At 37.4% G+C, this 136133-nt stretch overlaps 5 protein-coding genes across 11 annotated transcripts; 2 read left to right on the forward strand and 3 right to left on the reverse strand.

The window, feature by feature from the left end:
* Nucleotides 1-2221: 2221 nt before the first annotated feature.
* CLHC1 (clathrin heavy chain linker domain containing 1) lies at nt 2222-13033 on the reverse strand. The gene is made up of 12 exons (XM_032183674.1): nt 12970-13033; nt 12638-12884; nt 11664-11851; nt 11555-11559; nt 11103-11285; nt 9118-9333; nt 8378-8429; nt 7318-7424; nt 5822-5996; nt 4881-5083; nt 3941-4114; nt 2222-2857 (listed from the first exon to the last, which is right to left on the reverse strand). Exons 2-12 carry the CDS (start codon nt 12797-12799, stop codon nt 2667-2669), a joined length of 1656 nt encoding a protein of 551 aa, XP_032039565.1. The 5' UTR covers nt 12800-12884; nt 12970-13033; the 3' UTR covers nt 2222-2666.
* A 497-nt stretch (nt 13034-13530) lies between these two features.
* Nucleotides 13531-15286, forward strand: RPS27A (ribosomal protein S27a). Its single transcript, XM_032185026.1, has 5 exons — nt 13531-13659; nt 13819-13873; nt 13957-14042; nt 14655-14786; nt 15097-15286. The coding sequence occupies exons 1-5, from the start codon at nt 13612-13614 to the stop codon at nt 15244-15246; spliced, it is 471 nt and encodes a 156-aa protein (XP_032040917.1). The 5' UTR covers nt 13531-13611; the 3' UTR covers nt 15247-15286.
* Nucleotides 15287-15868: 582 nt separating this feature from the next.
* MTIF2 (mitochondrial translational initiation factor 2) lies at nt 15869-27104 on the reverse strand. Of its 2 annotated transcripts, none has more exons than XM_032185024.1 (14): nt 26823-27104; nt 25878-26100; nt 25300-25405; nt 24181-24352; nt 23578-23738; nt 22680-22856; nt 22028-22167; nt 20969-21093; nt 20015-20219; nt 18891-19143; nt 18077-18217; nt 17033-17197; nt 16665-16805; nt 15869-16256 (listed from the first exon to the last, which is right to left on the reverse strand). In XM_032185024.1, the coding sequence occupies exons 2-14, from the start codon at nt 26091-26093 to the stop codon at nt 16087-16089; spliced, it is 2172 nt and encodes a 723-aa protein (XP_032040915.1). In that variant the 5' UTR covers nt 26094-26100; nt 26823-27104; the 3' UTR covers nt 15869-16086. The 2 variants fall into 2 exon arrangements, with proteins under 2 accessions (XP_032040915.1, XP_032040916.1); XM_032185025.1 differs by having other exon boundaries at nt 26729-27104.
* Nucleotides 27105-27255: 151 nt separating this feature from the next.
* LOC116488328 (prolyl-tRNA synthetase associated domain-containing protein 1-like) lies at nt 27256-28279 on the forward strand. The gene is made up of 2 exons (XM_032185837.1): nt 27256-27342; nt 27579-28279. Exons 1-2 carry the CDS (start codon nt 27256-27258, stop codon nt 28014-28016), a joined length of 525 nt encoding a protein of 174 aa, XP_032041728.1. The 3' UTR covers nt 28017-28279.
* Nucleotides 28280-30456: 2177 nt separating this feature from the next.
* CCDC88A (coiled-coil domain containing 88A) lies at nt 30457-111254 on the reverse strand. 6 transcript variants are annotated; one of them, XM_032183764.1, is made up of 36 exons: nt 111197-111254; nt 110461-110840; nt 110262-110362; nt 90668-90776; nt 85145-85214; nt 80692-80750; nt 79023-79106; nt 78574-78714; nt 77213-77382; nt 73720-73801; nt 72238-72396; nt 69468-69614; nt 68275-68419; nt 67322-67506; nt 64996-65133; nt 61598-62668; nt 60962-61089; nt 57387-57528; nt 56516-56692; nt 55749-55910; nt 53211-53488; nt 52848-52991; nt 51651-51837; nt 51164-51309; nt 50419-50511; nt 50009-50223; nt 46003-46086; nt 44775-44978; nt 44388-44459; nt 43748-43834; nt 43547-43603; nt 43316-43396; nt 41588-41850; nt 39438-39927; nt 35116-35215; nt 30457-34560 (listed from the first exon to the last, which is right to left on the reverse strand). In XM_032183764.1, exons 2-35 carry the CDS (start codon nt 110521-110523, stop codon nt 35151-35153), a joined length of 5799 nt encoding a protein of 1932 aa, XP_032039655.1. In that variant the 5' UTR covers nt 110524-110840; nt 111197-111254; the 3' UTR covers nt 30457-34560; nt 35116-35150. The 6 variants fall into 6 exon arrangements, with proteins under 6 accessions (XP_032039655.1, XP_032039654.1, XP_032039656.1 ...); XM_032183763.1 differs by having other exon boundaries at nt 41588-41853; XM_032183765.1 differs by lacking the exon at nt 43547-43603 and having other exon boundaries at nt 41588-41853.
* Between the last annotated feature and the right edge of the window lie 24879 nt (nt 111255-136133).

Genomic DNA, 136133 nt, shown 5'->3' on the forward strand with positions numbered 1-136133 from the left:
TTTTCTTATGTAGCATGATTTCTAAAACTTCTACAGAATGCTTAATACAAAATAGCAGGTAAACAGGGCGCCAAAACTGGCACATATCTCAGGCCTGCCATTTGATCACATATCCCTGCCGTTTGATCACATATCCTTGCTAGAAACCACCCCTGCACAGTAAAAATGGCTATAAAGAAAAAGAATAAAACTTTGTGGGTTTAGCCCATCACCGTCATGTTTATTTAACAAGCATTTCATTTTTCAGTTGCTGCAAATATTAAACAAGAACCATGAAGTCACCTGGGGGAGCATGTCAGTTATATCTGCACTGCTTTCTTGTATGATGTCAGCTTTCATGCAGAAAGAATGTCAGTGATCTTTTCATTCATTACTTTCATCTTTTGGGTTACATTCCAATCTATGCTATACTGTAAATCAGGTTACAATACATACAATATATCTAAGATAAATGCTCACCCCACCTTATCATATAATAATTGTGACAACTATTAAGATAATGATCCTTTGTTACTCATTACATACATGAGAAATAGCACCACTGAAACTAATAGATGCACACCAGCAAAAAATGCAATGAGAAAACTGAACCTGAAGTTTCAGTAGGCACAGTCACGTTTAAAAATGAATCCGTTTTCATCATCAACTGCTCTGCATTTCACAGTCAGAAAGTGTAGAAGTCTGTGGTCACTCTGGGATGTCAAACTTAGCTCAGGAAAAGATCAGGTCTCAGTAAAGAATGCATCAGTTCTGTTACAGAAATAACTACCTCAATCTGGAAAATAAGCATTTTGTGAACCCTGCATTTCTTATAAAACCAAGTGGTCCCCAAAGCATGTTCGTAATTCTGGGAAAATGTACTCAAATGTTAGTCAAAATTCAGCTGCAATGGTATGTGAATTAAACATCACCTAAGTAATTTTTTTTCCGGAACACACTCAGAAATAGGTGCCATAATAAATATTTTCAATCTCATTGTTCCTTACTTTCATCTGAAAATTTCACCTCCTTCTCCCCCCTTTCCTTCTAACAGAATTTTATCAAATGCCTTTTGACTTTTAAAAACGTTTGAAATTCTTTGTCAACATAGCAGATGTAATACAAAATATATACATACTAGCTTAAAAAAATATATTCTACCTGGGAAAAGATGTGATCAGCTGAAAAGATGTGATCAACTACAAAGGCGTCCTGGCAAGGCCTTGCTCCTTCGCATCACAGAAGTTACATTTTTCTACAACACTGAAGAGCTACTAAAACAGCCAATCTTTGATAGATTTGACCCACTTGAGGTAAAAGTTGTAATGTTCATTATAAAGACTGTATCCCTAATGAAACCTTCATAAACTATAAGCTCTTCAGAGCAGTAATAATTCACAAACATTTGGAAACATATTATTAAGTGCCAGGAATTATTATTTTTATATATATATATAGATTATGTGTGTGTGTGTGTGTGTGTGTGTGTGTGTGTGTATGTTTAACACTAATTTATTTCATAAAATATCAATATATTTATATATTTAAGGGTTATATTTAGAAGTCATTATTCTAAATGTTAAAAATGGAAATTGGATACCCCTCTCTGTTCTTGATTCAAATCCAATACTTAAAATATCTGTAGATTTATATTTTTCTTCTTTTAAAGAAAGTTCTCTTGTGAATCCTAACTCTTCAGATTCACCCATATAACAAATATTTCCTATTAACTTTTTAAAATGCAAAAATGCATTATTTAAAAAAAAGAAAAAAGAAAAAAGCAGTAGTCATATCTAGCTTAATTATAGAGATATCTGTTATTTGGGAACATGTAGCACAGTGACAGCAATAGATGACATTCAGCATTCTTCCTGTTTATACTGGTTGTGGGCTGAGAGCTAAAAACAGGCTCTGCCAACACGCACCCAGCATAAGACTATAGTTGGACATCTTCCTTTCTCTAAGGCTGAATCACCCACCTCTTAATAATCAATCCAAGCTAAGTAAGACTTCCAGTACTGGCTCTTACATTGCAATATGGTCACTTAATTCCCACAGGAATCCAAGAAGCAGTTGGATGTGCCTAAGTGAAAAGTAACTTCAAAGTAAGCACTTGTTGCATTTTGACAGGATTTGTTAGATTATCAGGATAATCTAACTTGTTCTATGACTCTAGTGATGGTGACCTTTCTGGCCTACCAGAAAAAAAAAAAAAAAAAAAAAAAGGCATTAGGGTGTGTCTGCCTTGCACAATGCCCTATTGTACAGTGCTCTCAGAGTGATGATCCACGAACAGCAGTTTCCCTTACCCACACTGATTCCAAACCCTGTGCAGTATCTCCCTCCAGCACTATCCTGAAAGACAGATGTGATGTATTGAAGCTGAGAACAGGGTGGATAAAAGAAATGTGTATCATTACCACAGTACACCACTCCAGAGTGTCATATGCCAACTTTCTTCTACATTAAGGATACATTTCCAGTTAAAAAAAACACTGCCACGAACACATTTTCACAGAGACACATTAAGAGCGACGAATAACTGATACCTGCTGGTAAAATAATTCTCAGCACTGTTTTTTGCATGCTTACTGTTTACTGTAATTCATACAAAGAGCTAAATGGACTCTTCACTTGACTGCTGTAAGAGCTCCCTCTGTTGTTACGCAGGAAAACTACCAGAAAACCTATTCCATTATCCTCGTGTCTTTTTCATCTTCAAGTCGTGAATTATCAAACACTCCATCCTGTGAGGTGAGGACTGACACAATTTTCTGAGATAACTTTTCATGCTTATTTTCTGCACAGGTAACTGCTATCTTATTCCAGTCTTCCAAAGTGCTGACAGTGTCACTTAGAATAATCTTTTCCAAAGCATCTAAAGGAAATAAAAATAATTTAAAAATAGGAAAAGGAAAAGGAAAAGGAAAAGGAAAAGGAAAAGGAAAAGGAAAAGGAAAAGGAAAAGGAAAAGGAAAAGGAAAAGGAAAAGGAAAAGGAAAAGGAAAAGGAAAAGGAAAAGGAAAAGACCCTGCATTTGCCTCAACAAGCTTTGTATTAATCATATTAGGGATACTGCACAAATCAGATGGATCATTTTTTTCAGACGGATTATAAATTCTATGATTGAGTAAAGAAAAACTGATCAAATTAAAGGCTTTTAAGAAAAACAGTCTTTAATTTAAAAGGATTAAAGGCTAAAATCTTTGATTAAACTCAAAATCATTTCTGAAACCCAGAAGAGCAATAGAATGACAGAGAAGTGGCAGACACCAAAGTTAAGAGCAGTTAAGGGCAAGATACAATATATACAATAGATGGAAATAACCATTCCTGAATGGAGATAACCTACTTTGCAGAAACATTATCTTTAGATTTAAGCACTTTTCTTGGCTAAGTCTAGGCAAATAAGCATTACTTTCCCTGCAGAGTCTGCAGCACATTCTGCCCATGTGGTTTGTTGCAGCTCTGTGCCTTTGGCTTGAGCTCACGTTGCCTGAAGAGCTTCTGCACCTGGCATTGTAAACGCTCTGGGAACTTACAAATCTTACATCAAAGTAGGACTTTGGTTATTTCTTTTTTATGTCCTAAGCAGTAAATAAGTTACTGGTTGTCCAAGAGGCAGTCTACAGAGTCCCTGCTAGAAGCAAACAAAGTGCCTGCATAATTATTTCAGTGGTTGGGTTGCCCCAAGGGGTGCTCTGTGCAACAGCGAAGACTGAACCTGTGTGTGTGAGAGCAGGCAGGATAGGCTGTGAAATCTGACATGAGTGACCCTCATCCCTGTGGAAGCTTCAGAAGATGCAAGAATGCACAGTTCAGCTTGCTATGAAGAAAAGCTTTTATTTAGTTTCCATTACAAACAAGGAGCACTGAATCCAAAGTAATTTATGGGCTGAAACTGGACTTGAATTAAAATGTCAAGTTTGAAAGTTTGTTATTCAAATTTTACTGTGCTTACTTTTATTGTTCATTTCCTCCAACAGCTGAAAGCCATGCTTTTTGTGTTCGGCCGAGATAAAAGACAGGATTGTAGCCCCCATAGATGAAAACGGTGGTTTTCTAATCCACTGTTGACTGAGACAGCGAATTAATGCAGTGCTAGGACAGTTTTCCAATAAGAAGAAGTAATCATCTGAAAATAAAACACCAAGATTATTATAAATTTGCACATGGTCACCTCTCCCCTTCCTCACTATAAAAGAACACAAGGATTTTCCTAAACACTGTGGAAAAGCTAGTATGTGATTAAAATCTAACCTTCATTTACTTGGAAAAAAAATCTTTTCTGTAATTATTTTAGAAATCTCACAGAATGAGAAAATGAGCACACAGCAGAAAAGTACTTAATATTGAAAATCCACCTTTAACATGATTTGGAATATGGTCAGTGAATAAAATAAGAAAAAAATAAGAAAATAAGAATGAAAAACTGTAACTTAACTGAGCAATAACATTCAAAGCAAGAAGACACATAGAAGAAAAAAATTTCACAGCCAGAAGTCACAGAAGCTAAGCAGAAAGGAGCCTAAGAAAGAACATAGGACACCCTTCTTTCCTTTCATTGTTGGATTAATAAACTCATGATCCAACAGAGGGCTAAATCTCTGAGATTTCCTGCAGGCCTCCTACTGGGGTTTTGGGAAATCCCTCCAGTGATTTTCAAACAAGTGTACAAAAAGAAATTCCTTATTTCAGAAGATCACGCATTGATATTATGATAACGCTGACAAGGTCTTTTAATCAGAGTTCTTGAGGTCTACTTAAACATGATGACAAGTTCAGACTGATTCACTTCAAATTCCTTCTGTACAAATGTGGTCCAAAGCATCATCATTAAACCTAAAATAAATAAACGGTAGAACAATCATCAAAGGCAATACAAGCGCCTTATTATTTACCTAAAGAAAAATGCTCCACTTGCTGAATATAATCCACTGCTCCAGCAATTCGGCCCTGTTTACACAGGCACAACGCAACTTTTTTGTACGCACCAGAATGACCATACGCCGCCTGAGCCAAAGCCAGGCATTCCAACATGTTGTTTGGCTCCTCTTTCCCATAATCATAAATAAGGTCTCCCACTGCCTCAGAAAAAGTTAGCCTGAAGAAGACAAGGCAATAAAACAGCATTCCTAATATGCTTCGTAACTTCAGAATATTTCAAAATGACCTCCAGCATAAGTGGATTGTATAGATGGGCATATTTCTGCACGTATAACTATTAAACTGTTCCCCTTCTTCTTTCTGCCTCTCTTGCAGCCTTAATTCTCTACATTTTAAAAAGTAGCCTCTTCCTTCTCTTTCTTAATGTCTCAACTGCCACAGAAAGCAATAGCAACCAATGGGACATGTCTTTTAGAGATTACTGCAATTCCAGGCTGTGGCAGCTGGGAGGAACATTCTTACATTCTTCCTGAACATGGGAGATTCAAGACTGCTTTCAGAGAAAGGGAAATGCTCACATTTCTAACATCAAGAGTAGAATGAAAGAAACCCATCTTTCAGTAATTACAGTTTTCTTAATCCATAGTACGGTGTGAAAACTTTGCATCTGCATAGTTTTAACTACAGCATAAGAGAAAAGAGTCTCAAACAAAACTGGGGCCTGCAGTGCTGCAAGAATGGTTCACAGCAACGAAACCAAAATGTGTTCTTCAGAACTTGCTGTTGATAACACTTATTTGACCTATGCTCATATTGAATTTAAGATTTACCAGTGAGTTTAACAGCAGAATCAAAAAGGACACCCACTGGTACTTTTGGCTGTGTTTTGTTTCAAAGGGTTTAGTTTGAAGAAAAGGAAAAGCCTCATGGACGTCAGTGCAGAAGAACCACATACCTTTGCTGTGTAACCCAATGGTTTACCAGGTTTAATTGCTTTTCAGACAATGCACATTTAATTGCTTCCAGAGTTACAGGTAAATTTGGAAGGCGTCCAGCTGCAGTACTTGCATTTATGAGAGTGTCAAAATACTTCAGCAAAGGCAGATTTCTTCCTTCAAGACAGCTAAGAGCTAAAGGGTTGAAAACAAAAGTCACCCAGAAAAGCACAAAGAGAAAAGTAACTTTCACTATTTAAGACTTCCTAAGTTTTAGTCTTTGTTTGCTGACACACGCCAAAGGCCTCTGACACAATTCTTAGCAAATCTCTGAGGTTGTGTCATATGCGATGCTACATTAATCACTCAAAATGAAGGTTGCTCAGAACTGAAGGCACAGGAATCATGACAGTATTTTACCAGTGACAGGTAAAGGTAAAAAAGGTAAATCTCAGGGGGAGAGATGGTTGGGTATTTAAGCCATATAGGTTTTCAGGTGAAAATATATGAAATAACATTGTAAATGCCTTTGTACTGCTTTTGGAATATAAAATCTGCTAAGACTGATTTGTAATTCAGATCCCACATACTAGCTTATTGCAGTTCTTCTCTCTAAAATTGAATGAAAACCATTAAAATATGCACACACACACAAAAAAATGTTGATCTTGTAAAGTTCGACCACGCCCCTATGATTCCTCCCAGATTAAGAATAAAATATTCAGCTGCTCATATCTCTGATACCACCAATACCACTGAATTTTGTATTTCCAAATACTAGGCAAAACATTGAGACAAAGACAAAATTATATAGACTATTTTTCATTTACCTGGGAAATTTAAAATCAGCAATAGTTTTTATGTATCTTAGATTTCAGAAACTATTTTTAATGCAGCTAACTGGAATATTGCTTTACAGCTCAAAAGGCTAGGCTTAAGTAGTTAACACACATAACAGTCAAACTAGCAGGTGGACTTTTGTTCTTGTCTACTACATGTCACCCCTCAGTAGAAACAAAAACAATTTCAGCACAGCTTTAGGAACAGCGTTACACTAGACCTTAAGACCATGGTAACAGGAATTTATACTTCTGCAGACCCTGAGTCCCAAAGTGATGGAAAAGGCCTTGCCTGTAACATAATGAAGTCTATTAGCTAGTTGTAATTTCACCAGTCACACATTTTTGAAAAGCTTACATGACTGTTTATGTTCCATTCTTTTCCATAAACCACTGCTTACCCCAGTGCTGCTCCAACAGTAAAAACAAAAACAAAACAACAAGTGTTGTAAACTAGCTATCTCTTTTCCTGCCTTTCAGGGCATGTGCTTAACATAGAACAAAGGAGAAATAAAAAGCCTTACAACTTCTTTGTATTCGATTTGGAATTTTAAATGCAAGCCTCAAACCCCCACAAAAAATTTTGTTTGATAAATCCCAAGATCCTAAGCACTAAAACAACTAGCTTGACATCAACTAAGATCCTGTAAGAATGGATCCAATTATCAAGTTCTTACATTTAAGATTCTTTAGAGCCTCTTCATTACAGAGAATTTCTCCAGGAGAGTTTATTGCACAAGTTGCTGCAGCATCATACTGACCACTTGAAAATAATTCACTGAAACTAGTAAAAAGGAAGAAAAAATACAGAGTATATGCTATGCAAACACTAAATAAATACACATACACAAAATGGCTGGCTTTAAATAGCAATCCAGTCAGGAATCCTAAACTTTAAGAATACACAGCTTAAAACATATATATTTTAACCTAGTACATCTTTATTGCGTTTTCCAGCATGAAGCAGCAATTTTCATTCCCTGCACATCCAGTTACGTTTCTTCTGCCTCACTACCTAGCGCTTTTGAAAACGTCCATAATGAAAATTGAGAAATCTAAGAGGGAGTTACCTGGACAATTGTAAAGAGAAATCAACTGCATTTTAATATAAGGCTTGTAAAAGATTGTGATTTAGGAGGGACTAATAAAATTAATCAATTGCCAGAAACAGAAGCGAGTTACTTCTGTTTAGCAGTTACACAGCAGGCTATATGAGATCAGTTGATGAACTAATTCCTATTTTTAAGATCAAGCGGTTATTAAGTGATGAGATCTAGGCATCTAGAAGTAAATCTCTGCATTGGATGCTTTAGAAAAGTCCAGTAATGTCCAATTTCCTTCAGGTATCTGGACACTTTTGAAAAACCCTCATTTTCATCAAACCCTCAATTTTGAAAAAAAAACCCTACATTTTCACTCGTAGGTACAAAACCTATAATATTTAAAATTAGCTTGTCAGCTTTCACAACACAAGGAAGTAAGCTAATCATACACCTCAACAGCTGGTCTCTTCAATGTCAGTCCCTTTAGAAAAAGGACCAAAGAGCCTCTGAAAGTGGACAAACCTTTGATTTAATGTCTATGTCTAAATGGCAGCACTTTTTACAAGCTCCAAAAGGGTCAAAAAAAAAAAAAAAAAAAAAAAAAAGAAGGACTGCATTCAGGCATTCAGTATGATATATTAGCTCCAGTGTTGTAAACTGCTAATACAGAGCACAATAACAATATTCTTTTTACCTTTCAAAATATTCAAGTGAATCCTCAGCCATTTTACTAGGGACATCAAGAGCTGGAATATAAGATATGGCAGTGTAAGGTAATCACAGTACTACCTCAACAAGCAAATCAGCATTAAAAGTGCTAAAGCATTTAAAAACAAAACAACAACAACAAAAACTATCAACTGATACATTTATATGAAGGCATATAATTTAAGCTGAAAATATTTTCATGTATTTTTAAAGAATTTAAACAATCTCCTTAAGTGGATGATTGTTTAAGACACACCTTTTGCCACATCAGTTAAACTCTAAAGACAGTTTTCCCACCAGTACCCTCAAAAATGAAATATCTCTCTGGAAAGATGGAGAAAATACTATCTTAAAGACCAAACTCTTAGTTCACTACAGCTGTCTACACTCATACTCTCATTCTTGACTGTTCTGACATTTTATTTTAATGACTTTACCTCTTTCATCATTTTTTGTGATCTGAGAGAGGACATTTTGCAGGGTGATAGTCTTGTCTGATTTTGCACAGGCAGAAATAGCATTTGCAACTAATGAAATTCTAGTGTATCTACAGATAGTTGAAGAGGGAAACAGGTATGTTAGCAGAAGAGTTACATGAATGCAGAAATATTCATCATAGGATCTGTGGTATCTGTATTAATAATTGATTCATGTACTGAGGCTTAATCTGTAAGACTTTAAAAAATGTCTATGTGACAGAAAGAACATATCAAAAGGAAGTGTTGCAGATGCTTGTGAACCTGAGCTTCAGCTTATCCCTCTTTGCTTCAGCTGTATCTCTTATGGCCAGTAAGTGCAAGAGTTCTTGTTCTAACTTCGTCTTTTTCTGACGAGGGACATACTTCCCGTCCCCATCTTTTTTCAGTTCCAGCAACCGTCTGTCTAACTGAGAGAGATGTTTAGAAAGAGAATCCAAGCTGAGAGATTCCTCTACACTCAGACCTGTGGGAGAACAAAATGCCTTTCATGAGCTCTTCTTGCAAATCTCTTCCAGGTCTTTCTTTTGAGGAAGTCCAGCAATAACTCTGAATCATAGAATCATAGAAAATGCTGAGTTGGAAGGGACCCATACGGATCTTCAAGTCCAACTCTGCTGGACTTTTTCAAGTCATGAGACACAAAAGATACAGAGGTTTGATTATATATTCTATTTTGTTCTCTGCTTCTCCTCTAAGTAATTCCTTACACTCATTTTTTGTTGGTTTTGGTTTTGTCTTTCATGGAGTTTTGCTTTCATGGAGCAGATGTGATGCTCAGTCTTACAAGGTTCTCCTGTTGCAATTCACACTTGGCTCACATCCTTGCCATCCTGAATACCTCAGCACCATCAGGAAAGATGATACTTTTTGTTTCTACTCTCCATTTCCTATCTTTTAAACAAATATTTATACAAGGAAAGACTTCGCTTCTTATGCTGCCTGACTTACTTCAAAGATTTACCTGATGCCTTTTGAAAAATCAAGGCTGTGTCATGTCACCCCACCCACATTCTTGTACCTCCCTTCAAAAAATGATGTGCAAAAAATGGATGGACTACCCCCAACTGTTGGGAATTGGCACAAAGGGCATGGACATGAGTCCGTGGAACAGTTGTTTGATCTGAGCTTGTCTTAAGCAACCAGGAGTAGGCCTTAGCAAATCCCATGGCCTGCTGTAGCTGAGCAAACCAAGCTACCAGGGCAACTATGAGAAGTTCCCATGACAGTGTTCCAACGTCGCCCAATTGAGGAATTCAGAAAAATATTGTTATCAGCAGCTGGCTTCAAGGACAAGGTCTACGTGACTGCTAATCACAAGGGGGTTGTTTTCTTGCAGGTGGGGTTGTTTTCTTGTAGTTGTTTGTCTGAGTGCTTTTGACCAATAATGGTGTGTGAAACACTGTCCACCCCTGTTAAGTTCACTATAAAAGTTAGGCTATTCGGGCAATAAAATGGAGGAGCATGATCTGACTCTACTGGTGTCTGTCGTGCTTTCGGCCGTGCATCCTGTAACACCCAACCAAAGGTAATGTTTGCTCTTTCCAAACAAGCTGTATTTAGGCACACATCCACTTAGGCTGCATCTCTTATTATTTTTCCTGTTTGGACTTTAGTCTTGCAGATCTGTAATTCTCTGAATCTCTCGCATCCTTACTTCCAACAGGCATCAGATTTGCCACCTTCTGGTCCTCAGAGGACCTAGTCAGTAGCCAAACTGCATACTCCCATAACCATCTACTGAGAGGTGCCTATAAAACACCATAAAGCAACCCAAGGACACATTTCAATTGGTGTGAGATGGGGCCAGTTACATCCTTCTGCCTTGTTGAGTCCTCATTCCTGCAGATGCCAACGAGATCCGCTGCAGACGGGTTTAAGTTGGAGCTTTACAGAATGCCCTGGCTTGCATGAAAAACCAGAACAATCAGCTGCCGCAGATCCAGCAAGCACAACCAACTCTCTCTCTGCCTGCCCTGGGGTAGATTTAGCCCTTATAAGTCTTCAACTCCTGCTTGTCATCCCAAATAAGTGAGAGGCTGAGCTGGTGGTAACTCCCTCTTTTCTGGGCAAAAAATAGTAAAGCCGCCTGATGACAGGAACACAGGCTGATTGGCATCTCACTGATAAACTGCAGTATTCTGGGTGGCTTGCCTATTCATTTGGTAATCATTATTACTTAAAAACATACTTAATGTAGAAGAAATGCTCACAATAGCAGAACCTTGGATTTACCTGGGATGGGTTTAGCGGGATGTACTGTTTTCTCCTGTGTGCCAAAGGTTTCAGAGGGCACCTTTCCCATATTTTGAATTTTTAATATTTCATTTTCAATTTTTGCAGAATTCTTCTCAATAGCTTTTATTCTGGGAAAACAAATGAACAAAAACCCCAAGCAAACAAAACAGGAACTGTTACCTGGTCATTTTTAATACATCAGGCTGCAAGAATATTAGTACCAAAAGCTTCTGAACTTGCTTGGTCTCACACTGTTTTGCTGTTTTCTGCCCCCTTGTTTGCCATATTCTATTTCAGACTGCACATAGCAAGATAATTGGCTCTTTGCAGAATTCTACTAGATAAATGCAGCTATATAGTATCTTCTTAATGTAAGACTGTAAACTCAGGAAAAGTTAGTAATTCACTTTCTTTTCTGTATTTCTCAGCATCAGACAATCCATTTTAGCAATGACTGTTCAGAAACATAAAAAAGTGTGAAAGTCAACTACACTTAAATTATTTACGTCCTAATTAAAACAACATATTTTGTTCTAAGCATCATGAGAGAGAGCTTACTTGTCTTCAAGCTCCATTGCTCTTTTCCTATAGTATAACAGAGCTGTGGACTCAGATTCCAGAGCTTTTAATCTCCCACGAAGAAAAAACACATTCCTTTGGCCATTCTTAATTCTTGTAATAAATGCCTCATATTCCTGTTTGATTGAAGTCAGGATGTTCTTGTACGCACTAACATACTCTATTATCTGTGAATGTATTTTTGGATGCAATATTTGTGGGAAGAGAATCAACAACAAAAATCTTTCTGGAACTTTCTAATACACAATAGCTTTAAAAGAAAATGGCTAGACAAAGCAATACGTCTTAGATCAAGCTTTACACCACCACATAATAAAAGATATTATTAACATTAAAAAACAAACAAACAAACAAAAAAGCTTCAGAAACAGGCTTGGAAAACCAAAGGTACAGGGGCCACATGTTAGTATGCTAAAATAAGTGAAGATGTAAAAGTAGACAGAGGAACTTTCATTCCTACTTATCCAGAAAGCTAGGTGTGCAAGGGTGCTTTATTTATTTATTCACAGCATCTTCCATTTCAGTCAGAATCTGAAAAAGGCAGATGAAATCAGGCAGGAGTCCTTCACAAGCTTCAGCAACAACTTTTCAGCCTAACTGAAGAGCAGCTGATGCTCATATAGGGCATATGGGGCAAATGGGGTAAATGTCATGGGTCTTTATAGTCAAACAAACAAACAAACAAAAAGTTAAGAAAAGGGGTTATCAAGCATGAACCCTACTGTAATATAACTTCTGGTACTATGAATTCATCATAATGGTTTCTATTTGACTATAGTGTACATAGTGGGCATAAAATAAATGGATAGAAATGCACCAACCTCTGATCTGTGTAGCAATACCTACAGTTCACAATTGGTCTGTTTATGTATTTTTCCTCAGAAAACAAAGCAGCAAAGCACGCTTAGTGTGAGCTCTATTAGTCTTGCTCATTTACCTGAGAAATATGTTACCTTGTCAAAAGCATTACTGTATATGATGTAGCGCTCCTCAGAGGGCCCTGGCTCAGCACAGCCCACTTTTTCAGTTTCTGTCAATATGTTTCCTCGAATGCTCTCCAGAAACCTCCTGTCCTTCTCCAAAAGGAAGGGAGGGTTTCTCTGCTGCCCCTCCATGGCTTAGCATAGCAACGTGGCACCTTTCTGACAGAGAATCTAAACCTCTCTCCTGCTTTATTTAACGTGTGCTTCAGGTCAAAACCTGGAAGAAAAGCTGAAAATGTTAAAATTGCACCAGGGATTTCCAAATTAACGTGACTCTCAGGACTTTTCCGTACCTAACTTACCTAAGAGTTTTCTAATTCTACGGATATTTGCCCAGCAAACGCAGGCGGGATTTGTCGGCGTTTAAGCTGCCTTCACGGAACTAGGAGGAGAGGAGGGCCCAGATTTCTGGGATTTCGCGCTGCAGCGCCGCCTTGTGGAAACACAGCTACCTGGGGAAAAAGGAAAAGAAAAAAAAAAAAAAAAAAAGAGAGAGAAAAAAAGAGAAAAAAAAAAAAGAAAGAAAGGCGGTCCCTGAAGCGCCGGCTGTGTGTGCGTGCGCACGGCCCCGCCCTGAGGGGAGCTCGGCTTCGCACCGCCCCTCAGCCTCCCAACGGCCGCCCCGAGCCGTTGGCGCCCACAGCGCGAGAGGAGCCGCGGTGCATCATGGGGGCTGCAGTTCCCCTCCCCTCGCGGTCCCGCCCTCCGCCTACGACTCCCATGGCGCACTTCGGGCGTGGGGGGGGCGAGACTACAACTCCCAGCATGCCGCAGCGCGGCTGGCGGCGGCGAGGCACGCCGGGAGCCGTAGTCCCGAGCACGGCCCGCCCCTTCCTGCGGCGCGGCTGGAAACCCCGTGCGGGGCGGAGGGGCGCTCTTTCGGGGCGCCGCCATTCCGCGAGCAGGTCGGGGAGGCGCGCGGTGCGGCGCGGCGGGGCTTCGCCATGCAGATCTTCGTGAAGACCCTGACGGGGAAAACCATCACCCTCGAGGTCAGGCTGCGCCCCCCGCAGCGCGCACACCGCGGCGCTGGGGCTGCGGGGGGCCGGATGGCCGCGGCGTGCCCCAAATGGCTGCTTCCCCTGCGGCTCGTGGTGGCGAAGCGCGGGTGCGAGGTTGCCTCACGGCCCCGCTTCTCTGTCTCCTAACAGGTTGAGCCGTCCGATACCATAGAAAATGTGAAGGCGAAGATCCAGGATAAGGAAGGTGAGGCCGCGGTGCTTTCTGCGCGGTGGGGGGGGGGGGGCGCGGTTCGCGTGCCTCACGTGTTGCTGCTCTGCCGCCCTCAGGGATTCCTCCTGACCAGCAGCGGCTGATCTTTGCTGGCAAGCAGCTGGAGGATGGACGCACGCTGTCGGACTACAACATCCAAAAAGTGAGTGGGAAATGCTGGGAGGAGCGCGGTGCCGGCTGCTGCTGAGCCTAAAAAGTGCTTCAAACAGATTGAAAGAAATTGACGGGGAGGAGGGGTAGCACTTCTCGCTTGGGAAGTGCTGATGCTAAGAGTAGAGCTGGCAGTGGAGGTCGTATCTTTAGGTCAGAAGGAGACATTTCTGAGAGTTGGCACTTTCTGATGAGCGATTTTAGGGTGGGGTTAATGCTGCTGACTTCGGTCAGATGAGCAGCAATGCCACCAGAAAACAAGATTATTTTTACAGTAACAAATCGGTGATACATTGGCTTAGTCGCATCATGAACCTGTATTCTGCAATTTTAGTTAAAACTGAGGAATACATTCACAATATTTCTAATAGTATTTGAACCTTTAAAGCTTTGGGATGTGACAGCACACAATTCTCTGGTGCCTGCTCATTTGCAGACTACGGAGTGAAAAATCCTTTAAGAGTTTTCCTAGTTGGCTGGAGGTTGAAATTCTGCTATTTAAGTATTTGCTGTAGATAAAAGGCATGTTTAAATACTACTCATGGCTTGTGAAAGCATTTTTAGTCTTTCAAATGGTATTCAAATTTTCTTACTTTACAAATAGGAATCAACCCTTCACCTTGTGTTGAGACTTCGTGGTGGTGCTAAGAAAAGGAAGAAGAAGTCTTACACTACTCCCAAGAAGAACAAGCATAAGAGGAAGAAGGTTAAACTTGCAGTGCTCAAGTACTACAAGGTATGTAGAACTAACTCGGTGAAGCTTGATGAATGCTTTGCTCTCACCAGGAAGGGACTAGTTACAGCTTACAAAGGCTGTGACTAGTCTGCATGTCACCCATCGTTTTTAAAGTCCTTCTGTTTGCAAATACCCCATCTGTTAAATAAAACAGAAGTTTGACTGTTGCAGTCAGGCACTTCAGAACTTTGTTTTTCTGTCAGATTTTTGAAAGAAATCCCAAAAGCTGCTTTGTCAAAGAAAAGTACTTGAAAATAATTTGTGCTAAAAGGTGGTGAGTGTATGAGATGTTGCCTCTTGCCCTTGACAGGTGGATGAGAATGGCAAGATCAGTCGTCTGCGCCGAGAGTGCCCCTCTGAGGAGTGTGGAGCAGGAGTCTTCATGGCTAGCCACTTTGACAGACACTATTGTGGCAAGTGCTGTCTGACATACTGCTTCAATAAGCCAGAGGACAAGTAAATGTACCAGATAATAAAAATCTGAAGTTCTGTACTGTTTAGAGATTTATTTCTGCACTGTATTTCCTCTTCACTGGTAAGAAAAAGACTTGTTAAGTCTTGTTCTATACCTCTTTTTGGGGGTGAAATTCCCTTTCCCAAGGAAAAGGGGAAAAAACAGCTATGCAAAGACCACAGGAGAATCCTTTTCAAAACTCTTAGTTCTGAAACTCATTTAACATGAATATTTAGTAATTTAGTACTTCAAATATGAACTATGCAAGCACCATTCCTATTTTTTTTTTCCAAAAATATTCAATTCTCCCCAGTTACAGTCAGCCATGAAAGTCTGATTTCTGACCTGCTTTTCACAGCATTAGCCAGTCATGAACAAATATTCCTACAACTGTATATGAGGGAAGCTTTTTTTGTTGTTCTGCCATAGCTAACTCTGACCTCTAAGTGGTCTGTTCTCACATGAGTAGATAGCACTGCGATTCTTATCAGGAAACCTGGGAGACCAACAAGTCTGAAATCATACACAGAATCAGCACTAGAGCAAAGGAGGGTCCCCACCATGAAGACTATATACTGAAAAAATAGTACCAGCACCCTTGTAGGGGAAGAGAAAGAGGGCTCAGCTATTTTGAAATCAATAAATTTGGAAGTATTTACACCTTGATGGCTTTACACACACAAAGTGCTTGCAGTTAGGGTCATTCATCTGGTGCTCCCGTGAGGTACGTTGGTTGCTTGATGAGGTTTAAACAGAGATGCACATAAGCTTCTTCATAAGCTCATTTAATGTAAAGAGTTCAAGGCCAGGAATAGTACATGTCCTTGCTGGGGATTCAGATGCATTTTAAAATCCTGGATCCCACGAAGTTGTCTGTTGAACTTCTTTTTCTTCATAACAGACAATTTCATCTCCAATATTGAATTCTATATACTTGTCCAAACTTAATCCACAATCCATACCTGTTTTTATTACCTGGACATCATCTTTATGATGCTTCAGCGATGATAAAGATCCTACAGAGAGGAAAAAGAAAGAAAACCCAGTTGACAGAGTATAGATGTGTTTTGGTTTCCCCTTCTCACACAATTCAGGTTTCACCACATAGCTACAAAACAAAAGCCAGACAACCTGGAGATTGCAAGTGGCTGCAGCTGATTAAAGTCAAGCATCAGTCCTTTTCCATAGGCAAAGGCTGTGATAACTACTTTTCTACCAGAAAAGCGGGGGTTAGAAAGAGGTCTGGATAAGGAGAATGATGACATTTTACAGCTTTCTCTGCTTTGAATGATTCCATCCTAAACAGCACCCATAATTAATTGCCTTGTGATTAGATGCACACTTTCTGCATTAATTTCACCGGGAACTAACTAGTCACGTTGTAACACTGAGCACAAACACTAGTTTTGCAGCTAGTTACTTACCTTTCCAAATAACATCCCCTTTACGGATTAACTTAAATTTCATCTTTTTGTCAAGTTGCCCCTTCTGTACTCTGCACCCAGCTACTGGAATTTTGTTTTTTCCTACTGTTACAGAGAAGATGTCAAGAACAGAAGCTGTCCCTAAAAGAAAAAAAAAACATAGTAGAGTTCTAAGAAGTACAGGAGAATAACAAACACATAAGGAAAACCAAGCCATGCTCTTCCACCTGCTAAGCTGTATAACAAAATAGAAAGGCAGCTACAGAGGAGCATTAATTATTTGATACAGGAGGAACGCATCATCGGAGTGCAAACCTAAAGCCATACAGCACAGGAAAAATGTAATTTAATACTCCCTGAAAACTCACCTATTGTATTTTCCACCACAGATGGAGGCAGTCTGCTATTTAGCTCATCTTGCAAGTCTTCAATAAGTTTGTAGATGACGTTGTGCAGTTTTATTTTTATTCCCTTTTTAGCAGCCAGTTTTTTAACAGTTTCATTGGCTTTCACGCTGAATCCATAAACAACACCTGGCAAATATAATAATCAGCAACTGATAACATAAGAAATTATTACACAATAAGTGAAAGCATTTGGCATCTCCTGAAATGTTGAACTTGCAGCACAGGTTAAAATTAGCATTACCAGTCAGCAATACAAGAAACATCATTTCACTACTTCCCTTTTAATGGGGGACCATGTACCTCCCCCACTATCACTGCAGTCAGCACACCCACTACTACTCGCCTCATATCAAAACAAATGGGCTCAGAACTCCTCACAGAAAGTTCCCTCATGACAGAGATGAAGTTATCAGAAATTACTGCATACACAGAGCCCACCAGAGTAGATGGCACCACACACACACAAAAAAAATAAAAAATTCCCCCATTTTTGGGCTGGGAAAACAATTTGGTTGCCCGGTATACGCTGGAAATGAACTTTCTACATTCTCATGCACTCGTGGAGCGTGTTAGGTCCTGCGACCCCCTCACATTCTAGAGCAGGTGAGAATCATGGCGCAAAAAGGGGACCAACTATTGATACAGGTGTTTCTTTTCAGTGACCTCCCCGAGCAAAAGGAAATTCTGTTGTGTGCTGCTTTTCTGGCATTGCCCTGCTCAACATCATAAAGCAACTTAAGTGAGAAGTTGAGATCCAACCATTATCTGCCATTAATAATTCAGTTACTGACAATGGCTGTCACAGTCCTATTTCTGTGATATTTCTAGCCTTCCCTACCTGCATTAGTATTTGATGTTAAAGGTGTTACTTGCTATTATTAATATACATAAGTTTACATTATCGATGCTGTTAATTATTAAAAAAAAAAAATAGTATGAGATCTACTGATTTCAATGGAGAGAAGTTTCTACTAATTGTACATCAATTTTAAAACATACACTCACCATTAAATGCTTCAGCAAGACTTATGTCAGTTTCGCTGATATCTCCCATTCCAAAATGGATGATATCCAATCTACATTCATCATCAGCATCATAGCTGTCCAGAATGTTCAGAATAGCTTCGACAGATCCATCCACATCACCTGGGTATATAAACGGTAGTGCTGTTGACTTTGTATCAATCAAAGTGATACTGAAGAAGAAGAATTAGGGGAATGAAAATTCCACATTATGCAATATAATCAAAAGCTTGGATATTTAGCATTCTTTTTATATTTCCAGCAGTATATTAGAAGACATCTGAGAAGTCTTTCTATCACAAAAGTGAAGTGAATAAAGACAGCAGGACCAGAAGCTCCACATCTGCTGCCATTTCTAGGTCAAGTCTGCATAGTTTTTCACTTACTACTGCACGTATACCACTGAACGCAAGGTCAAACCGAGTTCCTCCTGCCCCACTTTAACTAATACACAGATGTTCTTTTCCTCCATTCTGCTAATGCAGTACTGCTGTTCATATAACTTACACACATGCGCACACATGCACTTGTATGGCTTTTATTCAGGAGTTCCTGGGTAAGGGTTTGGGCCCCTAAGATTTCATCTTGCTCTGACCCTTCTGGAAGCACATTATTCTGACCACGGGATGATTTCTGATGACTCTCCCCTTCCTCAGAGGCATTCGATAATTTGTTCAGTTTTAAATTGATCAAACTTCTGCCAACAACATTTTTGTTAATTATTTAGAACTACGCTGCAGACTGAGCATTTGAGAAGCACGGAAACATTGCAGCAGTAAACAGAACAGAACGGTACCTTTAACAATTACTGACAGCACGTTTTTATCCACTTCTGTTCTCTCTTTAGGCTTTGAGAACATTAGATGCTTGTTGGTCTTGTAGAGCAATGCCCTTCTCTGTCTCCAGGTCAGATGGGCTAGCTGCTGTTGCTTCCTCTCATATTCCACCCTGTGTTCCTTTTGCTTTGCTTCAATAACTTCCCCATCTTTTCTCATCTTCTCTTGCTGTTCAACATAGGTTCTCCAAGCTACAACTTCATGTGCCCTTTGCTGGTCAGGAAAAAAAGAAACGATCTTGCAATAGAGAAGTCCACATTAACTCTCATTTACCCTTCTGTTTCTTCTCTACCATCCTACTCATTTTCTTTAGCATTTATCAATAGATTTTGCTGCTATGATGACAAAGAATCAGCACAATGACTTCCTCCCGTGCTACAACAGCACAACTCAAGGCATCTCTGCATCAGAGAAAAGAATTATTTTTTATTTTTTCAAGTGGTATTTGTCCAGCTCCCACAACACATATTTCAAGATAAATTTTTAAGCAGTCTTCTGTCAGAAACTAATTCTCTCATAAAATTACAATACTGATACTATTAAGTACTGGATTGTTCTCCGGGTAGGGTCACAGTAATTTATATATGAAAGTGAAAACAGCTTTTCGTGCCTTTAGAAAGGACACACATTAGAATGTATCCCAGGTTATCCCTGGAGCAGCCATTTAAGACTACATTCATTGCAAACATATCATAGAGGAAGGCATAATGACCATGAGAAGTAAAGGGTATGAACCAAAGGCCACTCTTTATCTCCCCTGGCAGCCTGCTTTCTTCATGTGATTGTAAAGTAGATTAATTTGGATGCCTGGAGAGGAGAGAAGAGGATGTAACAGTCCAGCAGGAGAGAGGTGGGGGCAGTGGAAGAGAAAGAAAGAGGCAACATGCAAATTCTCATTCCTCTTACAGAACACCTAGCTCAGGCATCTTAATACCCACGCTCAGCCTTCATCTTTCATCAGTTTACCTTGGTTACTTAGAATGAAATGCAATTCTATTGTGATTTACTTATTATTTTTAAACTTGGCTCCTTCCTTTCTACCTTACTGCAGTATGAATTTTCCATTAAACAGTGCTTTCTGTACCTCAGATTCTACTTCAAGGATTTCATCTCCCGCCGAAGGAACTTCCTTCCAGCCCATGATTTCCACAGGGATGCTGGGAGAGGCTGCATCTACGGCTTTTCCATTCTCATCAAACATGAAACGCACTTTTGCCCAGGTCTTCCCTGCAACCAGAACACAGCCTTTCCTCAGGGTTCCTCTTTGGACAATGGCTGTGGTAACTGGACTAGCAAAGAGCAGAGAGGAAAATAACAAAATTAAAGTGACCATTTTCAGGCTTAGCATAAGTAAGGAAACACAAAACATGATGTACTTGCAATCAATCTCAGGCACAATATTCCTGTGACTCATTCTCATCAGCATGCAAAGAAAATTTTGAAGTGCAAAAAGCCCCAAACCTGTACCGTACTCTTCATTTCTGCAGATCAATACAAAATTTGGCATCTTGAACCTCTCAGCAACAGACTGATTTCGCATGTTAAGTGAACACCCATTCCATTCTCCCCCCAAAATTTCCAGCCTTCAGTTCATTTTTAAAGAGGGCAGAACACGCCTTCTTCACAGAGGACATGCAAAATGGCTAAAATACTTTGAAGTGTAAAATGTCATGCAGTTTTTGATAAATTGTATCTATTTATTATATTATGACTATGAACTTCATCACCTTTACTTTTAAATGATGTTAAAAAAATACATCCATTCTAACATTTTAGAGTATTTCCTGAGCTTACAGGATTTCATTTCAGTGATATAACTTGTGTTGTATCAGTTTATAACCTCTTTTTCTGTACGTCATGCTGTAAAATAATGTTTTAACACTTTATTTACAAGTGCAGCAAAGAAACTGCAGTTTTTTATCTAATTCCAAACAAAAAAAGTACAATATTAAACCTAAGTACTACAAACCACGTGAACAGTATTGCTGCATTATTACAAATTGCTTCCTTGAAGTTGTAAAGACAACAAATAACTTACCCTTTCCCTTTGTCTTTGCGAGACTCAATTATAGTCCCCTCTACCAGACCTGTGTAGTCTGCCTTCAGTTCTAACATCTCTGCTAAAGCAACAGTTGCTTCTGCCAAAACCATCAGGTTTTCACCCTGTATAAAACCACACCAAACAAAAAAAAAAAAAAAAAGAAAGTGCCCAATTAAAAAAAGATCAGAAGTTGAAATCTTAGTGCCAACATCTCCCATTTAATTCAGAACTTCTAACAATGCAATACTATCCAACACCATGGATTCCTTCACCTTTTAAGGTAAAATGGTACTGAAGTAATGAAATACTACGACTGGTGGTCCAGAACACAACATAACATTAGCAAGGACAGTTTCCTTACTTTCCTCTTCACAGCATCGTAGTTAAAAATGCAAATTGCAATATTCTGCTACAGAGGTGAACGGAGAAACCATTTTTATGCATAACTATTTTGAAAAAGCATAAGGGAACAACTTCAAAAGGTCTTGAACTTGGCTGAAATTTTAGAAGATGACTGATGGAATGCATGTGGAAGGACAGCAATAAGCCTAAGATACTGCTGCATTAGTTTGGCCACCATAAAACTATAAGCAAACATAGTTTACTTTTTAAGCTATCAGTTGTTCACATGATTTACTATGTTATCCTTGCAAGTTCACTACAAAACTATGTTCCTGTAATAAGGCATGTGTTATAAAAATATTTACCTTCGTTTGAATTTCTCTCTTCATACATGCCATTATCATTGACCTTGATTTTGCACAAATAAACAATCATGGAACATATGAGGAAACAAAAACTAGGATTAACCTGAAAACCAGCCACTACATTTCCCAAGGAAGAAAAATAGTTTCTAGTGCTCACTGAAGGGCTGAGCCTCAAAATACGACAGGATTATGTTTCAAATGATCCTGGTGAGAGGCAGCAGCACTTAGCTCATGGTAAGGTGTCAAATACCAGAAAGATAAGCATTCATATTCCAACCACCAAACAAAAATGCGGGTGTATGCACATCTTAGGCATCCATGAACACCATCATTTGTTTCAAAACTTTACCTTGAGTGCTGAAATATTTACAGCTTGAACATCCCCTCCAAACTCTTCACAGATCACATCGTGACCCATCAATTCCTTCTTCACTCTTTCAGGATCAGCTTCAGGTTTGTCACATTTGTTAATGGCAAGGATAAGAGGAACTAAAAGAAGGGAAGAAACATATTGTTGACCTAACAAAAACTTGGTGCTGCTAGAATAGCTGCAGTAAGATGTTAGAACAGCTTGTGACCACTTAGAACAAATCATCTCTCTTGGCACCTATTTCCTGAGCAACCTTAATTAGAGACTTGGCGTTGTTATTTTGATATAGAAGAAAAAAAAAAAAAAAACAAAACAAAGCTACCTACACACTACTCATGCTTTTCTGGCAAAACTACAAATCCTGCAAAAATTTCTTAATATTTTTATGTACTAATATAATATTTGGTATGTATTTTCAGACACCTTCCTGGGGCAGAAGGAGGCAGGATAGGACAGCAACTTCACAAAGTCCATGGATTTTAATTCAAGGAGTTTCCTTTGAGAGGCGGATAAACAATTGCAAGGTGCTCCATATTTGAGCTGCACAGTAACACACATCTCATGGATTAACTTTATGCACTGGGCTTGCCACTTTGTTCCAAACGTAATGTTAAGAAGTCAAACACTGTACCTCCTGCGTTTTTAGCATGTTGAATGGATTCTACAGTTTGTTGCATCACTCCATCTTCCGCCGCTACAACCAGTATGACTATGTCAGTTACAGAGGTACCTCTTGCTCGCATGGCTGAAAAAGCTGCATGTCCGGGAGTATCAAGAAAAGTTATCTTTTCCCCAGATGGCAGATGCACTGTGAACAATACATTTCACACAGGTTTATTTGACTTGCTGTAAACAGAGCAGTCAGTTATTTTATGACTTTTTTATATATATAAAACAGATTTTTTTAAGGCAGACAGATAACTGGCATGGAGGTTAAAGGTACTTCTTCTCAGGGAAGAAAAAAGCACAGTAGAATCTTTCATAATCAAAAATAGTCTAAAATTATTTCAGTTGTACAATCCACTTGAAAGTTCCATCCACACAGTTGTAAAAGTTTGCCTCGTTTGGAGAAAGGAAGGCTAACTACAAACCTCATTGCTCTACAACTTCCAGAGGAGGGGAAGTGGAGGAGGAGGCACTGTTCTCCTCCCCCCGGTAACCGATAACAGAACACGTGGGAACAGCACAAAGCTGCACTAGCGAAGGTTTGGACTGGACATTAGGAAAAAATTCTGGAGAGCAGTCCAAACACTCAACAGCCTTCCTTGTGAGGTGCTTGATATTCCTTAATAACATGCTCTACTTTTTGGTTAGCCCTGAAATAGTCAGGCAGTTGGACCTGATGATCTTGGTAGGTCCCTTCCAAGTGAACTACTCCATTACAGTTATCACAAGTTATGCTTTCCTTTTTCACTGCTTACATATAAACCGTGTATGCTGCAACATTTCCCCCAATAAACTGTCAGCAAGTCAGCCCATTGTGTAAGAGAAAATTGCTTTACACACATGCACCTACACTTGGATCATACCAAGAAAAGCACCGATGTGTTGTGTAATGCCTCCTGCTTCCATTGATGCCACTTGAGTTTTTCGTAGGCTGTCAAGTAAAGTTGTTTTCCCATGATCAACATGGCCCATTATAGTAACAACTGGGGGCCGTGGGGTTAATAAAGCTGGGTCTGCAGGGGGTCTGCAATCAAAACAAAAACACCTTTCATAAATTCTAAAAAAGTTCACCAAGCCACCATCATGCCCAGTGTGGCTAACGAAAAACCATTTACCAGAACTCAGTGATGAAGAGGTAAGCCTAGCTTCTCCCCACAGTAACTGCAAATCCTAGCTATAACACAGTTTGCCCTCTTAGTATTCAATCTTCCTGCTGCATCAAAAGATAAAGTTGGCTTTTATTCAGAAAAACACATAGAAAAAACTCACCTAAAACAAATCACACCTGAACATCAGTTTAATGCACAAAAATCAAAACAGTAAACTCTACCTTATAAATATTACACTTTATGACCTTATCAGGTATCATCAACATACCATTAGAAGAAAGAAAACACAGTATATCAATAGCTGGTGCAGAAACAAATAGGATAAAAAAGAGCAAAAAAGAATAGTTCACAATTTACCGTTTTACAGCATCTGTATTTTCTCTTTCTTTCTCTTCTTTCAGTTTTGCTGACTTATACTTCATTCCTGATTTTTTAACAATTAGCTTGATATAGTCCTCATTTAAAATGGAATCTGGTTCTACAGAACCAAGATCAATATCTGTGTACAGCAGGGCTTCATAAACATGATCTAGGGAAGAAAGAAAGATACTTAACAACTCACCCAAAAAAAAACACAACAACACAAGGGACAGAAACACACTGTTTGTTAATTGTTAAATACAATTTAAGATTTTGGGCTAGTAGGTTATATTGTAACAGTAAGTTTCATTCACAAAGCATTCTTGCTTTAGGTAGATTTATCTAGAAGTTGCTACAACCTTATTTTTCACTCAAATTTTCACAGCTTACTTTCCTACTTGAAACTCGTCTAAACTAAATAGCTAAGAAGTGATTCAAGGAGGAAGAAAATGTGATAAATCTGTTCATTTGTGACTTTCTCTGGCAGAAGAAATACGGGACAAATAGTCAACGATTGTTCCACACTGACTTCAGCACCATTACTAATCTCCCTCTGAAACATATAGAGACATGACAGACTCTTGTTTCTCTCCTTCCTACTGCGAAAGAAGTTTGCCAGAAAAAAATACATGGTTGAGAAGAAGAAATTGGCAATAGGACTGTTTTAATGGAACACAAATTGCTCCTGAACCCAACATCCTGCTCTCAGACAAATATCTCAGGCTGAAGCTCTTTTGTACCTTTTCTTTAGCTCCGGATTCTTTACGTAGCAGCTCTCACCCTGCTTCAACAAACCAGGGTGCAATGTTTCTCCTACCGCAATGTAATCTAGCATTTTGGGAGAAGTCATAGTGTTCTGTCCAATAACTTGGATGGCCTAACATTTTTTCTCCTTAGACTGGCATCATGCCTACCCACATGTTCTTTTTCTCCAGTTAAATATTTTTGATTAAAGGAGTTACTTTGGTAATGGGCACAATCCACCTTGCCAAGGGAAGGATTAGGAACAACTAGTACCATCTCAGAACATTTTTGCCTTGACCACACATGGAAGCGTCGTGGCTGACTAAAACACAAGAGTTAAAATACACCCCAAGTAACAAAGCAGGCTCCCACCTATGTCTTTGCCCATTGCTTGTGCAAGTTCCTCAACAGTCATCTGCTGCTTTATCTCCACTTCACCTTTGGTCAGCGGCAATTTCTTCTTGTTCTTTTTCTTCTCCTATATGGAATTAGACATGTATATAGGAACATAGAGCTGGCATAAACTAAGAAATAGTAAAAACAATATTAAAGAGACAGTGGTCTCAAGCCACATCTTTTTGTCTATAATATGAATGAATTACAATAAATTAATGACTTAAAACATCACACTGAATATTTAAAATGTTCTTTCTGCCCTTAATTTAAATAAAAATTAATTCTGCCCTTAATTTTTTTCCCCATATTAGTTCAAAACAAGGGGGAAAAAAAAAGTTCTCCTGCCTCTTCAAGATTCATGATGCTGCTGGTATAAATACTTCAAGTCAATATTTGAGAGGAGTAACAATGTAGTCTAAAATAAGTACATTTTGGCTCGTAAACTTAGAATAGCTTCTGTAAAGTTCTCCTTTTTTGTCATAAAGCGCTTAAACTGATTTTTTATACTTTGAAATTTCACACAGAATCAGAGATTATTGGATTTTATTAATTACCTCCTTTGTAGCTAGATATCTGTATTGAGATAAGGTGGCACTGCTTGATTTGTCTTTTTGCCAGAACAGATGAATGGACCGTACGGGATACACAGATGACTGCACAGGCCTCCATTGTGCTCTGTTGACTTTCCTGTAGGAAACAGTACGCAGCTGTCGGCAAGCACCACGTAACTGGACCAGATTTTCAAACTTCGCTATCAACCCTCGATTCATTTCTTCGCTGAAAATAAAAAGGACACATTGAAATCAGTCTCAAGGCTGGAAGTTGTTCTTTACTATGACAATATGCACAGGAAAACAAGGCATAAATGCTACAATGCTTCAAAGCAGGTTTTTTGATACTGACAATGTTAAACTACTTAGTAGATCTGCTCATTTTTAATTTTCCTGAAGCACTTCACCTTCTGCCACTGTCACTATTCCAGTTCAGACACACAGATCTACTGATGTTGTCATAACTTACAAGTCTTCCGCCTGTCTTTGCTGACCTTTAATGTAAATTACTAAACTCCTAACTCGAGGTTCTTTGATACTACCTCAAAGAAGTGACATCTGTACCGTACTGACAGATACCCGGTGCAACCTACCCGGTGCAACCTACCTCTCCCGCCAGTAAAACAAATTTGCAAAATGACACTTACACGAGCACATACCTCCACTAAGAGACTGCAGCATTCTAATGATATTGTTTTAACGATACGATTCCATGATAACAGTGTTATTGTGTGCACAGAGACGTTTTTCTATGCTAAGGCTTGGCTTAGCAATTAAGCTTTTCAAGACAGCTGTCAGATCCTCCCGCATCTTTTAACCACGTTAACTGTGTTTTGAGTCATTTTGCTACCTACCCTGTAGCAGAGTCTCCTGTTCAAGCTACTCTTCTCGTTCAGTTCGCTATTTCGTGGCTCCTATCTACCTGCATTCCCGGCCCGTTCCCAGTACCTTCTGTGTGCTCTCACAGGCGGTGCTGTACCATCCTCCAAGCAGCACGCGGGCAAGGCGCTATCCTCAGTCCCTCTCCACACGCCCACGGTCGCTTTAAAACCCCTCCAGCACCACAGCGCCTACAGGGAGCGAGCAGAGGACGAAGTAACCAACCAACAACTCCTTTTTTCCCCCTTAAAGAGCGCTTTAAGGGGCAGAAACAGCCGGACACGCTCGCAGAGGACAAATGCCCTGAGCGGTAACCGGGCAGACGCCGGGCTCCCCTCACACCCCGCGGCCCCTCACGGCCGGGCCCGCTGCGGGCGCCCCAACGGCCCCCAACCGTCCCCAACGGTCCCCAACGGCCCGCCCCGCCGTGCGCAGGCGCGGCTCGTGAGGGCCCGGCGCTTGCGTAGTGCCGGAGCCGGAGCGGGGCGGCCCCGGGGCGGCCATGGCGGCGGCGGCGGGGCTGCGGGCGGCGCTGGAGCAGCGGCTGCGGGAGCTGGGCATCGCCGCGCTCACCGCCGAGCACCCGCAGGTACCGGGCCCGGCCCCCGCCGCTCCCTTCTGGCACCTTCGAGCGAGCACGGACGCGTGTGAGAAAGGAACGGGAAAGGGCGCGGGAGCAGCGCCTCGCGTTTTATTCGGGTTCTTGGGGAATTTCTTCATCAAAAGGCAGGGTTTTGGGGCTGAGCGGGACATGCGGCGTTTGTTAAATATTTAACAAGAGCTGCCGGTGAGGCTGCCTCACACGACGCTCGATGTGCTCCGCAGGTGTTCACGGTTGAGGAGATGATGCCACACGTCCAACACCTGAAGGGAGGGCACAGCAAAAACCTTTTCCTCAGAGACAAGAAGAAGAAAGGCTTCTGGCTGGTGACTGTCCTGCACGACAGGCAGATCAACCTGAACGAGCTTGCCAAAAAACTGGGCGTTGGCAGCGGAAACCTGAGGTTTGCTGATGAAAATGCCATGCTGGAAAAATTGAAAGTGGGCCAAGGCTGCGCAACGCCGCTGGCCCTCTTCTGCGACCAAGGAGACGTGAAGTTCGTGCTGGATGCCGGCTTCCTGGAGGGGGGCCACGAGAAGGTGTATTTCCATCCCATGACGAACTCTGCAACCATGGGCTTAAGCCCTGAGGACTTCATGAAGTTTGTGAAATCGACAGGCCATGATCCCATAATCATACATTTTGATGAAGACAGTAAATAGGAGAAGTTGACGTTTTTATTACTTGGCAAAGATTTTTATAGAGCAAAACTGGTTAATTTTTTATTACAAATACAATTTGAAAAAATAGGCATCCTCCTTCTTATGTTGTATAATCTGGTGAGGAAAAAATACTGCATTTCAGCTGTTAAAAGTTTTAACAGAATATTCTTACGAAGAAAAGATGATTGCGATGTACCTGTAAGTAAACAAGTAGAAATGGAATTTATGTTGTAGTGTTTATTAATAAAATGGATGAAGTGGAACTTTTTGTGTGTGGTAGTGGGCTTGAAGATCTAAATTAAGAAATAATGAGTTAGCAGGTCTAAACTATTTGTTGACACTTCTGTCCTATGTGCTTTTTTTTTTTTTTAAACTATATCCATTTATCCCCTAGTATGTTACCTTTTATTTTTTTCCTTATTTTTAATCTAGAAAAAAGTAACTTAGTTGCACTACAGAAAATGTACTTGATTGTCTACATTTTTAGCTGCATTTTCACTCTCCCAGTATCCTCCCTTCAGGAACTAACTACTAGGTCTTCTGGTAATTCCCAGATGATGCGACTACTAGCGGCTGCGTTAGGGCAACGAGAACGAGAAGGAGACGTCTGAAAGCAGAAAGGGGTGCAACAAAGGAAAAGAGCTTTAAGGAACAGTGTTATTGCAGTTTCCTGTAATTGCAGTGTTACCTGGTGATTCCTGGGAGGAAAGTAAATACAACCTGGCACTGCATTCATTTTTGTGTGCAATTTCTACTGGTTCATGGGGAAGATGTGCATATTCTCTGCTCCACTGTACCCTTTTAACCAGGTGCCTACAGAAGTGGAAAGAACAGTGGGACAGCAGACATACTTGAGTTTCTCCCTTCAGAAGGGGACTGAACATGCAAACATCCCCATGTTTAAAAGGTTGTGGGGAGGTTGATTTTGCTTTAAATACAGGATATAGTTAGTATAGAAGAGTATCTACTATCACAAGAACGAGACCAGCACATTCTCAACATTGAATTTCTAATCTTTCTCCTCTCTCCTACCTAAACAAATAAAACTCCCTTCAAAAGACTTTCTTTGTATTAAGACAGAAGAAGCAGAAACTCCATGGAGTCCAGCAGAAATACTGTGGCAATGAGTACCCGTTAAAAACCAGACACAGGAGTTGTGAACGTGTGAAATTTGAAGATGACAGGGAAAAGGGCTTTTAAACACAGCCTAATGAAAGTGTCTGTTGTGCGAGAACAATGCCTAAAGGCAAGCAATAGGGTGAGCACAGAGAAAAATGAAAAAAAAAAAAAACACCACAAAACCAACCAGTCATATAAAAGGACTATTTGCTACCGTATTGTGCTAAAGGATGCAATACTAATAGTGACCAAGGGAAACACTTTAAATCAACAAAAGGCAAAAATCACCCAATTTGACTCAGTTTTATTATATATAGCTAAGGCAATTCTAGGAGCTGAGAACATGAACAGTTCTCCCAGGCCCCAGTGAAATCTTGAAAATTAATAACTTCCATTAACTGAGCTAATTAAGAAAAAAAAGCTTCTTCTAGGACAAGACAAGGTATTTCAAACATTGTTAACATGTTTTCCTTTATTTCAGAGAGATTTGGCACCTGTTCTCACAGATATGAACAGAACTACAGCATACTTCACGATATAGCAGTTTAAGTTCTCCTTGTCTACTTTGGAAAGACAGAAACTGATCCCATCTATAATGGCAGTTGGCTCAAATGAGAAAGAAGCGACCTAAAAATGCTGAGTAGATAGAAACCTGTATAAGAGTCACAAAAAGATGTCCAAATACACATGGCTGTATACTTTTTGTTAAATCAAAGACTAAAATGAACATTTGTTGTTTGGGAATACTGCGTTGATTAATGGACTGCCCGGGGAACTTTGGGTTGACAGATGTGTTACTGAAATACCTAGATATTAAGATACAGTCTTAGGTATCTTTAGAAGTGAAATTTATCTTACCCTCTGCCTGCCACTCACTCTCCCTTCCTTTTAGGGTTTCTTCTTTGTGCTACCCCCAAAATCCTTTATCACTTCCAAGAAGGAAAAAAAAAAAAAAAAAAAAAAGAGTAAATGCAACTTGTCAAGTTTAAAAAAACAGAATTTAAATGTGAAAGATGAGTTTAAAAGACATGCACAATAGCAGTTTACTATGCTTCACGAATCTTAAAATCTGTACAACTTAAACTTTAACTACCTTTATCTTTAGAAGAGATTCTGAGACTTGTTCCAGCAAAAATAACGACCAAGCAAAACTAAAGCATCAAATACTGCACTTGGCAAATATGCAATGAGTTCTTATTGTATGAAATTAGTGTTGTGTTTTTTTTTTTTTTTAAATAATATTAAAATAATGTATAGTTAAAAGCTACACAGATTTTTACAAATAAGCAACACAAAAACAAACTACACACTGTCCAGAAAATTTCTGCTACAGTTTTATAAGTTTCCTTCCAGAAGAAATAGTCACTAAACACATTACCGTCAACAACGCCATTACTTAACACCAATATTCTTCCAGTAACATCAGTTTCCAGAAAAAGTGTGTATAAATGTACACACAAAATAAGAATAAAAATTATTTGGTTCGGCATTTTAATAACATCATTAATAAATGTATACAATGGCAAACATTAAAAAAATCAGTATGTAAAGGAAATTACAGTTTTAAATAAGAGCTTTTTAAGTTTTGTTTCACACCTAGGTACATTCCTTTAAGGCAGTTTTATTAATATCAAAGCATTATTTACATATACATTATCATCTACCTCTAAGAATCATACATGAGCTCCTTTGTTTAGGCTGCATCATGTCTTGGAAAAAGTTTAAAAATAATACACGTGGGAATGTTACTAAATCCTCAGCAGACTACCAGCAAAGCAAATGAAAATTACACATTGTACGGTATTAAAACATCTTTTGTAAACTTGAACTAACAGGGACACATTTGGCAACTCTTAACTCTTGCTGAAAACAGCTATGTACTCTTGTTGTAGGCTGCCCACCAGCTGCTGTGTTACTCTTCTGGGAGTCTGTGCTTCAAAAAAAGGGGTCGTGGCTCCCAAATTACATTGGTGGTTTTGTTTTTTTTTTTAATTTTATGGGCACAGACTGGAAAGATTAAGTGCGTTATGTAAGTTTTGTACCAATTCAGAAAGGAAAAAAAATCATCATCATCATCATCAGAGCACAGAGAACATCCGGACAGCTCTTCTGCTCTGAAACTTCTCCGCAGAAGAAGGTGCTGGGAATATAACCCCGGTGCTGCTTTGGGATAATTCAGTCAACACAAACCAAAATCCCCTCTGCACTGATGCAGCCTGAGCACCTTGAAACCTGCTTGTGATGGCGCAGATGGACACTAGCGAGGCCTCTGGCATGCAGATGCACCTACGCTAGGCTGACCTAGCAGGATGCATTCTGTTGTCTCGCCCTCGAATTCATGCTGATTCTCTCAGGCAAGGAAGATTTACCGAGTTTTTTGGGTAAGGGGATTTCACTTCCAATACGTGCCATCAGTTGAATAGTAATTGTAATGTTTGTGACTAAACATCCTGGTTGTGACTGCATAGCCATTCTTTAAGATGTGACAATATACAAAAAGCAAGCGTAGGAAGCTGTGATGGGGTATCTTGGACAACTTCAGGAATATAAAAAAAAGCTAATAAATGAAGAGTCAGGAGATGCCCCTGTGAAGGAAATGGCACAGCCACATGTGAGAGCACAAGGTTACGTGTGTCCAACAATGTTCCCTGCAGAGAAGCGTGCTGTGCATCAGTCATGGCAACACACCTTTCTCTCACACATTCCCAGGGTCTTCGAGTACATGGTATACCTAAGCACATACAACTGCACAGATTCTGTGAATACAAAAAACATTTGGCACTAGAGGTTAAATCTGTTAATTCAAGATACATGTTCTTCTAAAAATAGTGATGCTACTTCAGTCAGGGTTTAATAGTTTGAAATGCATCGGTCCTCTGTTGTTGAGGAGAGCTTCTGGAAGAATCCACCAACAGTCAGACCCTGAAGCGAGCCTGAAAAGTATCAAAATTCAGAATAGGAGATGCTTTCCTAACATTTACCATATTTCAATTCTCTTTCAGAAAGAGCTGTGCTCTTAGTAAGGGCTACTGACATTACCCATTTCATGTCTACGAAATGATGTAAAGGCAAGTGTCCCTTCAGAATCTATGGCTGTGCCACTACTGCAGTACAGGAATGGCACAGAGATCAGGCTTGAGACCAAGTTCTTATTGCTTAAAGTAATTTTCTCCTAGAGCACACCAGGGCTCCGCCTGGCTCACTTGGTACTGTGGGAGAAACTCAGCCATGCCCTGAGCTCTGAGTGCATACAGGAACACCCAAGTTACCTGCAGTACAGACGTGCCATGACACACCCTGCCTGTTCTGGCCACTGCCATACATCCTGCCTGCCCCTCTGGTGACATCTGGTAGCTGTCATTGCACAGTTTGGAGTCCTCTGAAACCTTCCCCAAAAGGTCATATTGCCAATTACAGCATGGGAAATTATTCCACGTGCAACTGAGCTCAGCCTGCCTACAAAAACATTGTGGAACTGGATTTCAGGAATACTCTAGGCTTCAGATCACTCCTGGAGCTGCTGAACACTGTTCATACAACATCTGGACATGGAGAATAAGGGGACCAGAAACAGATCCTAGTATGAGTTGGTAACCAAAGTAAACTAATGAATTTAATAAAACACCAAAAACGTCTTTAGAGGAAGAATGGAAATTCTATATGGTGGAAAGCTGCTAAATTCATCCTATTTTCACTTAAGGGGGTGGGGGAATAAAATTCTTTGTGGAAACAATCTCAGGCTGAACAAAGTGTTTATACTGCAAAACCGATGTTTTGATCTAGATCTTTTAACACTGTCATAAAAAAGTATTTCAGAAAGAAGCTATTTAAAGGAAAAAAGACAAATTCCCATTCTAAAGCTTATTGAACTCTTCCTCTACCCCTCCCTGCTTTTGACATAATTTCAGTAAAATCCAAAAATGACTTTCCAATATGCTTTTAAACCTATTGAACTGCATTCTCTCTCCAGTGGAAAATGATTCATTTTCAGTTGTTCCTGAAAGCTTGAGACATGATAATGATAAAACCTGTAAGCCTTGAGAAAAAAAGTTATTAAGTTAAAGAAGTTGCAGTGGCTGTATCACACCACCTAAGCAGCAGTGTGATCAATCTCCAAGCAGTCTGCAACCCAATTTCTGTGAATATTCAAGCCATGCTTACCGGAAGTCAACAGAGAAAGTTGGAGGTGAACGTTTTCTACGCGCCTGTTTGGAAGACCTGGCACTAGGAGGTTACACAGTTAACATAACCCTTTAGAACATAAATATCAATGTACCTACTGATTTGTAATATAATAGAATTACACTGATTTTGTATCTGTTACTAAGTTCATGTATGCTTCCTTTGAGCTCCCTGCAAATGCTTTTAAGACAACAAATGTATACAACTGTTGAATGTACCAATTACATTTGCTGACTTTAATATGAATCAATAATGAACAAAACTTATCTTACTAATAAAAGATAACCTTAAGGGGAGGTGATTGTAAAAATGCATGATATTATTATTTTTTGCCATCAAGAAACCTCCTAAGCCACAAACAGCTCATGTCAAAAGATAAACAATAAAAGAAAAAATTAGTCAATACATAAACATTGTAAGACAGTCTTATCCTGGAAATGCCGTTTGTTGAGAACAGCCTTATATTAAAATAGAAGTTACAGAAAAGTCATACCTGACAATTTCCTGTCAAGAAATCTGAACGTACATAGGCAGAATAACTTGGGAATGTGAAAAACACAAATGACAAACAATTTCAATATAATACGATTATCCCATGACTCCCACTTCTGTTAGTTATCAAATGTTTTCACATATGTAAACAAATTTTTCTCTTGCAGTATGCAACAAAAAAAAAATCAGCATAAACTTTTTAAAGAGCAATTTCATGCAGATTATGCTAACCAAATAAGGCAGTGAAGCGCCAGTAAGCTGTGAGGTTTTTGTGTCTGTATATACAGTCACTTTCAACAAAATACTACAGCATTTATTTTAAATTTACAGAAGTAAATATAAACTGCAAGTTATGTTTTTTGGCTAAGTATTAGCAGAAGCTTAAGCAAATCAGTGGCTAATTTCATAAACAGAAGATTAAAAGTTTTTTTTTTTTTTTTTTTCCTGGAGTAATTCTTGAGACCTTAAAATTCTTGGTCCTTAGGGAGATGAGAACTGTCCTTTTTTCAGTAGATCTTAACAGTGCAATGTGCAATAATTCCTAAGACCATCTACAAATTCTCGGCAGTAGACTCCAGTAGAGCTCCTTGATTCAAGGAAGGAAGGTAGGTAGGTTTTTATTTCTTGCCTGCTCTAGTCACGAAGAATGTAAAAAATTCCCTTAATTTTTATTAATGATTCCTACAGTCGCTGTCTTGTTTACTTCAGAAATAAAGGCTTCATACTGAGATACTGAAGGACACTTTTCTCTCTGTGTTCAGTTAAAAGGTAGAAAGAGAAAAGAACATAAGAAAAGCTTAAAGTTAAGAAATATAAAATACAGAGTTAAGTCACTAACAGAACTAACAGCACTAACAGCATGCATTAAAGATGTTTTAATGAAGTCAAGAGAAGGACAGAACGCCAAAGACAAGCTTTATAAAAAGGCAGTTTCCTCATACTATTGAATGCTTTATGAAACAAAAATGTTTTGTTCAGCTATTCTTTTAGATTTATCTAAGAACTGATTTCAGTATTACTTCTTAATCCGATTTTGTTGAACTTTCTTCAAGAGAAATTTAAAAAATAAAAATAAATGGCATTTTTACAAGCAAAAGGATAAACGGACTGAAGCTCCCTATCTAGATAGGCAAAATAACTGCTCTAAAACAACCTGTTCTGGCTTAACTAATAAGCAAGATATATGCCAGTTAAGCAAGCAGTATTTACATCTGGTTAATGCCATGTGCACTTTTTCTTATATGTAATGCTGTTAGTTTGTTGTAAATGAAATTAATCTCATTTACATATTGGGCAGGAAACTCACCACTTGGCCCACATCTCATGTAGTGGGTAATAGAATTAGGAGCTTTGTTGCTCCCTAGACCTGCATTTTGAATTTCTGCTTTCTGGGATAGCTTCCACATCTGCAGAGAAAAGCATTTCATATTATTCATTGTGTTTATCAGGACATGAAAAAACCCTCATGCATTAAAACACATTCTACTTATTAGTAGAGCAAAAGGATATACAAACACTTTTTTTTTTTTTTTTTTTTAATATAAGAGGAAAGGACAGACAAGAGGGACAGCAGAATAATTCGAAGCACCTACTCAATTATACTCACTAAAATTCATCTTAGCATTTAGAATAATCAGGTATTATTTTCAAAGCCACAATCAGATATACTTAACTGTGATATACGCTAACACTATATTTCTGTCTGTATGAAAAGGAAAAATATCATATTTAATCAAGATTGACTGAATTTAGCTGAGAACTGAACTCCTTCACCTTTTTTTTATCTGCTAAATGTTTACAGAAATGCTCACATTCAATTCAGAAAAGCCATAAATGATCTTTGCATGCAACAGCTGAACATGCAAAATGCAGTATCTCAATTTACTATTCACTTAAAGCAAAGCATCAAGCAAACATTTAACTGCAAGCAAATTATTGAACCTGAACAACAAAACCTTCTTTGGCTGGCAGCCACTATTTAGTGTTTATAATTACCATGCAAAGTCCTGACATCATTTTTAAAGGCAACAGGGACCAAGAAATGAGCAAGGGCATTTGGGTTTTACAGTTAGCCACCTGAATGGCCACAGAGCAGCAGTGACCAGATCTGAAAGGAATTTCACAGACCCTTCCACTACCTAGGCAGAAACCAACAGACATCCATGATGTATGTATGCATTGTTAATGTGTAAAGACCAAAAAACTGACAAAAAATAATCCTTGTTATCCATGAGAATATTTCTTTCATATATAATAAACAAAAGCTGACAATTTTTTTTTTTCAGAGACATGAAAAAAGCCCATGCTTTTGGTGCTGCAGTGGTGCAAGTATAGGAGCACAAAAATTATTATCCTCAGAACTGAAATGTAATTCATTACAACTTTATAAAACAATTCCAAATAGTAGCTTGAGTTGGACAAGATTATCAAGAACTCCTGTAAGAGGACACAAGGCACCAGTGTTCGATGACACCAGCGTTCAGTTATACTGAAGCCCTTTGTATTAGTGAAAGCAGCTGTTTTAACGCTGCTCCCTCCTTCCCTGGCATAATGCAAGACACAGGCTTTAAAGGCATTCACTATCAGGTATAAATATACGCTATCAGACTTGTTTTGAGTGTGGAAGTTTAGTGCTGTGAAAAGAAATGAAACAATGCAAACAAGTGCTCTGTGAGCAGTGGCAGGAAAAAAAAACAAAAAACAACACTTTTTTGATGCCCTCAAAACAAGCTTTTAAGCATTCTCCCCATGAAGTTAAATTTCTCTTTAGATTGGCCTTGCTCATTACAATCGGGGACCAGGGCTTGTGCTGGAAAGTTAATAATAAACATGTATCTGGAGAATATTGCTATTTTTTGTAGCTGTGATAGTCTAAGGGCCTAAGCAAGGTAAGGCTTGCACACAAGAGAGAACAGCGTGCCTGAAATCTTAGCTGATTTCCTCAAACAGCAGCAACTGATTTAAATAGAAGATACTGTCTCTAGCTACAAACCTTGTTCTAAACATCATGAGAAGTTTTGCTGCAAGGCACAACCTTGCAATCAGTTAAGCCAAAAAAGAAAAAAAGATACTGAAAGCGTGAGCTTATAGCGCGTACTGTCAGAGCTAAAACGATTTTCTCTAATTTCTCAATTTATGAAATACAGTATGAATGTGTCACTTCAGATAAGAGCACTATTCATCTCAAAACTAATTCAAACACATCTGTGGATTAATAGAAATGAAGATGAATGATGTGACCCAAGATCAGAGTAAAATGCATGTGAAACTAAGATTCTGCTTCAGATCAAACTTTGTTTGTTGTTTTTTGAAAAGGTGAAATAATTTTAGAGGCAATGATACAGCAGTGATTAGCAGCACATTGTGGACAATGATGAACTGAAAAATTTCTCAACCCAATAATAATGGATGCCTGCAAACATGGTAAAGGATAGCTGCTGTATTTTGAAACAATGAGTTTGCCCTTCACAGAACGTGTTTAAAACATTCATTTTTTTCCCCATCTTGAAAACTAGTTGAAGCTCAGGAAAGGTTTACCTCTGCACTTTGTTAACAATTCTGCTGTATGAAATGGAGAGCCTAGAGACTAACAACATGTACGTCTGCTGCTTTCCCTCCTTATTTCTGCAGTACTTCTATCCCTCCTTAGTTAAATGTGAAGGAATTGAAGTGCAACTCATGCAGCAGTACCATGACTGCTGCAAAACTGCTGGCAAAATAAATTCAATTGGAAAAAATCAGAATAGGATATTTGTTATTTCCAATTAAGTATTTTTCCTTTATATATATATATATATTTTTTTTTTCATAGCCCATATAATTTTGAACTGCAACTGTAAGTAACTATTTCCTCTCAAAAAAAGCACCAACATCTAAAACCTCATGGAATTATAACTTAAGTATGGCACAATTTTAATCTGTTGTTTGTATTTATCATTACAAAGTTTCTAGCAATTGCTTGAAATAGTGGCTTAAGTAATTACTTTTCAACATTAAATTCCAGATGACCAGCTAAACAGTAATGAGTTATTCACTTAAGCATTCTTATATTCCTATAATTGGGTAAGCAAATTTTAAATTATTTGGCTTCTGCAGCACTAAATATTTAACACAGTTTCTGTTATTGTTGCACCTTGTTTCTTATTACATGAGTGTTACTTTGAGTGAGAAGAAAAAATGAATTTCCACCATAATCAGTACAAGTTTTTATTACCATACATCACCCGGAGTCTCAGATAACTGTGTTACTTGACTCCTACTGAACAGCATACCTCACCACATTTGTACAACAGACGTGGAAAAAACAATGCATATGAAAGGGAAACGGTGGAAAGGGTCATTTTTTCATTGCAAGTGCTGCACACTGTTTACCTCTTAAGAATTATCATTTATGTTCAGGATTATGAATGTTAATTGTAGTTACTTATTAAAATATTTGAATGTTAATCTGAAAGGATGCATATCTGTTGGGCAAGGTAAGTCACTGAATTATTGGGATATAACTTGTTCCATGTGTGAAGTGACACAGTGGACGTGGCAGAAATGTTAAGAATGAGATCCTGAAATCTCTAAATGAAATGCTAATGAAACGAAGCATTTTTGAAAGAAGGAAAAAAATGCATTTCTACTCCAAATACATAACTAACATGTTACTGATGCATCTGAAAGCACGACCACAACTGAAAAGTACTGTTTTGGACCAAAAATTAATTCACTGTGCCGCTTTTGGCAATGCAGCATGCAACTGGTTTAACATGCATTCAGTTACATACAGGAAAAAAAAAAAACAAAAACAAAATACTTGTAATGGATGACAAATTAAATATAGCTTGTATTATAAAGAATTTTAAAGGCATGCAAAATATACACAGTGCAATTAACGTTTCATGCAAACTTTGGTGAAATTACAATTTTACATTCGAATACATGCTAGAGTACACAGCTGAACTCTGTGTCATTGTTCTCAGAAAAAACAACAACCCATAGATCTAAAAGCAAATCACTTTTTCATCGTAGTGAAATTTTCTATAAATCCAGTGGACATTGAAAAGAAATCCTACATGTCACATATGATTATATATCTAAAAATACAATTTTCTTTTCATACACAACCATACTCATACCACACAGTTTTATTATCTTCAGAAACAAGCAGCGGGGGTTCAGCCTCACTAGTGTTTACACAAGTGGTAGGAGCAAATTCACTAGTTAGAGCTGACCGTAGGTCACTATGATCAGATTTCTGATTAGCTGAAGGCTGTTCTTGGCTTTTCAGTACAGATCTAAATGTTGACAGGTTCACCTGATCAGTTTTTGATGAATACCTTGGAGGCAATCCACTTATATTACTAACTAATTCAGTGTTAAGGGATAAAAATGGATGAGCCACAGTAAATGATCTTGTGCTATCATTGCCAGATACACTGACTTTATCATTAAAGACATTTGTGCTTAAAGTTTTCTCATGAAAATTTGACCTTTCCATCCTTGAAGTCTTAGGCACATCAAAGTTACATCCTAAATTACGTGGTTTAACTGTATTAGTTGCATCACTTTGTGGAACACAATCTACTCTGTAAGCCACACAGTGCAAAACATTAGGGGATAACTGGTGTGCTGAGTACTCACTAGATGTTGCTGGAACACTTCTGTCAGCGGTGGATGGTGCTGGATCAACTGAAACAGGTTGCCTAATATCCTTAGACAAAAAATCATGAATGCTTGTCCTTCGAGTAGTTCCTTCTGCTGTAGAAATTACGCTGCTTGCACGAGGTAAGGTAGCATAAGGATTGCAATCTCTTGATTGTCGCTGTGATACAGTTGCTTGCATCTTTTCTTTAACTGATTTGGTCTTCCCTTGAGTGCCTGATGTAAATTTTATTGGAGAGCTAGTAAAGTAGGCATCCTCAGTTTTACGGAAGCTGGGCCTTACAAGTTGTTCTGTTTTAATGGATCGTCCATCTGAGAAATCAACTGTATTTTTTACACTTAACGACCTCACAATACCACAACCAGCAGATGCCTGTTTTCTTAGCTTTTCCTTTCCTGTCAGCTCAGCAGACTCAGATAAACTTTTCATTACTTCATCTAAAAGATTCTCTTCACTTGCAGATTTCATCTGTCAAAAATATGAAATGCCTTATAAATTTATAATTTCTAATTTTGACTTTTCCTTAAGCAATCTTCAAGGACATAAAAAAGTATTCTAAAATATTTTTAAAGTTCTCAGAACTGTAAGTGGTATTATCACGTAAATGTTTAGAGTACACATTTATGAGTTTTCTGTACAGGTTACCTACAAGCAAGTACTTTGAAAACTAGGTGTCAGAGATATCATAAGTAGCTGGAATTAGCTCCCATAATACTGCATAATCCAGTAATTCAGAAGTTGAAAACTTCAAGTTCATCTTCTCACCCACTTTCCCTCTGCCATCACCAATCAATAATTTGCTAAGCAGATCCGTATGTGCTATTATTTTAACTTACACTGATAATACGAAGCTAAAAGTTTACATTCTCTACATATTCAAATAATAAAGACAAGAATCTTAGAAAGTAATACAAAGCACATAACCTTGGTGCCTGAATTTTGATCAGCTGGCTTTCCAAACCTCTCTTTTTGGAGAAAAGACTTCATAAAAAAAAAAAAAAAAAAAGTTGTCAGTGAATACTATTCACAGACTCAGAGAAAGACTTCAGTCTTTTTCAAAATGGTGAAGGTGACAATTTGGAAAAAAATCTTAAGCTAAGATTATTAAGGAAAGACTCCAGCAGAAGGATGAAGAGAGATCTCTTGAAGAGCAGCCTACCAGCCTGAATTATTCTGTGATGCTATGAAAGCGATTTTGTGATTCGTGAACAGCAGTGGACTGACTTGATGACTCAGGTCGTTTCTTTCAGTTCTATTTCCAGAACTGTCTAAGGCTAACGCATAATAAAAGTAGTAACAGTAATTCTCTTGCCAGAGAAATCACAAGTGATACATAATTTTAAGTAGCTAACAAAAAATCCAGTGACCTGTTCCAGATTCAAGTCATAGACTATGCTAATCAATTCAGCTATGAATATGTATGTTTCCATTATAATTGTGTAGTCAAAAATAGATGGCGTCTGATCCTTATTCTCGATAGGCCCTAGCCACAGTAACTAATTTGCTTTACCCTAGTGGACTTCTAAGCTTAGGACAGATCTGCTTGAGAACTAGTGATGAAATTAGAATACTGGCAGAGACACGATTGATTCTGAGCTTCTAACAAACTGTCAGTAATTTAGATAAACATCGTCTTATTCCTTCCAGATTTCAATCAGTTTGATGGTCAGCTGTTCAGGTGTTTTGCCAAACAGGGTTAAAAAAAATCTTTATCTGTACATATATCTGTATCTGTATATATCTTCCTTTCTGTTAATATAAGACAGATCTGACAATAGCTACTACTGAAATCAATGGCTGAACTGGAAGGTGAGAAGTGAATTTCCTTTGAGTTTATGGTCTTCCATCTAAACTCTGGTGAGTGTACCATACATCAGTACACCGGATAATTTGGTGCAGTGGAGATTGACTTTCTCACCTAATTCAGCATCCTAGAAAGAGTAAAGCTGCAAAATTCCAAACTGATATTTATGTAATACAAGTAGAGTTTATCAGGATACAGTGCACACTACTACTAAATACAGGCATAACCAGAATCTCTACGAAGTTTTAAAGCAATTCTACATGCTTTAAGTACTCTATTCATTCTGTAGCCATACATGGCGTAGGAAGTAATTTTTAAACTAACCTCGCTTGAGGTACTTTTGTTGCTTTCTTCTAAAAACTGCTGCAGGGTAACAACTTCACTTCCAGGAGAACCGTTTTTGATCTGTTTTCCACGACTATCCAGTGTTTCAGGCGTTCTTTGCTGGAGCACAGGACTAGACCTTGTATGACCTTTCAAATACTGAATAGGACTGCTGCTGCTGCTAGACCAAGCCTCATGTTCATGTAGCAGACTAAATTCTCCACTGCTGTGACTCTGCGGCCTGCTTTGATTGTTAACCACACCTGCTTTTGGAGTAAACAGTATTAAATATCCAATAACAGAAGCATATGAAAGCTGTTAGTATAACTTTACCCAAATTTGAACACTTTCACATTCAGTTAAAGGCAATTCAATTTAGAATATTAAAAAAAAAAAAAAAAAAAAAAAGAAATCTAGTTGTCTTATATTGCTCAAACCAAATATGAGTACAATTTCACTCCCCTGATTTACCTCTTACAGCTTTTTCAACGTGACAGAATAACTTTTGAATAAAAACTACCTTTCACTTACAACGTGAACCCCTATCTACATAACATTGTATTCTGTGAGGCCAAATGTATGCCTCCATTCTTGTTCAGCGTGACTGTGAAGTACGCATTTTAATGTACTATAAATGAGTTTTACATTAAATGAAATAAAAAAGATGGAATGCAAAACAAGTATTGTCTTCAACATAGTTCTTCAACAAGAACAATTTTAGAATGTTCCTTCTCCAACAGTTTCTGCCATTACTTCTAGTTTATTACAGCTGTTACATGAAGAAGGCATGTGGCATTAAATGCACAATAAATTCTACAACACCATTTCTGCTTATTTTTCAGTAATTGCCAATTGCTTAGAAAATGCTGATGAAAAAATCAAGTATTCCTACTTCATGTTACTCCTACGAAATGAAGTGAAGTTTGAAGAACAATAAATTGTTTACAGAAGTAATTTCTAATACTTTATATGAACTAGGGCATGGAGTACCTTAAAGAATTCTTTGTAAAAGGGATTAATCAAACAGACAGAAAATAAATGACTAAAAATCTTAAGCTAGCATTCACCTCTCAATTTCCAGACAGATATTGTTTAAAAAATGTAAATCACAAACATAAAATGGATCTCAAATTGGCAGCATTTTACATACAATGGTCTCCAAGTAACAGTAATTTTTAAAAAACTTGTTGAATGTCTATTACAAAAAAGTATGTCAAGGCTAATAATACATGATTTAGCAATATTTTCTAAATTTCAAGGAATGTTATTAATCTTTTAAAATAAAAACTAAACCATTTGCAGGACAGTGTTACACAGACCATTTGTGTGTTTTGTGTTGTATACCATACGACTTTACAGCAGCAGTGCACAGATGTTTGGATGCTAGGAGAAAAAGCAGAGTAACTTCTCTGTTTAGAAATACAAGATTTTAACATAATTTGAGGGGGGAGTTCTTATTCCGCAAGACTGTTACTTGGTAAGCTTTGGCTCAAATAGTTTGAAAGTCACATCAGTATCATCATTTGAAAATCTATTAAAAATCTAAGTTCTAATACTTGTATTCTTTCCTAATTTTGGGAACAAAGACTGCGGTATAAAAATGCCTAAACAAAAAAGCATGCTATGTTTTTTGTGTTTTTTTTTGTTTGTTTGGTTTTTAACCCATATAGACAATCCTACAAAGAGTAATGGAAATTAAGCATGTATGTAAATTCACCTACAGCATACCTTTGACTTCATGGAGTGAAGCATTGTTATTGCTATTGCTAGTGGATGTTCTGCCACTATCAAGGCTGGCTGGTCTGGAAGCTAAATGGAAAATTAGGAGACACCATGATGAATAAAATTTTAGCAGATGACACGGTACCTTTACATTCTGATCACAGAATGCTCTGAGGCAGGAATCATGCACTATTTCACAGGCTGAGCATGCCCATTGTCAACAAAGTGGTTTCTTACAGATCAGAAAGCGAAGGGATTTCCAGGCAGTCCAAGAGGACACTTTAGAAAAGGGCACTACAGGAATAGTAAGGTACAAGGGAGAGGAAGAGAGAAATAGAGTGTACATTTAGAATTGAAACAGATTGGTTAGTGGGAAACCAGGATTTTACAGATGGAAGGAGTGGCATGCAGAAAGTTGCTTGTGATTAGGTCACTTACAACAGATTTGGCAAGGAACCTTGCACATTGTTGAAATGCCACGAACAGGAGGAACAAGAGCATCTGCACAGTTAATGTCCTGTACTCCTATCCAATACAAGGGAAATGCACTGTTATTATCTTAAAAAATGTTTATTGCTCATACTAATTTCAATTATTTTTAGAAGAGTTAAAGCTTCACTTATTACAGCTTTCACTTCATAGCTTTGCTTGAAGGAACATATACTGTATTTTATAAAATCACGAGATGATAAATTTACATTTCACTGAACAATAAACATTGGAAAAGCTGGCCAGATTTCATTTTTTTTTTTTTTTTTTTTTTTTAAGATTGGAATTGTAATAACTGATTTTATTTTACTATCAACTCCAAATACATTTTTAAAAGGCAAAAAAATTTGATCCTGTTCAGATGCACTTCATAAATACTTTCTACTAGAGATATAGAATATCTGATAGTATTTAAGAAGAAGAAAAGATAGTACAAGCAATAATCTGAAGAAATGATGCTATACATTCAAGAGGTACGCAAATCACAGAAAACATGCTCACTCGTAATTAAACCATTCACGTTTTTTTAGACCTCATTCACATTCACATAATATATCCTTAAGTCATTTAATTAAAATTCACATCTTACCATGAACTCTTGATCCTGTACTAGAATCATCACTAATACCTTGTGGACTTACATCTTCAAAGGATGTAGTATCTATACACAGAGACATAAAAGCAGATGTAAAATAAAATAGATTATAGGCATATTTATTTCATTGTCTATAAAATATATTAAAATAATCGTCAGAGTTTTATTTATGTAACATTCTGTAGGAATAGTCCTGAAACATTTTGTAATTGCAGTTAATAAACCTGTTCAGTATCTTATCACTGTAACTCAATTATTCAGGTTGCCTTTTTTTTATTATATATTTTCATTTTGTAGAAAAAAAATAAAGTAAAATGAAGATTTACAGGAAATTGCTGTTACACATAGACACATCATGGTGCAAAAAGCTTCTACCTATACCTTTATTATTTAGCAACTGCTTGGATCTGAAGCCTGTAGAAGAGTTGACAGCTGCAAAGTTGATAGCTGTAGTAGAGAAGGCCATAGCTCCCAATTCTTTTCTCCTTTTACCCGCAGATATATCATCAGGACCCTCCAGATGCTCAGAACTACCTGTCCATTGTCCTCCTGCTAGGACCATGGACTGCACCAGGTCATTCATGGCTGGGATGCAAATGAAAGCAAATGATCAGCATGGTCAATGTATTTGCTTTTGTTCTTATCTTGTATTGCAAAATGTTTTGACAGTTTTCTAAGCATTATAGCATATAGAATACTGCAAGGTACAAGCACAAGATCATCCATGTTATAACATGCAATCAGCTCAATGAATGAGAAGTGTTGTAAGTCAGAGACTTCTCTGAATTCAGTATGGTTCTTTAAACTGATTTTATTAGGTATAGTCATCATGCTTGTGCTGCAATGATATGCAATATATATGTTAGAAGCCTTGATATACTGTTTGCAATGATAAGATGGAATGAATAAGGATAAAACGGGCAAGGTGCTAACACAACTATGTCAACAATGACACGGGATCCTTGAACAGTGCAGGTTACTGCAGGGATATTGTATTTTACATAACAAATAAAAAGATCTGAAAAAGATGACTTCTGATGATATTCACCTTTACTTTGCAAAGACAGAGAAAATTATCCACTACTCTTGAAAAAGTAAAATAAAGTAAAACAAATCAATACAACATTTTGGCAACAACAACTGATGAATACTTGAAGAGTGACAGACCACCATACAGCCTTGCACTACTTTTTCTACACTTTCTTTAAACAAAAAAATTGCAGCAGTTTTTGAAGGCTTATGAAATGTGTAATTTAGAACTACTAACATTAACACAGTGCACTGTAAATTTATATACACAAATGTGTATATAGACAAATATGTATACAAATACATGTAATCACAATGCACTGAATATATATATGTATATGTGTGTTCTTGTGCATGTGAATGTGTGGGTACATGTGTGTGCACATATGCACATATATAAGGTATTCAGTGCCAAGGTTTAAAAAAAAGAAAAAGCTCCAGCTCCTTTTATAGTAGCAGGACTTGCACATTGCAAAATAGAAGGAAAAATAAAGCGCAGTCCAGGGAGAGGTTAGTGAAAAATTAGTAATGGAAGCCAGTGTAGCCATTTAAAAGAAGCTGAACTGTCATAAAGTCTTACACATGGAGCGACGGTAGAAGGCCTTCATTTTGTCTTTTTCCTTCGGTCTGTTCCTCAAAAAGGGCAGTCTTTTCAGTGCAACCACTTTTATGTCATAGCATGAGGAAAAACGGAAACAGGGAAATGAAAGAAAAAAAGGGAGAAGAACAGATGGAAGTTAAATGTTGAAACTAAGGACAGAAATGAATGTCTGAGTTTAAGCTATGTATGCTATGCTAAAAACTATCACTCTCATGCTTCTGTGTGACAATGAAATATGAAAACTACACCAAAATATGAAAACTACACTATGAAAACTTTAATATACTAAGAAATGCACCGAAAATAATGGTGAAGAGTGTAACACAGTTTGAAAGTCCTAACTACCATCACAAAAAACTAAACGCAAGTGCTTTGCAGATTATAAAAATTGGCTCTAATTATTTTTACTGTGAAAAATGTATTTCTTGAACGTAAAGAAAAATGTGAATCAGAAAAAGTTCAAAATGAAAGTAATCAAGTATAAACTATACTTTAAAATACGAACATTTCACTGTTTTTGAGACTAACTTTTGTAATTTTTTGCCCACTGTCTACAGCAGGAAATAATCTTCGTTTGTTGTATTTTTTCTCATCACTAATTTTGATCACTTACTGTCTTCTTGAAAAATTACATGGACCTCACACTCAAATAACTATGTTTACTTGCACACTGATTTCAGTATTTTACTGAAATATCTGTAAATCAAATCAAACCTGTAATTAGAAAAATAAAATAAAAATGTGTTGGCAGGAATGATATACACCAAATTTTTGACTGAAAGAATACCCAAGATTCAAAAAAAAAAAAAAATAGCAAAAGAAAATCCAAATGTGAGTGTTACTGTTATATTTTAGGAAGGATAAAGTAAAGTTAAAACAACATAATTATAGGAGTTAAAATTTTAAGTAGTAATAAAATATGGGGAGTGGGAAATCACAATTAATCTTGTCCTTAGGTTCAGCTGTTCTCCATTAGTAACTGATTACTGGCAGACACCTGCATCTGGAAGCATCAGATAAACGTGTCAGCTGACTGTGAAGTATACAGGAGCCACATGCAAAAAATTAGGATATAAAGATCCAGGAAGAAACAAAAAATGGAATTATTGAGAAAATTGTATTTATGCAAATGTGAAAGCAGTGTAGAACAATCTGTCAGCCCAGGAGCTGCTTATTTTACCTCCTTGAAGTGACTTTTCAGGACGCATGCTTTGTCATTTGCCTTTGTTTTCTACTCAGCCAACAGCTTGTTATACAGCCATTTCGATTTTACACAGGAGTACATATATACATATACATTTACAAGTGCACATGAACTACCTAGAAACAAATACCCCTCTCCATCACATTATTCTGTGTTAGCACTTAGAACAAGCAGACTACAATGCCCTGTATTCTTCAAGCAGCATCCAGCAGTCCAAGTCAAACCACAGCAATACCATGCTGGGCAGCCCAATATATTTCTATTACTTCCACGAGGATGCGATGTGTCTGCTACTGGTACTATTAAAAGACGACAGGCTTAGTAACAGCCTTAATTCCTTGGAATGCTGTTGACGATCTGAAACACCTGAAGTGGAAGCTCACAAAAGTAATCCGTTTTTCTCCACACAAAAAAAAATTCCACTTGCTTGCCTTGAGTTTTCTATGCAAAAACTCAGAATGGTATCCATCCCCTCCAAGAGGAAAGGCTCAGCAGAAAGCAGATGTCAGATCCACAGTATTCAGCTGATTCAATCACTGAATGCAGATGTGAAAAGCAAAGGTGAAATTCTGCAGTCAGGAGCATCCAGCATTCTCACTGCCTGCAGGATTTTACCAGTGCTGCAAATGTTCCCAGCCATACAGGCAGCCCCTCATTTGAGAGTACCTCTGGAAACAAAGAGCTTCAAGCGCTCTGTGAGCAGATGAAAATCTCAGGTGCTGTCTTCCTTTTTCAACAGCATAACCTGATCTTTGCACCAAGATCACCTGTCTTTCTAAGAGAACAGGTCTTTTGAAAACATCTGCATGAGAGTGTCCTGTATTAGGAAAACACTCTGTCTCCACTATCTGCAAAAGAAAAAAAAAATCTACAGATGTCACATAGCTAATTATTTGTCAGTTGTGGTAGCAGAGCAATACATTTGGACATCTGTATCTCCTCACCTCCTCTGACAGAGGGTAAGGAATAGGAAACCTGTATGTCAAAAAGATCATTAGAGGACAGAGAATAACAAAGCTTTTGAGAGCACCACTGATTTGTGTCACTGGCTGCAGTCTGGGGAATGAAAATTACCTTCTCTTGCTTCCTGAAGGATATAGGAGGATTTTCCATCTCAACAGTTCCTGCTGGGACCACCTCCATTTGCAGACACAGATGATTAGTGTGGACCAGAACCTGTCCCTTCCCTTGGTGCAGACTGCCTTCAGTCAGTGTGAAAAGCTACAACACCTGAGTAGTTGCTTAGACAGGAGGAAACTTCCTTTCTTATAGTTGTTTTTTTTTTTTTTTTTTTTTTTTTTTGTGGAGGCCACTACTTAGAGAATAGAAAGTGGCCACAGTTTCACAGTACTTAGGATTTACAATCATTCTAAAAGAAGAAGAAATAGACTGCAAAATGTGTGCCACTACTGGTTCTTTTCACACTAGTCCTAGCTCCGTGAGACACAGACTGTCTCAGTAAGATAGTCAGCATTGAACTGGCACCTAATTTATCCAAATTCTATCCAAAAATATGGTTTCCGTGGTGACGTGTAATGGACGAAAGTTGGGATTCAGAATTAGACCAGCCCTTCCAGTTTGCGCATAAATACATTGGGATTAAAAGGAACATCAACAAGGCCCATACAGTACAAAATTAATGAGGTCTGAACAACTTCAAACTTCTTTTGAGTGTTAGCCACCGTTAACTTCAACCTTGGCTCTAACAAGAGGAAAAGTGCTTTGAGTGTAGCAGCAGCATGCCCAGCTGCACTCTACAAGGTCCCAAGTATCAGTGCAAAGAATATTGTCACATAAAATCATCCTGACCATAAAATCGTTGATGCACCTGACCTGATCCAAAGCATACACACTTGTAAACATCCGCTATAGCTTCAGTCACTCCTGAACTCCACAAGACTTCCAATTTACGTTCCAAAAGCCACAGTTGTGTTTCTTTATTCAGAAATACCTGTTCTGAATCTTTACCAACCACCCTTAGGCTGAAAAATGTTAAGCTCCCCAAAACTGACAAGTTAGCAATGAAAGCAATAGTTTACCCTCAAACTTAAATTTTATTATTTAAAATAAATCACAAATCTGATTTAAAGTTCCCCTGAAATAGTGCTCTTAGATGCCTTAAAAGTTTATGTAGTAACCTTAAAAGAAAAAATACACCATAATAGCTTTAATCATTTTTAATACAGTAAATTCATACCTGGCTCAAAAATATTGATCTGATGTCTTGTGAAACCCAAGACATAAAGAACTTCCTATTGCATATTCAATATCAAAAAACTTCATCACTTATTTTTTGTGATGCTGGAGAAACATCTTCAGACAGAAGATCTGTTTAGGATCTGAAGGATGTTAGCACAGCCACGGCTTGGAAACCACTTTTAAAGACAAGGGGAAGGATGCATGCTGGGACAAGAGGGAGAAACAAAATATGGTGCTTGTGGTGGTATCCGACAATCTATACAAAATTCTGTTCACCTGATGCAGTAACGCTACCTACTTCATCATACCTTAGTAAACATATTTTGACATCTTTATAGCTGCAGAAATGCTAAAAAAAAAAAAAAAAAGATAGCATCTGCCCATACACTTGAGTCTGCATGAAGTCAGTATAAATTTGTCACTGATGAGAAAATCCAGGCTCATTTCCTAAAGACCTTCAGAATTAACTGTAAAAAACCTCGAGAACTCATAGGTTTTCTCAGCACCTTTTTATTTTTAAATAAATAAAAAAACATTTAGCTGAGAAGTATTAAAAGAGAATAAATGTTTTGCTGTACTCACTACTACTCTTTTTGGTTCCCAGGGTCTGGCCATCTTCAAGAGAATTTGAGCCCACTGAAGAACTATCTTGACTGTCCTGGTGGGGCAGCTGAAGAAATCCTTCACTGGATTCTGAACGGGTAGGTGTAAGGGTCACAGATTTCAAACGTTCTCGATTAGCATCCTTCTTGGATTTTATCAGCTTCTTCATCTTCAGAGCAATCCAGTTACCCCTTCTGTTATCAATAAGACAATACATTTATTGCATTTATAATACATTACTTAGGTCTTCGTACTTTTCCTAATTTGTATGCAAGAACAGACATGATTCTGCTCCTCTGAAGTTGAACAAAATCTTGTCTTTCAGCCAGAACAGAATGGGTAATCGTGCTTTAGATTTGTGTTTATTTTTATACAATATTCATCACTACCTTCTTGGTGGAGATGGCTCATAAAATTTATACTGATCCATTATCTTCTCTTCCAATTTCTCCTTCTGTCGCCTTAATTCGTTTAGCTTGTCACTGTAAACAGAAATTAATGATAATTTATGTTTGGAAAATGTGTACGTAACATGTGAGTAACATGATCCTCTGGATACGTTACTCGAAAACTGTAGGTTTTCATGAGAAATTCTTCCGTAACAGCTGTTTCTTATTTGAAAAAATCAAGAAAGTGAGATAAAGAAAACAAGCATTCTTCTGTTTAACACCACAATATATCATTATAAATATTTCCACTAGCTTTGTTTATTATACAACAGAAGTTTGCCTTTTTTTTTTTTTTTTTTTTTTTTAAGTAACAATGTGCACATAGGCTATACCAGCATCATTTACACAAGCATATTTTCTTTTCTCTCAAATTCACTAAAAGGGTTACAGTTTTCAAACAAACCTATCATCTTCAAATGGGGAATAAATAACATTTTTATTAGGCATTTCACCAATAATGAATGCAGTGGCACTCATCTTTCAGATTTAAAAATAAAATGCTCTTAGTTTTAATTATCTGCTTTTCACACATAGTTAGTTATTTTAAGAAAAGAAATACATGCTACTTTGGAAACATTAATTTCTATATACAATGAAAGTGGTTGGTTTTTTGGTTTTGGTTTTTGTTTTTTTAATATTACGTAACTGCCCTAATCACAGTAATTTAACTGTTTTTAAAACTCACATGTACTGCCTTTGCTCTACATGGAAGAGATCCTTGCTTTCCATATTCTGCTCAAGTAATGTTCTATTTTGTAGCATTAATGTCTGAATTTGATCTAGTAGATGTCTGTTTTCCTCCTCCAGATTTCCTTTAAGCTGGCTAAGCAGCTGTTAAAATAAATGAAATGGTATGTACGTAAGTATATGTGAACATATTTCATATACAGATTATATTATCAAGGAAACTTAGGCCTACAATGTATTTAGAAAGTCAAATCAAACACAAAACTTAACAAAATCATGACTCAGTGGGTAAAATCTTCTTTGATGCTTTAAATAACTTACAGTTTACCTAACACAAACTGCAATTTTTTTATGGCATATAAAACAGACAAATTCATTTGTCTTCAGACTCACAACTTTATAATCTAAATGTCAAATTCTCAAGCACTTCATTTTTTATGAATCTGTAAATAAGCTTATACAAACATTGCAACATTGTCACGTACCTCACATTGGTTATTTAATTTGGTAGATGTAATATCCAGTTGTTGGTACTGTTCTCTAAGTTTAGAAAACTCAGCTTCTAATCGCGTTTGTTCTAGTTTGGAATTATTCAATAATGTTTTCAGATTCTTATGATCAGTTTGCAGAACTTCATTCTCTCTCAAGAGTTGACTGTATGTATGAGCAAGCCTGGAATTAAGAGAATGTAAAAGAATACACGCATGTAAAAGGAAAGGTATTCATGACCCCACACTGCTCCTGAAACATGAAACTTCCAGACTTTGATGCTACTTCACAAAATACACATAAGAATTTCTTGGTATCACATGCTGTAGGTAAGTTACCTGTAAATCTAAAATTCCTAGGTATGTATCAAATCTTTACCCAAGTATGGGTCTTCAGATTTTTAAAAATAATTAGGATTTCTAAATGTGGACATAAAAACTAGTTTTAAGATGCCACTTTTCAAAATATGAAGATCTCACAAAATAGCTAAGATTTCTTGCCAACACAAAATAGTAAGTAAATAGGAATGGTCCAAATCTTGGTAATTTCATAAGCTGTGTATGGACTCTTAGGTTCCCTTTGCTCCTACCCAGCTCTGGCACGTCCATTTCTAAAAACAATTTCCAGTTCCCACTAATTCTTCTCATACAACATCACAGGCAGTAGACATTTCATTGCAAACATCCCTGCCAGATTAACAATTCTTAATGCCTCTTCTTCAGGTGGGTAAGTATTGTACTATGTAAATAGTAATAGTAATTTCAACCAGACTATTTAGGGCAAGCTGTACCTCAGTAGTAGGGATCAAACTGGCCTTCACCATCCACAACACTGAATTTCTACTCCTACCAGCGTTAACCAGTCATTCTGCCTCACGCAACTCACAGAGAATGGCTTGCTCCGTCTACAGCCCACATCCACACAGCACAGTGCATGGCCTGGCATTCTTAAGATGCTATGTGGAATTCAGTATAGTCAGCACGCAATAATTATGCTTTATGGTGTTCGTTTTTTGTGTGTTTTTTTTTTTTAAACTGTTCCCTCTTCAGTTTTCCTAAAGTAATTATACCATAGAACAACAGAGCGTGTTTCTGTAAGGTATGGATTGTTAATATTCTGGGGCACAGCATCAGGTTTCCAGATACATGAGAGGATGCAATGCTTATTTAGACTGCACCAGTGTTTTGCTTTACCTATCATTTTCATCACGAAGTTTCTTATATTCTACCGCTACAGTTTCGTGTTTTTCATTTTGCTGAAGCATTTTCTCCTGTTCTATCTTGAGCACTTTCTCCAACTCTTCCAATTGCACTTTCTGTTTCAGCAACTGATTGTACCTGCAAACAAGAATTGTATTTACATTTCTTTTTTTTGGAACAAGAAAACATGGAGTTTTTTTTTGTTGTTGTTGTTTTTGAAAATGTGATCTTTCAAAGTTTTAAGATCTTAGTGTTGTGTTTCAGGAATACAGATTCTATTCATCATAGGTATACAGCATTTCTTGCTGTTTAGTGAGGATCAGTCTTCTAATTATAGTCATGCATATTAGTATTTACCTATCTTCTAAGTCCTTATGTTCCACCTCCAGATTTTTGTGTGCAGATTTAAGACTTCCATGTTTAGCAATCAGCGATTCATACTCAGAAGCTTGGCGCTCATGTAGGTGTTCCAGTTTTTCATGATCTTTGAGAAGTGAATCATACAAGGATTTCAGATCCTCACGATCCTTGAGCACACATTCGTTTTCATTTTCTAGAGCAGACTGTTGGATCAATAGTTGAGCATTCTGATTCATAAGAGATGTACTTTGAGAATTTAGGGTGGAATTTTCAACCTGCAGCCATAAACATTTGACAAAAGTTGCACATTAATTTCATAGACTGGATCATCTTGTCTGTATCATTCTGTTGAAGGATTTCTTGAATGATCAATTCATTATCTCCACAACCTTCTAATTACTCCATTATCTGAAAGCCTTGAATGGAAACACTTATTTCGTATATCCTTACAGACAACTCCAATTTGTACATGTTGTTAGATCTAACAGAAAGTATTCCTGTGGAAGAGTACCATTTCTCTAAGAGTTATGTCAGAACATTATTTACATCCATTAACACATTCAAGCTTTCAAAATATGACATATAAAAATCTTTACTTGCGCGCTTCTAGAAAAGATTAACATCATCTAATCCTTGGATATCTTAAGGAATTAAGGATACCTGACATGTTTGTCATCTGACCTGTAATAGTCTAGTTTCCTCCTCTTTCCTATTCAAAAAAAGGAGAAAAAAAAAATCAACTACTAAGGCTTCTAATACCCTCAGGGTATCTGCTAAGGAGAAAAAAACAACAAAACTATCACTGCAATGCATGCTGTTACTAAGGAACAAATCCCTTTCTGTTGGAACTGTAGCACTCTTTGCTACAATGACAAAGCTGAACGTTTCACTGGAAATGAAGTAATGTCTGATGGCAAGTGTATACTGTAAAACTTCAGACTGAATTCCAAGTTCGCTTTAGTATAGAATTCCCAGTCACCCTTTAAGACATCCTTTCTCTTGTTTGTTCTTTATGGGTATCAGGAAGAATACTAGAATTACAGTTGCCTAAAAACAGCCTTGACATAGTCTATGTAGACTTTAGTCTTAGTTCACATTTCAGCTTTAGTTAACAGTCACTCTCATTTTCTTGAGCATACTTCACCTTTCATTTTGATTTAGAGTTAATAGAGAGGTGTCTTGCAAGTGGAACTCCCTTTCTTGGACTGCTGGGTGCAACATCCTCCTGTCATCCCCAGCAATTAAAATTACATTGTTTGGTGAGATTCACCACACAAAAAAAAGGCAGAAAATGCCTCTCTTTCTAACTCATTGTCCCAGTACTTTGACTTATCTATGGTTGTTTTATTCTCCAGCTTTATCAGACAGGAAAGGCCTCTGCTATTATGCAATCCATGAGGCAAAAAGCAAACTGCCCTAAGATATTCCTACTATTTTGCCAAATATAATTACAAAATACTCAAAGAGTTCTGAATCCCAGATATATACCCTCATCTGTCTAGAACAGTCAAGGATGCCCATGTCCACTACATTTTTAACAACTAGATGAGGCACACTACGTGCACAAACGTTCTGTTTTGTTCACAGGCTTGCCAGACACAAAGGGGAGTACTGTGCACTAATTAGATTTCAATGTGGTAGATAGAAAGTGCATCTGTGGTACAACTGGGTTCTGCTTTCCAGCAAGAGACAGAAAGATGACTTGAGGCATTCATGAAATGCATTATTTGTTCACCCTTTTAAAGATTCCTTCACTCATGGCTGTCTATTTTTCATCATTTTTGGCATTTTGTTTACTATTTGTGCTGAACTGTGGATTTCGTATCTCCCCTTTAAGTATTCTTACAGCTCCAAAAAGGATTTGATTCATTAACAAGAATATTTCATTTATCAGAGAAAAAAACATGCATTTGACACTGTTGAAGCATGAAGGATGATATATGAATTTTGGCCACGATGGCTGGAAGATTCTGCAGGCAAACATTTTTATAATTTCCACGGCCACTCGTTACCTTTTTTTCTACCTCTACATTATCCGAATTACATCTTTGCATATTTATTTTTATTCAATTTTCAACCTTTTTACCAACACTGTGTAATTACTAACATCTTGATTTTCCTTTTATGTATGATTTTTATCTATTTATTATTATATCTATAAAAATAGACAAAATAGATTTATTAGTCTCTTTGGAGGTGCTAACCGCTTTCCTGACCTAATTTAGAAATAAAAAAGAAATTGAAAAAAAAATCTTACAAAACTGGGTACCAGTCTTCTTTACTCCTGACTACGAAATCAAGGATTTAAATAGGATAAACACAAAGGATTAAAGCAACTTCTGGAAATTTTATTCTTTATCAGCCATCACAAAATATTAGGCTGCTCGTAGTGCGGATTATTTGTATGTTACTTCCTCTTCCGTGTCTGTACCAGAATCGAAACATGATTTGTAGCATTTCTGTTAGCTTTAAAACTTTCACTTGAAAAAACATTAAATTAATTTTGTATTTAAAAATAAAATATTATAATATTACCTGAAGTTTAGCATTTTGAGTTTGTAGAGTTGTATTTTGCTCTTGTAGAGAAACAGTCTGTCTCTGAAGTGCAAGAATCTGAGCCTGCAGATTACTATTCTGTGTTTCAAGCTGCTTTAATTGTGTTTTCAGTGCTTGTTTCTCTGCCTGCAGTGTAGCATTCTTCGAACAAAAAAAAAAAAAAAAAAAAAAAAAAGAGAAAACAAAATTTGAGTTCATGGCTGTTTACTGAACTTCAGGTAGAACTGCTTTTCCAGAACAAATAAAGCAGCATGACAGCATGACTTATGCTACTATGATTCTTTATGCTTTACCTTCAGTAGAGAGAAAGGATTTAAAATATTCACAGTTATTTCCAGAGGAGAACAAACTGTGTCACCTTATATAACAACGTAACATATAATGATACTGCTATAGATTGATTTAAAAAATGCGCAAGTAACATTAGACCTATGTAGAAAGAGTAAAGAAATCTCAATTACTAATGTAAACAAAGATTATATAAGAGAGATTTGTGAGGTATCTGTGGATTCAAAAAGTCAAATCCAGGTTTATATTTTTTCCTTTTAAATACCGGTCAAGTGCTTTATGGCATCTGTCAGTGCAGAATCCAGCTGTATCATACACTGTATTTTATACAGATTATGCTTAGTCTATAAACTAGGTCATAAATTGCACACCTCCTTAAGAATATTCTCATTCGTATTACTGGAGCAGCTCACAACAATACTTAAAATCAGAATAATAGAAAAAGCACATCATCTTACATTCCTTTCAACTTCAATTAATCTATCTTTAACTTTCAGTAATTCTCTAGTAGTTTCCTGATTTTCTTTCTCCCACTTATTGACAGATTGATTCTCTTCTCCACTTCTTGGAGGAGAATTCTGAACCATCCTTTCCTCTTCTTGTCTTTGTTTGAGGGCTTCGTAGTTCTTTTTCACCTAAAATTATTTAGAACAACTTAGATTAGGTTTAAAATTTTCCATTTTCAACATCCTATTACATGACCGTGACACTTTTCAGAGAACAGAAAGTGCAATGTGTACATATCTTACTGTATTTGTAAAATTGCTTTCTGTATATGTTTGATGAGATGATGTACAAGTAACACATGGCTACTTGTAGCTTAACCATAATAAACATTTAAGACAGGTATGACTAGGAGACCAACAAAGAGGCCTCTAGTCTGTATTTTACTTTAGTGCTTTCAACTGTAACCCCGCAACTTTTATGAAGTCCTACAAATCAAGATTGTTTTTTTTGTTTGTTTGTTTTTTTAACCACTCCACTCAGGCTGTTTAAGGCAGACCAGAAAATGTGACTTACTAAATAATGACTATTGTTGGCATTCCACAATCAAATAAACTTCAGATTATTAATCTACCTGACATATTCAACGACCATTGAATCAGCTCCACCACACCTTTTCATGTGATTTCAACACCAGGCCTGTATTACTGAAGTTTTAAAAAGCAGTCATACTTTTGCCCTGCTTTATATTACTCTACCCCCCCGCCCTTTTTTTTTTTCTCTTCCCTTTCATTTCTTAAAACTAAAAGGTCAAGCAAAGTATAGAAACAACAATAGCTGATATATGGATCATTTAATCTTACAAAAAAATGTCATTCTCCTTACTGTTTTAAGCTCTTGACGGAGTTGCTGGTTTAAATTTGTTGATTCTTCTAAACGAGCCTCCAAAGCAGCAATTTTTTCTTCTTTTATTTCAAGAGACTTCTTAAGTGTGGATTCTAATTTTGACTCCAGAAGCTTGTACCTACTGATCAATGACATCCCAGAAAGAAAGAAAAATAGTATTTTGGAAAATTATTTCAGGTATTTAAATTTTAAAGAGTTCTGAAACAGCAGCCCTAAAGCTACATTCAAAAACACACGAATGTTGACTATTCAAAAGCATTAAGACACCTTGGTATTAATACCAAGTTCTTTTTCTAAAGAAAACAGAAGGCAGCAGTCCAAAACATTTTTTAATCCTTCATTCTTTGAAAACATTAGGTATATAAAAAGCAACATTCAACTACAGCACTAGACTACTGGCTTTATCTGGATCATAAGCATGTGCGTGATGACAGCACTCTTCCTTCTGGCTCCACTCCAGTGAATCCTGCAGGGACCTGAACTAAATTCGAATGTGAAGTATTCAGAGAGCAAGATTTTCATCAGTTTCAATTTCCTGCCTGCTTAAATAGAGGAGGCAATAGGGAAGGAGAAGAACACAGCTCTTTGCAGGTGCATACTCATTTGATGCATGAATGTGCGAATTGCTCACTCGGCCCAGCTGCTGGGATTTTAAGACTGTTACCACTCCTGATGTGTATGATTCCAGTTTTTACCATATTTACAATATTGTAGGGTACATAGAAAACCTAAACCACATATTTAGGAGAGAAGTGATAAGGATTTAGAATATATTATTTCAAAGCAGTATCTCCTGAAACTGTCTGTACAATATTCTAATGCATTATTAGTCCTTTAAAAAAAATTACTTCAGAATTCTACACTCATTCATCACTTTTCAACAGTTCCATCACTGTACACGTGTTAAAAATTTGGAAAACATCCCACTTTTGCCTGCGGTAGGATAAAATACAACAAGCCATAAATATTCCCCTTCCTAATCTCAGTTGCCAAAGAATCTATCAGCTAAGTGAAGAGAATAGATTGCAAGAGACTCCTGAACTGACAATAGCATTAAATCTAGGCAGGAACTGGAGCAGAAGACCAACGGTAAATAGAAAGATGTCCAAAAACATTATGTAGTAGTATGAGAATTCTAGATTTTAGGGTATGAAAAATAATTTTCAGGGATTTAAGAAATACAGGCATTCTACAATCAGTAGAACAGACACAATTTTATCTTAGTGACCTGAAGCATATATTCAGCTGCAAATGAGAAGTTTCGTTACTGCAAAGTTATACACTTATACAGAAAAGGAAAGAGACTAATAGCAGAGAGCCATTCTCCGCCTTCCTTTTAAACACCTGATTATAAAAAATGGTTACACTTCTAATCCCATTAAGACTTGGGCATTTCAAATTCAGGGTCAGAATCTGCAAATCTGTTTGTCTAAAGACAACAGCCATTTGAAAGATAAGACTAAATGAAGAACACCTTGAAAGTAACTCACCAAAAGTGGTTGGCTTAAGCCCCAGCAAAGAGGAGATTCTTCTCAATTTTATTTCTCTCCGAGAAAGAGAAATGGTGCTTTTTAAATTTGTCACCAAAATGAGAGAGAGAGACCAAAAATACACCAAGAAGTGATTTTGGTCATAACGAACTTAGCTTTCTACAGACCTGATCAAATAATTGCTAATGTCTCACCTTTTGGATACATGAAAAGTTGAGAACACTGGAAAGGCAAGATAGTCGCAGAGCACAAATTCACACCAATCAACCCTTCAACTTTTCAAACAAGGGTTTCCCACTCAAAATCCTCCAGCTCTACATGCAGTTGTTACGGGTCAGTCTACATTTTGATTGTAGAAGGGTCTCAAAACAGTAGCTTACCCCAAATTCCTTCACATCTAGAACTATTTGTCATAAGCCTGAGCTGAGAAGCGGGCTTTAGATAATGTTCTGGGTAAGTAAGGTTCAAGACATAAATCTTACTGTACACCTTCCCACCAATCAGCCTGACCAAGGCCAGCAGAAAACAACCCAGGAACAAGTAATATTCATTATATACACAGAAAAAAAAAAAATGCACAAACTCCTTGGAGAGAAAAAAACACCAAAGGGAGTATGGCAATTGAAAACTGTTTACTTGTGTAATTCCCACTCTTGACTAACATGGAATCACACACAGAAATGGAAGAGGTCACAACAGTGACCTCTTCTATGTTAGAAGTTCACTTCCAGTTTATATTTTAATTAAACCTGAATAAAACTCCCAATTCCATGGAGGTAAGATAACTCCAAATTTTCTTCTGAATTACAATTTATAGGTCCAATAATATCATGCTGTAAAATGTGGTGGAAACACTAGCTTTACATGACCCAAAGTCGTAATTAATATAGCTGCCCAAAGCAACTAACCAATGAGAAGTGAACCCAGAACATCTGAATCTTCAGAAGTATAAGCACTTGCAAGTGACTAATGGCATTGCCTGAAATGTAGACGCAGATTCATAAATCTTTTCACAGAGTATAATTTCTAAAAGCACCTTTACAGAATAATGCGTTTTCCCCACAAGAAGTCATACTAGTCAAAGCTCTGAGGGCTTTTTTTGAACTTCTCATCTGTGAGCTGAGAAAGGTAGATTAAAGACCCCAGCAAAAAACAAGAGGTGTCAACAGATTCTCCATACAGGACTTTGGCACCACCTCACTAACACAGCTCTGGCAACATGAAAGGAAAACTGAAGGGAAAAAAAATTAATTTGGTTTTCTTTTGATATAGAAGGCCCCAAATCAATCTACATGTTCACAACAATCAGTGGTAATAACAGATCATGACGCCAGTTTTTTTTTTCCCCCTTCTCCTTTCTAAAAAGGGCACAACTGAATAGCATCATGAAAGAAAGATTGGCTAGACGCCCATACTAATCTGCTTTCCTCCAGTCACAATTTTTCCCTAAATCCCTGCAGGATAAGACAGAACACAACATACAGTAAAGCAAACAGATGTCAGGATAGCAGCTGCTTTATACCGGCAGGTGTGGCAGAGTGATAGAGCCAGTATGAAGTTTTGGAGACACTCAAGAATTGGATACATCCCAGCATGTATAAGAGGGAATACAAGTGATTTCTTTTTTGGTAGAAAAAAATAGAAGAAAATAGCGTCAAGGAAAGCGTGAGAGTTCAAGCTAACCATTATGTGACAAAATTGTAAATAACATTTCCATCAGACAAAAAGAAATAAGCCTCACTACGGGCCTGTTTTCTTTTACTGCTACTGTTCCATTGCTAACTACAATATAAGCTTTAATAATATATTAACTGTATCTACTGACATACATCAAGAAATTTCTTAGTAGTAAGAAGTGGTAATTCATTTCCAGAGACAGAACATGAAAGCACATCAGCTACCTTATTAATTTAAAAGAATTTCAAATTCCATTTTGGGCTTATTACGGTGCATTAAAACCAAAGCATATACACAGTAAGTCTGTAAAGCTGTTTTATTTTTATGAATATAAAAGACCCTCAATTCTATACTATTCCTTGAGTAGACAGGCCTTGACATTCTCACCTGTCATCACTACTCTGTTCATCATGCAAGAGACGCTCTTTGTTTAAGCCTATTTTTTCAAGTTCATGGGCAAGCTTTTCTAGATCATTGTTCATTTGTTGGGTCTTCAATTTTTCACTCACCAAGTCCTTGCACAGAAAAAAAAAAAAAAAGCAGTGTTATTATACAGATATAATAATGCAGTCTTAATTTTCTTTGCCTATGTACAAGTCTTCTATTACTATGTAAAATTTAACTGTCATTAACTCTCCTTTCCTTCCAAGTGTTAGCTTTTAGCTAGCATCAGGCATTAAGTGTGATTTCAGCATAGCTCTTTACTCCTTTCCTCTCTGAAGAATTGCCCTGATTGGGTCTTGAGCATTAAGATCAAGGGGCAACACTGCAGCCAAAACAAATACTAAGATGAAGAATATGAAAAACATTAATTTAACAAAGGCTTCATGACTGCCTGTATGCATCCTTACAGATTTAAATGTAATGTGACTGCATTTATTATTATGTATTTATTATTATGTAACTCCATCCCTACTGTAACCACTGAAGACACGAACAGCATACACAGAAGAATGCATAATACCTTTCCCTCCCCCCCCAAAATACAGATTACATTAAGAATGGTAACTACTTTCTATTTACCTCTCTTAAAGTGACAAGGGTTTTCTTATCAATAGTAGCTCTTTTCACAAGTTCTTTATTTTCCTTTTCTAGTTCTTTCAGGCGAATGCATGACTCCTTATATACAACTATTTCTTTAAATAGAGATTTATTTTCCTTTTCCAGATTGCTTATTTTTACATTGTTTTCTTCTAAAGTACTATCTTTAATTTCTGCTTGTTGTCGAAGTCTTTTATTTTCTTTTTCTAACTGTTTCTTATCTTTTTCCAGTTGAGAAGTCTCTTGTTCTAACAACTTATTCTCCTTTTCCAATTGCTCTAGGCGCTTACTAGAGATTTTCAACTCTTCTAAGTTTTTCTGCAGAGTCTGATTTTCAGACTCCAAATCTTGTAATTCACTTTCTAGTTGCTGAATTTTCTTATTGCTGTTTTCAAGGGCTTTCTGTAACCTTTGGTTTTCTGTGTCTAGACCTTGGTAGCTGACTTCTAAGCGTTCACTTTTCTTAAACGAGGCTTTCATTAATTCAAGGCTTTTTTTAAGTTGTTCCTTTTCACTCTCCAGTTCCTTATTTTCTAATTGTAGTTGTGCCACTTTAATGCTTGTACACTTCAAAGATTCAATTGTTCTTCTTAATTCTAAGTTTTCTTCATCAAGTTGTGAATTTTCCTTTTCCAAGGATTCTAATTGAAAAGAGAGATTTTTTAGGCTATCCAAAGTCTTTTTCAGCTTTCTGTTTTCCGTCTCCAGGTCTGAGTTTTCTTGTTCTAAGGCCTCTATCTTCTCACAAGTAATTTTTAAGTTAGTAATTTTTTTCTGTAATAATTCATTTTCCTTCTCCAGATGATGCAGCTCATTCTCAAGTTCTTCTGCTCTTTCCCCTTTCTCTTTATAATGTTCCAGTTCTTTTCTCACTTGTTTTTTCTCAAATTCAATCTTATTTAACTTACTACTGGTTTCTTTAATAGACTCATGAAGAATTTTATTTTCTTTTTCGATTTCCTTCATTCTCGCTTCAGCGCTGATTTGTGAGCGTTGTCTTAGAGAAGCTACAGTTTGATTCAAATGTTCATTTTCTTGTTCTAATAGCTTAATCTAATTTTGGGGAAAAATGTAAACTCTGGTAAGCAACATGCCAACAAATAACCAATTCCATATATAAACTGAAAGCTACTAAGATTACTACTAAGATTACAACATATTTCCCTTTTACTGTAGGTTTCTTAATAGGATTTTCTCTTCTTACACAACTGATATTTATTTGCAGCCTTACAAACACTGCATACGAACCCAAGTGAGAGTTTGACAGTAAAATCCTAAGTCAATGAGACTCCTCAAACACTTTCCTCTTGGACAGAAGACGACACAGAAATACAACTAACAAAATATAAAACAAAATAAGGCTGTATCTATCTGTTAGCTTTATTTCCTTTTCATTTGTGTTTATTCAGATCTAGTTTATTTTCCTTAAACTCTGTAATTTCCAGAGTGCTCTCCTAGAAACATATAAACAAAAAACAAAACTGTCAAGTTCTAAACCAAACTTCAGATGAAAGGAGGTGAGAGAACTCCAAAAGTATTATTTTTATTTCACTTGAATAAACAGCGCTGATCTGTGGGATATGAAGGCATCCTGATCATAGTAAATCACATTTTGGGAACAAACACAAAGCTACGCTCATTTTTCAGTTAAGAAGGGACATACTGCTTCAAAACAGCCTCCAAAGAAAGTTAATCATTGATAGGACTCAATTATTTTCTTAGGAAACGTATTTCCAGACCTGCTTTAAGGACAAATGTAGCTTTTGTATCTTGATTTTTTATCAGGAAAAAATTTCCTGATTTTTTATCAGGAAAACACAGATCACGTATCATAAGGGGCATTTCAACTGCTTTGGAGAAAAATGAAAGTGCTAGCTGCAATGAAAAACAGCGACCGAGAAAATCATACACTGTTCTTTCATATTTAAGTCTGAATATAGCTATTAATAACAGGATTTGCAATTTGGGTCCTGGAAATGGTCATCTGTTCTAAAATTATAAAAAAGGTGTCTAAGCCCACTTTTTTTTTTTTTAACGGTTCTTTACATAAATTACTATCTTAGTGAACACACAATTACTTTCTATGAATTCAGCTTCCATAATTCAAACTTAAAAAAAAAAAATCATAATCAGTGCCTCCACGTTTTTTGACAAAAACCGAATGTACTTCAGAGCCCCTCCCAAGAAGTTTCAGCATAGGATTTGTAAAAGACACAAAAGATGCTGCTAACCCAGCACAGCTCCTAAGTACATAATTAAAATAGAATTATCCCCACTGAAGTGTCAGTCCTGCATCAACACATTGAAAACACCATGTGTATCCTTAATAGTTGAACTGGGATTTACAACTTATTACAGTATTCTATAAAGTTTTAGTCCCTTTTTCCCTGGAATACACTTCAAATATGATGTCTAAATGTTACGATTACTGTAATAATGAACATCTAAACAAGACAAGCTAGTTTTGCTTTCAAGTTATCCCCACTTGTCTTTAAATGAATGTAAAGCTTCGATAATGAGCATTTTTGTTGTTGTTAGGGCTGGAATTTGATTTTTCTGATTAAATTGGTCCTGCAAAAATTTTCAGAATTTTTACAATATTCGGTATTCCAAAATAGTGTACTTTTAAAATTTTAAGTTCAGCCCAGAACTGTTGATCTGACCAAGAAATATCAGTAGAATTCATAAAAAGATAAATATACTTCTGAACTGAAAAAGCTCTATATTTGTTATGTAGTGAGTGCAGACATCAGTGACATTTAGTACCTCCCAAATACAGCCCAAATCTTTTACAAAGACACAAATTCCTATTTCGGACAACCAAAATAAATTCTGTCATCTACCTGCAAGTCTCACCTAGCAAACATTCTAATGTAAAGGACTGTCAGGAAGGTGCCTCAGATAATTTTGAAGGTAAGTGGCACAGCAGCGGAACAGACAAACCAGCTTGGATACACTGGTCTTTCTCAGGTCCCTTCAAGGGACAGGCTGCTGTAGTTCTCAGTAGTACTCCAGCATTACTTCAAACACTGACCATCTGCCTGGAATTTGTTTTCCTCCACTGAGAGGTGTTTGGCCTAACTTCAAAGTTCCCAATTTTCTGTTTTGGCTGTGCTACAACCTCTAAGCAACTACAACAAATGCATAGCTCATGAAAACCACAGAAGCGTTACTAAATACTAAAAAGTCCTAAAACTAACAGTAAAGCCTCAGCTTAAAATGAGTCATGACTCTCCCTGGCTGCAGGTCTTATACAAACTATTTTGGTGCAGGTAAATCCTTTTGGCAAATCTGCTACAACTGCAATCCGTTTATGCCTATAGAGAAGTACAAAAGGAGAACAATACAAGGCTGCATTAACATTTAATTCTGTTACTCACTTGTCGCTCTGAGTTTTCTCGAAGTGCCTCAAGTGTCTTTTCAAGCTGTGTTTTCTCCTTCATCAAATCCTTACTCAAATTTTGACTGTTCTGCAGACTTTGTTTCTCTTGGCTGATTTCATTCTCTAGTCCTTCAAGCTAGAGGAAAAGAAATAATTTTTTAAAAACCTACTTGAAAATGATCATAGGATTACTCTTAGCTGGGTTGAAGGGAGTCTTATAAAAATAAGTTTAACAAGTTAAAGGAATGAATAACACGAAACCTTCTATTCTCTGAAACAATCTCTTTTAGCAAAAAATTACTTCTAACAGCATTTTCTCTCCTGGTTTAGAAAAAAAAAAATATCTATAAGCAACTTTTTAATTAAAAAAAAAATGGTCAGATTTTATTAGGATTGGGATATTTCCCCAAGCATCCTTTTAAAAAAGAAAAAATATATATTTCAGTGAGGCTTATGCTGCTACTCAACCTCTCTTTCAATTTAAAAGGGCTGAGCTGAATGTTATTTCATCTTAAACACTTCAAGAGATACTTATGACTTCAATACACAGGTTTGTTTTGTCAAATGGTTACAACTCCGGTAATGTCACTGGACAGCAAAATTGTTTACAGGTGAAAGTCACCAAGTGTGATTTTTCTGTCACATCCAAGTCAAAATTAGTAACTTGGAAGCAACGTACACATTAAACAATCATCTGCTGGAAAGATTATATTCTATTTCAACCCACACTCCACATTTCCCAATGCTAGAGGAGTCCAGACGTAAATCATACTACGAGCAGGGCACAGTATTTCTAGAAAGAAATTATCTAAATTATACCTTAACTTGCTGTTAAAAAATAGTAAGAAATAAACATCACAGAAAGATGGCAGAATAGAATTTGTTATTTCACAGAAGAATTTATTGGTTGCAAGTAGGCAAAGAGCACGACATCAGTTAAGTCAGAACCTAAAGGGTTTTGCTTAGGATGAGAACACTAATGTTTGACCAGTCTTCCACTTCCCTCTCCCTCCAAAATTAAGATTGTCCTGATCCCTTGCTTAACAGAGCGATGCATCTTTTACGGGGATATTGGTACCTTCGTTGATTTTTTGCAAAGGAGAAGGAACTGGCTCAATCACCTAGGCAGAGAAGCAGTCAGACACCCTGTGGGAACCAAATTTATCCACAGACTGTCCAACTGTCTCAGTTGGTCTGTCTGCTAACTCGACACCGAGGGTAGAGTTCCTGTGGTCACTGTGTCTAGCTCATTTTAGTGTGGTGTAGACTCTGTATTAACAGTTTGCTTGAAGAGAAAGCACGTCCAAATAGAAACAGACTATGCACAGAAGATCCATAATAAACATTTCATTCAACTTCACACATTTTGCTGAAGTAGTCACAATGCAGAACAATGTTTTTTAGGATCAGCTGAGAAAAAGGACGTGTTGCCAGACATCTGAAGTTGTAAGAACAGTATCAGACTATTATGAAGACTTACTACTGCTTGTTTCTTAAACCTGTTCCCTTCCTTTGTACTCTCCTAACTGTCTTCCTTGTATTGTACAAAATCTCAAAGCAGCACACAGGCTGCTGCTGCAAAAAAGCATATTTTTAAGAAATTAGGAATAGCATGAAAGTATAAAATAGAGATTTTTATTATTATTACCACCTCTTCTTCTATCTTCAACAATAATCTAGTGTCTGACATCGGTATTTCAAAAACTTCAGACATTTCACTCCCCTGTAGTCTCTATTTTTTTTTTTTTTCCAATTTTTATTCCCTATAATAATCACTGACTGAATTATATGACCTGATATATGATTTGTAGAGTAAAATACTGTAGACCAGCACAGATATATCTGAGTAATTTTCTTCATTCACTTGCTCATCAATTGCCCATCTTCTCTCTTTTCTCAGTAATGCACAACGACATGACCAAATTTTCTGCATAGGTGAATACTGGCTGATATCTCTATGTAAACACACTTTCCCCTGCTTAATAATTACAAAGTTAAAAATAATTTTATCAAGCGTCATAAAATATTCTTATTATTCACTGTCCCTACATTAATACACCGATTTTCTTCCTTAGTGATTTAAGCGCTTTCTGAATAAAGTGATCATGTATTAATGAAAAATAATTAAGAATAGAAAAAAAGATCCTGCAGAAGTTGTATTCTTTTTTACTCTAAGTTTATAAGCACCATAACACTATTTAGACACTAGCAATATTTGCTTTATTCAAAATAATGGCAATTTATAAAGTTACCTGTTAGAAGTAAAACAGCAAGCAACATTAGGCAACTAACACACGATAATTCAAACATACACTGGTGAGTACCTTTTTGTTAAGTCTTTGGTTTTCCTTTTCCATTTTCAGAATCCTTGAACTACTGTCTTCTACAGAACCCACTGTATTTTGTAATTCTTCCACTGTCTTCAGCAAACTTTGGTTTTCCATTTCCAACTTCAGTAATCTGCTTGATGTCAGTTCATTCACTTCATGACCAAGTGATTTCTGTGGCACTATTAAAACACCATTTAAAAAAGTAATTTAAACTTATTATTACCTGGAGTTCTTCACAGACAGACTTTGAATTTTTAGAGTTAGGGGATTTAGAAGCCTATGATGATCCTGCAATGCTTTTCTGTTGAATAGGGCTAGTTAGGATCTATGACCCATTTTCCTTACCCAACAGATAATACTACATACGCATAGAAATAAATGTCCTACACATCCTACAGCTCCTAATCACGACAGAGATTTCCTGCAACTGAACATATCTTCCCGAATTGCCTCAAATCCTTTGTATGCAATCCAGTTATGACCAAGCATTCTATACTGGAAGGGTCAAAATTTTTTCCATAGATGTTTCTGCAAACAACTACTCCGAGAAACCTCAACAAATCTTTAATAATTTTGAGAATAGTAAAGCAAGAAGATTCCCAACCTGTACTACAGAGTATAGATGCTTGAATGGCAACCCATTTTAACTCCACGGTTTTTATGGGTTATACATCTCTGTTTAAGTGAACAAGAATTACAGGAACAGAAATTTTTAATTTAGTGTCCACCTCCATGGATATACATGACTGAGTAAACAAACAAGAACCAACTAATCACAACAAAAAAAGATAACAAACCAAACGAAACAACCCTAAAACTGCCACCTTTCTCCAGAGGACAAAAATCCTGTACTACACAGATCAGGAGCTGTAAATTCCTAATACTGCCCCACTTCCATCTTTAAATTTTTTCACCTTTTAGCAGTTTGCAAGTATTACTATGCTTACCTTCAGAAATTTCAGTAGTCCTATTTATCTGTTCAAGTTCCCAGCCGAGATGCAACGATTCATCCATACTTTGTTTCTGAGCCATTTCTAGAGTCATATTTTCCTCCATGAGTTCTTCAATCTTCTTTCTGTCCATATCACGCTCCTTAAAAATTACGTCAAGTGTAACTTTAGAAAAAGCTATGTCTCAACATGCACCACTTTTTATACTATCAGGTATACCACAGACAAATGCAAAGTGATTTGTTAATGCACAGTGAGACAGGGAAGAAAAACAAAATTATGGAGGACCTAGAACAACAGCATGACAGTGAAGTAAAATATGCAGAGAAGAACTTCTCAACATAACCTATGGATATGACTCCATTTGGTCTTTTTCAAAGTTCACTTCTCTCAGAATATTAGGAAAGAAAAGTACACATAATAAGCACAGCTTTGTAGCACACACAAAAAACAAGCACATACAGAGAAACAAAATTTAATCTTCTCTAGACTACCATAATACTACTATAATACAAAAAGCTGTAACAGGACTAGGTCCACAATGAAAGAGTCTCATCCAACTCTTTCCCAGTCCCTCTCCCAATACATGCTACTTTTACAGAAACTAATTGCAGCTATAAAAATCTCAAAAATTCCAGAAAATAAAAGCAAATAGGGGGTGGCAATCTCTTGACCCTTAAGAAAAACTTATTAAACACAACTACAACAACATACAAAAATAAACACCCACCCACAAAACTGGCAAATCACAATCCTGTATTTTACAATATTTAATTCTGGTGGAAGAAAGAGTTAAAAACAGAAATTATTTTGGGACAAGCATTCTGAAAAATATGTCACTATATTGCTAGAATTTGGAACACAAATTATCTCTTTTATCCAAGTATTTAAGTGACAACAAACCATCTTCAGCTCCAAAAGATTTGATCCCATCCTTCTTACTAGTGAGTCTCTATATGCCTTATCATCATATTTTAGCTATCTTATTAAACACTGTATTGTCTTTGCGATTTTTACCTCCCTAGGCAGAACCAAGACTGCTGTAGGAAAGCCTATGTGAAAAATGTTTAAATTAGGACAGAACTTCCTCTTCTCCCACGCCATTTCAACCACAATGCCTTATTTTATTAAAAGTGCAAATAAACTGCATAGAATATCAGTGGTCTTTTTCATCCTCCATTTACACTTACCATCTCCATATCATGTAATTTAGCTTTTAATTGTAGATTCTCTTTTTCTAACTCATGTAATTTATCCGAACGGGCTCGTGTCCCCTCCAGCTGATCTTCCAACATTGTCTTTGTTTCTAGCAACACTTGATTGTCTTCCTTTAGCTCCTAAGAGAGCAACAACAACAACAATTAACATAGTTTGATGCTACCTGGTTTTAGAAATGCTGAAACATTCTTTTCAAAGCTGTAACAGACACTTTAAAAACAGATTTACAGCAATTTCATATAAATGTAGCTTACAGAAAAATTTACATAACCTGAGAAAAACAAAAAAGAGAGAGAAAAGCACTAAGAATAAATAAGCTGTCAATAATCACAATCGAACAATCTACTGGGTGGCATCCCTGCCTATGGCAGAGGGGTTGCAACTAGATGATCATTAAGGTCTCTCTAACCCAAGCCATTCTATTATTCTATGAAACCATAAATATCTCTGTGATTTGAGATGTAACCTGGAAAGATGCACTGCAAGTGCATGGACTACAACTAAAAGGCTGACTTGAAATGAAAGTTAAAGGTCTGAGGTTTAAAAAAAAAAAAAAAAAAAAAAAAAAGCAACAAAGTATTTTGCATACCACATATTTGAATTGTGGAATTTATTGCCCTATGATTGCTAAGATGAAAAAGCTTACATGTGTTGAGAAGTTATTTAATTTAAAGAATCATCTAGGTTGGAAGCGACCTCCAAGATCACCTAGTCCAACCTCTGACCTAACACTAACCAGCCCTCCACTAAAGCATATCCCTAAGCTCTACATCTAAACGTCTTTTAAAGACCTCCAGGGATGGGGACTCCACCACTTCCCTGGGCAGCCCATTCCAATGCCTCACAACCCTCTCAGTAAAGAAGTTCTTCCTAACATCCAACCTAAAACTCCCCTGGCACAACTTTAGCCCATTCCCCTCGTCCTGTCACCAGGCACATTGGAGAACAGACCAACCCCCACCTCTCTACAGCCTCCTTTAAGGTACCTGTAGAGAGCAATAAGGTCGCCCCTGAGCCTCCTCTTCTCCAGGCTGAACAAGCCCAGCTCCCTCAGCTGCTCCTCGTAGGACTTGTTCTCCAGACCCCTCACCAGCTTCGTCGCCCTTCTCTGGACTCGCTCAAGCACCTCCATGTCCTTCTTGTAGTGAGGAGCCCAAAGCTGAACACAGTACTCGAGGTGCGGCCTCACTAGAGCCAAGTACAGGAGGACAATCACCTCCCTAGCCCTGCTGGCCACACCGTTTCTGATACAAGCCAGGATGCTGTTGGCCTTCTTGGCCACCTGAGCACACTGCTGGCTCATATTCAGCCGACTATCCACCAATACTCCCAGGTCCTTCTCTGCGAGGCAGCTTTCCAACCACTCCTCTCCCAGCCTGTAGCTCTGCTTGGGGTTTTTGTGCCCCAGGTGCAGGACTCAGCACTTGGCCTTGTTGAACCTCACACAGTTCATCGATAAAGATATGATTGGGGATATTGTATCATACCATGGCTAGACAACAGATCTGTATGGTGAAGATCTGGAGGTTACCACAGATCACAATGTTTTGATCTTGCTTCTTGAGTTTTAAGCAAGGTATGAATTACGACAGAACCCAGAAAACAGAAAAACACACCTTATAAGGCAGAATGCTGTAGGGCAGTAGAGCATAAAGAAGTAGGAGAGAGGACATGTGACATGTCTCAGTCTTCATGTGACATGTCTCAGTCTTCAGAGAAGAAAAAAAGTTGCTATGAAAGGTTGTGGATACTTCACTGCTCAGGTCTTAAAAAACAGATGAATGCCAAGCTTTTGTTTGGAGTGGTAGAGGTATATAAAAAGTATCTAATTTTTTAAAAGCTGGACTGAATGAATTCCTGAGACACCCATCCAACCTTGTGACTCTAAGAATCCACATTAAATGTAAAAATTGCATAAAATAATATTCTGCAACTTTGCATTGTAGTTTAGCCTAGTATCTTGTCTGCTTTTGGATCATTTTTTCCCTAAAGAAAGATCTTCAAACTAGTTATTATTCATACCAATTATTTTTTCCAATAAACATTCATTTCAGGTTCTCCCCACTTTTCTAGGGGTCGTATTCTTTAATACACATCTTGAAATTTCCTTAAAACTTTCATTAGCTTTGACTACCACAAGTAATTGTTTCATTCCCAAATCCTACCATCCTCACATTTGCCCAACAAATTTGCTATTTACAGACAGAATGAATGCCTAATAAAACCCTGCATGTTGATGATTTCTTAATTAATTCAAAACGAATTTAACGATCTCCTGTCTGGTCAGTGCATCTTTTTTAGCATGCTTATCCATAGAATGTTGTCATTCTATACTCATTTAGTATTTGCTGAGCCACTATTTCTTCAACACTTTATTTAGAAATCTGCCTTGTGTGAGAAGACTTACACAAGAGAAAAGAGTTATTATATTTACAGTATATTGTTAATCAACTCCCTCTCTGGCTTCCTCGTCATGTAGTATATATCATAAACCGAGGTTCTCCGATTGGTCTTGCCAGCTTGGAGTTATGGTGAATTCTGCTGATTTCAAATGAAACTGCATGGGATTAGACACATGGGTCTTATGTAAGAATTGTAATTTATGATAAAGACCGATTATTTACATATCCCAGAGTAAGAAGCTATGAAACATTGGGACGTGGAAACAGTGTAAGTCAAAGTAACTTTAAAAAAGCCACAGGAAACAAAAAATATGGCTATTCAGTATTTTCTGTAATATACCTCCACTCTAGCTTTGTAGAATTCAATATCATGCAGCCTCTCTTTATACCGGCTGACTTCACTTTCAAGCTTGTCGACTCGAATTGCCTTCTCACGAAGAGCATCTAATTCATCTCTGTACACTCTGGCAGAACGGGCCTCTGAGAGTAAATTCATGTTCTAGAAAACACAGAAATTAAAGAAGAGTATTAAATCCCATAAACATTTTCTCCATGCTCATTGATACATGGTTAGACCCTTTACCTCTTCACAATGCTTAAAAGTGTTTAAAATAGCACTGCTGTGGTCACAGAAATATACAAGTACACAATTCTAAAAATCCTTTGAAGATTTTGATAAATTTCACAGACTTGACTGCTGTTATTTTTTAACTACCATTCTGCACATGTACTAGAAATATATAAGCATGGAGTATGCTTTTACTTTAAATGTATTACATTAAGAACTAATATTCGTAATGTATCTTGCATGAAAAAGACTTTCATCACAGCAATTGACTTTTACCACAGCAACTTCATAATTAAAAAAAGTATCAGTATCTCTTGAATACTGACTACAGGCTACTAAAGCAAAGCAGGATTTTAAAAGTCCATAAAAAATTAGGTAAAAAAAAAAAAAAATCACCTTTGGTAAATAGTGTTATAACAATCAACTTTTATTAAGATTTAATCTTCGTAAATCTAAATCTCTGGAATATTTCTCTATGAAAACAGAGAAAAATACTTGAGTGCAGAACTGTTATTTTCTGTAACCATTGTTTACACACATAAACAATAAAGTATGTTACCAAGCTGAGGTTCACTAACATCCCAGTGAGGTCATTTGCTGTACATTATGTACAAATTTTTAATTTTTAATTTAATAATAATTTAATAAATTTTTAATTTGTACATAATTTAGGAATTCAGACACAGAACATTTTTACAAATGTTTTTCTCATTGAAAGGGAGATGACTATTTCTGACTTCCTGTTCAAACCTCAGGTACCTGCATGGAGAAATTCTAATCTCTAGTTGCTCAATAATTAAAGATGAGTATTGACCGCCAACCTGGATGAATATTTATTTGTCAAATAAATGTGAATCGTGCTGTCCCTTATTACCTACACAGATTCAAAGTATAAAGAAAAACAGCCAAAATTTGAGTGGACTGTTTTTAAGAAAAACTACGCACATGTATACTTACAGGATATGGTAGTGGTAAATATCTTGAACATGGAAATTAAAAAAAACGTTAGAGAAGAAACAGTAACCCAATTCAGAATTTTCTACCAGCATACTAGTCTAAATAAATTTGGAAATTATACAAGCTCATGTTCAGAGTATAAAAACAAAATATATTTTTAAAAAGCATGAAAACTACTTCTTATTACCATATATGATAAAAGAAACAAATAATATTGTTCTGGAAGTGGCAATTTGTTTTAGCCCGCAGTTTTTTTAAAAAACAAACAAACAAACAAAAGATTTACAAAGCCCATACCTCTTGCTGAAGTCTCTTTAGCTCGGCTTCCATCTGTTCAAGTTCTTGTTTACAGTCAAGCAACTGCTCAGTCTTTTCCTCACTAAAAAAATACGAAACACAGTTAAACACGACTGCAAAACTTCCTAACTATCACCTTGTTTGAGAACAAGGTACGGGATTAAATAAACAAAGTCTCAGTGAATATTAGTATCTCATGGACATCACGCTTAGGTATGCATTATGCTGCAGGTATTCTCCAGGTTATAGCCTATATCTAATCTTTTTAATTCAGACAGGTTTTCTGTAGTTCTTTAAACTATTCACTATTTCTTACTTATGCAATTATTTTTGTGATAAGGAATATCTTTGTTTAAAAGAAAAAAAACCAGGAGAACACAAATGAGTGTGCACCAGGAGATTCCAGAAGTAAACTCAGAATAACTTCAAAATACGTATTCAAACAGTCCAGATATTTTTCTAGCAGCACCACAGTGACCACCATGCCACACATGAGGTAAATCAATCCAGTTTTAAAAAGCACTTTTATACTTCTGGGTTTTTTTTTGTTTGTTTGTAAAGAACTAAGCTTTTCAGGTGTCTTTACTCACTAAAAGTAGATATTGCTCAATAACCTGATTTTATGAAAAGCAGCCTCTTTTAGAATGAATTTCAGTTTTATGGAAACAATGCAGTGTTTGGACTCATATTCTTAACTTCCAGCTAATGCTAATTTCTCAATGCTCAGAAAATGAGTTATTTAAACAATGAGTAAATGCAAAAGAAATATTTAATTATCTCAAGGACAGAATAAGTAATGTTCAATATTACAGAAGTAGAAAATACAGAAATACAAAATAAAGAAGTAGAAAAGGGGGAAATAAGAATTTAGTAAATTGAAATATATAATACAATCTAGAAGTATCCCTGTCAAAAAAAAAAAAAAATAACAACACTTGTTTTAAACAAAACTGAAACAATCTGGCTTGGAAAAATAAGTCAATCTCACAGTGAATGACCTTTTTGCAACCACGCATTATTTCAAAAAGGTCTTTGACAGCCTATAGGTATGCAGAGGTTCATCTATATATAGCTCACTGACTGCAACATCAGTGTCCACAGCAGTTATCAAAGGTCTTCCTCTACACGGGTGTTCAGAAACAATAAAGAAATATAAATGCATTCCGTATTACCTTAGGTTATTATAGCTTCACTATTAACATTCATGGTCCAATATTATTGTTTTATATCAAAAACCACAGGACTTAATACAGAAAATTAGCTGTGTTAACTTCTAATTCTGGAATTTCTAGACCACAAGCCTCAAATCACTCCATGCATCCAAACATTGTATATGGCATCACAAAAAAAAACTAATCTTTCCAGATTTTTTGTATGAAATTGTATTAGCTACAGTGCATATTAAACCAGATAGGAAGGATCACGGCCAAAATGATGTTACAAGTAAATTTTAAGCTGACTATTTTTCAACTCTGGAATGAACCTATTTTTAAATGTATCAACAACACTTAATAGCAAATGCTACAGACAGAATTTAATTTACCAAAGTCTAGTATTTTAAATGTACTGCTACACATAAAGGAAATTTATTTACGAATTGAATTCAAATAGAGTGCAAAATGTGAAACGTTCCGAGCCATCACTGTTGCCCTAATTGCATGCTTCAGCTACAGACTAGAGAGGATTGTACTAAATTATACAGAACATACCAGTGTTCACTGTTTAGGCTATCTATTAACTGTCAATCAAACTAATAACAGCAATTTTTTCACTAATTTTCTTGGTGCAGCTGTTTATAGAATATCCTGGGCGGGCTCATTTCAGTAGACACATAATAATACAGACATCAGGGGGAAAGAAAAAAAGCTATATCTTTTTGTCCTCTATTCTTCATAAAAACCAAGATGTAGTGGGGGAAGGGGATTCTCTGAGTAAATCAGCCAGATACTTCATCCAGCCAGCTAGAGATTATCTGATCAACAAACTGATAAGGGCAGACTGATGAGCTGGTAATTTTAACTTATGTTACTTTCAACTCTTAATTTTACCTGTCTTGTCTCCCCACTAGATGCACTGGATTAAAAATCTCTAATTAGGCTGTTTCCATTCTATATAAGTTACTTACATACACATTAAGTTTCTTTAAATTTAGCTTCTGTAATTTTAAGTTTAAACTGCACCTTTCATTCTAGAAAAAAAAAAATATTACATATTGCTATACGGAAAATCAAATTCTCCCACTCTCCCACTATTGTTTTTCTCTTTAACTCTTCCCAATAGCTCAGGTTTGTTCCTAGATTCTAAGGACCCTGAATCTGTTGTCTTCATAAAACAGAAAGAATAAGAAGGTTTTAATTAGAATACGAAAACAAGGAAACACATCTTTGTTACAGTGAGACTGATTTTTCTCAGTACTTGGACTAGGCGAAGGAAGGTGTAACCCCTTAGCTAAAGAGTCACCACCAGAGGGAGAAGGCAGCACTCCCTAACTGGATGAACCTAGCACGCTGGAAACTAAGAAACTCTACCTAACCCCACCTAAAACATTTACTCACATTGCAATTTATATCCTCCATTGCCATAAATAACCACTTCCTGACACTGAACTCAAAGCTTGTTCTACTGTTTAGGTCTGCAGTGGGTAAAGAGGTTTAGTGGAATTAGATTTGCTTCATTTAAATTTGTAGAGTGGCATGCCAGACCCAAGTAAGGAACAGTTATTGAGAGGCATAAAAAAAAAATGGGTTGTGCAGACAACCACAGAAAAAGTCTTCCACACAGAAATAAATGAAGAGAGTAGGGACTGGAAATTACTCTAATGAGTGATTTTTTACTATCTGCAACAAATTAAAATGTTTTGTAAAACATGAATGAATCAGGTGAGTATTTCTTACTATATTTCCAAAAACAAACAGGTAACTTATTTATGCTGCAAATAAGCAGCATAAACACTACAAACACTACAGCACCATCTCCTTTTAAGTATGATGTTTTTGCTACTATTCCTTGAGCAATCAAGGACACAGCTCTTACTTTCAGTTCTTACTTGCCTGCCCCCTAAAATATCCTTGCAAAAATACTCTCTTAAAAAACATATATGCGTACAGGTACATTAAAGCCACAGTCAAACACACATTACTGACCCAGAAGAACAGAGGAGGCACACAGAACTTGCCTCTCAAACAGTACGGACACTACGTGTAAAAAAAAGCAATACCGCATTAGATTAGTTGTGCATTGTTAAGATGCACTCAGATGAAAAGCTGCGTTTGTCACAGTGGTCCACAAAAAAAGCTTACATGCTAGAAATACACATTGTGGGGTGCAAGAACTTAAAAAGGCATTCTAAACGCAAGAACTTAAAAAGGCATTCTAAACCATAATTTAACATTTGAAAAAATGAAGAATTTATTTCTAGAGCATTACTGTTGCATGACAGAAGCATTTTAAAACTACAACTCTCAACATGTATCTGTACCCTGCATGTACTCACAGCTCTTGTCTAAGCCTTCTTATCTTTGCTTTGGCATCTGCTAGCTCTACTGACAGGTGCTGCCTGCTTTCGGTGCGTTTCATGCCAGGAGATCCACAAGGTGACTGTGCTGCTGATGCATGAGGTAGAAAACGGAGGGAGTCCCGTTCTTCTGAGAGTTCTATGATAGTCTAATAAAGTAAAATATTAATAGAAAAATATGAGTTCTGCAATAGAAGAAGTTAGAAGTCCTACATACACCTCTGTACCTAAAGCAAGTCTTATATAGTCACAGCTATTCAACGCTAAGTTTGGGGTATTCTTAAACTAATCAAATTTGGACTTAAGCCCACAAAAATTATCAGTGCCCAGAATGGACTGGGCAATGAAATGGCATGTATTCCTTGAAAAAATACCAATCTCTAAATAAAGAATAAACATAAAGAAACTGGTGTTATTCAGTGAGCACCAGCATCCTTGCCAGCTGAATAAAGCATCAGACATATAGGAGTATTCCTATTTGATCATATAAAGAAAGGTGTTATCCTAAAATGAAAATCTCTTCTACAGTAAAGCTACGGGTAGGGTTTTGAGCAACCTGGTTTAGTAGGAGGTGTTCCTGCCTACGGCGGGGGGTTGGAATTAGATGGTCTTTAAGGTAAGTTTCAATCCAAACCATTATGTGATTCTATGATTCTGTTTCTCCTTTGCTTTGCTAAAAAGGATTACCACACATCCTCTCCCCTTGTTTTTAAGTTTCTGTTTTACTGTGAACTGGACAAAATTGGTAACTGTCACAGAAGTACTTGGAGTAATTACAACATTAACATATACCCATGCTACCTACTGTGAGGCAAATCTGAGACCCTGAAGATGAATCATAACTTGTACTTTTTAAAAAAAAATACAGTTCAATTTCTTGATTCTCACACTGTACAATGACCACTTCATGATAAGCTTGTGAAACCTCCCCTCCTAGTATGGATTCTGCTCCAGTTCACTCCAAGTTGTATGACACAGTAACACAACAGGCATCTCTCAGTGACTGGCATGCAAACAGATAGGTTACGGATTCATGGAGTCTTCAGCTGCTACAACTCTGGATTTTCTGTTTATAACCACACGTGAATGTTATTTGAAGGTGTCTCAAACTGTTTATCTGACAAAGATCATCTGCTACTATCTCTTCTAGTCTGTCACAGCATTCAACAGCCAGTATGCATGCACACTGTAACCACCTGCAACAACTTTTTGGCAGTAAGGAGCCCTCATTTAAATACACTAATGGAGTATACATTGATTTATTAGTTCTAAAAATAGTAGCTTTATCATTTTCTAAGTCATTTTTTGTATTTCACTTAAGCAATAAAGCACATCTGTACCTCTGAGTGCTTATCTCTTTCATCTATAAGTCTTTTCAAATGTAATGCCATGTTTTTCAAGAGAGGTTCAACATATTCTTGTGTCAATACAATGACCTCCATCCACTGCAGATCAAACACATTTTCTTGATTATGAGTTACCTGCACAAAACAAAGTGAAAGAGAAAAAGCATCCTCTTTAAAACTCTACGGGTTAAATTCCCAGACAAGGTATGGAAAAAAATATTTATGAAGCTATTCCATTACATTCAGTTTATCTACATGAAAGATGAAAGCAGTAATCGTACTTCTGGCAAAACAAAAAAGCAAAAGGTGACTATAACATACTGCATACATGAGATTAGAATTATTATATCATTAGAATTATTATTAGAACAAATGCAATTAACCTGCTCACAACACAGTATTCTACCGCTAAAAAATAGAAAAGCACAAAAATGACTACATACCTCTTGAATATGGGCTGCAACAGCTGCTCTTGTGTCAAAATCCAGACACTGGATACTTTCAATGAATTCTTCTTTTTTCTGACACTAAAAATGAATATACATCTATTACATATACACACATATATATTAAATTACAAGTGGTTTCATTCTTCATTTGTATTTCTAAGAGCTAAATATAATAAAGCTGAAATTTCAATAATGACATTACTGAATTATTATCCAATAATTTTCTTGGCCAGTAAAAACTTGGTTTATGCCACATTGTAGTAGTTATGATGACCTTCAACATGATAAAGAAAAAACAGCTACGGAAATGGTGGCCAGGAAGAAGTTTCATAAAATTTGAACAAGTAGCTATTTTAAGACAAAGTGTTCCGCAAATATTTTTTCCAGTGACCTCCTTTAATACTCACATCACTGATCTGAGTTGTTAAGAATGTATGACTGATCTATTTTTTCATTTTAATTAGCTGAATGGTACCAACCTTCCTAACAAGAACAGCAGTCCATCAGAAAAGTTTATTAAATACGTGATCATAGGAACAGAATATCTCAGACAAATTTCCACCTTGTCATCTATCCTTCACTGATCTTACTGTCACTTGCTCAATGCACAAAGTAGGTTCTCTCACTGAGAGATATAACCTACTTCCACAAAGAGTTATTACTCAGCTACTATATAGGATAGCTCACTTACAAATTTCCACCTTATCTGCCTTGTGGCCTACTCACTCACCAAGCCTGCAAAAAAGGTGTAACACAAATCCTCACACATAAGCAAATCTTCAAAGCCTAGGCTAGAGTCGTCTAGAAGGTAAAGTTTGCATGGTCATGACCTATTTTAAACTGTAATTTTCCTAGCAAAACAACACAGAGAGCCAATACTGGAAAGATTTGCTTCTTTGCTTGATATGACACACTGGAGTAGTCTGACTAGGGACACTCATACAGTTCAGATGCATCCTCATACAGTAAAGATCACACACATACATCTCTTCCACACCTATGGGAACTAGCAATATGAGCAATGAAGGTTGGTTTTGGTTCACAATTCACTCCTCTTATTTTTGAAATCCTAAGCAAGCAAACAGTTATTGTGCAGGTTAGCATTATGGACTTGGAATTTGTTTCCAAAGACTTAAGTGGGACCGCTCCTAGCTTAGGCCCTTGATCATCAATTCCAAAACAGATACAAAGCAACAGTAACCCCACCAAAATACTCTAGCTCTAGACCTCAAAGGTCTTAAAATATACAACCACTCTCTCACTCATTCATCGTGCTTACATTATAAATTGAAGTCATCCACAAACTTTAAAGAAACAGAGTAGGCAGAATTAATTCAAACTGTTTCAGTAAGATAAAAGAAAGAATTCTTTGGTTTTTTACTATTTTATTCCTTTGTTTACAGTATCTGAGGTAAATTAACAACATTACAATTAATAAACAATTAGAAATCCTACAAAGTTTGCCATATTCCTACAGTAATACATAAGGGGTATATGGTTGTAGCCATTTTAACTGACAGAACATCCAGATTTTCAAGGGTATTACCACTAAAGAAAGAAAGGTCACAGTTACATGCAACCTCTGATATTAAAATAGTAAGATTAGAAGTCATTAACACTTAAACTATTCCAAACAAATGTAAACGTAATTATTTAAACTTACCTGAACCGCACACCCAAGTAGCAGCAGGAGTAGTTTTTTTATTTCTTCAGTACCTGGCTCTAAGTAAAGAACAAGAATAAAAAACAGTAGATGTAATATAGCAATTTGAGCGCTTCTTCCTCTACCCCTCAGAAAGCATCATTTTTTCATCATTTTCACATAATTTATGTTAACTCAATTTAGAAAATAAAGACAAATAAAACCCCATCTTTCCAGCTTCTGCCTTAGTCCTTTTTGCCATTTAATTGCCAACTTTCAGTGCTTACAAACAGCTTAACATCCAGAACAGAAAAAGCAACATTTCAGCCCATCACACAGCAAAACTCAAGTGATATTTTCAGAAGTGTTATGGATACCTACAATCAAGTTTTCAACTGTAATCTCATGTATCTCAAGATATGTGCAAAAGCGCTTAAATTATTTGCCACCCTTGAGCTGTAATAGTTAAGTGACAGGTTGATTTAAATTATTTCATAAAGCTTCATGAGATACTACATTGGATACTCATGTGCACATCTAAAAATGAAAAAGTATTGCCAAATCTGGCCTTAAAGCATCTTAATCTCTTAAAAAAGGCTTAAACCAAAGAACTCTATTTACAGGTTAGTAAAAATACATTTTACACTCAAAATATATTATAGCCTGCCATAAATCAAACACTTTAGGATGGCGAAATAGCTCAGACTACTTGGATTAAACTCTACAGGGCCATACATCATTTTGCATTACTGAAACATTAAACACTGTCCACTGAATTATTATTATTTTATTATGAATTAAAAATATTATGAATAAAAGCATTTCACATCTTTTCTATGATATATTCTGAGCTTATTTTGTTCTTAGCTAACAAGACAGAAGCTATGCTGCCACACATCATAATGCTGGGTTGGGCTAGAAACCTAACTCTTATTCCACAGGGAAGCTCTGCAACATAGCTGGTTTAACTACCACAGACAACAACAGATTGGCTTCAAATAAACACTATGGTCAATGTCTAGGATGTAGTAAGGTATGCATACACATCCTTGAACCTGACCTAAGTTACTGAAATCCCATTTTTAAAGGGCTCGGTGATCATAGATGATCTCGTATGATCATAAGATGGTGATAATCTTGGGAAAAAAAAAAAAAAAAAAAAAACTTGATCAGAATCTTCTTTTTGAAATGTTGTCCTTTGATTTGATCCACTAGAGCATTTTGTAGGTGGTACAAATTTTAAATCCTTCTTAAAAAGTTACAGATATGAGGTAATCTTCATCAAATGAGGAAATTAAAAAGAAATCAAGAAAAAGCGAAAAGGATGCAAAACCCTTGAGAGACAGATGCTAAGCTTCTCCAGTTCTCTGTGCACTATAATACTAAGAGCTTTCTCCAACACTGACTCAACCTGTTTCTTTTAGAGGAAGACATGTATAATCCCAAAGAAGAGGTAACACTTACATTTTTCAAAATCAAAGGTTTGTCAAGTAGATATATGGCAAAGAACACAAAGTCAAGCAGGAGATCATTAATCATTTGATAGACTTCTTGTATCCCAAAAATTTGAGCTGTGAAAGTCTTTTACACAGAAAACACCAGTGAACATGTGTCATGAGAAACACACTAGTTCAGCTAAAGAAGCGGAATTCCACCTGGCTGCCTATTTTAATCAATAAAGATTGAACAGAATATTGTGATAGAAGGAATTCACCTCAGTGTCTCACACACTAAGTTCATTTATCCTAATAAACTTATCTCACTTCTTTCAAAGCAATTCCTGAGCTCCTCTTAGATGCTCATTTACACACTGGCTCAGCATCTCCCACTGGCTTTTAAAAGCCTACCTGAAGACTGCTCCCATATCTCTCCCCTACATTCCCTGAAGAAACACAGCAAAATACTGAACAACCCCAGCTTACCACTGCTACCAACCATTCTGTATGTTTTTCTTCCTTTTTCTCCATCACAAATACAGACGTAGATCATTGATACCTCTCTTCTACCCCTCCAACTTGCTGCTTGAACTTTGTCCCTATCCCACCCTTTGATCTTCCCTACGCTCAATCTTATTTGTGACTTTTCATATCCTCTGCAGCCTTCCATCATCCCCAAGTTTGCTACCTCAGAAATACAAACTGGTCTCAGTCTTTCCTCTTCCCACTTTAAAGAACATTCACCTCTTCATTATCTCATTTATCCTCCTCCTCTTTAATTTAACTTAGCATTTACAGTCAGAGCCTGTACCTCATCTCACCCAGGTTTCTTCTCAAGCTGGCAGCTTGCCATTTGTCTCAGCTAAAATGTTTCTTGATGAAGTCTCTGATGACCTCTTTTTAACCAAAACTCAAATCCAGCATTCTATCTGCATTTTCTTTGATTAGCCAACTGCCTCTGATACAGTCAAAAATGTTTCTCTTCCTGATGCCTTATCTGCTCTCACCTTCTACAATGTCATCTTCTAGAATTTCTCTACTAATCATTCCTTACGTGTAAAGTACTGCAAGTGGGAAAACTGAGACGTTTCTAAGAGAAGCCACAGCTACAGCCTAAGCCTTAGTAGACAAAATCTTAATCACTGCCAGAGAATCTACTTTTACTGTGGCAACTTGCCTTGATGCAGATTTAGAAAACAAGTCTCTCCGAAGGTCACTGACGTTTGATTTTGCTACACTGTCCTGCCAAAAAAAAAAAAATCCCTATAGGGATGAGGTCTTCTTCAAGTCAACCTGAAGGGCAGTCAACTTGAAAAGGGAAAACATTTTGGATGAAACCCAAAAGAATGGCTCTACCTTTGGTTTCAGTTAAAACTTCATGATGAACTCCAGCAGGAATTTGAAACATCTTCTAGAATCCTGTCCATATACCAGAATTTCTTACAATATGTAGGTTATACTACAGTAAAGTCCGTATTTTCACTCAAATACAGTAACTTTGCCAAAGGAAGCAATACATGCACCAACAGAGATTCTAGCTACCAAACCCCAAAAGCTACAATAGACTTAGCTGAGGTCCTAAAACAGGAAGAAGCTTTCATAAGAACTAAATCATAGATTTCTATGTGTATGTCCGAATACTAAATTCTTTGTGTTTTTGTATTGGTTTTTTATTGTTTTTTTTTTTTTTTTTTTTTACTAAAATTTCCTATTATGATACACAATGTTAAGATATATTTTGTCTCAGCATCTTAAAGAAAAAAAGAAATTTCATAAAAAAAAAAAAACAGCATTATAGTCTGTTTTTGTTGTTGTTGTTGTTTGTTTTTTGTTTTTTTTTAAGTCTGCTTTTCCACTACATCTGATTTCTAAGCAAATCCGTGGATTCTTTTGAAAACCTTGGGAAAGCCTGGAATCAAAATATAAAAGCTTTTGGAACAGATGAGACCACACTCGCACTCCTTGGTATATATGACAAATTACATTATCTACACACAGAAAAACTGAAAAGGCTGCGACTTTGGAAGCAAAAGCAGCAATAATTAAAAGCAGAAAGTAAACATCAAGTAAATTAAATCAAGATACCTACATAAACGGAATATATGCAGATGTGATATGGAAAATACCAATGCTATGAACCCTGGAACTGAAAACTGAAGTAGCACAGATGGTTCTTCTTGTCAATGAGGAAAATACTGTCTCACGTACACTGATGCATGGCATATAAAACATATTTGAAAATAAAAAAAATAAAGAAAAAAGAAAAAGAAAAGCCGGGGAAGCTACACAGCCTGTTAGAGTAGTTCCTAACCTCTCTGCTGAGGTGTTAGAACATCAGAAGTAGAACACCTGGGACACATTAGACCCAAGTAAATAAATTCTGCCCAATCCATAGTGGCTCCATGCAGGCCAGGTGTGTCTGCTCCGTGCTTCTGGAATTGAGAGCATGGTGCAGAGATTCCCACGTGGCTGTGGAGAGTCAGCTGGGTCCATACAGGCTAATTTTCTTGGTCTGAAAATTTCAACTCTCAGAGCTGGAAGCAAAGAAGGTGAGGGCATGAAGAAGACAACATCAGTTCAGGGGAGAAAGTAAGAAGGTAACTGTAGTATTTTTCACGTAATGATGAAAGAGAATTTTGGGAAAGGAAACAAAGATTAGCTTTTGGACCAAGTGGGATGCACCGAACTGTCACATTTCTCAAGTATAACTTAAGTAAAGATAGTTGAAAAATATATTAGCTGGGAATACATGAAACATACACTTTGTCCTATCAGTGACTCACTGGTTGCCAGGAAATACACTTCATTTCAGCATGAATCCTAATGACAGCCAGTGCTGAGGTTTAGAAACAACACATTTTTGTCAAGAAAGGACCTTTGGTGTGAACAAAGAAAGCGTTACTCACTATTAAACCATTTGCTAAAAGCACGTATATGATCTGTTGAAAGACTCAACGTTGTATTAACTTTATTTCCAGTGAAATATCACACGTTATTATATTGGTATCAATTTTCACCTTATTTAAAAATAAACTTACCAGAAAAAGGATTTCTGCCTATTATTAACACATTTGGTAAAGACATCACGATCAACTGCTGCAAAGTCTCCTATAAAAGTTAATTAAAATATTATTTAAGTTGTATGTATTGAACAAAAATAAACATTAAACACTAAACTGAAATTAGTACTACACAAGTAGTTTTAAATTACACAGTTCTTAATACACGCATATCCAATACTTACTTATTTGGACTCCAAATGAAAAGCTTGCACTTCTATTATAGAAGAACTACTTCTATTTGTTTTGCTGGTTTGCAAGATCATCTCAACATAGTGAAATCCTCTTGTGGTAAGGAGGTGGCGTACAGATCTTATGCCAACTAGATCTTTTGTCTTAGAATGCAGCAAAATTCCTTCAAATTACCAGCGTTTATGTTTCTCCGAGTAGCTTATTGACAGGTGTTTATTTTGTTTCCTTTAAGTTTCATTTATACAATGAATGATTAACTTCCTCTATTTCATGCCCATTGTCTCAATACCTGGATGTGAAAATTACAGCTTTTTTGATACATTTATGCTGTGACAATCCTGAAGGTACAAAATCCTATTTGCCTGATCAGTCAGTGTTTTAGTTTAAGTCCCACACTCAAGCAGCAGCTTCGCCTATCTATTCTAGAGATTGTATCAATGGATAGTTACTGTCAGCCAGTAATGGCTGTAATCAGGTCAAATCCCCAGTCTAGACAAAGCCTAATTCTTCTGAAGCAGAATAGTCTTCCTCCTGTTCCCAGATGTTTACTCACAGCAGATACCATCGTATCAGCAGCTCTACTGTCATGCTTTTTGTTTTTCCACAGTGATAGACTTATTAGTATCTAAAATGCTCATCTGCAAAAGCAATACTGGAGTTGGACTTGATGATGCTTGGAGTGATGCAACGGAGAATATTCTATGATTCTATGAATATTCTGTAACACTGCTTTACATCCAAAAGACACACAACGTGTGTTCTATAATGAATTTAAGTGTAACAGCGTAACAATCAGCATTAGAAAAATCTGTTTGTTTTACGTCAAATCTGTGGAAAGTATTAGCTATAGCTGTACTTCGAAGTTCTGACCAGTTAACATAGGACATGCAAATATCATCTAAATTGGTTAATACTAGACTGAAGATGCGTACTCTCATTACACATGCCTAGGGCAAATTATAGAGTTAGGTAATAGCTTTGACTTACTCAGATATCACAAATTACAACCAACCATAACTTGTATTTCTGACACCTTGATAAAGATCATTTTCAAATATTAAAAAAGTGAAGTGTACCACAGGAAGTTTAAATCAATAAAAGGCATATAAAATAAGGAATTTTGTGATATTTATAGCTACTACAAAAGAGAATTACATACTTTAAAAAGTGCAGGTTTTGTGGCTTTTCTGTTTCTTGTTTTTCCCTTGTAGCTCAAATAATTCCATGATGCTATTATAAAGCTATTTTTACTGTGAAACAGAGTACAAGAAGGGGTAACCAAAAAATGCATCCTCTGGACTAATGAGATTATCACCTCTCTTCTTACTAATGATATCTCTGCCTTGTTTCAAAGACATCCACCACCTTTTCTGTCACACGGTGTTAACTTCAGCAGTGCAGTTGCTCTCAGTTTGTGTTTACTTTTGAAATAACTGCTTCTATTAAAAGCCTGAAAAAGTTGGATCTTGTGCATCCCAAAATCCATGTATTTCTTTTAACTGTTGGTTAACCTGCAAAAATAAACTAAGCCTATTTACAAATTCTGGCTTTTAGAATTCATAAAAATTATTTTATTAAATACTGGTACATCATCTGTCAAATGAGGCTTATAGAGAAGCCCATGGCAGTCATGGAAGTACACTGCATTAAACCCCTCAACCCCACCAAAACTTAAAGGGTATTTGGTTCTCCTCAATCAGTTGCTGAGAACAAGCCCACAGACTTCCAGTAAGTCAAAGCTATTACCTACCTACCTACTTCTGTGATGCTTTAGAAGGCAGAGCAGCTGGAATGAGCAGATGCAATTGTAATTACAGAGTAGAACAAAAACAACACAGGAACTAAAAATCTTTTATAACCTTATATGAAATTTTAAAATTTGAGTGTTATGTTCTAACAATGTAGGTTTTTGGACAAGTACATTAAGTCAACAAAGTATTTGCTACGTCAAGAGATTTTCCACAGATGTTATAAAAACAAATGGAATAAACCAGCACAGATAATTTCACAGTAAAAAGTTTTAAGAGTTTTAAAAGTTTTAATGCTAAAAGTTAAAATTCTTATATTCATTGATGTCTTACTCTTAATATAACATTCCAGACATTAACTAACCTTGTATGTCAATAAAGTGATTACTTCCCATTACTGTCAGATCTCAGGCATCCCATTCAGAACATCCACCAAACAAGATGCCTGTTCAGACAGCTGCCTGAAACAATCAGGTACGAGGGAGGGCTCACGCCTCTGCCAAGGTGTACTCCAGGCACCAAGAAGCCTCTCTGACTTGATTCCAAGACATCCATTAAGCACAAGCTTCTCTGCCTTGGATAATTTCACAGGTGACAGGACCTATAGTGACCCCTTTCTGAAGCTGTCTGCTACGCTGCCTTGCTAACCCATGCGTAGGCTGCAGGAAAACACCAGCTGCCAGGCTGCACTAAATTTGTGAGGAAACAAAAACAACACACCCTTCAAATCCCGAACAAATCCCAGCATTAAACAACCTTCTTTTTGGAATTATCCCCATGACCTTGGAGCCAGGAAGCTTTACAACTGATCTATGTGGATATATGCAGATGGGAGTTTGAAGTACTGGGACTCCTGCTGAAGCCCACACCAATGCCTACTGCCACCCCAACGATATCTGGACAGATAGTCTGGAAAGCCATAAACTAGATAATAAATTACATGGTCCCCTAAGTTATCATCATTATTAATTATATGTTTTACATTTAAAACTAATGAAGAATTGACCCTCAACAGCAAGGAATTTTAGCTGAGGAACAATATTCTAGGTTGACAGATACAGTCCCTAAAAACAGGACTTAGAGTAAAATCTCCTTTGTTGTTTCAGTATTGTGTACACATATTGATTACAGCCTTATTTGGAAATGATGAACCACAGGATAAATTGGATATGACAACTATCCTCAGTACAGGATGAGATGTACTGCTTTATTACATGTTCTTTTTAATTTAATCTTTGCTTCGGTTTCATATAAATTGAATGTGAACAAATGATTTGATTTACACACACTTAACGGGAACTGCCTGCTGTTTTGAGTAATAATAGAAGATGAGGCTAACAAAGAAGAGGGGATAATTTGACAGGTTCTCCTGGTCATCACTGCCTCCCTTCTGTGCCCAGATTTCAATGGTAGCTTACCTTCCATGCATTAGTTACAGAATCAACTGAAATTTGAGAGTTTAATATTAAAGTGGCAGTACTTTAAGTCCAAATGCTAGCTACAATGAACAGTAACTTCAAGCACTTAAATAAAATATATTCAAAAATAATTCAGAAAGGAAAGAGAATGGGATAAAAATAGCATCTGAGAAAAAAAAAAGTTTCTATCTCAGAATAAAACATCAACCATAATAACAACCTTTTGTGCCAAATGGATTTACAGAGTGTATTCAAGACACACGCTACTCAGTGAATGTTGTCACCAGACTATATAATTGGATTAAAAATATAGTAATAACAAACATGAATTTGAGACAGAAACAAAGAACTCTGCAACAGCTTCATCTGGAAGGGATAGTGTAGAAATATACAGGGTACTGAAATACACATTCCTTCTCATATAATATAAAATATGTTCTTTCTCACATGCATGTAAAGCATGCATATACTTTATCAAGAGCACAGAAACTTTTGCTTTTGCAATATTAGTGAAATCAAACTACAGCTGACAAAAAGGCTAAATATACAGAAGTACATAACACTACTGTAATAATTGTTCCTTTTCCTGCAGTTTTGATGCTGACAGTTTTTGTTTGATTTACTGACTTTTTTAAAGCAGAGATGTACAATGTACATTTAAAACATACACCTGTAGATTGTAATATTCTCTACTACAACTGTAACTGTGTTGTAAATTTCAATGTATGTTTCAATTTGTGTAATAACCCATTTCAGTTGTTTGTTTACATCCACACTGTACCACATCTGAGGACTGCTGGAGCAACATTCACGGGGCGCAGATAATCCTGTGCTTGACAATGCCCAGCAGTCCTTCCAGCTCAGTTTCCTCCGCAGATCCTTTCCACACTTCCCCCAACACCTGCAGAGCTGCCTGCTACTCTTAGACTAGGAGCCCTGCACAGTTGTCACCCACGCTGAAGTTACAGGGCTACCAAGCTTCCTCACCACCTTCCCAGGAGCTGTGTATGAGCATATGCCAATCCTTAAAGGGCAAGGGAAGCAGCATTTACCGATAAGCTTAATGCCCAAGCCAATGCCCTTGCAGGTTCTTGACAGACGAGTGTCACTAATCAAGGAAGCTGCTGGATGAGATCATGACAGGCAATCTCTGCAGGAATGAAATCCTGCCTGGCCTGCTCACAGCTGGACTAGCAAGGCTTTCTTTTTTTTTTTTTTTTTTTTTTTTTTTTTTTTTTAAGTGTCACAGCTGGAGTAGCATACTTCTTTCTATCTTTCTTGTTGCCCCACCTTGCCCAGTTTCCTCTTCTTTAATCAACCAGCGAACAAAGACTTCTCAAAACTAATCTGCTAGTACAATCCTAATTGTAGGACAATCCTGTCCTACGGTAAGAGGCAAAGACTTGGGCAGTAAGTCCTTCTTGAGAACCAGACTTGTAGGGACTCAGAAACACAAATGCCATGCTTCCACAAAACCCAGCAAAGATCTCAAAATGAAGAATGGCCAGAAAGAAAAAAAAACAAAACAACAAAAAAAAAACAACACGTAAATTATTTCTAACAGAAAGGTTTGAAGCAACATTAAAAATCCTGAATCACGCAAAGATCAATTACCAAAAAGGAAGCAGTTGTGCATTATACTGCTGCACTAGGACTGACTGATAATGTAAGGCCAAAGAAGCACAAGGAATGCTTTGTTTTCAAATAAAAACCATTCTTGTCATCACTGTATTTTCTGTTGCACCTGTTAAGCGAAACACTAAGATGTGTTTGAAAATGACCACCGTTAGGAAATGGACAAGCCTAGAAGTACAAGCCAGCAGCATGTATACCCACATACAGTAGCTGCCAAGAAAAGAATGATGCGAAGTAGAAAATGCCCAGTGGTTGGCCACTGCAGGAAACGTCAGCTAGGAATTCTCACTGTACGATGGAGTTTTTAAGAACACACAGTATGTGTGTACATGTGAGGAAGTACAGGTTCTGCCATGATGCACTGTTAGAGGCAGATCAAAGGAGATCAAACCAACAAATCATTGGGGATGTTTCAAAACGTTACTTTTATTACCTTAAAAGGTGTAACTGCAAAAAGTATACTTAGAAACAACTATAAGCAAAAGATACTAGAAGAAACAATTACTGACCTGATAGTAAGTTTTTATTTGCTTCACCAAAATAGACAAATTCTGAATCCTTAGTGATGTATCATTGTTGACTTTTTTGTTTATCCTCTGATTAGCAGATTTTGGATTACTGCAAAAAAAATGAAAATAATGAAAAAATTAAACATACTGAAAATTATTCTTTAAACCTCTCTATTTAACAAATGAGATAGTTAATGTGTGAGCATAACTTCTTCTTCTAATAATCACGCCATTTTGTCCACACAAGTAAGGAATAGTGGAAGTGACTGCAGAGGCAACGTGTGTTCTGAAATGTGTTCTGAAACGAGTCAGGTTAGCACCCAAATGTGTTCAGGCTAATAATGTAATGTGTAATTGGGAGCACCCATCACAATTACAAGAGAATGTATATAAGATTTTTTTTTGGTCTGGACAGACACAGCTTTCCACTGCTCTACAAGCAGCCCCATCCCTGACAAATACAGAAAGCAGAACACAGCTGTAATGTAAATATTCCAGCACACGTTACAGACATCAGTAATCATTCTTGATGATGCAGACAATTATGAATAGCAGAATTTAGAGTTGCTACATTAATGAATGTCTATACACTAACAAACTTTATGATGCTATTTTACTATCACAAGGCACAAAATCAGAATTAAGTTTTAACTTTTACAACGAGGAATATGAAATATATATATGAAATACACTGGTTTATCTCTGTTTCAGATAGGAAACTGATCCTTTTTTCCTTCAAAAAGTTGTGAGGATCTTAGGAAATGCAGATGAGTCACCTTTTTTCAACACCTCACAACATACCATGCTGTTAAGCACATACAACAGAGCGTAACAAACAGTCATTGTGATTTGTCAAGGAAAACAATGCAGAACCAGTGCAACTCCCCTGCAACACCCTGTAAAAGGCTTAGAGAATTGCTAGGAGATGGCCAACGTGAAGTTTCTTAACTTTCACAAAGATACCCGCTCAATACAGTTGCACAATGCAGCTTACGATATTTAATGATATCATTGCATTGTTTAACGGTATTATTGCAAGATGAACGTGCAGCTAGCTGGAAAACTGCACTTGAACAAGAAACTACCAACTTCTCACTGTGAAACTGGAGGCGCCCGCAAGGGCATGTGTCTGCTGGGTCTGGCTTTATTCAACATTGTCATTAATGACTTAGACAATGGAATACCAGAACTGCCATCGGCAAAAACCGGGAGGAACAAAAAAAAACAAAAACCTTCAAAGAACACTGTGACAATTGAGCATGATCCTGATGAAGTGCAAAAGTAGTCTGACAGCAATTTAACAAAATTCAATAACGTGTACAGGCAAAGGGTTATATTCAGGAATCAAGTGCAGAAAGAGGAGTAACTTGCAATAAAACAAATTATCTGAATAATGTAGTGAACAAAACCGAATACTAATGAAAAAGTTAAAGATTTTTTAAATACAAGTGAGGTAATTATCCAATGCATAGTAGAGCTCATGCTACAATTTCTACAATTACACTTCAGGGAAGGTCTCTGTGCGTTTTCACAGGTGATCACCTGAGTACTGAGCAGCAAAGGGTGCTCATCACAGGCCTGCCCTCCATTCCTTGGGTGTCCTGTATTGCCAGAGACAGGTACGTCTGTATTTGGGAAATTGGAAGTGCCTACTGACACGTGTATCCTTCACACAGAGCAGTCCTGAAGAGCTCTTCTGGAGACGGAATGCAGCAGGTTAGAGGTCTGTGTGAATCGTCCTGGCAGGACACCTAGGACCTGTAGCCTGAAAGCCAGGTTCTACTGATGCAAACCGAAGGCCGTGCAGAGTACACCAGAAAAAAAATACTGTACATCATACAGAACAGATGTGTAGTTTATTTAAAGGAACTACATGTAACAGTCTACAAGACTAAGCCTGTAAGATCATCGATAGACACGGGGTCCATACAGACACTCAATTCAACTGTAGTATGTAAGTGTAAACAACCTCTCAAAAAGGGCTATTCCCCCTACTGCCCTGAAGATGACAGTATCATGAATTATTTTAATGCAGCTCACCACTTCAATTGGTAGTTTCATGTGTTCTTTGTACTAATACGTCTGCAGGCAAAATTTACATATTTTTCATATAAACTTAAGTTACCTTATTTGCCTTTTAATGTTTTCTTTGCCTTTTTTTTTTTTTTTTAGCTGTTTATAATATTTGAAGTATATATATAATTTGCTGTTCCTTTGGTTTATTGCTATCAAAACTTCCTGATTTGTAAGCATGAATGGAAATATCATCAAAACACTGCTGCAAAGAGGGAGCTGGATCACATTTAAAACACACCTCTAACACAATCATTTTTAAACACAACAGCAGTCTGCACAGCATTTCCTTCCTTGTATATACAAATAGGAATCTACAAAAATTAGGACAGATTTTTACAGGGGTAATTGCTTCATTCCTAAATGCTCATCATCATATTCCATAAAAGGCTATAAACAATTAAAGTATGCTACAGAATATATTATCCAAAATTATGCTAAGATGTCACATTGGATTTATTTGAGTCAACCTGTAGCTGTAAAAAACTAAGTGAGCTAAAAATGATTATGCCTTGTGGATGTGCAGAGCTGAACTCCTTTCTAAACTGAATTCATTCAGATTTGTTGAAATCAGAAAAGAAAATCCAGGATAAATCCCGCTGACCTGATGGCATACAGAGATCAACTGAAGTCTCTTACTTCAGCATTCATATCTCCAAAAGGCCGATTTGGGGCTTTAATCTTCACCTTTAATCTTAATGACTATCGGATTATCTACAGGCTTTCTCATCATCTTCATCTGCATTTCTACAGCTGTACATTTTATCTGAATCTCCTATTTACAGCATCCAAAACAAAGGGCACTAAAGTTCCCTGAATATCATCATAGTTGTTATTTTAGTACCAACATAAAAATAGTGTGCAACTGCACGAATTTAAATCATGCATGACATAAAACCTCAGGCTGTAGATTTTGTCATTTCAAAAGGCAGATCTTGGAAGAGCTAAAAATGTAGAATTTGCATAGGACTGCTGGTATGATGTTATTCAAACAATCTTTACACACTTTTAAGATAAATAAGTCATTTGTCTTAAAACAATCAAAGATATCTGTGTGGAGGAGGAAAAACATGAGCAATTAGAGTCCAAGATTTCTTAGGATACAAGCTCTTAGTTCCACGCCTGCGTCAACACTGCTATCTTCATGTTTTATCGTAAAATATTTCACTGCTGGTACTTGCATATACCAAAGATATGGCGCACGTGCTTTGTGCTTTATTGGATGATAAGAAAATACATTTTTGAAACCAGAAGTCATAACATAGGCAGAATCAGGAAAGAGAGTGTTGTTATACCCGTACCTTGCTCCTGAATACCAGCATTGCTCCTCACAGTACAGAAACGAGGAACTCACATCTCACACGAGATGCCCTATCAGACACTAATGGAACTGGAGCATTATTAGAATACCGTAGCTGACACCTCAACAGCGGTACTACAAGAAATCATTCCTATCTTTCATCTTTTCCATCTTGATCCTTGAAAATCCAACAGCATACAGATCAACTCTGACAAATTAAACATGAACAAAGATAATCAGAAATTCTGTGGCATTAGTCTGGTGTCAGCGTTAACACTGATGCATGTCAAAGGTTTTTTGAGTTGTTAACTCACAGACACTACTACTGAAAGCAATGTGACATTCCTTTACTTCCACCAAATTACCCCATATACCTCTCTCCCTCTCTCTGATGTGATTCACATCTTCAACTGTCAAGACCAACTCAATGGCTGACGCATGCCTTACATTTTACAGAAATTCCTGCTTTTTGATAAAAGGTGTACCACTTGGGGCGAAAATGTTTCATTTCTGTTTCTTAAAATGGAGAGCATGTAACTCAGGGTGTGTGGAGGGGTCTTTCTGGGGTAGGACATGAATAGCAAGAAACAGTTTACTGAGGGGTTGTTTTTATTTTTTCTGGGGAAACTTGGGCCACATGTGCTCTGGGCTTGTATCTTTACTGCTGGAGAAAATTCACAGCTCAAGTATGTGATCCTCTGCTGGTGCATACAATCAACAATTGAAGTCCAAACATCAACCTCAGGACAACCTGGTGCAACAAACAAATTTACGTCAATAATCTTCCGTTTTCTCAAAATATTGTGGCCCCAGTCCAAACAGAACCCCCAAAACCCAAGGATTCTTTAACATTTTAAAGTAAAACTCTCAAACACGTTATGGTAAAAAGAACATTTTCAGTAGCTCTAAAGATCAACCCCTTGCTTTTGAGGATGGATAAAATTATGTTACTTAAATACACTGAAATACTACCACTATTAACCTCTGCCAATCATTTCAAATTAAATGCATAGCCTCAACAACTCACTTAGGTAGCAGAAGTTTCAAAGTGTATTTCTTTGGTTGCTTTACCATATTGTAAAGATTGTCACATTAGGCCATTATTCTTCAAACAACAGAGCTAAGTGTTCTTCGACACTCTCACTCAATCAATGCTAGCAATGACTAGTATGTATGACTGCTACTGGGAAAAGGTTGTTTCAAACTCTACTTGGAATAAAATCCTGTCCTCATCACCTTACAGTCAAAAAGAAACTTCGCCTCTGTATTGCAGTTGTCTTTCTAACCATAGTATGTAATTAAATTATTATATTTCAGTAACACAGAAATATTAATAGGGTACCCACTAAAATGACCTACACATTGAAACTTAGACATTGAAGTCAGAGGCTGCTTGGTAAGAGGAGAATTCTTCAGCATTTAAACTTACCAATGTTCCCTCACGTTCAATCACTGAATTTCATCTTTCAGATTCTCTTTGAACTGTCAATTTTGGACTTCAAAATACATTAAAGAGCCAAGAAGGGGCTTGACAGTTCACTTTTTGCATTGAACACCGTGACTGAAAGAACTGTGATGAGGTCCTTCAGCAGGAGCTCCATTATTTAAAAGTTAAACCCAACTCCCTTCCCAACACTGATAACCACGACTCATTCACTCAAAGCCTCCAACTCTAAAACTCAGTAGTCTCCCTGATCCACACAACAGTATTTTAGATAATCTTCATTTAGTCAATACAATCCATCTTCTCAGAAAGGCACTTGAAGTACTAACTCCTTAACTTGTTCCTCTCAAAGCAGAAGTAACGTAGTATGATATTAGCTGTTATGTTTTCCATTATATATTGCTGTTATAACGGTTCACTGTCAGATTGCTGCAAGCCAGAAATAGATACATAATGTTCCTACTAGCATTTTGAAATAACTAATGAGAAATACTAATAGAACATACAAATATTTTTCAAGCAGAGAGATAAAATTCTAAATTTTAATCTCTGAATTTGTATTGTTTTCAAAAGTATTCATTTTCAAATTTGTTTACAGCTTGTTGCAACTAATTTATTACAATTTCAGTCAGTTAATTATATCAGTGTTAAATACTTGCTATTACTAAAGAAAAAACTACATCAACTGATTTTTTTTTTTTTTTTATTAATACTGAATAATTGTGCAATACCACTGAAATATGGTAAGACACGCTGTTGGGAATACAACAATATGCAAGGATGGAATTTTGAAAATAAATCAGTTCTAAAACTGACCTTTGTAAAAGATAGCTTTAAAAAACGTGTTTTTTTCTTTTTAAGAACATAAGATTCTTGCGGCTGCTGCGCTAGTTACACCGTACATATTTTTAAGGCAAGACATGCCTGGAACTCTGAATTGCTTCTTTTATTAGGTGGAGATACTAAACTGCTTCAGTGGCAAATAGCCTAGCAAAATAGGGCAAATCTGTCTAGAAGTCAATAGGAAGCAGAGCAGTAAAAGATACCCGTAAGCAATTTTACATTTAAGAGCAACCTACTTATGACAAGATACATTAATTTCAATAGCAGTAAAAACAGACAAGAGCATCTATCCCAGTATCACATCAGTTGGGAACTACTGAATACAGAGAAAACTTGTGTGATTTTGAAGCATTACCAGTGCCATGAATTACAGATTGAGACCTCATATAATCAGGGATTATGTGTCTTTAATTTTTCATTGACCAAAATCTATTAGAAATGGGAATGTGATAGCTTAATGGCTTCATGCTTAAATCTATGCAGGCTGCAAACCAGTTGTGTCCTCTCTTGCCATCTGTTCCTTGACAGTGCTTAATCATTATGTCTAATATTATAATGGACCCTAACTTTAAATATATCATTGAATATATTTGTTACATACAGTGAAACGCTGAAACAAGCACTTTGGAAAATATTCTACACAAGTGTACAGATCGAAGGGAAGTAAATATTGACTGCTACTTTATCCGAGTTACAGGGTACAGAAAGTAGCCCACTATTCACTTTTACACATAATTGTTGCTTGCCTAATAAAGTTATATTGTTGACAAAGTCCCTTTAGTTAGGATAATGAGGCTTGCTTTTGCTCCATGCCAAATATTTCAATAATTATTGATATATTGTTTTAGATAGATTTCAAATAATAAAGCAGGACTGCTATCAGCAAGAAAATAATAAGCATGTACAAACAGTGTTTCACAAAGGAATTTAGTCCAGCAGTGACCTTTTATTGTGAAAGTTAAGGTAAAATCTAGGACTTCACTGGAGAATAATTGATACTCTCATATTTGTTTTAAGCAGCACCAGACAAATCAGTACAACAAGGTGATGAAATTATCAGAAACACCTCTGCGTAGAACAAAAGGAGCACTGGCCTTCAATGTACAGCCTGACCAGTCTTTAAAATGGTTATAGTCAAAGGGTCGGTCCACAAGAGCCACAGTACCAAAGAATGGGGCAGATTCAGAAGCACGTTATTCAGTCGGTATCTGAAATGTTTAAACAGGCACTTTCTAGAAACATTGGTACAAGATGGCATGCTTCAAACTCCTCCTGCATCCATCAGTATGATCAATTTTTGCTGCTGAAGAGAATTTCCAGGCTAAGCCTAACTAAAAGATTAAGAAAAAAAAACAAAACAAAACAAAAAAAAAAACTCCTTTTCTATAGCTCTGGCACATGTTTAGCAGGATTTCTATATTCATGGAAATAACAAACAAACAAAAATGGTTGATACAGATTACTCCACCCAAGAATAATTCATGCCTCAGCCTGTGCCATAACTCAGACACTTCTTACTTGAAAAATAGATTAAAATAAATAGTATCTTCCCACCTGTTAGAGAGCATTATGCAAGCCATGCATGTGCTGAGGCTGCAATCTATTGACAACAGTGACAGTGCAGACGTGACAATGACAAACAGAAAGCCACAGTGCAACTGGCTTAAGAGTCAGGGCACATACACTCTGGAGCTGCTCAGGTGTCCACTTTTGAATCTTGCTTAGGCGCTGGATCTTTGTGCACTTATGTCCTAATTTGCAATAAGTGAGCACATGTTCTCATTTATACTAACCACTCATTCTCTTTTGCCTTTCTAGTGGGCATTTATGACAACCCACCTCTTGTAAAGCATCTGCATTTCTACCTTGAGACAACATTTCTCAAGCAGCAATCGGTGCACAGTTACATTTTCATACAGCTCCCAGAAAACCTGCTCCAACATCTAAAGATTATTACAAATGCTGAGATACCCTTTACCACAACGTGAGGTGCGTATCTCAGTTTAAGGATGCTTTGCTAACTCTGCACTTTGCAAAGTCTGACCATACACGCCAAAAAAATCAACAGCTGTGTCAAAGTTTTTTTTGCCTCATGTTAACTTGAGTTTTATGACGCAGGTCTAACATCAAAAGCCTTTTGGCCCTTGCACAAACCCCATTTCCTAGGCACATGTCCAACACCATAAACTATTAGGAGGCTGAAGCCCCTATGCTTGCTTACTTCAAAAAACACAACCATCAACAAATCAGTTGGCTGGGGGGGGGGGGGATCACGGGGAACAATTCTGCCAAGAACATACACAGGGAGTATTGAGCCTAGGTGGTCAGCTTCCCTGCTTGCAGCCTTTGCTCTGCAGCACCCACCCAGGCTGAATACTTGCAGGTAGCTGCACGGTGCCTATGCTCTGGCTGGTACTCACAGCAGAGGAGCCATGAGTAGCGCTTTTATTTGCATGAAGAGGCATCCCCTCGCATCTCGATATTGCCAGGTTTACAAGTCAATGGAAGATGCACTACACTTGTGTGGCAACAAGCACTCCGTACTGTCTTCATTAAGACAATGTCACATCAAGACAATATGATATCATTCTGAACTGTCTTCAGTCTTCATCGAGAAACAATTAAGAAAGGCCAAAAGAACAGCTAAAGACACTAAGATAGGATGGGGAAAGAGGGCATCTACCCAGTTACACAGCAAGTTAACTCAGAGGAAGAAAGGATGGCCAGCCCTCTAATATTTTGGTCGTTTACTGAAGAACACGTAAGAAAAACAAACCTTAAGCCGAAGCAGTATCGCTGTGTACCTGGGGATGAGTATAAAAGCTATTTACTTTAGCCAACATTCTTCAACTCAGTGACAAAAGTCAAGCTTTTTTTGAAAAAAAAAAAAAAAAAAAAAAAAAAAGTATGAAGTAGAATCCCACTCAATCAATGTCTGTTCTGCTATTTGGTGTGCTTGAAAAAGTCACTCACAGAAAAAAAAAAAAAAAAAAAAAAAAAAAAAAGAAAGTAAGTGGACTTATGCAAGTCTTATGTAAAATACTGGGTTTTGTATCCCTGCCCTTTCCATTAATAAGACAGGCACATGGGTGAACAAGGTAGAGGTGAAAAAGAGGAAATAAAACAGTTCACCTTTCACTTACTAAATACACACTTGCATAGCTGAATTAACATCTCCCCCAAATCATTTCTTAGCTTACAAAGCCAACAGCTGTCCTTATCATCACAAAATACAAAACAACTTTAGTACTGTTGTTTCAACTTGACCATGAGATATACTCTTTTCTTACCACACTGAAAGGTACTATGTTTAAAAAGAGAAAACAGCAGCTTTCAGCCAACAATGCAGAACAGTGCACCTAATTAGCAGGGTGAGCACCCCACCATAATCAATGGGACCACAGAGCAGATTGGGACCTGCCTGTGCTCCTCAGCCAACAAAAGGTAAGCTGGCTTCCTCCACATTAAAACGTTGCACTGACAGAAAGGAAAATCTCCACAGTTCAGAGCATCCCAGAAGGCTTAATATTGTCACAAAAAAAAAAGAAGCACTCCTGGGTATTAAATAGAAAAACTTGACAGACAAAACATTGTTCAAGCAATCAGGTGAGAACAAGACAGCCAACAACCACAGGTCTCACAGTCAGACGTCACCTTAAGAAAGAAACAGAAAATCCACAGGTCTGTCTCTCTCTCTAAATTCCTGCCAAAGCAGTTTGCCAACAACTCACCATTTACCTTCCCATTGCTGACAGCCCACCAGTCTACAAGAAACAAATAAATCTGGGAGAAATGTACGAAAAAAAAAAAGGCTACCTAAAATTAAAAATATGTTCCTATGCAAACAGAGTAACACTCACGTTTCCACCTACATTTGCAGACACTTTTTCTGAAATACAAGAGCTTTCAAATCCTCTAGAGCAGCTTATACCACAATGACTAAAGTTTTTCTTTTCCGTGATCTTTAGAAGTCATTTCACTGGCCTTCACACACGCGCAAGCCACAGCTAAAAGCTACTGCTTATGAAACATTGACAAATACTGAGCTAAATCCTTTATCAAACACTTGGGATTCTGAACAGGAACATAAGCAAATATTGTTTGAAAAGGTAGTAAACCATACAACTTCTCCCTAGCTTCATCTTACAAAACCCACTGTGACTACAGTTTTACTAGACTGCTCTAGTACTTGCACCGAACTACTTTCCAAACTAAACTAACCCAAAAAGGCAGCACAGGCAGCAAGAGCAGACAGACCTCTAAGAAGCAGCAAGGATGGAGATGGACACACCTGTGAAACAAATATCTGAGGATAATGAAGAGTCAAGTCTTGCTTTCTGCTTTTGAGAACTGTGTATTTTTTGCCCTCTACAGGTCAACAATTTTTACTTCCTCTCAAATGAGTTCAAACTTTAAGATCTGTTTGATCTGATACGAATGAACAGCGTAACCAAACTACTTGACTTTGGCAATGTTCTAATGGTCAGTTACGTTGAGAGTTTAATCACAATGTTCACACCCACAATAACCCGATGACAGCATCAAGATTAGCTGTGCATAAGCATGCGCTCACAGATCTGGATCACAAGATGCAGCATGACTTGATACCAACCGTCAGAGGACATTAAAGTGAGAAAATATTTTTACAACCTACCTTGGAAAGAAAAGCAAAAAACAATGCTTGTAGCAAATGATCTTTGTGGACCTAATAGACTTTCTACAATTTAAAATATTACTGTAAGAGAAAATAACTTATGTGGGATTCATAAGCAATACACACATATCCTAGTCTTCTTTATCTGAAGCTAAAAAAAACCTCTTAAGAGATTTATGTGTATCAAATTTGTATATAGTAGCTTTCCTCTTCTACCCTAACCAGCTTCCAACACCACAGTAGTATATACCTTGCTTTATTTGATAACAACATCATTATCAACATTAATTTCTCCTTTGGAAGACTTAGAAAAATGCTCATTTTACTTTGAATTTTGCTGAAGCTATAAATTATCAAAAACAATTATTCAGTACCTCAAAATAGTCTGACCACAGGCTAACATCTCAGCACCGTGAGTATTTAACAAACGCAAGAAATGCTGATGTGAAATCAGCCTAGTGAGCTGACACCAAAGCTACCTGAATACTGCAGTCTTAGTGACTAAAAAGTTTGTAAATTGTAAAGATAGTGCCACACAAAATTCAGTTAAATATTTTCACTTATAACAATATGACTTGGCTCTAGCATTCCCTTTATTATGACAAAGTACAATAAACCTTTCATAAGTAAAGTATTAACAATTAAATATACATATGTGAAGAATGTAGACCTTTAGTTGGCATAAACAACTCTGTTTTGGATAAACATCCAAACATACCTATCCTGAAGTAGAATCTTGGCCCAGATCTTCTGCAAAACTTTAGTTGGTTTTAGTAGGGTAAACATTTAATCCAATGTATGCATCTAGATTATACAGAATTAAGTAAAAAAGAACAAAGTGCAGCTCCACATTCTGCCAAAGAAATTGGAACATAGGAAATTTGTTTTGTCCTATTTTCCTCTCAAAAAAAAAAAAAAAAATGGAAGACTATTTCCAAGCAATACAAGATCTTCACCTTTTCCCACAGTGACATTCAGGCTGCCAACTGACACACCTGAGCCCTTTGTACAGAATATTCCAAGATGAATTTGTACACAAGGCTCTTGGATGTAAGGGCATTTCCAAATAAGTAAGTTACATTTGCTGTAAAGATTTTGTCCATGTCAGCAATCTCACTGCTTCAGCTGACTAACTGAAACGTGCTCCAAATTTTCAGTGCACATCAATAAATGTACAACCCCCCTACCAATTTAGATAAAAATAGAGCGGTACACCAAGGACCTTACCCCTGTTCACCACCCAAATCTACAAGCTCAGCATACATATAAGGGCCTGTAAAAGAGGTGCATTCTTTTCATCTTAGCATATTAATATCCTTGCTAAGAAGCGAATCAGCACTAAGCATAACATTTGTCTACATTTTTATCACATATCAGCTAGCATGTGTATTTTTTTTTATTATTATTTTTTTTTTATCTGGCACACACAATACTCTATATATACAGTAAGTATCTTCCCAAGCTACCAGGAAATTACACCAGACATTTTTTTGCTCAAGGGTTCACTTAAGAAAAACAAAGATACCGCACAAACAAAAACTAGAGCAAATTTCTCCCTGCAGCTTAAAATACGATAAGATTCTGTAAGAAACCTAAGTGGATTCTGTCCCCCAGTACTATAGAAAAAGAAGCACATTTCTGAGCATATCCAAATGCACAACACAGATTCAGAGATTCAGTGAAGAGCAAGAAACAATACAAGCTACTTATGGGTTCATCCCTTGCTATTTCCCAATCCAGAAATACATCAGAAAACTTTTGCTTTTTCTTCAGAGCCAATGGGAAAGCAGACTAATGGAGTTTAGGTCAAGCAGTAGCCTTGCTTTCAATTCAACGCCTTAACACCAATTACTCCAATGAAACAAAGGGGGAGCATTTTGTAAACACTGCTTAGTAACAACCGCCTAAGCAGCATGCAAATTCAGGCCATGCCTCTTTGCAGCATCTTAAGGTATAAATATAGAACTCTTTAAAACAAACAAACAGAGGCTTCCACATAGCTATTACCGAATAATCTCTGACCACTGAAGTCATGTGCTCTAACAAAGCAGCGTTCTGAAAAAATGTCTTGATCCCCAAATAATTACTACATAGGGAAAAGTGGTACAGTAAGACACAGCAGGCAAAAAACTTGTACTTAGTTTAGGAAAAAAAGAGCAGGAAACAAAAAATAAGAGGAATATATGAAAGAACACAAAGCTATAAAAAAAAAAAAAAAAAAAAAAAAAAAAAAAAAAAACTCTCCCTAACAGAAGAAACAAATGAGGGAAGTCTAGAAGTAAGCTTCTCAAATTTAGCATAGGATTAGGATGTGCTTGATTTAGCAACCAATTTGTCAGTTAGCTAGATTAGTTTTCAGAAGAAAGATTGGAGCACAGAGCTGCTCCTCAAGGGCTTGCGGTGCACAGATCCCAAACAAGCCATGGAACCAAAAGCAACGCAGCCTTGCCAGGGAAAGACGGCAGCTGATCAGCCCAGGTAAGACATTTCTAGCTAACCTAAAACTTTGGGATTTATTGCTGCTATACTACCATCAAATGCAGCAACACCGTAGGGCAGTTCAATGTGTCGTGGCAACCTGGGCAAACTGAACTTTCTGGTACAAACACTCGAGCAAAACAAGCTGTGTATTGCCTTTCCTTACAACACAGGGAGCAACAACAGTGGCAGCAAAGAAGAGATAAAAAGCAAAGTCAGCCCAGCAACCAGAAATACTTCAGGCAGCCACAGCTGGAAGCAGGAAGTTCACACAGCTCAGTGGTGGCTGCTGCTACAGGTGAACAATGCCTCCATGAGCCACCTGGCCAACAACCCAGAACCACTGAACCACTGCTGCCAGTGCTGACATGAAGATGCCTTCCTCTGGCACAAAGACAATTCACTGCACGATCCTGTGACTTCGAGCTAAAGCCAACTCCACCTCGTGCAAGGACAGTTCTACCCAGCAGTGCCACACTGCGCTCCGTGCCTGCACCCTCTCCGTTAGCTCGCTTGGCATCTCTGCTCTGAAGCCTTCACAAAACAGCTTTAACTGAACTATGTTACGGAAGGAGACAGTGTGTCAGCATACTCTTACTTACCTTTCCGGCAATAAATGAGATAAAATATACACCCAGAAAGCTCTTACTAACTTAGTAACATAATTTTTGTACAGTGCTTTGAAACAACATGCAGAACGTGAGTGAAATGAGAAGTACTCTCAAAGTACAACTGGAAAGCCACGGTGAATATAAGCTGTTTTACTGCCAGAACGTTTTCAATGCTGAAACAAGTTATTCTGATCCTAGATGTTTCAAGTGAGAATGCTATTTACAAAACACATAGACAGACTCAGCTTTTATCCCCCAGCCTCAGCTACTGGCGAGGCTAAGAATGGGGTAAGAAGTCCAACACAAAAAGAAATAAGGAGCCATAATCAAAGAACAGCACTGAAGACAACCCATGAGGAAGAGAGCAGAGAAGCAGACACATACATGCAGACAAAGATTAGACCAATTGCTTCCTAAGCTTCAAAATACTGCAAATAACAAGAGCAAACCACTGCACAAAAATTGGAGGAGACAGGATGAAGGAAAGTGGACCTGAAGTGTGGAAAAGGATACAAACAAATTAAGAACCTGTAAAACAGAGACATTATCAAAGGTTAAACACTTAAAGGATTCCACATCCAATCCATACTTTTTCTCCCCTTTACCTATCAAAAGCCCAGGCACCACAGAAGCCCAGGTATCAGCCCACGTTCACTTCATTCACACAATTCAAAGCTCACTGCTGGCAGGTATTTAAGTCTAAAATTAACCATCATGACACTATAAAAACCTTCAATTTTTCAGTAATCTAAAGACTTCAATTCCAACAATCTTAACCATGGTGCACATTCTATCAAAGCATTTACTGAACAATTTGCTTCTCTACAAAAGCCCCAAGTGTTATAGATTCTGATTTCCTTACGACATATTTTGGGCCCTACCTCTAAGCCTACCAAGAGCCACTGTTAAGAGCAAAAGCTCTCACAAATGCCAGTGACATCTATCTGCATCTGTGGAAGCCTGACAGAGCAAATCTCAAAACGTGAATCAAACCCATTCACTTGAAGAAAGCAAGAACGGTACAGACTTGTTAGTATTTAACATTTTTCTAAAATATCGTATGCTTGCATTTTTGCTGCCAAACTCACCAATTTAATTTTCCCTAAAATGTTTTCCACCTCCCTGCCCAGCCAGAGCCTGCTGAAGCTGCTTCTTCCTCTTTGGTCTTCACAAGAAAGAGTTAATTGGCTTGAAGTGCACGTTCCTGCACTCTTTCACAGAGCCAGGCAGCTGGCTGAAGCACTAGAGATGGAGGCCAGTTCTCAGCAAAAGATATAGGCAAGCCAGAGCTATGGGCTGGCAAGCTCAACTGTTTGGAAAAAAAAAAAAAAAAAAGCACAACTAAAGACTGAGAGCTCAGAAAAAGAGTCAATGAAGCAGTCTACACATTCAAGGCACACACCACCAGAGCAGTGGAAGAAAACTCAGTCGGTCCACCTGGAAAATTCGATGGGTGTGGAAAGCCTGCAAGGGGATCCAGTCACTGAAAAACGGGGTCTGAACAGTAAAATGGAGGAAGACAGGAGAAAAATAAAACACTTCATCCTTTGATGTAGTTTTCAACATTTTTTGATGCAATGACTAGTATAGGTAGCATCAATGAATATATAGTCAATTGAGACAGCTATGAATGGAACATGGAGAAGAAAGCAGACAGGTCTCTAGGCAGTGAATCAAATCAACTCAAATCCAGTTTGGTTCTACACATTACCCATTTTGCACATGGTATTTGTCCAATAGTTGCTTTGAAACATTCATTTCCACCAACACAAAGTAAAATAAAACCATTGAAACTCAAGCACACTTCCAAGTCTTCATTACATAACCAAATATTAATTGTGGTGCTAAATGTAATAAAAGTCCCAATCCTCTAATTACTTGCAGCTGGGCACTTTTATTCAAAGGAACTGGTAAGACCCTTGTCAGTTTGGGAACCACAGTTTGTACAAGACTTTTATGGAACTCATGCATTTCTCACATAATCCTGTTAGAACTCTTTTTAGGAAGAACTTCTTCACTGAAAGGGTTGTGAGGCACTGGAACAGGCTGCCCAGGGAAGTGGTGGAGTCACCATCCCTGGAAGTCTTCAAAAGATGCTTAGATGTAGAGCTTAGGGATATGGTTTAGTGGAGGGCTGTTAGCGTTAGGTTGGAGGTTGGACTCGATGACCTTGAGGTCTCTTCCAACCTAGAAAATTCTGTGATTCTGTAACTCAGTTAACTATCCGAGAACAAGCCCTATCAGAAATGAAAACAAAGAATACTCAGAAAATTAGATATATATATATATATATATTTTTTTTTAAGAACAGCTTTGTCTTCCTGGATCAGAGGAGCATATATATAAAGAGAATAGTATTAAGACCAAAAAAATAAGATCTTGTTAGTCAGATTCTGGAAAAGCATCTCCAGGACAACTAAGTATTACTTTACTGCGATTGCACCCAGACATGCAACAGGTGACTAATCTGGGGAACTATAGCGGTTTTAGTAGCATACACAATAAACATTATTCAAGTACCTGGGTATTTTGTAATATTAGAAGCATTTTGATATAGCATTTTGAAGTATAGTAAAGGCATAAAGCAGTCTCGGTGTGCTCCTCCATTTCTCTGCTGTATCAGAACCCCATTACAGTGATCTGGCTCCTGATTTCTTCCCCAAAAGCCTAACTCCTTTCTGTATCAAAGAATACGAGAATGAAGGCTCAGATTTAGAAAGACAAATGGGTTTCTATCCATGTATCAGATACCTACCTTCTGCTAGGATCAGTCAGTAACTGAACACTTCTGAAGAACTGGACTTAAATTTGAACAGGAAATGAGAGACATTCTCTAGAGTTAGGAGCTAATACTCAAAGATTGGAACTACCCTTAATTTAAAAAAAAAGAAAAAAAAAACAAAAAGAAAAAAAAAAGAAAAACAGAAAACAAACAAAGAAAAGCACATGCCCTTTAGCATCTCCAGTAAAGGAAGAGCTCTTCAGACCAAATCAGAAACCAAAAGGAATCTGCAATTTTCATGTATACTAAAACATCCAATAAGTCAACAACAAAAGACATACAGGGAATGTGCTAAGTTAGTTTTCCCCTTTCTGATGTATTATGTACTAATAAAGTTAATCCTGATTTAAAGAATCACCTATCCCAGTACCACTACCCTGCAACCACTCCAGCACTGGCATCTATTTCCTTGGTCTGAACCCTTACAATTGTTGAAAACACATTTGGTCTAGACAAGCACAAGGAAAATAAATGCCATACTAACAAACTGTCACTTGTAGCTGATGGAAGGCATGATTAACTCTTTTTAAACAGAACAAAAAAAATCTCTAAGTAATGAAATCACTGTTTTGATTGTATAATTTTAAAAAACATACCTAATCCAATATTAACACTCACAGTTCTATGACACTTTTGCTTTTTCCAATATTTGGCAGAAATAAAATATGTATTGAAGTATAAGGACAGCGGGACCACAACACTCCTAACAGCCTCCACTTGCTCATGCTTTTAACTCCCTTTAAAGCATCCAACGCTGCAATGGCTTTCCAAGCATAGGAACCAACCTACAACAGCAACACAAGTTCTTCCTGACAGATGCTCACTAACAGTTATCCTCACATCAAAACATTAGCATCCTCATGTTTCTCAAAAGTAACGGAAATAATAAGCACCATACAACACAACACTCATAAAAAGTAACTTCCACATATTTATTTCTACACATGACACTCCCGGTGACTTCTGCAAGAGCAACACTTTATTCCTCTAGAATGTCTATGTGTGCCATAGCTCCTAACTACAGATCTCTTGTTCTAATGTGAAGTAAGTCATTGAAACCTTTAAAAAAAAAAAAAAAAGAAATATTTTGCTTTTGAAGTCACATGATACGTTTTCTGCCACATTTCCTCAACATATGTTGGTTAAGACTGAAAGAAAAAAAGAGAAATACTAATAAAATGGAAAATACTGAAAATTTGCAATATTAATGATTAGTTGAAGATGAATCTTTCAAAAGTTTTTACAAATGAAGATACATTTTTAACATGTGGCTCTTCAAAGTGAATGGGACTGGAAGTTAACACAGGTTTCCATTGTGACTTCACCAGAGTGTCTGCAAAACATGACACACTTTTTCCTCTTTCAATCCTGGCAAACCAAACCAAAACAAACAACCCCCCTAAAATACAAATGCAGTTCTAGAAGCTTCAGTTCTACGTAGAAATCAGTCATAACACATTTCAACGCCCTCCAACAATGCATTTAAAAATGCACCTTCCAGTATAGTTGCATGTTTATAAAATGCATTTTGTTTGTTTGACAGTCCTTTTACACGCATCCCTAATTTAAGGCAGTTTGTAATGGTTCTGATTACAGAACTACTTTAGATTTACATTTCCCCTATGTAAACAACAACAACCAGAAACAAAGACACACAACTCCTCCCAAGTAAACTACAGTCATCAGAGTGTGTTGTCAAAGATGCACAAAACCAAATTCAATGCAGAGTGCCTCAAGTGTGGGAATGTTTCTGCTCTACAGCTTTCCATTTTACATACATATAATACCACATATATATGAACCAGATTATACATTCTTAACATGGTAAAAAATTGCTGAGAAAGCTTAATTTCAAGATTATATTCCTCAAAATCACCTTATCCCAGTACTAAATTTGCCTTCAGCTTTCAGCTCTCATACATCTTTACTGAACAGAAGCTCTGCAAGCTCAATGCACGGTCATAATTTACAATCTATTTAATTTATATATAATCCAAGAAAAAGTAACTTGTAGCATAAAAATAGAATGCTTCAGTGAATGCATCACTTACAATTCTTAATTATAATGTGCTGGAAATACAATCCAGTTCCAGTAATTTTTTTTTCTGAAAGTTTGATTCCACCACCATGTTTTCAGATATCATAGAAGTCAGTACTTGGAATTTTAGCTGCACAGAAGTAGGTGACAAAGAAAACACTGCTTTCAAAAGAATGAGAATTCAAAATTATATGTGGTTGAGTTGATTTTTTTTTTTGCACAGATTAGTTATGCAATTTGAATACCACCAGCAAAAGCTTTTAAAGTACTTAATATGAGTAAAAACTGTAACTGGAGTAAAAGGATGCCCATCAATGAGCAGTGTTTTGATGAACAGCTGTCACCACAAGCTGCTCATGCACAGTTGTATCTATCTAGTCACCCATAAGCCTGCATTTTTTCATACCTATGCAAGCAAAAGATGTATTTCTGTGTAAAAACTAAAATATTAAAAAAAAAAAAAAAAAAAGATTTTTTTTCCACTAGTAGTATTTCTATAATGATATCACCATACACTTCACAAAAGCATTACAGTCTAGCATTATAGTTTTGACTGGAATATCACCCACTACTATGATTAACCAAAAACCAAACAAACAAAAAAAAAAAACCAACAACTATAATCAGAACACATGGTTGTGTATTCCAACGTTTCTCTGACTGGAATTTTTTGATCTCTGTGTCTTCTAAATAGCAAACTATGCACTTCCTGATCTGGGTGATTTTATACCACCATACTTATACGGATTTTCTTTAGCAGTGTTCAACTGACAACTTAAAAAACTATGTAAGGTGTTTCTTCTGTGGTTCACAGTAAGAAAACATTCTACACTCTCAAAGTTTCAGCTTTACTGCGCAACTGCTACCTACTCAAATTTTGAACTGTAAAGCAGAAAGAGTTAAAGGACAATCCATTTGCTTAGTAAACAACATTATTCATTGCATGGAAGTTGTATGTCACAAACTAAGATATACATTAGAATTTTATTAGCCAAACAGATTTATTAAAATCTTATGATCATGACTTGCTGTAGAATGAACCTTTATGCTTCTCAGAGGAAATCTGAGAAACAATTTAAAAGGATCCAATTTTCCAGTAAGTTCTAGATATCATGATTCAGCCTGTAATGCACTTTACATCCTGGAAATACATCACTCTGACATTAAACTGTGCTGTGAGCAGATGAATGTTTGCTGTGCTCTAAAGTATTCTTGTAACTGACCACATGACTACGTAAAGTATAAAAGAAAGAAGTTATTTACTAACATCATTTCTGAAGAAAGAAGCAGCTTTCATAAGAAAGCAAAACACACACGAGAAACGAGACAACAGCAAAAACTAAGCCCAATGCCCAAGTTGCACACACTTACATTTGCAGCATGACTTCATTCAGGAACACGCCATCCACTAGCGCCACATATTCCTCCAGGTTGGTCCCGTTTCTTCCAGCTAACGGTCCAAACGTCTTAACCTAAAATACAACCACCATCACCATGACACCAACTCCACCTTATTCTCAAACGATCAGCGAATAAACGAATAACGTGCGAGAGAAAGATGAACGCTTACCCAGGTGACAAGAGGGCTAGACATGAACTGCTCCAAGAGGGGTGTGAATATTTCGTTCTCCATTTTACAGAAGAGAGGCTAACATCAACGTAGCTCCTCTGCCGCAGAAAACGAGAAGTCCTTCGCTGTGGCAACTCTTAAGGCGCTGGGAGGATTTAGCTGGAGTCGGCGAGCCCCATTTTCACAAAGCGACGCAACACCAGCAAGAAAGTCGATGCTCTGGCAGCTGGGGTTTATCTTCCTCTTCTGAAGAAACAACGGGTTCGGCCGCCCATCTACGCGGATCTCAGCCCCGCTATCCGTGCCTCTCCCCTCTGCGTGCCGGGGAGGCGGGAGGCAGGCAGGGAAGAAAGGAGGGAGGCTGCCTGGCTACCGGGATTCTGCATCAGACAAAAAAAAAAGGGGGAAGGAAGGAAGGAAGGAAAAAATCAGCCAGAGCGGCAAACAGCTCCTCACAGCGAGGCTGCAGCGGGGCTGTGCGCGCCCCCCGAGCCCCCCGCCCTGCTGAGCCGCCCCCTGCCCCCCTTCCCTTCCCCGACCCCCTCCCCTCTCTAACCCCATCCCTTCCCCGACCCCTCCCCTTCTCCGACCCCTTCCCTCCTCCACCAAATCGCACCGCGGGGCCGGCGGCGGGACAGGCACCCGCCGCCTCGCCCTTCCCCCGGCAGCGCCCCCCGCTAACGGCCACCTCGCCTCAGCCGGCCCCGAGCCGCAGCACCGCCCCCCCCTCCGCTACCCTCCGGGCGGCTGCAGCCCGCGGATCCCTCCGCCCGGCCACCCCGCGGATCCTTCCGCCAGCGCGCTCTCTTCCTCTTCCCCCCCCCCCCACCTCTACTCAGCGCGGGGCGGGGCCGCGGGGGAGTCGCCGCTGCAGCGGGGCTCGTGCACGGCGCGCGCTCCCGGCCGTTGCGGAGGGGCGCGAGCGGGCCCAACGGCTGCGCCGCCTCAGCTGGGCTGGGGGCGGCTGAGGGGGGGAGCCCCCGGGAGCAGCCCCCGGGGCTCCTCTGGGAAAAAGGCGGCCGCGGGGAAATAACGGGGAGTTGGGGGATAGAAGGGAAGTAAAAGGGGAGTCGCAGAGGGCTTTGAGGGGGGAAATGGGGGCTGGGGCGCTCGCTCCGCAGCCCCGCCACACGGGGAGGCGAGGCGAGGCGAGGCTTTCTCTCAGAGGTGAAGCCCAGACACACCCACGCTAGCACAAAATGCCGCTTTCTGGAGGGCCTTAGCGCAGGGAGGGGGGGGCGACCTGGTAGCAGGAAGGCGAAGGATGACAGGCAACGCGCTCGGCTGGGCTATTGTCCTCCAGCCAGCTCCTGCCACTTGTGCGTTTCTAACCGCGAGGGCTGCAGTAACGCGCGGGGCCGTGTCTGGGGCGTGGGCTATGCAGATTATTGACAAAGCATCTCAAATTCTTAAATCCAGTTTCTCTTCCGTGTAATATTTTTCCAAATACCTTTAGTTTTACACACACACTAAAGAGCACAAAGCAATGCAGTCAGGTGCTGAAATGAAGTCTTTGGAAAAAAACACATCATAGTAATAGCCACAGATTAGGTTTTCTAACCCAAATACTGGAGGTAGTATTTGTCCTAATTGTCCAAGGTTAGAGAAAGTCCCCTTTGTGACCTTTTCCCCATAGATGAAACTGAGGAGGAAGTTTAAGTAAAAGTAGAAAAAAATATGTACCTTGAAATATTAGTATGTAATTCTATTCCAGGGGTGATTTTTTAAAATAATGGAGTTGAATGATTTACATATTCTAAATAATAATCATTTGCTGTTTTGTTTTGTTTTTTCCCAAAGCAAGGTCTTTGGAGTGAATGTTACAGTCCTCCTGTAAAACAAAGGTAAAAGTGCAAGGAAAAATCTGTGGTTTTGGAGCAGAATAATAATCTGGTGATCCATGGGTGAAATAACTGCCAATAAACTACTAGCCCTTAAAGACAGCTACAAAAGCATTTTTATAAAAGCCTGAATAACCAACCGATAGTTTCCCTGTATCTGGCAACAGTCCATAATATGCAACTGTGCGTTCAATACTACGGAACTTCCCTGGCCCATCAGTTTGTTTCTTGTGGCTCTAAAAAGGCAATAATGATTGTGGTGTAAAGTAGTTGCTAGGAATTAAAGACTGGCTAGAATAAGTTGATAGCCAATGTAATAGTCACATGCAAATAATGCCAGCTCGTTAATGAATTCCTGAAAAATATTTTATACTGAGTTAGCATCATATTGAGATAAAGATTTGATTAAACATTTGTAGGTCTTTTTACTTGCATCCACACAATCCAGTTTGTGTGCATTCTCAGCATTTCTATTGGTCACTATTCCTTCAATCAGACTATTCGGATAAATTTTGTGTAATGTTTTCATGAAATATTTTGTAAGCTGGTTTGTCTCAGATGATTGTCACTTCCTCATAAAGAACCTGAAATTAACACAAGAAAAAATTCATAAAAGGTTCCCAGAAACAGTCCTGATCCTTATCGTTTTTTCCTCATTTTAGACTAACTGCACTAAAAGTGTGTGGAGGAGCTTTATAGTTGCTGCAGCTTATGTTTTGTCAAGCCAAATGTAAGATTATTTACCTCTTTTTCAGGTGTATACTGCAATCAGAATGAATTGCCAAAAGGAATATATTTTACTATATTATACTATTACTAAATGGTAATAGCTACAGGGAACTGAACAAGCTAGCAGTTCTTTGGTTGCCTTTAATTACCTATGCACCTAGCTGTGAGTACCAGCAGGGACATGGATCATACCTACTGGCCTAGCCAGGCCTGACCAATTGCAGCTCTCCTGGACCAGCTCACTTATTTGCTGAAGCTCAGCTGCCATGGTGCAAGCTGGTAATTTAAAATGCAACCATCTAAGAGGGGTGAGACTATGTCATAGGACAGGAAGCTGGTGTTGAACCTGTGTTTGTTTGCCTTTTTTTTTTTTTAGACCACGCTTTAATTGAGATTATTTTTTTTTCCCTTTTGAGTTTTCTGAGCCCAAGTTGAATATGAACAGCTTCCATCTTTACCCTGTCTTGAGTCTTGATCAGTATTAATCTAGGCAATATTTAGAAGTCATGGTTCCACTTTAGGAGGCTAAGCGACATCACTATAATGTGCAGCTTGTTATATTTTTGGCTGCCTTATTTTAGTACTGTTTACCTGGTGAGACTCCTAAAAGCAATGACTACACTTAAAGTAGTAAATCCAGGAACCTTGTTCAGTACCAGCTGAGTAAGTTGGCAGCTTCAGTTACCTGACCCAGAAATAGAGAAGACTGGGAACAAATGGTTGCTTATGTCTCAGGAGATGAAATCTGACTGAAATCTTCCTCCCACCATGCCCCCTGTCCCCAGGATGGATCTCACTCAGGAGTCTGGCAAGGTATATGCACAGACTGGTACTGCTTCCTCAATTAGCAAGCCAGCAGGCCACCTCAAGTTATAAGAACCCATCTTTGCCTATCCTCTCAGCACTGTACCCCTCATAAAGATCACACCACAAGCTCTCAAGTGTAACTGAGATATGTTTAGTTCTCCATACAGTGTGGTAGACTTTGAAATTTCATCTCTATTTTCTCCTTTAAGAGTAAAATACTATATTTTGGTTATAATAGAACTGGAAAGATAGTTGGGATGATTCTTTGACTTTGAAATAATAAAATGTAGAAACATTAAATAGCTGTAATTGTTTCAAGTATTCCAGGAACATGTATTCAGTAATTTTTTGGAACTGTAAAACTTTATACTTTTTGTAATGTCTAAATGCACAGGGAGAAAAACCTTGTTTTTTCACATTTTCATGATCTAAAACAGACCTGTCTTTATGTAATAGCATGTGGCCTACTACTTTTGAAAGAAGAGATTTAGAGATTTACCTTTATACTTGAAGTGTTGTGTTTGTTCTTGTACAGGTAAAGTATTTCTGTCTCATTTCCATCGCATCTCCTCTGCTACCACATCAAAGGTTCTACACAGAGGACACTGAAATTATTACAAACAAGGTCTTTGTGCCTAGACCCCAGTTCTGCAGGTTACAGAATTGTTTCATGATCTCACCTTTTTTTTTTTTTTTTAAGCATAACTTTCTATGCCAGTTTTTGCAAATTGAAAAGAACAGGAACACAAAGTAAAGCCTCAAGTCTGCAGACAGCATGAAAGCATAATTGTGTTTACAGCCCCATTTACCTCGTCAGAGTTTGTCAAATGATTTGTGGTTAGCCCTGCCCACACTGAACTAAGGGAAGAGACCGATCTGTGACAAGAATGTAAACGTAATTACCCATCTTCAGCTGCTGCATGAAACAGTGGTTTTCTCTTCCTCTTGTACAGAAGCAAAGGAAAGAGGTGACAGAGAAAGCTCTTGCTGCTTTTTTCGGCTACTGATCTGCACTGCCAGGTTGCTACATCTTTGCAGGGCCTCATGACGAATACAAAACAGGAATCAAACGTGGATGATTGGGACCCACTGCAGGGTTATAAATGTGCAGTCAAAATTAGAATTTTCTGTATCTGGGATGATTTAACAGGACTGTGGTCATTGGAAATTGCAAGCTAATGAGAAGGACAGTAACCTTACCTGTTCTTACATGTATGTTTGCTCCCAGAGAAATCTGTTTCCCTATCAAACCGTGGCTACAGGAATAGATGGGACAATACCAGAGAGAGCAAGGCCACCAAGAGTCCAAGTCTAAGTATGGCTAGGAATTTCCCAAGATCCCAGAAAGTACACTAGACTAAAAGTTACTTTTCGTTTCACAGAACTGGAAAGAAGGGGAAATCCTTCTGTGGCATGAAGAATGAAGTGGAAATTCCAAAACAATTCTTGAAGATTTCTTCCCCATGAGTGTCAGCTTCAATGTAACTGAAATTTCTGTCAACTTTGAGGGAACTTTCCGAGTAAGTACCATAAGTAACCTCAGAGTATTTTAATAAGAGTATTTTGAGTGAAACAAACAAACAAAAAAGCAGTAGGGACTTGGGAAGAGTGGGTATTGCCCATTTATTTATTTATTTTTAAGACAGACATTTTACAGCTTATGTCCAATTATACCAAATAGCAAGCAATAGGTATAGAAATGGCAGAAAGGGAATATTTTGTATGGATATCCATGATACCAAACAGTTCTCTGCATCAGCCTCAATGCAAATTCATTAGAACATCTTAGCAGGCAGAACACTAATTGCAAAAGCTGATGTTTACCATTTCCAGGCGTCTCTAGGTAACCCATCCACATCTGATTACTGAGCCATTTGGATATTTCAGATGAATTACGGTTAAAAGTACCATCCAGCAGATTCACACAAAACTAGCAGTGACTGCCAATAATTGTTTATTAAAAACAATGACTATAGTTATAATGAATTCCAGATTTAAGTACTTAACTATATTTTTTAAACATATTAAATTTTTTGAAAATGAAGAGAATTTAATGCTATATGTTGACAGGGGTAGAACTGCAATGTCATTTGAGAGCCAGATTCTGATTCCTGCTTTAACTCACTGAATTGTACCCTAGACAACTTATTCTATTTCTTAAGTATAAATTTAATCTAAAAACTATGTTGATACTTAAACTGCAAAGCATTTGGTGAAACTACTATAGTTAGTATTGCTGTTCATCTGAATAGAGAGGTACTTAGGATTTTTTGTTCATTTTCAATTGGTCAGACTGGCAGGAAGGATGTTATTGTGGCAAGTTATCTGATCTGATCAAAAATAGACAGCAAAATACCTTCCGGTTTTTAAATTTAATTATTATTCTTAGATATTTCCATAGGTTTAGACACCTAAGAATGTCCAACAAATATTATCTTAAAAATGCATTTTACCTTAGTATTATATTCATTTAGGTCTTTTTCCTACTTAGCCAATAAAACATTAATCTGTGAACATTTAGACTTTCATCTACTTAGCTACGGTCTACTAATATCATCTCTCAACTTTCTTTTGCTACACACAGAAAATAGAATTTTTAATTTTTTTTTTTTTTTTTTTTTTTTTTTAAGCAAGGCTTAAACATTACAGCAAGAACACCAGTTATCTAGGACAATAGCTTTGGTACTAACTTCTGGTGTGGCCAGTGGAGTGAGACAGAGCAAAAGCTCTTGCTGACATGCCTTCTGTCAAACAAGTTCCTGCCAGTATGAGTACTGTTTCTTATGAACTGGGTCAGAAAAATGAATTACAGGGCATGCTTTGCATCTCCTCTGAAAAGCAGCAAAGTGCAGCCCAGTCTGATAATCGTTAGCAATTACAGCTAGCTGTGTATATGCAGATAGGTGCCTAGAAAGCAAGACAATATATCAACAGCACTATGCCATCTTACATCCCTAATGCACAGAAATGTTGATCTGATTTTCATCTCTAGTGTTTACCTTCAGTTTAGAGCACACTCACCATTCAGCTTCACAAAGCAGAAGAAGTCTTGTACCCCTGGTGAAAAACTCATTTACCTTATCAAAATCCAATTCCATTTTATTATGGCATTGTTTACTTCTCTTCACCCAGCACCATGTTACTAGTTAGTTGCCTCCCTATCCTTTGCCTTGGACTGGTACCTCCTTACTTTCAACGTTTTCACGGCCTCAATGTCACTTGACCCCACTAGATTGGGCATTGCTGCCATGAAACCCGTATTTATCAGCTCAGCAGAGGTTATTAGCTTCCATTTCACACAGAGCTTTGCGTCACCTTTAATGCTAGCCTGTCTCATTAGAGAGGCATTCCTCACCATCTGAAGCTGCTGTTTAGGATCTTCCCAAGGTCAGTAAATAATGAATTGGATGGAGTACTTTGTGCTTGAGATTTCAGTTTCTTTCAGACTTTGTTATGCCCATAAGAATGAAAAATACACAACACTGAGAATATAACTGTACTAGAAAAATACTCGGACCAAATCTGTTCTGAGCTCTTTCTTATGAATATCTATCCATTTTCATGTCTGATTTTACCCCTGGGTATATGTCCAATTATTTACCTGTGAAAACAGCTTTTTAATTTTTTCAGTAGAATTTCATACAGAGAAAGCTTTTAAGTCGTATTTTGCCTTTGGGAAATTCTTTCAACGTGCTTGTGGAAGAAGAATACACAAATTATTCTTTTACATCACTACATTAAAAATACATTAAAACATTTGGGCTAATTAATAGAAAAAATAAAAGGTCAAGAAAAGATAACTACTGGTGAATAAAAAAAATATTGGTAATTGCAATTACTAGATAGCATTCCTCATCAAGCTTCTTGCAAGGATGGATCACAAGCCACATAAAACTGGGAACAGCCTACTCATTCACACTTCTTTCAGAAGCCACTGTTAACTGCAAGAGCCCTTTGTTTGAACATTGAACATCCAGATGGTTTAATTCACTGGGATACCAGTTTAATTGTGAGTTTAGTTTAATTGAAGGTGAGCACAAAATTGGAATTCTTACCTATTCCTGTTCATGTCTGGAAAATATTATGCCACAAAGGTTTGTAAAGGCTCCTCATAATTCTAGACCGTTGATTCAGAGTAGGTTTAGTGAATCACAGTACATTCTAGGGCTGGTTTTAGTAGCACACAATTATTGGCACATTCATATCATCTTCTCTTATAATAAGTCTACTGAGTGACCTAATGGCTTATAGTAACAATACCCAAGTTATTTTCTATAAACTATTACTAGTCTTGAGAAGGAAATCCAAGGTTCATATTTTATTCAATCAGTGTGGTAGCTACCATTATGCTAAATATTAATGTGATGTTATGCAGAAGTGATGAAAAATAACGTGACCGTATCACATGTTAAAAAAATCTAAACTTCATTGCTATTTCCCTCTCAAATTCTGATTATTATTTTTTTTTTTCCATTTTTTAAATCCAAATTTACCCTATTTTTAAAAATTTGTACTCAGATAATTTCAATGACAATTTTAATGAGCTAAAATCTAGTGATCCATTTACTCATTTTATTTAGGCTTTTCTGAACCACTGTCATTATCAACAGTTGCTTCCTGTATATTCCTTTCCAGTATATAATTTTTTTCATCTTCCTTGTGTAGATTCTTCTTGCATGCTTGATATACCCACAAATTGCTTTTTTTTTTTTTTCCCCAAACTAAATTGATTTTACAGTACTAAAGTTCTTAATGATATTTACATCCTGCTCTAACAAAACGTGTGATGTTATCTGAGTAAAGGGTATAGCATAGTGTGCTGGTGGCTTAAAGGTCAAAGAATGGTTTGGCAGGAGAGTAATTTCTCCCTGTAATTTCAGGCTTATGTTGAGATGTCAGGTTTGTGGGTTTGTTTTCGTGAAACTGCCTTTGAGTATACCAAACTACTGATTTTTCAATGCCTATAATATTAGGAATAAAAGTGATTTTATTTTATTTTTTAATAACCTGGGTAAGATTCCAATTTATATGTATATTGGCCTTGATTCCACTTTTATAGTTTTTGTGGGGGCCAGAAAGGGTTTATTTTTGCTTAAGATTATTACTTTTAAATATTAGTAACAGGAGAAAAACGTGTAAAATGTTAACCATAAGCAGGAGGATATTGTGGCCCTTTTCACACGTCATTTCAGAACATTTTGTATGAAAAATAATGCATAGCTGGAAAGAACTGTTCCTTATTGTTCCTTTCTGCTCCTATGAACTATAGAGTATTTTTAATCATATAAGTAGTCCACCTTAACAGTCTGCCTTAAAAAGATGAGATTATTCAGCTTGTTAAGTCTGTATCTCTGTAAAAGGAAAACACCTTAACAAAGAATGGTTTGTTGCTGACCTGCAGCTGGTTATGGTATTTCATCTGAAAGCCTATTTAAGTCCTTAATGGTAACATTTATTCCCTCTCCCTCAGAGGAGTATTTTACAAACAAAATTAATTAACAAATGGGGATAGCCAATTTTGTACTATAGTTTAGGCTGACAGTCCCCCAAAAGGGGTGGCAGCACTAATAATAATAATTATCTCAAAGTATCAAGAGGTCTTCTGACTCTGATGAGATCTCTGCTGGAGCTGAAGCTTTCATCCTAGGGTGGTGCATGTGGAGCACAGAATAGATAGCAGCTGGAAGTATAGCAGAAGCTGTTGCAGAAGGCATGAGTACTCATAGTGGAAATAGCATAAAAGTAACCTCTGACTCAGAAATTATCAGCATCTGAACCCTTGATACTTTATTCAATTCATCTATAGCTTCCATTAAAAAGTGATTGACATGCCTCCAGCTTGTGAGGCTTTTTTTTTTTTTTTTTTTTTTTAGGAAAAAAAAAAGTACACATTTCAGAATGGATCCTTCCACTGAGTGGATATATGCTTTGCAAATGATTCACATTGACTCAACTTCATAACTGCTCTGCTCTAGGCTCGGATCTTTTGCTCTGTCTCGTTAGTTCTTTCACTGGTTCTGTCTTTCTTAATAAAGCCAAGCAGAAGCAAGGAACAGTGAGGTATTACAAGTGCTATAGTTTCCTTTATAGCAGCATGAACAGTGTTTAAGAAATTAGTGAGGCATTTAGGAACTGCTAATCCTTTTTGTGATGAATACAAGGCTTGTTTCTTCGTAGGATTTTCTCACTCCAGGGCCCTGGATGTAGTTCAGTTTCATCTACTAAATCCTCTTGCAGCAAGACAGTAATAACAAAAGTAAAAATTGGGGTTTCATGTAACCTTTTTTCTTTGATGCTATTTTTTCTTGTCCTGCTTTCTGATGCCTAATGCTATAATGCATAATGTATTTATATGTCTGCTCTGTGATGTACTAATAACAAACTCAGTGCTTAATACCAATGCAATAAAGGAAAAATCCAGCTGTTCCTCAAGAGGTAGTAAGAGAAAGTAGCGTACAGTTCTAGGAATAAATTGCAGTTCATTTAATTATCATGGGTTTGGGAAGCTGAAGAAGACACCAAGCATGAAACTCTGTCTACATTACCAAATAAATTCTTCTGAGATCCGTTGCCTTCTGTAAGATTTTAACTGGGTTTGAAAATCATTCTAGGAAGCTCCTTAGCCTTTTTTGTCAGTGTACTACAAAGATAAAACAAGACGAAACTGCACCTACTCTATATTGTGCTTAAACCAATAGTGCCCCCTTGAGGAGATTCTTTTATGTGTGTGGGAGTTAAATAGCAGATGACTGACTGTTCAACTGCAAGGTAAACTAAATGTATTACTTTTCTCTAAAAATAATGCCCCTGTAAGTTGCACATGTTCACAGTATTTCTACAGACTTTCTGTTAAGCTACTGTGCAAGCAAGACTTGTGGCTCCCAAACCTGTCTGTAATGTTGCCTGTGTGTAAATATGTGTAGCAGAATTGTTGAATACAACAACTATAGGACAGACTCTGACATTTTATATTGAGGATGATACTTGTAGGACGATTAACGTTGGTGAGGCTCTCAGACTCAACCCTGTGTGATCTCAAAATTTTGATAAAATGCCATTGCAGATCCTATATGCCTTGTACTTGGGCCTGCTAGCACTGAGAGACTCATGGCAGTCCAGGGATACATCTGGCTGCAGACTCCACAAGCAGCTGCAGCTCAAGAAGTTCTGTCCAAACTGGAAACCAGTAGACCAGTTAGAACATTAGCATCTTAGCTACAGTGATTCTGGATTCATCTGATCCCCTAATGTGTTTGCACAGCCTACACTACTGTAGCTAAATTTCTGCTAGTATCTGAGCAGACTCATTTAAATTTATATCAGTACACATACACAAGCTATAATTACGTCACCAAATAACTATGTATAGATACCAGTAGAAGAATTCAGGAAACAATCATTTAGAGCAGTCTTTTTGCTCCACTTGCAGTGTTTGCCATGCTGTGAAATATAAGACCTAAGATGAAAGGAAAAAAAAAATTAAAACATTTTCAGAACTGAATAACACTCTAAAATGCCAGCTTCTGCAAAAGCAATGTTCTCTTTAAAACAATGAGAAAGAAGTCCGATGGATCTTAAAAATAATGGTGCTGGTTTGCAGTAAAGACCAATATTAAAATTATTTGCTTCAAAAGATGACCATGTAAAACAAAATCAGAGATTTGGGCAGGTAAGAAGGAGGTCAGAAGAACAGGCAAGAAGTATCATGACATACCAGAATATTATAAGAGAAGGAAACAGCATGCCACGACCAAAGTTTCCTGATACTGGAAAAGATACAAAGGGAATATGCTTTTGGTAAAAGCACGAGGAATTCTGAAAATGTCGTATGTATAAAATTTAGTAAAAAGACTGATAGCTTTAGAATCAAGAGGAGTTGCAGTTACAGGGCCTGGCTACGTGGGGGAATGGAACAAATTAATTGTACTAAGCTCAGTTTTTACTTACAGAAATGGTCTGCATCCACATGAGGCAAATCTTAGTTTGCACTAACTGGCAACATATTGCACATATGCTTCTGTTAGAAAGTAGTTATTTGATCGCATAGCAAGTTGGTACTAACTTTCATGTCGATGCCTTAGAGGTAGTATGTTATTCTGCAGTCCTCTAGGTGCCTTCCCACACAACTTGTCTCCTCACAAAACCATCCAGTTTGCTTTGGGGACCTAGTGCTATGATTAGAGCCCCACTGTCTTTTGTGCTTATGGGACTCATTAGATTCAGATATCAAAGAGCCTGCTACGCAAGAGACCGTCTGAAACCTGCAGGAGAAGCAATGCGCTAAAGTAGACCCTGATAACTAATCTTTCATCCCTTGTATCAACCAGCTTCCAATTCCTATGCACACCCAAACATCCTGCCCTGCAGTTGAGACCTTGGCTTGTTGGCATTTACCTTATAACTCATTACACCTGCCATTAGTGTTAGACTTATGATACAGACTTAGTACATGTTTTCAAGAATCATATCAGTGTTTTGGTTAGATGTGAGCTAACGAGTTTTTTTGCCCCCTCTAATAAGGGCACAAAAGTGGTGACTGCAACGAATCAGTCTTACTCTGTGTATCTCAAGTAATCTGCTCCTAACCAACCAAACCATCATTCAGCTTGTCACAACCTATCACCTTATCTTTTGGAGCTCCCTGTCCTGACTTCTTAGTGCTAGACCTATTCACTCATGTTATATTCAGTGGTGAATGCATGGGAGGCCTGGCATGCACAAATGCAAAAATCACTACAGTCCTCAGGATTAATTAGCACCTTTTGCTCAGTGACTTAGCCACCATCCCATCCTTTCATATAGATACACCTTCATAGCCTGCTACTTGAAGTACTTCTCTTTCCCACCCATGATATCCTTTGGCATCCTAGATTTCCTGGATTTACAAATGGAAATCCTACCACAGAAAGCATTCACTGGGTATATGGCAAGGAGCTAAACATTTTGTGAAGGTCAGTTTGAATCACTCTGTCACGTTATAAATTAGTATACAGCACAAAACACCCCATGAGGCCTTCTGGAGGCATTTTCCCAGTGAAAAGTATTGCATTTCATCTGTACAAAAGCTTTCAAGACATATTTTTCTCATATAAAATTATTCTGGCACAAAAAAGCATACAAACAGCAAGGAGCCAATAATATTAATACCAAACATGTTAAACTGTATTTATTTCACTGAAAACCATGTGTATTTCTGCAGGGAATGTAGAATTGAATTTTAAGTACAGGAAGTGCTCTATTACTTTCTCTGGCATTACAATGCAACGTTGCTTTGTTTGCTCTAAAATAGGAAGCTAAGCCCATCCAGTCAAGTAAAGTATCATGAAAGAGTTCTGGATCTGTAGCAGCAAAGTTTATCTTTCTGGTCTCTTGTCAGCTTTCCTAAACAAGCATTTTTTCCACTTTATTGCACTGAACACAAATTGCCAGTATTAAGACTCCCAGCAGAGTCTCACATGCAGTTTCTAACCTCCCCCCAATGCTTCTCTTCCATCCAACTCCCTTCATGGCCTAAAGTTTTGCCAGAATTTCTGCAAGAGTGCAAAAGCAGGGATTAGCTTCACCCCATGAGCCTCAAAGCCCTGCTTGCCAACCCACAACAGTAATATGCAAAACAGCAGCAGACCATAAAACCTTGCAGAGAGCCATCTACCACAGCCAAATCACTGCTAACATCTTAAGAATGAATATTGAGCTCTGAGTAGCCTTGCGTGCAAGAGTACCCCAGTACTGGGACATGGCTAAGAAAACATCATGAGCCCCCCTGCCAAGAGGGAAGGAGTTGCAAGCCTGGTCCTAACACGGTCCTCAAAGCCTCTTCATGTTGGGAATAGCAATTTGTCTTGACGACTGTCCAATCAACCTTTCTCCCAACATGCTATTAAAAACAAGTTAGTAGCTGACCTCTGATCTCTTCAGCTGAAAAGCAGGGTGGCTTTGTCTTGTACCTTTGAGTAAGTATAACTATGACTAGAAAGAAAGAAAAGGACAGAGCAGAAAGTGAATACCAGGAACTTCACACTGCCTGCTTTGCACTGTTACATTTGCAAGAAATCACTAATTTTTGTGCCATACATTCCGCTTAATCTCTTGTCTTTGCTTACTACAAAATCTAAATACCCTGCTTGTTCACACCTTTGTGAAAATAGTGTTTAGTTTATTAATGTACAGTAGAAGTTTTATATACTTGTCGTACTTCAGAAGTTTTATAAGCTAAATAAGCATGAATAAGACCTACATTGGGTAAAATAAGTCCTACATAGTCTCAGCATAGCTCCCAGCTTTGAGTTCTACCATGATGCAATCCATGATACAGTCGCAAAATAACCCAGTTACACACAGGATCACTTGACAGTGAACATTCCATAAAACCATAGTTTCCAAACTGTTTTTTTTTCCAAGTCATACCATTAAAGCACAAGTAAAAAATCCTATATCCTGAATACATAGTCCACAACTTTAAACTACTTAATAAATAACTCATGGGGCTTTCACAGAAATCAACTATGAAAAGTTACACAAATTTTAATGAAAACCATGCATGTGCTGAAATTCAACATTCAATCTGTCCTCCAGGAAAGAATACAAGCAGCCCTGCTTATGCTACTACCATTTTTTCTGCTTATGCAGTGGTGAAAGGCTCCACTTCATCTCCTGGTTTTCCTTTGTTATGTCTTCTTCCCACACATATTGGGAAGGCAGTTGCGTTGGTGTATTCAGGGATCTTTCTATTCCTCTGGTTTATACCAGTTAGATATAACTAACGCCTTGTTAGGTAATACCTTAGCAGAAAATAAAAAGGAAGTTGGGCAAAAGCAAGGTAACAACATTGTAACAACACCATTCTTCTTCACAGTGCTATCTGTGGTGGTAAATCTTTCCAAAGACACTAGAATCAAATAGTTTTTCCTCACCTGACAGTATTTGTATTAGGTGATGTTGGTTCACAAGTAAACCTCGCCAGAGTCAATTAGCAGTGTAGCAGTGTCAATTTCCTGCTTAAAGACCCAAAGGCCTAACATGAATAGTGGGAGAAGTAGAATTAGGAACAGTGATTTCAACTATTGTCCTAAGCAACTGAAGAGCCCCGTAAGATACCTTACTGGCCAGTGCTCATCAAACCTGCAAGCTTTCAGGAGGCCAATTGCATCTGAACTGTGATGAGAGCTAATGTGGTGATGCAACAAGTTTGTAATTTATGAGCTTTTATCAGATCTCCAGAAAAGTCACCCTGAACTTCCAAGTGGCTGATCACAACTGTGGGCTTCCACAGCTAAAGCATTAATCATCAGTATGAAATCTCCTCTACGCCTGGAAGATAGGTAACAGGCACTAGCAAATGTGATAAAGTTATGCTTCCTGGCATATGTAATTTACTAATCTACTTTGCGTAATTCTTCCAATGTCTGACTTGTTACAAATTCTATGTATCTGAAAACTATGAAAAAGGACAGACTATGTTCTGTTCAAAACAATTCTGTCTGTACCTCCACTGAAGTATTTCTTTCGTATATATCCAGTCTGTTTTTCTGTTTCAGAAGTATGAAGCACAGACAGTTTCTTTAAAGGTCTCTAACACATTGTCTTTTTTGCTGTTGTTGTTTTTCCTGTATTTTATGATCAACAATACAATATGATTAGCCAAAGTTCTTGGGGGCAACCGAAACATGTGAATAATAAAGATCAGAAATGCAAGCTGCTTCAATTGTTCCAAGCAGCCCCCAGAACCAGCACTTTTGTCTGTGCAGTACTAAATGTCTTCTTGAGAAGATTAAATGACTCAAAGGCTGAAATTACTCAAAACAAACTCATGTCCCTAATCCTTGCCTCTGAAATTCTTCTTTGCACTATGCAGGCTACGAAACTCCAAAGTTGGGCAGTCTTCATGTTTATTCTGAAGTTTCACTCTCTGTATACCCTCAGGCAACACTACAGTGATCCTAATATTGAGTGGCCTTTTCTTTAGGGAAGTTCTGAAAAGAAATTCAAGTGCATCTTTTCTGAAATGTTAGGAAAGGAAGAGAGAATGAAATTGGTATGTAATAGAAATCATTCTGCGTAGTTTACGTGACACTTGGTTGAAGATGTTAGAGAGCTGGGACTTGTATAGAATATTTCACAATCTCAAAACCAAACAAGATCTTTCCCAAGAATTCATATATGGCTTCTAAGGCTACAGATTGTTATTTTTTAAATTATTATTGTTAAGGACTTGTGACAATCATGTTCTCTCAACTCTCCTTGCTATTATTCTAGAATAATAAGAATGCCCTAACAGCTGGCAATGTATTCATACATTCTTTATAATTGAATTTGGGATAGAGTTAGAACAACTTGGATCAATTTATCTTCTCTTGAGACAATGAAAAGCACAAGATTTCTAATTAGGAAAAAAAATAAATCAAAAATAGGGTCATGCCTCTGTCTGCTTTGAAGGAGTTTGAACGTCACTGTGTTGTCAGTAAGGCAAACAGTTCAGGCTGTGACCAAACTACAGCTACGTTAGTTACTAATTCACTACAATAGAATAAAATCAGTACAAGGTGTTGAGAATACTTTATATACAGTTCAGGAGCTGTAGCTGAGAGTAGTTTTAGGCTGATCCCCTAAACCAGCTCATACATGGTTCAAAGCCACCCCAAGGACCAGCCATTGTTTGGAACTTTTTAAGAAGTGGAGGGTAGTTGGTGCTCAGCTGTGACAGACCTGCTGGCTATCCAAACCAAAGTGACACGCAGTAGGTGAGCAGTCTGGAGATTCACATCAAACCTACAATAATACACCAAACCGCTATGCAGAAGAATTAGGCTGTATAAAAGACACTTTCAAATGCATCACACTCACTTTTCTGTAGTTCTACTCTGTTGTTTGTGTTTTTCCCATCAGAGGGGAAAAAAACAAACAAACAAACAAACAAAAAAAAAAAACACCAAAGAAACATGTACATCCTCAAAAGAATTTTGTCACTGTCTGTCACTGAGCCTGGAGCCTCTCTTGCATACTCACTTTCTGCTCTAAGCTGCTTCTAGCTACAGAGCAGCAAGGAGCAGCTCACCTCATGGAATATGTGAACAATGACCACTTTTCAAACACTGAATGAAATTATCCTTGTACGGTATGGTTAGCTTGTAAAGCCATTCTGAACATTTTATAAGGAATAACATGCTAGTGAGATACCAGGAAATCAAAGTACAATCTCCTTTGTAGTAGTAGTCACAAATACGGTATCTATGAGTAATACTTTCTATAGACTTATTTAGATCTTTATTTTAGATATACCTAAACCACAATCAGTGAGATACAGCCTAAAATTGATCTCAGGTTGCAAGATATAAAATTATTTCCTTGAAATTGGGCACCCCAGCACAATAACTGAACATACAGGTGTTAGGGAACATCAGAAGCAGGGCCACTTCAGAGAAGCCAGCAACTAATTACAAACAAACAGTAGGCAGGGATCTTACCAACCAACCCACAGTCCTACAGCAGTCGAGCAGGGCAAAGCTGGTCATGGCACCAGGTGTTTTCTTCAAAAAAAAAAAAAAAAAAAAAAACAACTCAGGTGTAAGGATGAGCAGAACCAAAAAGTCTACAGAGCACTTCAGAACAAATCATAGCCAGCATACATACGTGCTACAGCACAACTCAAACAAAGAGCAAAGGCCCCTCCCTGAGCTAATTAAAATGGGGGGCCCAGACCAGTCAGCAGGGACCAAGTGAGGCTGGAAAGGGTGGTTAAGGGTCCTGGCAATCAGGACAAATCAGCTGAAATCAATTTTATCTACAGTGAAATGTATTTAACTCTAGAGGATATTTAACAACTGCTAAATACAAAATTAGAATGTGTGCTATGTTTCCCTGATCCTGGGTAAAAAAAGGATATTTATACAGCCTCAGAAAATGAAATCATCCAGGAAAATCTTAGATATGGTCGTCATAATACTGCATTATTCAAATTAATAATGGGGTTCGGGACAAAAACTTTGGTCTGAAAAATATTAAAGTGGTCTTATGGAGCCTGGAGCATCTTCCCTATGAGCAAAGGCTGAGAGACCTGGGTCTGTTCAGCCTGGAGAAAAGAAGACTGAGAGGGGATCTCATCAATGTGTATAAATACCTGAGTTGTGGGGGACAGAGGGATTTGGCCAAATTCTTTTCAGTGGTTTGCGGGGACAGGACAAGGAGTAATGGCCACCAGATAGAGCACAGGAAGTTCTGCGCCAACATGAGAAAGAACTTCTTCACGGTGAGGGTGATGGAGCACTGGGACAGGCTGCCCAGGGAGGTTGTGGAGTCTCCTTCTCTGGAAGGAGAAGAATTCAAGGCCCGTTTGGATGCCTGCCTGGGCAGGCTGCTCTGAGGAACCTGCTTTGGCTTTGGTTGGACTCGATGATCTTTCGAGGTCCCTTCCAACCTCTACAGTTCTGTGAGTTTGTGATTCTGTAATGTTGTGTTCAGACTATTTCAGTTACAGAACACATATAAATAGATGTTAAGTTATGTATATGTTTGCAATATGCTAAACTAGACAGTTTGCTAATATTAAAATTAGTTAATCATCAGAATTTGGTAAACTACTGAGTTAGGCCATCATACTGTGCTATATCCAGAGACTGTTGATCTCTGTGATGATTTTCGGTTAAGATCTCCTCCCAAAACTGACTCAAATAGTCAACTCCAGTGTAACAATGATGCCATGAACAAATTTTATCAAGAAAATACACAGTTTCTATATAACCTCAGGATTCTTGTTTTATTTTTTATTAAAAACAGCAAAACAGTTTGAATTCCCTGTAGCAGCATTATCCTGCTTCCACTAGATTTGGGATGGACCTGTGACTTTTCAGGTCCTGAATCCCCAGGGGCTGCAACTCGTATCATGTCTCTTTCTCTTGGAATTCTCTGCCTACTTTTACTGTGGCAGAGAAAAATAGATTCTCTGTCTTAGTAAGTCAATTTCTTTCTGAAAGAAGCAGCACTCTATGAGAAAAAACACCCTGTTTTAAATTTAAAGTGTTAAGGAAAAATCACAGATACTATGTGTGCTTAAGATTTATTTTCAGCTTGCAAGGAAAATGACAAAACTCCAGTCAGTGTGACATTCAGAGCCCTTGACTGTGTAACTCATTACACAGTAATCAATCCTAATCTAATTATACTGATTATGTGAAGTTGCTGGTGAGACTGAAATACAGTGTTACCTTGTAAAGAAGGTCTGCACTATTTACACTGCTATTTTACAGCAGCCGTATGGAGAGAAATACTACTAGTAAATGCCAGGAATGCCTTGAAGCCCACTAGATACCTTGCTGCATGCCACAGACTTTTACCAGCTGTAGCAGAGTGCATGCAGAAGATGCTTCTTCTGCTTGTGTGATACAAATGCTTGGCCCAGGCCACGTGGCTTTTTTTTTGTTGGCAAGAGCTACAACCCTTTGTGCAGTCAGCAGCAACGTGCTATGGCTGGAAGGTGGAAGACACTTCTGACCTCCAAAAATGCCAGGGAAGCTCTTCCACTTGTAGTCCAATTATGGGTCATGTCTTAATTTGTAATTAAAAGTGATGAATCACGAGGGAATGGTTCCCAGCTTTGTGAATGCTTGATTGAGATCAGTTACTGGCTGAAAAATTAGACCAAGAGTAACCTTTGCAAAAAAGAACTCATGAGGAAAATAAAACACTCAAAACTGTTATAACAGCAGTTAGCTTCAACTCAATGTATTTCTGGAATTTAGATTTAGACTTGGCCATGATTATACACATTTTTAAACTTCTAGACTGGAATATGGCAACAGCATAAAGCAGTGAAAACACTGATGTTGGAAATGTGTCTGATTCATAAAACAGCCTAGTGTCACAACTGCAGGGTGAACTACTTACTCATTTGTTCCATTCTTGGCCTCTGGCTGTAATTGCAAGCGTGCCAGCTTCCACACCTTTCCCCTTCCACTCTCATGACTGCCAGCTTCAGTCAGAAGAACTCTTAGACAATTTAAAGAGCCATTTCATAATTTTCCATTGAAACAACTGGAAGATACCACTTTGTTCAAAACTCTTATCTTCAATAGAGATAAAGCTTCAGCAAAGTGCTCTCTGGTTTAGGATGGAGTTTCTTATCAAGACAGGTGAGAGATCCTATCTTTTTGGTAAAAATGCATTTCAGAGCTGTAGAAAAAAAAAACACCTTTCCTGACTTAGTGCAGGGAATTTGAACAGCCGTGGCTCAGATCTTTTGTGTAACCCAACTGCAAAGCTATTGACTGTATTTGGCTGGGTGTTTCCTGCTGGACCTATTGTACATTGCAGAAACAAGTAACAGCTGAAGTGAGGCCGGAACCCTGATTTAATGATTGCTGCTTTACAGGTCCCTGAATTCTTCTGAACATATGACACATGCTTTAAAATGTTAGTCTATAGCAATCTTTTTAATTGTTATCATTCTTAAATCTTCATTTTCAATCTCTGGTGCATGTCAGAGGTTTGTACATGCATGTGTATGTCAGGTTTTGTCCCTGGCACAATTTCCCAAACCAGCAGTTTTGCCATATTGTCTTAACAATGTCGGTCATCTATAGGGAGGACGGGAAAATGGAGAAGGGAGAGGTTGTGAGAGAAGGCTTATTGTGATCTGTCATTCTCAGAGTTGATCTTTAGTTGTACAGTCTTCTATCAAATCATTTTATGTACTCAGATAGTAACAATTGCAGTAACCATCATAACTGAATTTGTTAATTTCCGAGGATTTCCATTTCTGTCACACACAGGGGACAAATGGAAGAATAAAGAACATGTATATGTTCTGGGGTGGTCAATTTCAGCATTTTGCTCCAGGTTCCTAATCATCTCACACACGTACTGCCCCTGTTTCATGCTCCATAAGTAGGGCTTCCCTTGCATCTACTTCAAAATGAAGCAGACAAGGCCTTCTCTCTCTCTCTCTTTTTTTTTTTTTTTTTTTTTTAATTTATTAGCTTGCTCATGGCTGCAAAGCTCAGTGCCAGAAGTGATTAGAGTGTCAAACCTCACAGGCTTCACATCAAGCCATAGAATTTGCCCTGCCCTAGTTTGTCTTCCCTCTATAAGTCATGTGAGACTGGGCAGAAAAATAGTATACATGTATATGTGTGAATAAATCCTATTTTTGCTAAATGAAGAATAAAATTTGCTTAAGGAAAATATATGAAATCAAGTGTATGGATAGATTTTTGGATAAATATATGGATAAAGTGTGCACAGTCTACACTTTGTGGCAAGTATATAAATGAAAAATATTAAAAGGAAATAAATGCATAGTCTTGTACATTCTAGAGCCTTTTATTTCCACAGATTAACACCTAGTGCTTTTACCTTATAGACTTCATGCTTTTAACATTAGATATGTTAAGAAGCATTATCATTACATAAAAAGCTTAAAATATGAATTCTAATGGCTCTTACAAATAGAGGTTGAGTTAGCAAAGCCAAGTAGTTTCTTATTTAATAAAGTAGTCCATTCATTTTTTGTAAAAATATTAATTTGTCATTTCTGACATTTTTATTGGAGAAGACAGTTGAAAAATAAAACTGGATTAAAGAGAATATGGGCAATGTTAGAAACGTTTATGGGTCTCTATTAAACCCTTCTTTTGGACTCATACACAAATTCAATAGAAAGAGCTAAGTTGCCATCCCGACCCCACGCTAATGGTGGAAAACAGTTTGGGTTTCCCCTTCAGCATCCCAACAAAGGGAAGCTGTGGGTAAGCCAGCATCACAGGAGAAATGTACATGCAGCAGGATTCTCATAGTGGCTTGCTCTGCCTTGGGGCAAAAAGGAAAAAGTGGTTGGATGGTGATGTTCCCGAATCTGCTCCTGCTCTGCCTTTGGAAAAGGAATGGCATCTTATACAAGATGAACTCTAGTGAGTCAGCCTTACATTTGCACATAGCATTCAAGTCACAAGAGAAAAGACAAGCTTTATAAAACAAAAGGAAATAGCCTAAATAGGAAGATCTTTGTAAGTTCCTGTAGGGGTTCAATATCCCTAAGGGGGGGAAGAAGTGAAGATAACTCAAATGATTCCTTGTTTGACTTCATGTACTTCTTCAGTGCACTTGCTTTCCTTAGAACCAATTTCATTTCTGTTTCATCTTTTACTAAAGTACAGTGAAGTCACTAAGCTGTACAATATTTGGCAAAAAAAAATCATCAATAACTTAAAAAAAAAAAAACAAAACACAAAAAACACAAAACAGACTGATGAGAATTTGAAGTTCTTGCCTTTTATTCAAAAGTCACATTTAACTCTGCCTGTTAGACCGGAGAATATTACTAGGGAAAAAATGAGAATGTTCACGTTACATTAGGTGCCAGAGACAGACTCTGTAAGTACAAACTTACTGATATTGGTAAACAGCTTAATTAAACATTTTATGTAAGGACTGCTGAGTACGAAGCACTTTCCTAAATGCATGTTACATGGTGTACATAAACCCCCTCACATCAGCTAGAACATACTGCATTTCTTCCTTGTGAAAAAATTTAGAAGAATAAAAATATAAACTTACAGTTTTAGTATCTTCTTTGCATGCGTTCTTGTGTACACAAAACAACAATGCAACAACCTGAGAATTAAAAATATGTGCAAGGAATGTCCAGGGAGTATATATGTTGACATTCATGTAAGACCTATAGATGATAAATGGGAGGCAGAGCTTTAGCTCTGACCATAATTTTTGCCCAATGAATCAAAATACATGTGAGAATATAGTGCTTGATAGATGATTTTTCACTGTTTTATATAAGCATGGATTCTTTGGGAAGAGCAGTCATGCTGCCATAAAGCAGATTCCCATGCTTGCTTTCTTCACATAGTAAATATTCTGCAGCTGAGTAGTGAAGAAACGGACCCTGACTGAGGTCCCAGACAAAGGATACGTGCTAGTCTTTAATCCTCTGGCTACTGACTGCCTGCTGCTTTTCTCTGGAGAGGTCAGACAGAAGATGAAGAGAGAGTACACACACGTAAGCATGGAATCTGAGCAAGCAAGCTTGCAGTCACACGGCGCAAGCCTTACAAGCTAATGCTGAGGAGAGATACCTCACTGCCGCCATAAGCTCTGCCCATCTTCCCATGGCATAGCCCTGTGAGTAAAGGTGCAGGCCTGCAACTTGCAGATCTGCTCATGTTCCACTGCAGTAAAAAGGACAACTTAAACATTTTTGAACTGCACAAATACAGAAGCCCGAAGAAGTCACAATTTGAACTTGAGTTTCTGTATAGAAATTAAAAAAGTAACACGGGAGAATGTCACAGTATTTTATATATTTTAAATGTATATAAAGTAATAAAAAGTATGAAGTGTATAAACAATGTAGCTTCCCCCCACCTTATTAAATATACAATTACACTGTTACCATAGCCTTTCCATCAAATCCAGTAATGCTGTATTTGTGCATCTAGTAAGAAAATGGGGAAAAGATTGAATCTCTCTATTAGAAGTTTTGAAGAATAAGTTAGATAAAAACATGTCAAGGACAGTCTAAGTCTACCTTAACTAAACAGAAAAAGAGGAGTGCACTACAGCTTCTCATGGTCTGCTGCAGCCCCACACGCCCATAGTTTCCATGAAGAAAAAGGGATTTATTTGCAACGCACCTTTCCAGAAGATAGCTTCAGGTCAGAGTTCTCTTTGTGGTCAGATTTATAAAACAACACTGAAATTTCCTTTCAGAGATGCAATTATTTTCTAAAAAAAAAAAAAAAAAAAAAAAACAAACACCTCCAAAACAGAAATTTATAAAAACAAACAGGAAAACATGAGATTTGTTAAGATGGAAATATTTATAGCTGTTACAGTTGTAAGATTATTTTTTAGATAGTTCAAATTAGGTGAGCAGAAGAAATAAAGCCAGAGCAAAGGAGTTACAGTAAGACTGTTTACTGTAACTAAATCTGGGTATTGCATCTTTGTCAACAACTTCAAAAGTGCTCAGACATTAACAAAGTTAGGCACAGTGAATAAAAAATATCTTTGTTTTGGAATAGTCAAAAGCTCATCTGCCTCACTTTTTGTCTCTTATTTTTCAAATTCATTAATTTTGACCATCAGCAATAAACTTAATGTGTTATATGTATGGGTATATGTATAACTTTCTTAATTACCAAAACTAGCACAGATAATATCTGGGCTGCCTATCCTGTAAATATCCTTGGGATCTCACTCAATATATCCAATAGCACAGAACAAATACTGTGAAATTATGACTGATAAAAGAAGGGGGATTGATTTTTTTTTATTATTTTTTTTTAAGTAGGAGAAAGTTTAACCTAGCCACTTAATGCAGGATTCAGTTGTGCTCATCAGGTGCAATCCAGGATTGACAGACTATATTTACATGTAGGACTATATTTTGACTGTAACTGCCTAATATTTCTGTTCTAAGGGCACACAAAACAATTGTTGACAAGCTTAATAGTATATTTAACACATTAGGATAAGAAATAACTTTAAGAAGCTATTAATAAAGTACTATAAATGATATTGTAGCATATTTTTCCCAATAATTGTGTGGGGGGCAAATGTAGCTATTAGTGCAAAAATTCTTTCATAAAAGAAACTGAAAACAAGATACGTTATACTTTTTGTGATTTGCTGCATGATGCATATGAGTGGAGCCTACTGGAGGTGAAAAGAATTGGGTACTGACATAAAGAATTCAGTGGTATGCAGAGACAAATTTGCTTGTCAGTATATATATAAAGCAATGACCCAAGACTATGTCAAAATGTCTTACAAAGTAACACGTACAGAGAGGACAGAAAATTAAGCAATAATTGTTCTTTTATGAGGCAGACAGCAGGGCATTTCCTGCTCTACCTTTTGTGTTATTAACAACAAAGAAGACGAAGTGCTAACTAAAGTGTTCCCCCGACATCTGAGAGCAGAATATAATAATATTTGGCAGTTTCATATGAAGTGAGAAAATGATTTTAATTATAGTGGACAGAATTGCCCCATATTCATTACTCTAGCAATATTCAGAAATACTTTAAATTTTATGCAACAGAAAAGTGAAAAATAAGGTTACCCATGCTGAAAGAATGAATAGATTTTTCTCAGTATCAGTGCTGTGCATTAGAAATATGAGACCTCAACAGAGACAAGCGTCCTGTTAGCATTAGCAAGAGAATACGTTTTTAGCATGTCATGTAACACAGCTCTGTGCACGGATATGTGCAGTGTTGTGTGATGCACACAACGTTTGTTTTGCATGATGACATCTTTTTTTGCAATGCGTCTCAGTAGCGGTAGCTTTTGGAGAAATTATGAGATTTGTAAGATTTCAAGTTAATCCTGCTAAATGAGATACGTTTTGTGAACTCTCTGGTACAATGGATAAATCACCCCATGTCTTGAAATGCATACTTTGTTTTTTGTGAAGCTACATCTGAATGTTATCTGAATGCTGTTTAGTTTCCAAGCATATGTTTCTGTTATTTTTTTCTTACCTACATCATACAAAGGACGAGAAATACATGAAACTACAGGCTTTTTATGGTCTGAGTCCTACCTGATTGCCTTCTAAAGTTTTCCAGTCATTTCAGCTTGGGTCTTCATTGCCTCTGTCTTGCAAAGTTGCCATCAGTAGGGATTTGCTAGTGCCCAGGTGGGTGGTGAGAAGCACAGATGAGGACTGCAGGTGTGCAAAGAGCAGTGAGGGGATGCCATGACATGTCCTCTCGGTTACCTGACACTTCTGACATCTGTGCAGACAGCTGGATGGGATGCCTCAGTCATTGCCTTGAGAGGAGTGCTAAGGGAAGGGATTACAGTGGTGGAGAGACTTCAGGTGCAAAATGCTGTTCACAACGCAACTTAATTTCTAAAGCTGTTAATTGTTCAGCATTGCAAGACCTGGAAAGGGCTTTAGAGAAAACAGAAGAGATTGTATAAAAATAACCGAGATAGAAACATTGTTTTCTGCCTGTGTAAGTAGAGCTCACATAATCTGAAGTAACATCCTCTACAGTCATCCATAGTGGAATGCATATGCAAGAGATGAATAAACTTGACAGTTGTGTAAGCCTGCATTAGTAATTAAATTATGTCAACAATCAAATTTGAAGTAGCTGTTCCACAGTAGGCACATAACATGTTTATACTACAGGTGGTCTCAGGCCACAAAAGCTGTAGAAAGAAATGGAAGAACTGGTGGGGTAAGGGGAATTAAAGTGATACGCAAAAGGAAAAATTAAAGCTTTCCAGTGCAGCGTCCTATTAAAATAATGAAATAAAGCGTGCTTATCAGCCATG

The sequence above is a fragment of the Aythya fuligula genome, chromosome 3 (assembly GCF_009819795.1).
Source record: "Aythya fuligula isolate bAytFul2 chromosome 3, bAytFul2.pri, whole genome shotgun sequence".
In the NCBI taxonomy this organism is placed as follows: Eukaryota; Metazoa; Chordata; class Aves; order Anseriformes; family Anatidae; genus Aythya; species Aythya fuligula.

Bases quoted from the DNA above. Each gene is read 5' to 3' on its own strand.
- CLHC1 (XM_032183674.1), bottom strand. From the start codon at position 12,799: ATGGAGGGGCAGCAGAGAAACCCTCCCTTCCTTTTGGAGAAGGACAGG. The intron at 8,430-9,117 runs GCAACACTTCCT...CTTATATTCCAG, and splicing joins GCTCAGGTTCACAAGCATCT to CTCTTGATGTCCCTAGTAAA. The intron at 4,115-4,880 runs GTAAATAATAAG...TTTTATTTTCAG, and splicing joins AGTGGAGCATTTTTCTTTAG to ATGATTACTTCTTCTTATTG.
- RPS27A (XM_032185026.1), top strand. From the start codon at position 13,612: ATGCAGATCTTCGTGAAGACCCTGACGGGGAAAACCATCACCCTCGAG. The intron at 13,660-13,818 runs GTCAGGCTGCGC...GTCTCCTAACAG, and splicing joins GGAAAACCATCACCCTCGAG to GTTGAGCCGTCCGATACCAT. The intron at 14,787-15,096 runs GTATGTAGAACT...TGCCCTTGACAG, and splicing joins CAGTGCTCAAGTACTACAAG to GTGGATGAGAATGGCAAGAT.
- MTIF2 (XM_032185024.1), bottom strand. From the start codon at position 26,093: ATGAATCGAGGGTTGATAGCGAAGTTTGAAAATCTGGTCCAGTTACGT. The intron at 22,857-23,577 runs GTATGATCCAAG...TATTGTTCACAG, and splicing joins ACACATCGGTGCTTTTCTTG to TGCATCTGCCATCTGGGGAA. The intron at 20,220-20,968 runs GTAAGTTATTTG...GCTCTTTGCTAG, and splicing joins CGCAAAGACAAAGGGAAAGG to TCCAGTTACCACAGCCATTG.
- LOC116488328 (XM_032185837.1), top strand. From the start codon at position 27,256: ATGGCGGCGGCGGCGGGGCTGCGGGCGGCGCTGGAGCAGCGGCTGCGG. The intron at 27,343-27,578 runs GTACCGGGCCCG...TGTGCTCCGCAG, and splicing joins TCACCGCCGAGCACCCGCAG to GTGTTCACGGTTGAGGAGAT.
- CCDC88A (XM_032183761.1), bottom strand. From the start codon at position 110,523: ATGGAGAACGAAATATTCACACCCCTCTTGGAGCAGTTCATGTCTAGC. The intron at 77,383-78,573 runs GTACAGATGTGC...TTACTTTATTAG, and splicing joins AAAGAGATAAGCACTCAGAG to ACTATCATAGAACTCTCAGA. The intron at 43,835-44,387 runs GTAAGATGTGAA...TGTATTGGATAG, and splicing joins TACAGGATCAAGAGTTCATG to GAGTACAGGACATTAACTGT.